Source organism: Glycine soja, chromosome 2 (genome assembly GCF_004193775.1).
Source record: "Glycine soja cultivar W05 chromosome 2, ASM419377v2, whole genome shotgun sequence".
NCBI lineage: Eukaryota > Viridiplantae > Streptophyta > Magnoliopsida > Fabales > Fabaceae > Glycine > Glycine soja.
In genome coordinates, this window is record NC_041003.1 from 2,526,108 (window position 1) to 2,670,286 (window position 144,179).

A 144,179-nucleotide genomic window follows, 5' to 3' on the forward strand; every position below is an offset into this window, starting at 1 on the left:
TTTGATATAAATATTTAATTTTATATTAACGCAAGGTAAGCATATTTTTGTTTTAATAACATACTATTTATATTTTATTTAAAATATTTAATCAGCATGTTTACGGACAACCCGCATATATAAGCCACTTAATCTGAAATCACTTTACTCTTACACAAAAATAATGAATCAAAGAGAAATAGAGAACTAAGGCTAAACCTAATCAGAAAAATCTGATAGTTGCCAAACACAAACCCTTCCTTTTACACTTCTTCATCTGTGTGTGTTGACTGCTACTTGCTGCTAATTTAGGATCTTGGCAGTTGTATACGATATGCATGCATGAGGTCTTGCTGCCTTGTGTTTCTTGTACGACTATTTCAGCGATACCAACATGCATGGTGCATGGTTGTTGCTAGTTTGTACGTACAAAATTTATACATTAATTATGTTATAAAATTAAATTTTAGATTTTTAGTTATACGATAAGTATTTACGATTGCCAATTGTGAGGCAATCATTACACACATTAAAATAGAGCCTTGTGCTTGTGGATGGAGGCTTATGAGGTAAAAATATGCCCACGTGGGATATCCTAAATGTTTTACGGCAAAATCAAGATCTAGATGGTGTTTGATGATCACATAAAGGTGCAACTTCACAACATATCATGCTTTACTGGCTTCATTCAATTTGGCAATCAATTTTGTGCCCATCTACTCGTTTCATCACGAAAGAAGACCCCTATACCTTATTTTATTTATTTGGGTTACCAAAAGGAATATTTCTTTGAAAAGACATGCAACAACATCACAACAGAGAAGGTTACATAAAATAAGATGAAATTAAATAAAATTTTATAATTTTATTTATAAAATAGATTCATTTTGTAAAATAAATTTGTCCATAGTTTAAAAATTTGAATTATTTTATACATTTCCTTTAAAGTATCTATTTCATTTTGTAATTCATGTCATTAAAGTATTTGTATCAAATTGATTTGGTAACATTTTCTTTAATTAGTTACTCAGTTAAGATATTTATATTATTATTCAAATTTATTCAATAAATATTATATATAATAATATATGTATAAATCACAATTAAAATAACTTTCTATCACATGAATTAATTTAAAAAGTTCTCATGCTTTAAATTTCAAATTCTATTTTTATATTTTAATTATATTTATATAAAAAATAAAATAATGAGTAAAATACGTAACATCCCCTTAAATTTTGTAAGAGTATACATCTTTTTGTATTTTTTAACATTTTCACTTTTTTTTAGCAACCTCCTTGATCTATAGGTTAACATAGTGTAATATCCAAACAATTAAAGAGATTTAGTTTATGAATATGGAGTGTTGGTAATATTTTTTAAATAATTAGCACAATTAGTATAGGAGTTAAAAAAACAAAAAGGAAGAGTGAGCGTAATTTTACGAAACTTCCAGATGATAAGTGTAATGTACTCGGAAAATTAATCTTCTACCAGTTGAATAAAACTATTTTTTTATCATGTATCTTTTTAAATTCTATATGTGTACATAAAATAAGGCTATACTGATTCAATGTAAAATATTTTTATGGGTACAAGATTTGACACACACACACACACACACACACACACATATATATATATATATATATATATATATATATATATATATATATATATATATATATATATATATATATATATTAATCACTATATTAATATTGTTAATGATATATATGCGACTGTTAATACAACCTTACACTTTTTAATTATTTTAAAATATGATTTACTATACAAGACTGACTTGATTTTAAACCATCTGTCAGACTTGGAATAAGAGTTCGGACTCATGTCGTGTAAATCATCTTATTGTCTTCTACGTTTGTTTAGAGATCATCTGCCTTTTACCTTATTCGGAATAATGCCGTTCATAATTGAGCATATTTATTTGAAATTCGAAAGGCTGTATTATTATACTTTATTCTAGTATTTTAACAAGTATAGAAAAAATTATTAATTGAGCATATCGATCCGTTGAAACTTGAATATGATTACATGAGCCCTATACAATATTGTAAAGTGATTTACCTTATTGTATTAACTACTAATTGTGCTACGCGTTGCCATTGCCGGCCACTTTTTTTTACCAGCCAAAGAATTTTAATTTGGGAATGATTACAAAGTGCCCAATCCTTTTACTAAGTGCAGTCTAACACCCCAATAAAAAGGATATTCTACGACACATATTTTATGATATGATGCATAACATTTTTGTAATTAAGACAATGAAAATTACTTTTAATGATAATATTTTAAGATGATTATCATGAATCGTCTTGGAATGTAACTGTGTGCTAATATTATAATTAGAGGATATGAAGATGACGACAGTTACTAACACAAAACGGTCTTGGTTTTTTATTCCCAAATCTAAAATCCCTAACTTCAATTCCCCCCTCGAACTATCACAATGTCTCCCTCCCTCAAACTCTCCCTCTCTAGCTCACCCACTCTCTAGCTCAACTTAGATGACCACATTTTCTGGGTTGTCGTTTGAACTCAATGGAGATGGAGTTTTGTACACCATCTCTAATAATTATGACTCACATTTGTCTTCTATGTTTTCAGAGATGCTTATCCAGCCATATCCAACCCAACATGAAAAAGGTTTTCAGAGATGCCTTCAAGAGGTGGGTGCAGGCCACCACAGGGGTTTTGAGGCTCACGGAGACAACCTACGACAATGCCGACATCAAGGTAGGGTTCAGAATATTCAACAATATTTAGGACCAGGTGTTTAGCCTAAGCTTTATCATACTGCAACCTGGTTCTAATGTCACGACAGGGGACATACGCCTCAAAGGTGCCATATGGTCGCTGCCGAGTGAAAACGAGAGCCTGTCGTGGGAGGACGGAGTTTTGGACTTGGAGAGTGCGGCGATGCATCAGATAGGGCATCTTCTAGGGCTTGACCACTCTAACAAAGAGGACTCTGTTATGTACCCTAACGTATTGCCATGGCAGCAACGAAAGGTGGAGCTCTCGGTTTCTGATATGGAAAACATTCAGCGTCACTACACTAACGGCATCTCTGGCCACAGTGGGCGTTGGGGAGTGCTTTTAATGAATATCTTGTCTCTTGGATTTGCTTACGAGCTTCTTTAATTTTGTATTGGTATTTGGGTTTATGAGCTTTTGGGAACAATTTCATGACTGTTGACTTGAGTATAATGCATGGGTTCCCCAAACCAGGCATGACAATCAAACCCATATCCGTGATATTGTTCAAAGAAAATACACGTACCTTAAAAGAAAATACTCTGGGAGCCAGAACAAATTAAATCTTACTATATATTAACTACCTTTTTTATATTTTTAATTTTGGATAAAAATATTTTTACTCCATCTGAAATATGGGAAATTTAAAATTAGTCTCTTTAAATTTTTTTGTCTCAATGTCTCTAAAATTTTAACATGTTATTTCATTTAGCATGTTAATTAGTTTGTTACTAAACAATGTATCTAACACCTTATGATCACCAATTTTTCATTTTCTGTCAGTTCACCCTGTGACATTTTTTCACTTTCTTTGGCCATTCTTAGGGATTCTTGGAGCATCATTCACCTCTTGATCATGGCGCACTTGATGCCTTGGATTTTTTGGAGGTTTAAAATGCATGGGCTGGGATTTTTGAAGATCAAGGTTATTGTCACCTAAACACGTGGTTTTCTTTTCTATTTCTACCATCTTAAAATACTTTTATGCTTGTATTTATTGATCTTAGTTTGGGGTTTGAATTTCTTTTTATCATGACCATCTAAGCTTATATTATGAGGGATGTTGTGACTTGAATATTATGAATTTTTCTAATGTGTTATGTATATTTGTCTTATTATACTTAATTTTGAGTTTGGGAATTGACTTTAAAGTGTTAATTAATAGACTAATTAGTAACCATCCATAGAGACGTTCCCTAATGTTCCATTCAATTAATTATACTTTTAGTAGTTTTTAACCAGTGAAGTTCAAATAATTAAGACGAAAAAAATAGCAAAAGAAATATATTAAATGGCCACAAACATAGGGGACGTACGGTGCTTTAACTTTGATATTATTAGCATAATCTTCTAACAAATTGAGTTAATGAGTCAATTACGTTATAAAATAAATAATGTTACTATACGTAATATTAAAATTTTTAATGTATATTTAATGCAAATGTAAATTTAAATAATAAATTTTGTGACAATTAATTTTGATATAAGTCATACAAATTATTTAATTCGTATAATTTATATCAAAATTAATTGTAATAAAATTTATTATTTAAATTTATATGCGTATTAAATATACATTAGAAATTTTAGTGTTATGTATAGTAACATTATTTATTTTATAATATAATTGATTCATTAACTCAGTTGATTAAAGCGTTATGTTAATAACCTGAAAGTCTACAGAAGAATTTCTTTTGTAAGAGTTATGAGTGAAGGACAAGGCAAAATTAGAAAAATTAAAAAATACTGGGTACATCAGAAATACTATTGATACACCTAGCAACACCCTTTTAGAAGGTAGCTTAATATAGAACTTAGCTAAGAAGTAAATAAATTTTTGTTTAAAATTATTTTTCTTTCACGATCGAACTCAAATAATTTAATTTTATTTTCAACACATTAATCATTTTATTTTATGTTGAATCATTTGATTTCAAGTCATATGTTCTTATCAATCCTTATCAATGAAGTTTTCTCATATGTTAAAAAAAAGCCCCGAAAATAAAGAAGGCCAAAAAAAGAAAGGGCCTCAATAAATGGAGATAGAAAAAAATAGTGAGTTCATACAAGCAAGCCTTCGGTGAATGCCACTTTATCAATCCAGAAAAGTACGATTGCTCGAAAGGATAAATATATTTAGATGCCGAAAATACTATTATACACCTATTAAAAAAGAGTGAATTTTATAAGTATATTAAATATATGATGTGATGTGAGAAGAAGAAAAAAAAGAAATGTTAAAAAACTATTTAAAATAATGGAGTATTCAAAAATAACATATTTAGTACTTGGGCAAATTTCCCCATTTGGGGTACTTTTAAAAAGTATTTTCCCAGATGGGATTGTTTTAAAAGATTTTTCGGCAGGGGACTGTTTTGCACGTAAAATGCATGCATGTTCCAAGCAAACTGCCAGTGAGACTGGCGAGTTTGCTCTCCATGAACAAATCACAGGTAATAATGGCGATACTGCCATGCATAGGAAACCGCCAGTTTGACTGGCGAGTTCCACTAGGTAGGGCTTCAGCTTTGCAACAGGGAGCTCAGGCTTTTGCAGGATGCAGGCGTGACAGGGAAATTGCCACTCCTATAGGCGAGTTAGTCTAAAGTGGAGTTGCCAATGGTATTGGCGAGTTAGGTGGGAGGTGCCACCTGCATTGGCGATTTAGCGTGTATATATAGGTCCTTTTACGTTGCAGTTTCAGTGTGTGTTGCACTTTTTTAAAAGCTCTCAACTCAAAATTTCCTTCTTCTCACGTAGTTTCAGTGTGTGTTACACTTTTTTAAAAGCTCTCAGCTCAAAATTTCCTTCTTCTCACGTTTACATTTGTTTTGTCATAAGCTTTCCAAATTTGGTGGTTCAGGTTTAATTTGTAGCATCAATATTTTCAGTCAAGTAATTTTTTTTAATGTGAAGTTTTGAATAATTTTTTTAATTAAATTAGCTTTATATTTCTTATGGTTGTTGGTGTGTGTTTAAAATAAAAGAAATTTGTACCATCATCTTTATTTGAAGAAAATATTGAGTCCGAAAATTGTATTTTGAATTTCAAGTTTTTATTATATTGTTAATTAGATTAGGTCAATTTTGATGTTTTGTTATTGTGTTAAAAATTGATCAAGTGTATACTTTTAAAAGATTTTAAAACTGAAAAATTTTGTACCATCATATTTATTTGAAGTATTTTGAGTGTGGAATTTTTTTTAATATGAGGTTGTAGTAATATTTTTTTTTTAATTACTTTAGGTTGATGTTAATGATTTGTTGGTATGTGGCAAAAATTTATGAGCGTTGAACTTGAATGGTATTTTAAATTTTAATATGAAGTGTGTAGTATATAATTAATATGTGTACTTTTAAAGTGTTGTTTAGTTCAGCGTTTTTAAATTTATACTTTTAAGTTTATGGCATCATTTTTATTTTAATGTATTTGTAGTAATTTTGTAATTACGTTTATTTATTTAGAATTTATTATTGTTAACATTAATTATTTATAATACTAACTTTGGTTATGGTTTATTTTGCCTTTAAAATTAGTTCGTTGGAATCGTTTATATTTTTTAAGTGTGTACCATTATATTTATTTAAAGTTAATATTTTTTGTATAGAATAAAATTATAATGTGAAGTTCCAGCAATGGGATTTTTTGTGATTTCATTTTATTATTTTGAATTTATTATGATTAATTATTTAAAATATTGTTTTTGTAGGTACATCATGAATTCAGTTATAATAGTATTATATTTCAATGGAAGGGTATATGAAGATAATGATGGTGTAAGATTTGAAGACAGTAAAAAAGCGATTCAGATTAAACGTGGAATTAGTTTCAATGCTTTGAATAAAAAAATTGGAGATAATGTAAAGTTAGAAAATAATGAAATTATTTGTGCTATCAGTTGTAGATTTTTAGTGTCGGGAAAATATGTTGCGTTACAAATTTGTGATGACGAAGATGTTGAAATCATGCTCGAAAGTTTTAAACAACAAGATCAAATGTCAGTTTTGGAATTGACAACAAAAATCTTACATTAAAAAAATTAACTACACTTACAAAAAATCAATTGAATACACATACCACATAATTAAAATCTGAATAAATAACAAAATACATCAATTTGAACAAATAACAAAATTAAAAATAACAATACGTACACAAATTTCAATAAATGCTCTAAAATACTCTACAAATAACAAACTTACAAATTAAATACCTACATAAATTTAAATAAATGATCAAACTAAAATACATAACACAAAATTAAAAATTTAAACACGTACATAAATTTAACACAACAAAACTTAAAATACTACCTAAAATACTCTACAAATAACAAAATTAAAAATTACATGCCTACACAAATTTAAATAAATGACCAAATTAAAATACATAACAAAATTAAAAATTTAAAAACATACATAAATTTAATACAAAATAACTTAAAATACTACCTAAAATACTCTACAAATAACAAAATTAAAAATTAAATAACTACATAAATTTAAATAAATGATCAAATTAAAATACATAACACAAAATTAAAAATTTAAACACGTACATAAATTTAACACAAAAAAACTTAAAATACTACCTAAAATACTCTACAAATAACAAAATTAAAAATTAAATACCTACACAAATTTAAATAAATGACCAAATTAAAATACATAACAAATTTAAAAATTTAAACACATACATAAATTTAACACAAAAAAACTTAAAATACTACCTAAAATACTCTACAAATAACAAAATTAAAAATTAACATACCAACATCAATTTAAATAAATGACCAAATTAAAATACGTACATAACAAAATTATAAAATAAAACACGTACATAAATTTAACACAACAAAACTTAATTTACTAACTAAAATACTCTCCAAATAACAAAATTAAATATTAAAATACCTACATAAATTTAAATAAATGATCATATTTTTTTTCCAATTATTAAAATTTAAATTAAATAACATATATTATACACAAAAAATGGTAATAAATCAAAAAATTACTATGGAATAAAAAATTAAACAATCTATATAGATAAAATTAATAAAGTATCATATATTTCAATAAAAACTATAAATAAGTAAACTAAATAATATTCACATTCTAACTAAACCTAAAATACCATATATATAATACAAATAATATCATACAAACCTAATAAATCTAAACCAAATAATAATAACATAACAACTAAAATTAACGTACAAATAATTTTATCACAAATAATAACATAAACTTAAAAAATCTTAACAAAATCATATTAATAAATCAACTACAACTAACGTACAAATAATAATATACCAACTCAAATTTGTAACATATACATATAACACAAATAATATTAATATTTCAACATTACTTAAGATTTAAAAGTTCCACCTAACATCAACAAACGTAGCATATATATATACAAAATTTTTAAAAAATATTATTATCAAATTAACTAAAACTAACCTAACACCCACACACACATATATATATATAACACAACTAATAACATACAATTTAAAAAACCTAACTTAACTAATATTAACATATCAACTAAAATTATCAAGTTAAAAAACACTTACCAACAGAGAAATCACGTAAAAGGAAGAGGAGAGAAACCACGTAATAGGAAGAACAAAGCACTGTCCTACAAACATAAACAAACCTAACGTAAATAACTTTCATATATCAACTACAATTAACTTAACATATATATATATATATATATATATATATATATATATATATATATATATATATATAACACAACAAATATTTACCATTAAAAAATACTTACCAAAAAGAAAAAGCAGAACAAAATAAGAACACCACAATGTACTGCAGGAACTTATGAAGAAGAGGAAGAAATCAATGCAAGGAAGCAGCTGTGGAATCCGTCATGGAGCTTCTTCTTTTATAATGCAACATTTTTCAATTAACACAACTCGCCAACCACGCTAACGATTCCCGTCAAATGCAAATTGTCATCCCTATTGGCGGTTCCCTCCTGCATTGCTGACCACTGAACCCTGCACACCTGCATGGCCTGACGGACTCCTGCAAAGCTACATGGCCTGACTCCTGCAAAGCTGGACCTCCTGAGCCTACCTAGTGGAACTCGCCAGTCAAATTGGCGGTTCCCTATGCATGACAGTATCACCATTGCTACTTGCGATTTGTTCACGGAGAGCAAACTCGCCAGTTCCACTGGCGATTTGCGTGGTGCATGCATGCAAAACATGTAAATAACAGCCCCCTCCCGGAAAAACTTTAAAAAGGACCCCACCTGGGAAAATACTTTTTAAAAGTACCCAAAATGGGAAATTTGCCTAGTACTTGATCCTTTTTCTCTTTGAAGAGGATGAGCTCGAGATTCACTTATGATCCTTGTGTTTATTATAAAATTTAATCCATTAATCAAGTTTGAATCAATAAGTTATATATTACTTCGAATAAAATTAGACTCGGTATTCTATATTTATTTTTTCATGTGTATTTTTTTTATTTATTAAAAAGTTATAGCATAGTTCCAAATATATTAATTTTATGACTTACTCAAAATTGTTTTAAATTTAAAAAATAACTATTTGTTTTTAATAAAAATGTATAAAAAATTAGGGGTGGCATAAGAGAAAGGTCTAAGCATAGTAAAAAAAATAATTAAAAAATGCTTTTCTCACGATGCATAAGAAAATGTCCCTTATGCATTTTCTTATGATCGATTGATTAGTTGGAGCAAACAAAAATGAGAAAAAATGCTCCACAAAATAATTCAATCATGTATTTTTTTAAAATTTCTTAAAAATTTCTAGCATATTTCCACATATATTAATTTTAATTATGACTAAAATAGTTTAAATATAAAAAACTATTTATCTTTTAGAAATATCTTAAAAATATTTAAACAAATAATAATTTAAGTGAATAAAACAAAAAAAAGTTATTAAAAATAATTTTAAAAGATTTTTGTGGATAAATGAGAGGGGGTATTTTGAAATAATTAAAAAATATTTATTTTTTAAAATACTGTAATGGATTAATTGGATATCCATCCATAAAAATGTTAATTAATGCATTTATTAAATTGATCATGAACACATTAAGTTTGTTTTATGAATTTTGAATGGATATTCATAAATGAAATTGTGGTATTTTTGCTAATGATAATATTTTTTCTCATCATTATATGTAGTTCATCTCTCTTCTAAGAAGGTAAAAAGTTATGCTTTGTTTGACATGTTGTGGTATGGTCTACTTTGATTATGCATAACAAAATTGTGTTTCAAGGCGTTTTCTTTTGACTTTAATGGTGTTTTGTACTTGATAAAAAAGGTTGTTTTGTAGACATGGTATGAGACTATGAGCAATACTCTCCGTTCTTTTTTAATTAGTGTATTGATCATGTAATTTATCTTTATTTGTTCCTTTGGTTTTGCATTAATTGTAATACATATGTATTAGGATTGGAATACCCGTTGTACTCTTTTTCTTAAAATAAATAAATAAATAAAACTTTGTTTTTAAAATAAATGTACGTTAGTCGCACTCTCTTTTTAATATTTTCTCTTATACCATTAGCTGAAAAAATTAACAATTTTGGTGGGATTTTGTTTCTTTTAATGAGGTATCTCTATCTATCTATATCGATTTCGAAATGAAATCCATCCAAATTGATGACATTTTATAAATTTCAAGCATTGGTAATAGAGTATTAGAAAAAGAGTGTCAAATTTTTTTGCTAATATTCCTTAAAAAAATAAGATCGTATGAGTTTTTTAGGTAGAAGCACTTTGGACATTTATTACCAATCCAACTTTAATTGTTTTTTTATTTATTATTCACTACGGTGTGTTTGGATCAACTGAAAAAAATAGGTTATTTTAATATTTGATTATATTAATAACAATTATTGGTATAATACATTATAATCCGAATAAGTTTTTGTTTGAGTTTGTTTCTTGTAAACTTATATATTTTAAGATAATTATTTTTGTATGGATGAAAAAAAATAATTATTTTTTAAGTAAAAAAAATACCTTTAATTTTACAAATTTGAGTTGTTGTTCAAATTATATAAGATTAACACACTATAAAAAACTAAAGTTTTCAATATACCGAATCGTCATTCAGATAGTCTCTTCTCTCCATGTGAAGAGTTATAAAAATTCTATTAAGAAATAAAAAAACTTCCGGTTGAAGAAGAATAATGAAGTCACCTATATCCATGTAAATCTTGTTTCCTATCTCTACAAATATGAAGGAATTTTTTAATTATTATTCAAAAAAAGTTTCTTCTATTATTTTCTCTTGTATTATTCACTAAAAAGACTATAATAATAACGGAATTACGGTTAGAGAGTAAAAAAAAAAAGAATTCAAGGTTAACACCATTGAGGAAAAAAATAATCCTTTCTATTAGAACATCTAAAAAGTTTTTTATATGATTTTTAGTAAAATAAAAAAATATTAAGCATAAACAACACATCGGGAAACATCCTCGAAAGTTTTGAGTAAATGAATGTAACTAACAAGTAGAAATAATAAGATTTCTCTTTTATCCCATTTCATTAATTCATTAAGTATGTATAAAAAAGCGATCAATATAGAATCTCTTGCATACTTATACTCTTTCTTATTTCTATTTCAAAATTTTTCTTAATGTTAACATTCTGGAACAGGTGTTAAGAAAAGTGCTTAATTAGATTAGACATCATTTACGGATTCAGATATATTATGTTATTTAGACAATTATTATAGATTAAAATATTTCTAAAAATTTTCATGATAATTTGATATAATGTATTCATAATGATTATATTAGTATTTTATAAGAGTTTTTCTAAAATTACCAACCATTTATGTTCACAATTGAAACACAATTAAAGACCAATAAAATTTACTAGAACAAATAACGTATTTGTTAGATTTTAAACTAGATATTGGGTTCATATATTTCTAAGCACAAACAAACTAGAACAAATCCAAGTTGAATTGCATCAAATTTTCTAAAAGTCTATTAGACAATGAATATAATCATTATTGGTCTTGGTGCTTATAATTATACAATAAATATGAACTTAGCAGACAAAATGAAAATTATTTTTAACTTTATTAAAAGATGAGGAAACCAAAAATTCACCTGGCAGAAGAAACTACTAATGTACAGAAGCAGAGCAAATCTAAATCTACAAAAATGAAACGAAAGCTTGAGTATATTGCTGCATATACCATCAAGAATGAACAGTTAACATGGCCTAGTGTCATGAATAAACACTTAATCACCCAAAGAACCTAGAAGGATAACATATGAGATGGAAATTAAGTCATTTACCTTTCAACAACCAAGGTCATGCCATAAGTTGCTATCTCAGGAAATTTCCCGAAGCTATCATTAGTTCATTACCAAACTATTTAATTTCATTGACATATGTCTTGCTACCAGATTTTATGTAACAAAGATTTTAAAAGCCTTATAAAAAGCCAAGATTGCATGTGAATCAAATCGTAAAAAGGGTACAATTCAATAGTTTTGCAAAAATATAATTGTAATAGCTACAACATCACAATACTTCAATTTCAAACATGAAATTAAACATATGACTTAAAACAACACTAAAATTATTTATTATAATATGTGGAGCCTCAAAAAAAGAATTAAAAAGAAATTACTTCTATATATTGCTAGGAAACAGAATCATGATTCCTCTAAATCCAAGCTTTCAAACCATTTTATATCCTATTTAAGTCAAATCGTTAAAACGTATCTTTGTATCCATTTTATGAAAGTGAAAATCATCTTTAAAATATTAATGCATTAGGCTAAGACAAATCATCCCCATTTTCATTGCATGAGTTGGAAATCATTGTAGCACCCGGCCATATCAAATAAATTAGTATGTAAAGCACTATTTCTTCCTACTTAGTCTAACCAAAATTAATTAAAATTAATAGGAGATTTGTTTTAATTAGAGTTAGAGTCCTACATTACAAATTGAGATTATTTGATTCATTAGTAAATTTTAAGAGCCAAACATTTCACAAAATTAATCTTCTGTGTTTAATCCATGATAATTATAATAAAAATATATTAAAAATATCTTTAAAAATATTTATTTAATAATTATTTTTAGCTTAAATATTATGAATAGATATTTTTTTCTATTTATAACTTACATGTATGAAAAAGAGGAATTAAAAAAGAAAAAAAGATTAAAAAATATAAATAAGAAAAATGTTGACATTAAATCCAAGTCTAAGGAAAACAATCACGTTAACATTCTTAAGATTGAGAACTCTCTCAACCTATTTTTTTTTGTTATTTTAAATTTAATTTCTTATCTCTTGTCTGTCAATTAAATTTATATTAATTTAAGTATAAACAAAATTAATACTTAAATTTTTTAATATTTTACTATTTAAGATAATTTGATGCATTTATGAATGAGTTACCAACCCACTCATACACTACAATTATTCCCTTGAAATTCAGCTATTAACAATGAAGAATTGGCCATATATAGTAGCAGAAGTGGATATATACCGATAGGGGAGGATAGCAAAAGCCATTCAAAAACAAAGAAAAACATAATATGTAGCTTTATCCATGTATTAGGATCATATTCGTGTAGCATTAAAAGAACAAAGTTTTTCAGTGACAAACTCCTAAAAGCATCATGTCAAAGCCGTAGAATCAACGAGCATCCCATAAATAAAAATAAATAAAATCACCATATTCATGCACAATTACACGTAGAAATTAATAAAATCTTGTCCCCCGACATCCGTACAACAAGATAACAAAGAAAAACCCGGTTGAAGTCTACCATAAACCCAAGGCCTTCAATCCAAAACATATTGCATTAAATCAGGAGTTTCAACTTTCAAGCTATTAATCCAATTAAGATTTTATATCCTTTTTTTTTAATATTCAACTTGAGCTATCTATCTCCATTATTAAATCTATAAAGTTCTGAAAATGAAAATTCATCATCCCTATAGAACACAAAATAATACAGATAGACAAGTGCAAATTATTACACAAAACTGATATTCAAACTATACAATAAAAAGAGGATCGAATGACAATAATGAGAGTGATTAAAAAAATATACAAATTCAAGGTCATGATGACAACTCTGATTCTGTGAATAGGGAAGTCCATATGAATGAAGAATAAAAGACAGTCATTACCTAGTGCTTAGTTAACTTTCTACTAGAAATATTCTTCCTTCGGGTCACATCAAGTGCCAACTAATTCTACTTTTGCTCTGAGAAACTACCATAAAAATTTGTTTGGGAATCCACAACCCTACCACCTTTTTCTACAAACCCCTAATTGAAAAGAGAGTATAATAAACACAAAAAGCTTGTGGGGAAAATTAAAATAGAGGGAGAGGGAGAGAGCGCGAGAGAAAAAATAAAATTAAAATAATATTTTTAAGATAGTTTTAAATATTGTATCATGTACCATAGAAATGATTATAAATGGATCTAGATTCATGTCCTTGTCCCTATAAAAGACTAATATTTTTAACAAAATAAAAAAAAAGTTAAAATGAAACTATAAAAATTTAAAATAAAACTTTTAAAATTTAATATACTAAATCAGAAAAGAAAAATACTAAAATATAAACGATGAAAATAATTTTTTTAAAACTTAATATTCCTAAAAATAAAATAAAAAATACAAAGAACCAAAAGTAATATATATCTGGAGGCCTAAATGCCAAAAACAATCACACAACTAAAACGAAAAGGCATCGTATGGATGGGGCAACGCATTCAACAACTAATGATGCTCCAAATTAAATGAGTAAATTTATAAATGTACAATCCATTTTTGTGTGGATTGGACAAGGCAATTAAGAGAGATGTGATATCATAGCAAATATAGATATTAAAAAATATAAGATGAAAGAGTATGAGTTCTAAGTAGGATGTATGTTTATAATGATAACTCATAATACTATTCTTCCTAAGCTCATAAATCCATAACATCCGAGTTTGTGTGAAACATAAGACTTAGACTTGGTGTATATTTGAATTAAAGTTGACGATTTTAATATTATAGTAGTTTTATTGTATAAGTTCAAGAAGGACTTTGGTCTTGCTTTTTTGTAAATTTGATTTCGAATATAAATGTGTAAACATACTCTTAAAAATAACTAAATATATCATATGAAATAAAAATGAGTTTATGCTCCAAACCAAGTTTAAAACACCAAAATAAAATCCAAACATGTTGATATCGATGTTATTAATAGTCTAATGCAAAAGAAGCAAATCGTAGACAGAAAATGATAACTAAAAGCATTCACCAAAGCCCACCATGGCAAAAGTTGTGATTAGTATATAATGTTGGAGCATGTTGTGCTTATTAGAAATCGAAAGCTCCACCTTTGGTTTCTTTGATGACAATATATAAGAGTGCCGTTGAGGTAGGTGACGTTGTAGTAGAAATTCATGTCGGGGACAACACATCGTGGTAGGACCTACTGATGGGGTGACAACACATCTTTAGCAGGACAATTAAAGAATAGTCGATGAAGAAAAATTGAATAAAAAGCAAAAAAGAATCACCAATTCGAAACAAATAGTATAGCACTGCACTACTAACTCACCCCATCAACCGCAAGTGGCAAATGACTCCAAACCCAAACGCAGCGAGCAAAACAAAACCGCCAGTCCCCTGCTAGCTATATATGCAGTTTACAAAAAGAGACACCACAAATCATCAACAAATGGATGAATAGTATAATAGTATATTTATGAATCACGATTAAAATACATTTCTATTAATTAATTAATTTTAAAACTCTCACAAATAAAGAAAGATATGTTATTTTAATTATATTTATATCAAGATTATTAAACTCAAGTGATAAAATTTCATAAGAGTATATTTTATACATAATTGGGAGAAATTAAATCATAAATTTCATAACACATGCTATTTTAAAACTCTCACAAATAAAGAAAGATATGTTATTTTAATTATATTTATATCAAGATTATTAAACTCAAGTGATAAAATTTCATAAGAGTATATTTTATACATAATTGGGAGAAATTAAATTCTAAATTTCATAATTAGGGTTCATACATAATTGGGAGAAATTAAATCATTCTTGGAGAATCATAAATTTCATAACACATGCTCTGATACCACATGTGAAAATTCTTAAGGGGTTTCCTAGACTATCAATGATAGGAAACAACAGGATCTTGAAACCTATGGTTCTCACAGACAATCAATAAACAAGAATAGATGATGATGTGTACCTTTCTCCATAGGAACTTCTCTCCGGTGCACTTTGATTTCCTTGAAAGAGGAGAGAAATAAGATTTTACTTCCTTTGGCCTTTCTTTTCTGCCTCTCTCCGTTAGTGATGACTATGAGTGAGAGAAAACACTTTTCTGGTCAGGAAGGGGACCTTATTTCACGTTAGTGGGTATTAACCCCCTTTTATAACCATTACTCCCATCAAGTAGCAGTTAGCTCTAGAAACTTCTCCTATTAAGCCCAATTACAATTTAGCCCTTAATCGTTAATTATTTACTTATTAGTCCCTACATGAGTCACATGCCTCTCACATGAGACATTAATTCTTACAAAAACTTCATCAAACTCATGAACTTACTCAGTCCCTTCCAGCGTGGAATTCGCAACAACGACCCTCAGTCATCTTCCTCTATATATTACTACTCAGCTCTTATACATAGACCCACACAGTTATACAACTCTAGAGAATCAAGAAAATTATTTTATATAAAAATAATATATATATATATATATAACATATAAATTAAATATTTTAACAATATAATAAAGTAAAATAGTAAATTATAAACTATAAAATACTTCAACAATTAAGTTTAATAATACATTATTAGTCAATAATAACCTATTGATCTTATAATAATGATAAATTATGCTCATCTCAAATTTGTTGTTATCAGAAAATAAAACATATTTACTCAAATTTGTTATTATTAGAAAACAAAACATATGTTAAATAGTAAATATACATAAAATAATCCAAATAACTTACTGATGTTGTTATGAATCATTATGAATGAAAAATGTGAACTCTTTTATCTTCTTAGCTTTAATGATAGTTTTATGTAGTTTTATAGTAACCTAACTTTTAACATTCTTGCAATTGAGAAATAATAATGTATAGAGGAAATGAGGCTTAACTTGCGAACAATATATATTTAAATACAATAAAGTATAATCAGCATTTGTGGTATAAATCTAGTTGGAATCGCTTCTGTTTTCGTCATGCAGTGGCATACCTTTGGGCCTTCTAATAAAATGGTAAATATTATTTTATCCGTATATAATACATTCGTTGTTGGAGGAAGACATATTTTTACCATAATTTCTTAAAAACAATAAATCACTCAATAAAGTGTTTCCTCCCAAGTCGCAAGAATCAAGCTCTAGATGCGCTAGGAAATGTTTTGTAAAATGATATATATAAATAGGAAGAACTTGTAAAAAAATAGAGATAAACAATGAAGAAAATAACCATTAAAATTCATGAAATGAGAATATCTAAGTATAAGATTACAGCGAATCTGGATGAATCTGCTAAACAACCTAATCTTCTATCATTTTCATTTGATATTTAAATTAATTAATTGCTAAAACAAAACTCAAAAGATAAAATCTGCAACAATAATTGAATTCTATCTAAAACTTATTCTAAATTCAAAAGTCAAGTAAGGCAAGTCTCATATCTTTAGCGAAAGATAGGGTGAGAATAAGACAGGTCAGACCAGGTTTTAAAAGGCCTGAGCCTAGTCTACGATCAATTTTTGAGGCCTGAGCTTGGTCTATAGCCGATCAAAGGCTTTTATTTTAACTCGGTCTGACCTTTTTAAAAGTATAGTCTGACCTGATAGCCTATTTAAAAGCTTATTTAAAAATCTTCTTCACATTAAATCTTTAATATTCCTAGTTGTTTTTACCCAAAAAAAAATAACGCACCTTCTATAATAGGCTAAACAAGGCCTTAATATATAATTTGCCTCAATTTTTAATCTAACGTTAATTTAGTTGGTAGTCCTAAAAATATATTAATAATATAAACAAAAATCACCAAATGATATAAAATAATCTAAAACAAAAGAAAACCTCATACTTGAGGTAGTATCATCCAAGTTTATCAAACCAACATATTAATTATTACAACCAAAAAATAAAGCCTACATCTCCATTCTATTTGAACAGAATCGGTGCATAAAATATCTACCAATAAAATTAATAATAACGTCATTTCATCATTAGCTCCTCCATATTCACCATAAAATAGGATATAATTTTTGTATAGTAACATAATAGGATATGATTTTTGTATAAGAACGTAGGATATGATAAGATATGATTTTTATTTGTTCTAGAATACACTAACGTAATAAATGAAAAAAAGAAACCTAATAGGAATAAAAAAAGGAACCTAACCTTTTAATTAAATAAGTTAGACCAGATTTTATATAAACCAGATCGTAGATCCATATAGACCGACATAGCCTATTCTCACCCTGATAAGAAAAAAGAAAATACTATCACGCCACTACTGACCCCGACCCTATCAGATGCATGAACTTTTATGGAAAGTTGTCCCCACTCCCCAAGAACAAGAGCAAGTGCCAAATGACTCCAAACCCAAAACCGCAGCCAGCAACACAAAACCAGTCCCCCATGCAATAGCTGTATATATGCAGATTACAAAATTAAAAGAGACACCACAGAACAAATGAATGAAAAGTATAATAGTATATTTATGAACGAAGATGAAAATAAATTTCTAACAATTAATTAATTTTAAAAGCTTTCATAGTTTTAATTTACAAATGCTATTAGTTTTATTAATAGTATATAGATACTTGTATTATATTGCAAATATAATAATGAAAAAATTAAGGTTAATATACCTCCTAGAATATATTTTGTAAACCTAAAACAAATTTAAGATTTTCTTTTTTAAACCTAAAGCCTGTACTTACTTGCTGGAAACTTGAGCCCGCACTTATTATCCCTAGTGGGCAACCTTGAAACTTGAGCCCGTACTTATTATTCCTAGTGGGCAACTTGTTAATGATGAATTGAAGACCCTTCAAACCGTGTGTGCTACATTAGGTAGGCGTGGAATATCAATGGTTTCCAAATTAGGAATAAAACTTCATCAAACTCATCAACTTACTCAGCAACAACGACCCTCAGTCATCATCCTCTATATATTACTCCTCAGCTCTTACATTTAGACGCACACAGTTATACAGCTCTAGAGAATTATCATACCCTTCAAGATGAAACCGTACCTACGTCCAATATTCCTATTATTCCTTATCCTTCTCGACCAATCCATTTCGGCGAGTGCTATTAATGTTAGTGCTCAGATAAAAAAAATTACAGAAGTTCTAAACAAGTCCCCGAGAATCAAAATTTCGGCAGAAACGATGAAGCTGAAGAAAAGACTGGAGAAAGTGAAGGAGCTGGTTGGCGAATGTAAGGACAGGCCGCCTCAAGAAATTTGCCCGAAAATTAAGAACGCGTATCAACAAAATTGCCCGAATGCCGCGTATGAAGCAGTTTGCCCGATAGTGAAGCAAGTGTATCAAATATGTTGCCGGAAACACGCATAACTCTGCAAGCCACGGTGGGCGTTTGGATGTGCTTTTAGTTACCACTTTCTCTCTTGGATTTGCTTACGTATTGCTCCTTTTGTATTAGTGGCTCCTGTCCCACCTTGCTTTTGGACTTGTGAGCTTTTTATATTTCTGATTGTTCAATGTCTATTGTGTGTGCTCTCCAACCTGTGGTGACTTTCCGGTTTATTCCTGTGGCTGTTTCTTGTAGGCCTTTCGACCTCCAGTATTAAATAAAAGATCATCTTGTAGCTTTTTAATTTTAATTATTTTTTATTTATATCTCTTCTAATATTAATAATAAATAATAAAATATATAAATAAATAAATGATTATATACAATTAATCTTTTAGGATGATTATTATTTTAAGATAGAAAAAATAATATATATTTATATATTGTTATGAGAGGTCTTTAGTTATATGCATAATGCACCCTTGGCAACTTGGGAGTTGGGATTTCAGTAATTATTATTGTGGTGGGTAAAGCTATAAACTCGGTTTTGTGTAAGTTCCTTTACTTTCTTGAGGAGTCTAAGGCGGGAAAGAGAAACACCTCTTCCAATGTAAGAAAGTTTTTTAAAACTGGTATATTAGTTTAGTTTCAATCTAATGGCTCAATTTTTTTTTTCTTTTCTCCTTGTATTTTTTATTCCTTTTCTTCTTATCTTTCCTTGTTTGCCCCTTCAATTCTCTTCTTTCTCTCCCATCTTCTTTCTCTCTCCTTCTATCCGCCACCATAGTGCACCGTCACTTGTAGTTGCTTTGGTGGTACTCTACCACAGAAGAAGCAAGTGGAGCCTTGTTTCCATTACTTTACGGAAATTCACTTAATCACATTCAATTGGTTCATTGAGGAATGATTGCGGCGTTGTGTTTTTTCTTTCGTGTTTCTGTGTGAGTCATTTGAGCGGTGCTGCGAAAGAAGAAAAAACTCCGGCGGGTGCCCACTGGTTGTCTGCGGTGGAGAGAAGGAGTGTTTTGTGCGGAAGAAAAGAAGTGGGGCAAACAAGGAAAGACAGGAAGAAAGGAATAAAAGAAAAAGAGAAAAGAAAAAATAATTGAACCATCAGATCGACGAAAACTAAACCAAGTGTCAAGGGAAACGAAAAGCATAATAGCATGAGTCAAGTTCAAAAATTATACAAAGTTTCACAAAGAAGATCCATATATGTTTCAAATGCTAGATTCCTTCGAATAGATGGCTATGGGTGATAAATTATATATGAATTGCAAAATACAAAAAATTCGTTGCAACTTGCAAGGGATGCATCAGTAACAATTGTCTATTTGATATAAATATTTAATTTTATATTAACGCAAGGTAAGCATATTTTTGTTTTAATAACATACTATTTATATTTTATTTAAAATATTTAATCAGCATGTTTACGGACAACCCGCATATATAAGCCACTTAATCTGAAATCACTTTACTCTTACACAAAAATAATGAATCAAAGAGAAATAGAGAACTAAGGCTAAACCTAATCAGAAAAATCTGATAGTTGCCAAACACAAACCCTTCCTTTTACACTTCTTCATCTGTGTGTGTTGACTGCTACTTGCTGCTAATTTAGGATCTTGGCAGTTGTATACGATATGCATGCATGAGGTCTTGCTGCCTTGTGTTTCTTGTACGACTATTTCAGCGATACCAACATGCATGGTGCATGGTTGTTGCTAGTTTGTACGTACAAAATTTATACATTAATTATGTTATAAAATTAAATTTTAGATTTTTAGTTATACGATAAGTATTTACGATTGCCAATTGTGAGGCAATCATTACACACATTAAAATAGAGCCTTGTGCTTGTGGATGGAGGCTTATGAGGTAAAAATATGCCCACGTGGGATATCCTAAATGTTTTACGGCAAAATCAAGATCTAGATGGTGTTTGATGATCACATAAAGGTGCAACTTCACAACATATCATGCTTTACTGGCTTCATTCAATTTGGCAATCAATTTTGTGCCCATCTACTCGTTTCATCACGAAAGAAGACCCCTATACCTTATTTTATTTATTTGGGTTACCAAAAGGAATATTTCTTTGAAAAGACATGCAACAACATCACAACAGAGAAGGTTACATAAAATAAGATGAAATTAAATAAAATTTTATAATTTTATTTATAAAATAGATTCATTTTGTAAAATAAATTTGTCCATAGTTTAAAAATTTGAATTATTTTATACATTTCCTTTAAAGTATCTATTTCATTTTGTAATTCATGTCATTAAAGTATTTGTATCAAATTGATTTGGTAACATTTTCTTTAATTAGTTACTCAGTTAAGATATTTATATTATTATTCAAATTTATTCAATAAATATTATATATAATAATATATGTATAAATCACAATTAAAATAACTTTCTATCACATGAATTAATTTAAAAAGTTCTCATGCTTTAAATTTCAAATTCTATTTTTATATTTTAATTATATTTATATAAAAAATAAAATAATGAGTAAAATACGTAACATCCCCTTAAATTTTGTAAGAGTATACATCTTTTTGTATTTTTTAACATTTTCACTTTTTTTTAGCAACCTCCTTGATCTATAGGTTAACATAGTGTAATATCCAAACAATTAAAGAGATTTAGTTTATGAATATGGAGTGTTGGTAATATTTTTTAAATAATTAGCACAATTAGTATAGGAGTTAAAAAAACAAAAAGGAAGAGTGAGCGTAATTTTACGAAACTTCCAGATGATAAGTGTAATGTACTCGGAAAATTAATCTTCTACCAGTTGAATAAAACTATTTTTTTATCATGTATCTTTTTAAATTCTATATGTGTACATAAAATAAGGTTACACAAATTTAAATAAATGACCAAAAGAGACACCACAAATCATCAACAAATGGATGAATAGTATAATAGTATATTTATGAATCACGATTAAAATATATTTCTATTAATTAATTAATTTTAAAACTCTCACAAATAAAGAAAGATATGTTATTTTAATTATATTTATATCAAAATTATTAAACTCAAGAGTACTACTGATAAAATTTCATAAGAGTATATTTTATATAAAAATAATATATATATATATATATATATATAATATTCTAATTAAATATTTCAATAATATAATAAAATAAAATAGTAAATTATAAATTTAAAAATACTAAAATAAGTAAGTCTAATAATATATTACTATGGATGATAACTTACTGATGTTATAGTAATGATCTAAATAATAAATATAAAATAATCTAAATGATTAATTGTTGTTATTATGAATCATTTTCAATGAAAAATATGAATGATATCTTTTATCTTCTTAGCTTTAATGGTAGTTTTATGTAGTTTTAGAATAACCTAACTTTTAACCCTCTTACAATTGAAAAATAGTAATATATAGAGGAAATGAGGCTTAACTTGCGAACAATATATATTTAAATACAATAAAGTATAATCAGCATTTGTGGTATAAATCTAGTCGGAATCATGTCTGTTTTCGTCATGCAGGGGCATAACATTAGGCCTTCTAATAAAATGGTAAATATTATTTTATCCGTATATAATACATTCGTTGTTGGAGGAAGACATATTTTTACCATAATTTCTTAAAAAAATAAATCACTCAATAAAGTGTTTCCTCCCAAGTCGTAAGAATATAATCAAGCTATAGATGCGCTACGAAATGTTTTGTAAAATGAAATATATAAATAGGAAGAACTTGTTAAAAAAAAATAGAGATAAACAATGAAGAAAATAACCATTAGTTAAAATTCGTGAAATGGGAATATCTGAGTATAAAATTACAACTAATATGAAGGAATCTGCTAAACAACCTAATCTTCTATCATTTTCATTTGATATTTAAATTATTGACTGCTGAAACAAAACTCATAAAAGATAAAATCTGCAACAATAATAATAGAACTCTATCTAAAACTTATTCAAAATTCAAATAAGGCAGGTCTCATATCTTTAGCTAGACAAGAAGATATACTATAGGGCACTACTGACCCCGACCCTATCACGTGCATGCATATGAACTATTATCTACAAGTTGTCCCCACTGCCCAAGAACGAGAGCAAGTGCCAAATGGCTCCAGCCCCAAACCACAGCGAGCAACACAAAACCAGTCCCCCATGCCACTAGCTGTATATATGCAGATTACAAAAAGAGACGTGCACCACATACAGAACAAATTGATGAAAAGTATAATATAGTATATTTATGAATCACGATTAAAATAAATTTCTAACAATTACTTGATTTTAAAAGCTTTTATAGTTTTAATTTCCAAAGGTTATTAGTTTTATTAATAGTTTTTTATACTTGTATTATATTACAAATATAATAATGACTAAATTAAGGTTAATATATATACCTCCTGAATATATTTTGTAAAAATACACAAACTTTCTCTATTTTTTTATTATAAAAAAATAAGGTTGCCAAGCCATTGTTCAAATCAAAGGGCGATCCAATAGTAGGTGAGAACTAAAATATTTTTTTTTATTTTAAATGAAGAATAATATGTCGTATTTTTTAAATAAATATGGTCTTTTTATTTTATAATAGCTAATAAAAAATTTATAGAACTAAAATTTAAATTTTACTTGTTTTATTGTTGTTTTCACTCTCATTCAAAGGAGTAAAAGAATGAACTTGTCCCCGATCCGATAACCACACCCCACGCAGCTTAGTAAATTTTCTTCATCAAAATTATCTATGTAAAACTCCAGCAGCAACTGGAAAAAGATTTCGATTTCTTTAGTTCCAGTACACCAAAGCACTCTCCATGCGTGAAGTGAAACTAGATGGTATATTCTGAAAGTGATCCCGTGGAGAATTTGGAAGAACAGATAGGGTATTCAGACAAATTATAGAAGCCACCGATGAATCAATGAGTAGAATATGCTTCTTCTTTGAAGATTAACTATCCCCACCACGCCTGAAGGACTTAAAAGCTTCTAAAATAAATTTAAGAATGAAATTTTTTATTTATTTATAAAACTTAGTGTTCTTATTTATCATTTAAAAATGACACATTTTATTTTATAATAATTTTCTTAAAGTATATTAGTACTAAAAAATATTTTAATTTTTTTTTTTAAACCTAAAGCCTTTCCTTGAGCTCCTTAGACCTTAAGCCGGTCCTTATTATCCCTGGGTGGGCAACTTGTTAATGATGAATTGAAGACCCTTCAAACCTGTGTGCTACCTTAAGTAGGAGTGGAATATCAATTGTTTCCACACTAGGGACAAAACTTCATCAAACTCATGAACTTACTCAGTCCCTTCCAGCGTGGAATTCGCAACAACGACCCTCAGTCATCTTCCTCTATATATTACTACTCAGCTCTTATACATAGACCCACACAGTTATACAACTCTAGAGAATCAAGAAAATTCTTTTATATAAAAATAATATATATATATATATATAACATATAAATTAAATATTTTAACAATATAATAAAGTAAAATAGTAAATTATAAAGTATAAAATACTTCAACAATTAAGTTTAATAATACATTATTAGTGAATAATAACCTATTGATCTTATAATAATGATAAATTATGCTCATCTCAAATTTGTTGTTATCAGAAAATAAAACATATTTACTCAAATTTGTTGTTATTAGAAAACAAAACATATGTTAAATAGTAAATATACATAAAATAATCCAAATAACTTACTGATGTTGTTACGAATCATTATGAATGAAAAATGTGAATGTTATCTTTTATCTTCTTAGCTTTAATGATAGTTTTATGTAGTTTTATAGTAACCTAACTTTTAACATTCTTGCAATTGAGAAATAATAATGTATAGAGGAAATGAGGCTTAACTTGCGAACAATATATATTTAAATACAATAAAGTATAATCAGCATTTGTGGTATAAATCTAGTTGGAATCGCTTCTGTTTTCGTCATGCAGTGGCATACCTTTGGGCCTTCTAATAAAATGGTAAATATTATTTTATCCGTATATAATACATTCGTTGTTGGAGGAAGACATATTTTTACCATAATTTCTTAAAAACAATAAATCACTCAATAAAGTGTTTCCTCCCAAGTCGCAAGAATCAAGCTCTAGATGCGCTAGGAAATATTTTGTAAAATGAAATATATAAATAGGAAGAACTTGTAAAAAAATAGAGATAAACAATGAAGAAAATAGCCATGAAAATTCATAAAATGAGAATATCTAAGTATAAGATTACAACGAATCTGGATGAATCTGCTAACAACCTAATCTTCTATCATTTTCATTTGATATTTAAAATAATTAACTGCTAAAACAAAACTCATAAAAGATAAAATCTGCAACAATAATTGAACTCTATCTAAAACTTATTCTAAATTCAAAATTCAAGTAAGGCAAGTCTCATATCTTTAGAGGGAGAAAAGAAAATACTATCACGCCAATACTGACCCCGACCCTATCACGTGCATGAACTTTTATCGACAAGTTGTCCCCACTCCCAAAGAACAATTGCAAGTGCCAAATGACTCCAAACCCAAAACCGCAGCCAGCAACACAAAACCAGTCCCCGGCCCATGCCACTAGCTGTATATGCAGATTACAAAAAGAGACACCACTAGTTTATTTATACTTGTATTATATTACAAATATAATAATGAATAAATTACGGTTAATATACCTCCTGAATATATTTTGTAAAAATAGACAAACTTTTTCTATTTTTTTTTTATAAAAAAATCAAGGTTGCCAAGCCATTCTTCAAAGCAAGGGTGATCCAATAGTAGGTGAGAACTAAAATAAATTTTATTTTTTTTATTTTAAATGAAAAATAATATGTCGTATTTTTTAAATAAATATGGTCTTTTTATTTTATAATAGCTAATAAAAAATTTATAGAACTAAAATTTAAATTTTACTTGTTTTATTGTTGTTTTCACTCTCATTCAAAGGAGTAAAAGAATGAACTTGTCCCCAATAACCCCCCACACAGCGTAGTAAATTTTCTACATCAAAATCATCTATGTAAAATTCCAGCAACAGCTGGAAAAGACTCCGATTTCTTTAGTTCCAGTACACCAAAGCACTCTCCATGCGTGAAGTGAAACTAGATGGTGTTTGCTGAAAGTGATCCTGTGGAGATTTTGGCAGATCGGAGAGGGTATTCAGACAAACTATAGAAGCCACCGATGAATCAGTGAGTAGAATATGCTTCTTGTTTGAAGATAATAAACTATCCTATGACACTCAAGGACTTGAGAGTCTAAATTTTAAGAATGAAATTTTTTATTTACTCATAAAATTTAATGTTATTTATCATTTAAAAATATTTATTATTTAAGAAGGAGACATTTTATTTATTCATATAATTTTATAATAAGTTTTTTAAGATATATTAGTACTAAAGAAAATTAAGATTATTTTTTTGAAACCTTAAAGTCCTAACTTGGGGCTGCTTGGACTTAAGCCCGGCCTTATTATCCCTAGTGGCAACTTGTTAATGTCCTTATTATCCCTAAGGGGTAACTTGTTAATGATGAATTGAAGACCCTTCAAACCGTGTGTCCTACCTTAAGTAGGCGTGGAATATCAATTGTTTCCACACTAGGGACAAAACTTCATCAAACTCATGAACTTACTCAGTCCCTTCCAGTTTGGAATTCGCAACAACGACCCTCAGTCATCTTCCTCTATATATTACTCCTCAGCTCTTATATTTAGACGCACACAATTATACAGCTCTAGAGAATCAAGAAAATTATTATACCCATTAAGATGAAACCGTACCTACGTGCAATATTCCTATTATTCCTTATCCTTCCTTCGGCGAGATGGGGCGAGGCTAAAATTTTTGACAAGATAAAAACGTTTTTGAGCAAGTTTAGTGATGAGAAGATAAAAAATTTCCCGAGTCGTGATGAGCAGAAGAAACTGCGGGAGTATTCCGAGAAATTCACGGAAATTATAGATTTTGTACAACAAAAGCCGACCCCTCCCCCACCGCCAATGTACCGTTTACAACCAAAGTCCCCTCCCCCACCGCCAAACGCACCACCGAAGCAAATCATTAAAGGCCTGTCCGTCGTCAAAGATTACTTATCTGACTACGGCTACATTGAATCCTCTGGGCCATTTAACGATTCTTTCGATCAGGAAATAATATCAGCCATTAAGACCTACCAGAATTTTTCCAATCTTAATGTTACCGGCGACCTGAACAAACAGCTTATTCAGCAAATCTTGTCCATACGATGCGGTGTCCCCGACGTTAACTTCGACTACAACTTCACCGACGACAACATTTCCTATCCCAAAGCCGGACACCGCTGGTTCCCAAACAGAAACCTCACATACGGTTTTCTTCCCGAAAACCAAATCCCAGACAACATGACTAAGGTGTTCAGAGATTCCTTTGCGAGGTGGGCCCAAGCCTCGGGGACTTTGAGTCTCACGGAGACAACCTACGACAACGCCGACATCCAGGTAGGGTTCTACAACTTCACTGCCTTGAGAATTGAAGTGGAGGTGTATGGTGGCAGCCTTATATTTTTGCAACCGGATTCTAGTAAGAAAGGGGTGGTACTTATGGACGGTAACATGGGCTGGTTACTTCCAAGTGAAAACGCCACACTGTCTAAAGATGATGGAGTTTTGGACTTGGAGACTGTGGCGATGCACCAGATAGGGCATCTACTTGGACTTGATCACTCTCACAAAGAGGACTCTGTTATGTATCCTTACATATTGTCATCACAGCAACGAAAGGTGAAGCTTTCCAATTCTGACAAGGCCAACATTCACCTTCAGTTTGCGTCCCATGACTCGGATCTGACTTCTCCAAACTCGCATGACTCGGATCTGACTTCTCCAAACTCGCATGACTCTGCAAGCCACGGTGGGCGTTTGGATGTGCTTTTAGTTACCACTTTCTCTCTTGGATTTGCTTACGTATTGCTCCTTTTGTATTAGTGGCTCCTGTCCCACCTTGCTTTTGGACTTATGAGCTTTTTATATTTCTGATTGTTCAATGTCTTTTCGGTTTATTCATGTGGCTGTTTCTTACAGGCCTTTCCACCTCCAGTATTAAATAAAAGATCATTTTGAGCTTTTTAATTTTAATTATTTTTTATTTATATCTCTTCGAATATTAATAATAAATAATAAAATATATAAATAAATAAATGATTATATACAATTAATCTTTTAGGATGATTATTATTTTAAGATAGAAAAAATAATATATATTTATATATTGTTATGAGAGGTCTTTAGTTATATGCATAATGCACCCTTGGCAACTTGGGAGTTGGGATTTCAGTAATTATTATTGTGGTGGGTAAAGCTATAAACTCGGTTTTGTGTAAGTTCCTTTACTTTCTTGAGGAGTCTAAGGTGGGAAAGAGAAACACCTCTTCCAATGTAAGAAAGTTTTTTAAAACTGGTATATTAGTTTAGTTTCAATCTAATGGCTCAATTTTATTTTTCTTTTCTCCTTGTATTTTTTATTCCTTTTCTTCTTATCTTTCCTTGTTTGCCCCTTCAATTCTCTTCTTTCTCTCCCATCTTCTTTCTCTCTCCTTCTATCCGCCACCATAGTGCACCGTCACTTGTAGTTGCTTTGGTGGTACTCTACCACAGAAGAAGCAAGTGGAGCCTTGTTTCCATTACTTTACGGAAATTCACTTAATCACATTCAATTGGTTCATTGAGGGATGTTTTTTCTTTTGTGTTTCTGTGTGAGTCATTTGAGCGGTGCTGCGAAAGAAGAAAAAACTCCGGTCGGTGCCCACTGGTTGTCTGCGGTGGAGAGAAGGAGTGTTGTGCGGAAGAAAAGAAGAGGGGCAAACAAGGAAAGACTGGAAGAAAGGAATAAAAGAAAAAATAATTGAACCATCAGATCGACGAAAACTAAACCAACTGCCAAGGGAAACGAAAAGCATAATAGCAGGAGTCAAGTTCAAAAATTATACAAAGTTTCACAAAGAAGATCCATATATGTTTCAAATGCTAGATTCCTTCGAATAGATGGCTATGGGTGATAAATTATATATGAATTGGAAAATACAAAAAATATGTTGCAACTTGCAAGGGATGCATCAGTAACAATTGTTTATAAGTAGTACTGCCATCAGTATCAACTTTATCAGCAAAAAATAAGTTGCAACTTGCAAGGGATGCACCACCCACTTACAGCTTAATTAATTGTCACCGATAAAAAAAATGTTTGATACACATCCAAAATCCTATTTAACATTTAGATTGAGAAAAAAATGAAAAATATATAAAATGATAAAATTTATGATATAATAAAAAAATAAAAAAGTGTGGATGCAATATTTAAAATAAAAAATAATTTATAAATTATTACTCATGGAAAACGAGAACTCAAGAAAACCTCGCATCATGTACTTGTGAATCCCACCAATCCCGATACATAGCCATTAATATAAGCCTAAAAGGAAACATCCAATTACAAGTTGAATGTTAATATATGCACAGCCACTTACTGCATACAAGAAGATGCAATAGTAACAAGGACGATTCCAACTTCTCTACTCGCGTAATAGCTTTGTAGCTTCCCATGCATGTGACCCACTAGTTCTAATCCTAACTGATACAATTACACGTAGGAATATTCACGAGTTGGTATGAATCAAATCAAATTTTAGGTAAAATTAAATTTACATTAGTTATATTTGATTAGATTGATTTGATTTAAATTTTGATTTTTTTATCATTCAAATTAATTAAAAAGGGATTAGTTTAGTTGAGTCAATCAACTATAATAAAAAATTAAATTGTAATATTTTTAAATATTTTTTATGTTTATTGTCTATTTGATATAAATAGGAAGAACTTGAAAAAAAAAAGATAAACAACGAAGAAAATAGCCATTAAAATTCATGAAATGAGAATATCTAAGTATAAGATTACAACGAATCTGGATGAATCTGCTAACAACCTAATCTTCTATCATTTTCATTTGATATTTAAAATAATTAACTGCTGAAACAAAACTCATAAAAGATAAAATCTGCAACAATAATTAAACTCTATCTAAAACTTATTCTAAATTCAAAATTCAAGTAAGGCAAGTCTCATATCTTTAGAGGGAGAAAAGAAAATACTATCACGCCAATACTGACCCCGACCCTATCACGTGCATGAACTTTTATCGACAAGTTGTCCCCACTCCCAAAGAACAATTGCAAGTGCCAAATGACTCCAAACCCAAAACCGCAGCCAGCAACACAAAACCAGTCCCCGGCCCATGCCACTAGCTGTATATGCAGATTACAAAAAGAGACACCACAGAACAAATGGATGAAAAGTATAATAGTATATTTATGAATCACGATTAAAACAAATTTCTAACAATTAATTGATTTTAAAAGCTTTCATAGTTTTAATTTCCAAATGCTATTAGTTTTATTAATAGTTTATTTATACTTGTATTATATTACAAATATAATAATGAATAAATTACGGTTAATATACCTCCTGAATATATTTTGTAAAAATAGACAAACTTTCTCTATTTTTTTTTTATAAAAAAATCAAGGTTGCCAAGCCATTCTTCAAAGCAAGGGTGATCCAATAGTAGGTGAGAACTAAAATAAATTTTATTTTTTTTTATTTTAAATGAAAAATAATATGTCGTATTTTTTAAATAAATATGGTCTTTTTATTTTATAATAGCTAATAAATTTTTTATAGGACTAAAATTTAAATTTTAGTTGTTTTATTGTTGTTTTCACTCTCATTCAAAGGAGTAAAAGAATTAATTTGTCCAGAATTATCAAATTCTCGAGTTAATTTGTTAATTCTTACGAGTTTATGAGTCTACATGTCCTCTGCGACTCTTGAGTAAACTCTTTTTTTAGTAGACTCTGAATAAACTCTCAGTAAACTCTCGAGTTTACCATCGAGTCAACTAGTTAAAAAAATTAGACTAAAATGTAAGTCATTTTTTATTGTTTTCCGTGTGTTTAACATTCAACATATCTTCATTTAGCGTGTTATTCTCAAATATTAAATTCACACCTTTAACAATATCAAACTCTTGTTCTCTAATAACATTAAACTACTCTGAATGAGAATGATCAATCACTACTATAACCTCTACAAGTTATTGTCTACTAGTGTTGTATTATTGCTAGACTTGGTTATTTAAATATTCTGAATTTTATGATTAATTGCTTTGCTTTATTATATTATTGAAATGTTTAATTAGTATGTTATTTATAGATATTTTGTTATTATTTTTATATGAAGTAGATTTTTACTAGTCTATAAGTTGAGTCTACAAATTAAGTCTATCAAACTCTCACGAATCATCATAAACTCTATTTTTATAACCTTGAAAAAATTCCGATTTCTTTAGTTCCAAAATGCGTGAAGTGAAACTAGATGGTATTTGCTGAAAGTGATCCCGTGGAGAATTTGGCAGAACAGGGTATTCAGACAAATTATAGAAGCCACCGATAAATCAGTGAGTAGAATATGCTCCTTATTTGAAGATTAACTATTCCTAGAGCATCTCAAAGACTTAAAAGTGTTAAAATGAATTTAAGAATAAATTTTATTCATAAAATTTAGTGTTGTTATTTATCATTTAAGAATGAGATTTTATTTACTAATATAATTTTATAATAAGTTTTAAGATATATTAGTATTAAAACAAATTTAAGATTTTCTTTTTTAAACCTAAAGCCTGTAAGTACTTGTACTGCTTGAAACTTGAGCCCGCACTTGTTATCCCTAGTGGGCAACCTTGAAACTTGAGCCCGTACTTATTATTCCAAGTGGGCAACTTGTTAATGATGAATTGAAGACCCTTCAAACCGTGTGTGCTACCTTAGGTAGGCGTGGAATATCAATGGTTTCCAAATTAGGAATAAAACTTCATCAAACTCATGAACTTACTCAGTCCCTTCCAGAGTGGAATTCGCAACAACGACCGTCAGTCATCATCCTCTATATATTACTCCTCAGCTCTTACATTTAGACGCACACAGTTATACAGCTCTAGAGAATTATCATACCCTTCAAGATGAAACCGTACCTACGTCCAATATTCCTATTATTCCTTATCCTTCTCGACCAATCCATTTCGGCGAGTGCTATTAATGTTAGTGCTCAGATAAAAAAAATTACAGAAGTTCTAAACAAGTCCCCGAGAATCAAAATTTCGGCAGAAACGATGAAGCTGAAGAAAAGACTGGAGAAAGTGAAGGAGCTGGTTGGCGAATGTAAGGACAGGCCGCCTCAAGAAATTTGCCCGAAAATTAAGAACGCGTATCAACAAAATTGCCCGAATGCCGCGTATGAAGCAGTTTGCCCGATAGTGAAGCAAGTGTATCAAATATGTTGCCGGAAACACGCATAACTCTGCAAGCCACGGTGGGCGTTTGGATGTGCTTTTAGTTACCACTTTCTCTCTTGGATTTGCTTACGTATTGCTCCTTTTGTATTAGTGGCTCCTGTCCCACCTTGCTTTTGGACTTGTGAGCTTTTTATATTTCTGATTGTTCAATGTCTATTGTGTGTGCTCTCCAACCTGTGGTGACTTTCCGGTTTATTCCTGTGGCTGTTTCTTGTAGGCCTTTCGACCTCCAGTATTAAATAAAAGATCATCTTGTAGCTTTTTAATTTTAATTATTTTTTATTTATATCTCTTCTAATATTAATAATAAATAATAAAATATATAAATAAATAAATGATTATATACAATTAATCTTTTAGGATGATTATTATTTTAAGATAGAAAAAATAATATATATTTATATATTGTTATGAGAGGTCTTTAGTTATATGCATAATGCACCCTTGGCAACTTGGGAGTTGGGATTTCAGTAATTATTATTGTGGTGGGTAAAGCTATAAACTCGGTTTTGTGTAAGTTCCTTTACTTTCTTGAGGAGTCTAAGGCGGGAAAGAGAAACACCTCTTCCAATGTAAGAAAGTTTTTTAAAACTGGTATATTAGTTTAGTTTCAATCTAATGGCTCAATTTTTTTTTTCTTTTCTCCTTGTATTTTTTATTCCTTTTCTTCTTATCTTTCCTTGTTTGCCCCTTCAATTCTCTTCTTTCTCTCCCATCTTCTTTCTCTCTCCTTCTATCCGCCACCATAGTGCACCGTCACTTGTAGTTGCTTTGGTGGTACTCTACCACAGAAGAAGCAAGTGGAGCCTTGTTTCCATTACTTTACGGAAATTCACTTAATCACATTCAATTGGTTCATTGAGGAATGATTGCGGCGTTGTGTTTTTTCTTTCGTGTTTCTGTGTGAGTCATTTGAGCGGTGCTGCGAAAGAAGAAAAAACTCCGGCGGGTGCCCACTGGTTGTCTGCGGTGGAGAGAAGGAGTGTTTTGTGCGGAAGAAAAGAAGTGGGGCAAACAAGGAAAGACAGGAAGAAAGGAATAAAAGAAAAAGAGAAAAGAAAAAATAATTGAACCATCAGATCGACGAAAACTAAACCAAGTGTCAAGGGAAACGAAAAGCATAATAGCATGAGTCAAGTTCAAAAATTATACAAAGTTTCACAAAGAAGATCCATATATGTTTCAAATGCTAGATTCCTTCGAATAGATGGCTATGGGTGATAAATTATATATGAATTGCAAAATACAAAAAATTCGTTGCAACTTGCAAGGGATGCATCAGTAACAATTGTCTATTTGATATAAATATTTAATTTTATATTAACGCAAGGTAAGCATATTTTTGTTTTAATAACATACTATTTATATTTTATTTAAAATATTTAATCAGCATGTTTACGGACAACCCGCATATATAAGCCACTTAATCTGAAATCACTTTACTCTTACACAAAAATAATGAATCAAAGAGAAATAGAGAACTAAGGCTAAACCTAATCAGAAAAATCTGATAGTTGCCAAACACAAACCCTTCCTTTTACACTTCTTCATCTGTGTGTGTTGACTGCTACTTGCTGCTAATTTAGGATCTTGGCAGTTGTATACGATATGCATGCATGAGGTCTTGCTGCCTTGTGTTTCTTGTACGACTATTTCAGCGATACCAACATGCATGGTGCATGGTTGTTGCTAGTTTGTACGTACAAAATTTATACATTAATTATGTTATAAAATTAAATTTTAGATTTTTAGTTATACGATAAGTATTTACGATTGCCAATTGTGAGGCAATCATTACACACATTAAAATAGAGCCTTGTGCTTGTGGATGGAGGCTTATGAGGTAAAAATATGCCCACGTGGGATATCCTAAATGTTTTACGGCAAAATCAAGATCTAAGTTTTAAGATATATTAGTATTCAAACAAATTTAAGATTTTCTTTTTTAAACCTAAAGCCTGTAAGTACTTGTACTGCTTGAAACTTGAGCCCGCACTTGTTATCCCTAGTGGGCAACCTTGAAACTTGAGCCCGTACTTATTATTCCTAGTGGGCAACTTGTTAATGATGAATTGAAGACCCTTCAAACCGTGTGTGCTACCTTAGGTAGGCGTGGAATATCAATGGTTTCCAAATTAGGAATAAAACTTCATCAAACTCATGAACTTACTCAGTCCCTTCCAGAGTGGAATTCGCAACAACGACCCTCAGTCATCATCCTCTATATATTACTCCTCAGCTCTTATATTTAGACGCACACAGTTATACAGCTCTAGAGAATTATCATACCCATTAAGATGAAACCGTACCTACGTCCAGTATTCCTATTATTCCTTATCCTTCTCGACCAATCCATTTCGGCGAGTGCTGGTAATTTTTTTGATTCATTGAAAAAATTATTTGGTCCAGCATTAGCAAAGATACCGAGCAAGAAAGAAGATTTGAAGAAGGCTGAGAAAGCGAAGGAGTGGATCGAGAAAGTGAAGGACGGCGTAGAACTTGGAATAGAAAATGCCCCTCCCTCACCGCCAAACGAACCACCGAAGCAAATCAATATTAAAGGCCTGTCTGTCGTCAAGGATTACTTATCTGAGTACGGCTACATTGAATCCTCTAGGCCATTTAACAATTCTTTCGACCAGGAAACAATGTCAGCCATTAAGACCTACCAGAAATTTTCCAATCTTCCAGTTACCGGCGTTCCGAACAAACAGCTTATTCAGCAAATGTTGTCCCTACGATGCGGTGTCCCCGACGTTAACTTTGACTACAACTTCACCGACGACAACACTTCCTATCCCAAAGCCGGACACCGCTGGTTCCCAAACAGAAACCTCACATACGGTTTTCTTCCCGAAAACCAAATCCCAGACAACATGACTAAGGTGTTCAGAGATTCCTTTGCGAGGTGGGCCCAAGCCTCGGGGACTTTGAGTCTCACGGAGACAACCTACGACAACGCCGACATCCAGGTAGGGTTCTACAACTTCACCGACTTGAGCATTAAAATGGAGGTGTATGGTGGCAGCCTTATATTTTTGCAACCGGATTCTAGTAAGAAAGGGGTGGTACTTATGGACGGTAACATGGGCTGGTTACTTCCAAGTGAAAACGCCTCACTGTCTAAAGATGATGGAGTTTTGGACTTGGAGACTGCAGCGATGCACCAGATAGGGCATCTACTTGGACTTGATCACTCTCACAAAGAGGACTCTGTTATGTATCCTTACATATTGTCATCACAGTCACAGCAACGAAAGGTGCAGCTTTCCAATTCTGACAAGGCCAACATTCACCTTCAGTTTGCTAAGCATGACTCGGATCTGACTTCTCCAAACTCGCATGACTCGGATCTGACTTCTCCAAACTCGCATGACTCTGCAAGCCACGGTGGGCGTTTGGATGTGCTTTTGGTTACCACTTCCTCTCTTGGATTTGCTTACTTACTGCTCCTTTTGTATTAGTCGCTGCTCCTGTCCCACCTTGCTTTTGGACTTTTATGAGCTTTTTATATTTCTGATTGTTCAATGTTTATTGTATGTGTTCCCCAACCCGTGGTGACTTTTCGGTTTATTCATGTGCCTGTTTCTTATAGGCCTTTCGATTTTAATGTAATGGCTCAATTTTTTTTCTTTTCTCCTTGTATTTTTTTATTCCTTTTCTTCTTTTCTTTCCTTGTTTGCCCCTTCTGTCTCCTTCTATCCGCCACCATCGTGCACCACCACCGTCACTTGTAGTTGCTTTCGGTGCGACTCTACCTCAGAAGAAGCAAGTGAGCGTTGTTTCCATTACTTTACGGAAATTCACTTAATCACATTCAATTGGATCATTGAGGAATGATTGCGGCGTTGTGTTTTTTCTTTCGTGTTTCTGTGTGAGTCATTTGAGCGGTGCTGGGAAAGAAGAAAAAACTCCGGCAGGTGCCCACTGGTTTTCTGCGGTGGAGAGAAGGAGTGTTGTGCGGAAGAAAAGAAGAGGGGCAAACAAGGAAAGACAGGAAGAAAGGAATAAGAAAAAGAGAAAAGGAAAAAAATTGAACCATCAGATCGATGAAAACTAAACCAAGTGTCAAGGGAAACGAAAAGCATAATAGCAGGAGTCAAGTTCAAAAATTATACAAAGTTTCACAAAGAAGATCCATATATGTTTCAAATGCTATATTCCTTCGAATAGGCTATGGGTGATAAATTATGAATTGCAAAATACAAAAAATATGTTGCAACTTGCAGGGGATGCATGACCCACTAGTCCTTTGGTCAGCAAAAGAGTGTATATAAGTAGTAGTGTCATTAGTATCAATGTAACATTTCATTTTTTAAAATTAATTTTAAAAAATTATTATTTATAAATATATAGAGTTTAATAAAAAATGATGAAGTTTTTGTAATTAAATAAATAAAAATAAATAATTTGAGAAAAAATAAAAAAATATTTATTTGACAAAAAATAAAATAGAATTTTTTTTATAAAATAAATAAATAAATAGAGTGAGAGTACTCTAATTATAAATAAAAACATCTTAAATCAATTTATATTTCTGTGTTTTTTCTTTCTTTCTCAAATTTATTTTTTCTTTCTCCCACTTCCAAATTTTTTTTTTCCGCATACACTTGAATCTGTCTAGGTAAAATGAAGATCCCGGACTCACTCATCATTGGATCGTCGTGAAATTTAAGTACTAGGTTTGCAACTCATTTTTAGCATTCTCACATTTTGGAGTTGTGAAAAAATGTCAGAGCTAACAAATGAAGAGCACAGACAGTGCTACGAAATGGCTAAGATCATGCCAAGGACTAGGTCATCTTTATTTTGATTTAATTAACATATCATTATTCTGTTATTTTGTGTAACTAACTTACCTTATTTTGTTATATCAAATGTAGATTTACAGTGAAATTAGTAGGTCTTTTACTGTGAAGTGGAAAAACGTATTTGACCGTTTATGGCATTTCATTGACAAGGATGAAAATTTCCATACCATTATCTACAACCAAGATTTGGACAAACCAACTATTGTAGCATGGTGGACAACACTAAGAGATTTTTATCACCTAACCGAAGATCATCTAGTGTGGTTAACTCATTATGATAAAAGTGTATTCTTTTTCACAATATTCAAGAGCAGTAGCCTTTCAAAATCATTTCCAAGATAACATTCATTATTCCATCAAGTGTCAAGTTTCGTCACTTTCAAGGTGTATCTCACTTCACACAAAGTTATTTGCAGCAGCCAGGTAAGTAACTTTCCAATTTAGTTGCCAACAATTCTTTATCTTCCAAGTTTTATATTTCATAAATTGCTGACATAACATTATTCTTAATATTAGGACGTTCCAAATACCATGTATTATTTTCTTAAAGGTAAATGCTGGACTCATTTGTATTTGGAGAACATTACAAAATGTCGGTTTGTGTTCAATTACTGGAGAAAGACAGTTAAAATTTGAGCTGGGTGAAAATATTTTTGTGAAACCCTGTCCTTCAAAACTGACATGGAAATTGTCTTTGAATTCTCTGATCCAACCTTTAACCATATTTTATTTTGGTCATGTTTATGAATTAAATTCAACATTAGGACTTGGAACATTATTATGACTTTGAACATTATTAGGACTTGAAACATTATTCCTTTTAATTATTAGGAATTTCCTAACTATGCTTTTGCTACAAACAATTTGTCTAATATTATTCCTTTGTTAGTTACCAATTTCTTATATAATAGTTATTTTACTATGTGTTGATCATAATTTTTTTGCAATGTTGAAATAACATTGTGCAACAAAAAATATCTTTTAGTAATTAATTTGATCATGTTTATGAATTAAATTATTTTTAATTAATTACTAAATTAAATTTTAAGCAATCTAATGTTAAATTTTAGTAATTTTTCAAAAGTTTATATATATTATAATTTTTTTAAAAAAATATAATTACTGAATACATTTGATTTATACCACTATAAAATAATATTAGAAAATCAATATTTTTTTGTACCACAATAATATCACAAAATCAATATTTTTCTAATTGCTAATTTTTTTTAAAAAAAAATTCACACAATTACTAAAATTATTACAAAAAAATTTATAACAAAAAATTTATTTTTAAAATTGATAAAATTATACTTCATATAATTTTATTCAAAATTTTAAATTTTTTTTTATGAACCTACGGATCATCAATCCGTATGATTCATATGGATTACTAGTAATCCGTATGAAGCATACGGATCAACAATCCGTATGAACATATGGATTGCTAATCTATAGGTTTGCAATTTCTTTTTGCATAACTCTTTTTTTTCGGTGACGAAAATCGACCAAATTTCATCGTATACTCCTGAATAATGCATGTACATCATCGGAGACCAAATAAACTTCAAAATCGAGCTTAATGGAAGCAACTAGCCCTAAGTGGCTGAGATTTTACGAAAAAAATGACGCTGTAGAAATGAAAAACTACTCCTACTGTTTATAACCAAAAATGCACATAAGGGTATTTCCAACATTTATGAAAATTAGTGGATGCCCCAAGTAATTTCCTTCTATTTTTTTACATTATGATTTGAGCCCGTGAACCAATCCGTTATCCACAGACTTTTGGCAAACCTATGTGGACCTAAAAGTAAAATCCATTTAATTTACGAATTGGGCTTTACGGATCAGACTGATCTTTAACCCACCCCTATAAATATGTCACCATTTGTTGGTTGAGACTTGTACTAGCAGCACGGGGTAAAATTGAGTTTGTTTGCAACACTTCTTCATCTTGTTTGCAGGAAGATATTGGCGGAGAGCTCCAACTGTGTGTGTTGACTGCTACTTGCTGCTAATTTAGGATTTTGGCAGTTGTATACGATATGCATGCATGAGGTGTTGCTGCCTTGTGTTTCTTGTACGACTATTTCAGCGATACCAACATGCATGGTTGTTGCTAGTTTGTACGTACAAAATTTATGCATTAATTATGTTGTTTTAAAATTTTAAATTTTTAGTTATACGATAAGTACGCATTTACGATTGCCAATTGTGAGGCAATCATTACATACATTAAAATAGAGCCTTGTGCTTGTAGATGGAGGCTTATGAGGTAAAAATATGCCCACGTGGGATATCCTAAATGTTTTACGGCAAAATCAAGATCTAGATGTTGTTTGATGATCACATAAAGGTGCAACAGTTTCACAACATATCATGCTTCACTGGCTTCATTCAATTTGGCAATCAATTTTGTGCCCATCTACTCGTTTCATCACGAAAGAAGACCCCTATACCTTATTTTATTTATTTAGGTTACCTAAAAGAATATTTCTTTGAAAAGACATGCAACAACATCACAACAGAGGAGAAGGTTACACAAAATAAGATGAAATCAAATAAAATGTATTGCATCTCCTTTTTATTAAAAAAAGATCTTTGACTTTTTCTTTTCTTTAATATTGCATTGGATGTAATAGATCAGACTTTTCTAATAAAATGATAAAACTTATAATTTTATTTATAAAACAGATTCATTTTATAAAATAAATTCTTCCATATTTTTAAAAATTGAATTATTTTTATACATTTCTTTTAAAGTATCTATTTCATTTTGTAATTCATGTCATTAAAGTATTTGTATCAAATTGATTTGGTAACATTTTCTTTAATTAGTTACTCAGTTAAGATATTTATATTATTATTCAAATTTATTCAATAAATATCATATATAATAATATATGTATAAATCACAATTAAAATAACGTTCTATCACATGAATTAATTTAAAATTTTTTCACAATTTAAATTTCAAATTCTATTTTAATTATATTAACATAGTGTAATATTTTCCAAACAATTAAAGAGATTTAGTTAATGAATCTGGAGTGTTGGTAATATTTTTTAAATAATTAACACAATTAGTATAGGAGTTAAAAAAAAAAGGAAGAGTGAGCGTAATTTTACGAACTTCCGGATGATAAGTGTAATGTACTCGGAAAAATTAATCTTCTACCAGTTGAATAAACCTATATATATATTAATCACTATATTAATATTTTTAACGATGTATATGCAACTGTTAATACAACCTTACACTTTTTAATTATTCTATAATATGATCTACTATACAAGACTGACTTGATTTTAAACCATCTGTCAAACTTAGAATAAGAGTTCGGCCGACTCATCTCGTGTAAATCACTTATTATTTTTTACATTTGTTTAGAGATCATCTGTCTTTTACCTTATTCGGAATAATGTGATTTATAATTGAGTATATTTATTTGAAATTCGAAAGGCTGTATTGTACTTTATTCTAGTATTTTAACAAGTATAGAAAAAATAATTAATTGAGCATATCGATCCGTTGAAACTTGAAACCTCTTTACCCGCAAGAATATGATTACATGAGCCCTATACAATATTGTAAAGTGATTTACCTTATTGTATTAACTACTAATTGTGCTACGCGTTGCCATTGCCGGCTACTTTTTTTACCAGCCAAAGAATTTTAATTTGAGAATGATTACAAAGTACCCAATCCTTTTATCAAAGTGCAGTCTAACACCCGAATATTTTTGTAGACTACTACTACTATTAAAAAGATAGTCTACGACACATATTTTATGACCGTTATAAGTAAACCGTTTTAAATATGATACGATAACATTTTTATAAATTAAGACAATGAAAATTATTTTTAATGACACACATTTTAAAATAATTATTATGAATCATCTTAAAATATAACTGTGTGACAATGTTGTAATTAGAGAATATGAAAAGGACGACAGTTACTAACACAAAACCGTCTTGGTTTTTTATTTCCAAATCTGAAATCCCTAGCTTCAATTCCCCCTCGAACTATCACAATGTCGTCCCTCCCTCGAACTCTCCCTCTCTAGCTCACCCACTCTCTAGCTCAACTTAGATGACCACATTTTTTGAGTTGTCGTTTGAACTCAATGGAGATGGAGTTTTGTTCACCATCTCTAATAATTATGACTCACATTTGTCTTCTATGTTTTCAGAGATGCCTTATCCAATCATATCCAACGCAACATGAAAAAGGTTTTCAGAGATTCCTTCAAGAGGTGGGCGCAGGCCACCACAGGGGTTTTGAGGCTCACGGAGACAACCTACGACAATGCCGACATCAAGGTAGGGTTCAGAATATTCAACAATATTTGGGACCAGGTGTTTAGCCTAAGCTTTATCATACTGCAACCTGGTTCTAATGTCACGACAGGGGACATACGCCTCAAAGGTGCCATTTTAGGTCGCTGCCGAGTGAAAAAGAGAGCCTGTCGTGGGAGAACGGAGTTTTGGACTTGGAGAGTGCGGCGATGCATCTTCTAGGGCTTGATCACTCTAACAAAGAGGACTCTGTTATGTACCCTAACGTATTGCCATGGCAGCAACGAAAGGTGGAGCTCTCGGTTTCTGATATGGAAAACATTCAGCGTCACTACACTAACGGCATCTCTGGCCACAGTGGGCGTTGGGGAGTGCTTTTAATCACTATCTTGTCTCTTGGATTTGCTTACGAGCTTCTTTAATTTTGTATTCGTATTTGGGTTTATGAGCTTGTTGGGAACAATTTTATGACTGTTGACTTGAATATAATGCATGTGTTGTTCCCCAAACCGTGATTTATTAACTTATTGCATTAGCAAATTAAAGATTATCCACTGTTGTATAAATTTAATTATAGACCATTAAGCTGGTATAACTTTTATGTCTTGTTAATATAAGAAATTAAAAGGGTGCGTGAATATTTACTACAGATTCTGGACTGTATGTAATGTGATTAACCACTAGTTATATACGTACCATAAAAGAAAATACTTTGGGAGCCAGAACAAATTAAATCTTACTACATATTAACTTCCTTTTTTATATTTTTAATTTTGGATAAAAATATTTTTACTCCATCTGAAATATGGGAAATTTAAAATTAGTCTCTCTAAATTTTTTTGTCTCAATGTCTCTAAAATTTTAACATGCTACTTCATTTAGCATGTTAATTTGTTACTAAACAATGTATCTAGCACCATATGATTACCAATTTTTCATTTTCTGTCAGTTCACCCTGTGACATTTTTTCACATTCTTTGGCCATTCTTAGGGATTCTTGGAGCATCTTTCACCTCTTGATCATGGCGCACTTGATGCCTTGGATTTTTTGGAGGTTTAAAATGCATGGGCTGGGATTTTTTAAGATCAAGGTTATTGTCACCTAAACACGTGGTTTTCTTTTCTATTTCTACCATCTTAAAATACTTTTATGCTTGTATTTATTGATCTTAGTTTGGGGTTTGAATTTCTTTTTATCATGACCATCTAAGCTTATATCATGAGGGATGTTGTGACTTGAATATTATGAATTTTTCTAATAATGTGTTGTTGTCTTATTGTACTTAATTTTGAATTTGGGAATTGACTTTAAATTTATACTATAGTGTTAATTAATAGATTAATTAGTAACCATCCATAGAGACGTTCCCTAATGTTCCACTCAATTAATTATACTTTTAGTAGTTTTTAACCAGTGAAGTTCAAATAATTAAGACGAAAAAAATAGCAAAAGAAATATATTAAATGGCCACAAACATAGGGGACCGTGCTTTGGACACAATGGGCTTGCTTATGGGTTTTAGAAGGTAGCTTATATGGTACTGTATAACATTTTGAGCAAATGCCTCTTGTGCCTTAAGTCATTTTTTTTCTTCATCCTGTTTATTAGAAAAAATAATTTTAACTGATATAGAATTTAGCTAAGAAGTAAATAATTTTTTTAAATTTTTTTAAGGATCAAATTCAAATAATTTAATCTTATTTTCAACACATTAATCATTTTATTTTATGTTGAATCACTTGATTTCAAGTCATATGTTCTTATCAATGAAGTTTCCTCATATATAAAAAAAAGCCCCAAAAATAAAGAAGGCCAAAAAAGGAAAGGGCCTCAATAAATGAAGATAGAAAAAAATAGTGAGTTCATACAAGCAAGCCTTCAGACAATGCCACTTTATCAATCCAGAAAAAGTATGATTGCTCGAAAGGATAAATATATTTAGATGCCCAAAATACTATTATACACCTATAAAAAAGAGTGAATTTTATAGGTATATTAAATATATGATGTGATATGAGAAGAAGAAAAAAAAAGAAATGTTAAAAAACTATTTAAAATTATGGAAAATTCAAAAATAACATATTTAGTACTTGATCCTTTTTCTCTTTGAAGAGGATGAAGTTTACTTTATGATCCTTGTGTTTATTATAAAATTTAATTCGTTAATCACGTTTGAATCAACAAGTTATATATTAGTTCGAATAAAATTAGACTCGGTGTTCTATATTTATTTTTTCATGTGTACTTTTTTATTTATTAAAAAGTTCTAGCATAGTTCCAAATATATTAATTTTATGACTTACTCAAAATAGTTTTAAATTTAAAAAATAACTATTTCTTTTCAATAAAAACGTATAAAAAATTAGGGATGGCATAAGAGAAAGTTCTAGCATAGTAAAAAAATAATTAAAAAATGGTATTCTCACGATGCATAAGAAAAAGTCCCTTATGCATTTTCTTATGATCGATTAGTTGGTGCAAACAAAAATGAAAAAAAATTGCTCCACAAAATAATTCAATCGTGTATTTTTTAAAATTTCTTAAAAAGTTCTAGCTTAGTTCCATATATATTAATTTTAATTATGACTAAAATAGTTTAAATATAAAAACAACTATTTATTTTTTAAAAATATCTTAAAAATAATTAAACAAATAATAATTTTAAAATAATTTTAATTATGACTAAAGTGAATAAGACAAAAAAATTTATAAAAAATAATTATAAAATATTTTTATGGATAAATGAGAGGGGGCATTTTGAAATAATTAAAAAAGATTTAATTTTTAAAATACTTTAATGGATTAATTGGATATTCATCTATAAAAATGTTAATTAATGCATTTTATTAAATTGATCATGAACACATTAAATTTGTGTTTATGAATTTTGAATGGATATTCATAAATGAAATTGTGGTATTTTTGCTAATGATATTTTTGCTCATTATATGTAGTTCATCTCTCTTCTAAGAAGGTAAAAAATTATGCTTTGTTTGACATATTTTTTTGGCATGCTGTGGTATGGTCTACTTTGATTATGCATAACAAAATTGTGTTTCAAGGAGTTTTCTTTTGTTTTGGACTTGATAAAAAAGGTTGTTTTGTAGACATGGTATGAGACTAATTAAGATGAGCAATACTCTCTGTTCTTTTTTAATTGGTGTATTGATCATGTAATTTATCTTTATTTGTTCCTTTGGTTTTGCATTGTAATACATATGTATTAGGATTGGAATACCCATTGTACTTTTTAAAAAAAAAAAATAAATAAAACTTTGTTTAAAAAAAAATGTTAGTCACACTCTCTTTTTAATATTTTCTCTTATACCATTAGCTGAAAAAATTAATAATTTTGGTAGGATTCCGGCCTTTTCTTTTAATGAGGTGTCTCTATTTATCTATATTGATTTAGAAATGAAATCCATCCAAATTGATGACATTTTATAAATTTCAAACAATGCTAATAAAGTATTAGAAAAAGAGTGTCAGAAAAATTTGCTAACATTCCTAAAAAAAGATAAGATCGTATGAGTTTCTTATGTAGAAGCACTTTGGACACTTATTACCAATCCGACTTTAATTGTTTTTTATTTATTCTTCACTACGGTATGTTTGGATCAACTGAAAAAATTAGGTTATTTTAATATTTGATTATATGAATAACAATTATTGGTATAATCCATTATAATCCGAATAAGTTTTTGTTTGAGTTTGTTTCTTGTAAATTTATATATTTTGAGATAATTATTTTTGTATGGATGAAAAAAATAATTAACTTTTACGTAAGAATTTTTTTTTTTTTACAAATTTGAGCTGTTGTCCAAATTATATAACAACTTTTTTTATCCCACAAAAAGCGTATCTCTAAAAATCATCTTTCCCAAAAGAAGTATTGACTTTACTTTTTGTACTCTTAGTCTAGCCAACCGTGATGACTTCCTATTCCCTCTGTCACCAGTCCACACCTTCCAGTGATTGATTTAGGAACATTTAGGATGATATTCTAGGATTGAACCACTTGTCTATGGAAGAAGCAGTTAAGTACCCTTTCATATTGCCCTCACAGCCAAGGAATATACAGGTGCAGCTCCCAAATGATGATATAAAGAGGACACAAGTCACTCACAACAACTCTAGGACACTGAGTGTCACCATCCTAGTTAGGCTTTGGTTGGGGCCTCCTAAACGTTGCCTAACTTGAGTTGTTTTTCATGGTTCTGGTGTACTATATGTCTAGATAATCGTGTTCCACATGCTTTTTTCCTGCTCTGGAAAGATGCTGAGTCATCTATTGTAGATTCTACTATTTCTCCGCGTGTTTTTTTTTTTTTTTTAATTGAGAAAGGTTAACAATTAATATATTATGTTAATGGAGAAATTCGAACGGATGATTTTTTTATCACTCCAACTCTTGTGCATTATTAAACCACCTTATAACTCCCACGATTTCTCAGCGATATGCATATCACATTTATACGTATGATCAAATTTACCAATTAAGTGAAACTCATAAAGTGAAGTTGCATCCCAAATAAAATATCTGTATGTTTGATTCTCCTGGAAGTGCGACAACCAAGTAGTTTTACGGCTGGTTTAGATACATAACTTAAAATATTTATTTGATTAGCGTATTTCGTGATATTAACTTCACTTACTGAAACAGATTATGCTTTTCTGTGCAACCTTTGAAAATAAGATAAGAGTATATGTAAGACATACGCCATTTTCATAACTAAATCCAAATAAATCTTTAGAAATCTCCTTAATCATAATAATATCCCCATAAGTGGCTAGGAACTTTTTCAGACTAGCTATAAAATAGACAAGCATAACAACATTAGCATTGACTAAACTAAAACAACTGCTGAATATCAGGATTGACGAATCTATAGATGCCTCTTTTCTGAAAGTTCATTGCCTTTGTCTTTCATCATGTTTGCAGGCTTCTGTTGTGAATTTGGATGAAGCCCCGGGGAGAGGGGGGGGGGGGGGGGGGGGGGGGGCGGGGGGGGAGAATAGAATAAACTAAATTAATTGTTTTTCGCAACAGTGGTGAAAATTTTAACCTAAACTTTTGGAGCAAAAGATTTATGTTGTGTTTCAATACTTAGGAAGTTCAAAAATATTATAATGTGTTTAGATAAGTAACTTGAAATCCCACAAATGATATAGGCCACTTTTTTTACCACTTAGGGATCCTCTCACTCACTCTATAGGTTTACGGTTGGCTTGGATCTTGTTCAGTGCTTCCCTCAAAATCAATATTACATTTCTCTTTACTTACTGCATAAATGACATTTTTCAGGTAAAAAATCAAAATAAATGGGTCTAATTATATGGCATGCTGTGATATGGTTTGATTGGTGAAACTGAGGTTATCTATAGGAGTGACGGCTAAGACATAATTGGCGTTTTAAGATTTATAAAAATCAGGTTTGGTCTTGATTTTCTTCTAAAGTTAATAGTTCTTCTATTTTCAAAATGGTGCACTAGACCATTTCACCGTGTTATGCAGTGCTGACAGTGTCCTACTTTGGGTCAAACTAGTCTTGATAATTTTTTAATTTATTTTATAACGTCGCACTTCCAAAATAGTTAACTTAAAATCAACTTTCTGAGATGAATCATATAAGATTACTACAAATATAGACAATTTATATGATTTTTTTAACCAAGTACTGATAGAAAATGAAAATAAAATGAGTTAAAGAGGTAAATCTAATTAAATATTTTTTGTTAAAATGAATTTATATACCTCAAATTTTTTGGAATATTTTTTTATCTAACTTCTCGTTAATTAAAATATATAAATTCATTTTAACTTATGCAATGAAATTAAGCATAAAAAACTTATGCAATTAATTGATTCAATTTACATCTTTGATTAATTGATTTTATTTTCTTATCATACAAATACTTTGTCTAATTTATCCAAACTAATTTATACAAGACCAATGAATTCACTAAATGAATTTGAGCTTCAAACACTTCATTTCTCTTTCCCCTTTCTGGGGAAATGAAATTAATGACAGTATTGCTACATAGATAGTTTACAGAAATAATCCTCTTTCTCCGCAGATAAAATTCCAAAACTTGTACAAGGTTAAAATAAGAAAGAAAATAGAAGGCTATCTAAACAAAAAAACAAACAATTGTAACCAATAATATTCTTTTGAAATAAGTATACTCAAATTAAAAGAAGTTCTAAAACCAAATTATCTTTACTTACAAATATATATATATATATATATATTGAAAGAAATTTCAAGATTCTGGGGAGCAGACGAATCCATTGAAAAGAGTCGTCAGTGATCGTAAGAATTAATAATCTCAAAACTCATTCTGGAGAAAATTTAGATTAATTCATATTCCATTTCATCCTTATAATGTCTCTCTGGAAAGGAGACTAGTGTTACAGATCTATCATTTTCAATACGCATGGTAGTAAGAATATGCCACTTTGATAGTACCAGCTCGAGGATTGATAAGATGTTTGAGATCTAACATAATATTTCGGGTTTACTAGCTAGAGAATTGCCTGGGATAATCAAGAGAACTCCTCATGCTGTCTATCGTCATTCAATATATGCCATATTTTAATATTTAAAACCAGAATTTGATTAGTTCTAATGGCCTGCTGTTCTCTCAAACACTCAGGAGCACATCTCTCATCTGTCTCAACCCTATTAGGATTGACTTCAGGTGTTTTAATTTAACCGCAAATTAAACTTCCATAAAACAGTAAAATTGGAAAAAGAAGTCAGAAAATTGAAAACTTCTACCCATCATGTGGTTGTCTAAAATCAAAGCTAACACACTAAATTTAAGGACGATTGAATTGATACAAAGATGCACACTTTATTTTATTTTCAAGATGCCCTAGTACCAAATACCATGGAGAGAAATTTAAAATTAAAATCATTACAAATCCCCTCTTTAATAATTAACTTTACAACTTTACTAAAATAGCCAAACCCTAAGTTCAGATTAAAATACCATGTAGAGAAACTTAAATTAAAATCATTACAAATCCCCTCTCCTACCCAATTAATTTGCACCTTTACTAAAACAGCCATACCCTAAATTCAAATTAAAAGACAATGGAAAGAAACTTAAATTAAAATCATTACAAATCTCCCTCCTATCTAATTAATTTGCATCTTTACTAATACAGCTAAATTTATATCTCACATCCCAACAGATTACTTAGAAGAATTACCTAGTCTCAGTTCTAGGTCGATATTATCATCATCCCCTACTACTGGTGCTTGTACAATAGGGATAAGCATACCTGGTGGCTCCGCCACAGGTAGCTGTGATGACTCAGGTGCTGTCCATAACCGAGTTGCACCACCGAAAACAGAGGTTGGTGCTGCTCCATGCTCAACCACAAGAGGTGTAACCGATTGGAACATTTGGTTGCTTTGATTCAGACACATATATTCAAATTGGGCAAACCTAGCCATTTGTCTTTCTCTCCTATGCGCATTTTGGTGTCCCCCTAGAGCTTGCAAACTCTGAAACTCGCGATGGCAGAAAGGACACTCGATTTTCTTAACCCAGCCATCTCTGAGAGCCTCGTCACTTCTCATAGCCGTCAAAGGGGAACCAAATACCTTCAACACTGAAGGAGAAGAAGAAGAAGAAGAAGAAGAAGGTTTCTTCTCTGAGGATGAGCTCATATTTGGTACTATATTTTTCTATTTCTAACATGAGGAATATGTGTTCAATTCTCTTGTACTGCATATATGATGGCATATAAATTAAGAGAGGAAAAAGTGATGATTGGTACTCGTAAAGCATTTGTCTTCAACCACACAAAACTTGAAAAATCTCCGACTGTGGATTGTGGAAGTTGCAAGTTGCAACAATATCTCGACGTATGGTGACACGAAGTGATTTCATGCTTGTCCATTGTTCAAATGTTGGACAGATCAACCTAAATTCCAGGTCACGCAAGACTATAACTAGAAGTCTAAAAGCTGTCTTTTTTTTTTGTTGGTCTGACTAGTAATCTCAAGTAGAAATGGAGTTAATAAATAATCTTATCGTGACCCAATAAAATTAAAATAATTATATTATGAATTGGACTCATTTTTTATGATTTTTTAATATAGAAATCTTTGACTTATTATATACTCTTCTTATTTTTTTACTATTTACATCTTTTTCCAATTGATGGGTTGAATATCTGCTGAATGTTAAAAAACTGCTGATTCTGCATTAGTAAATTTCTCTTGCAGGTTTTCCATCTCAAAATTCACCTCATTCTTGCTTTAAGAAATGGTCATATGTCATCATTACATCCTGATTCTTATTTTAAAAAATAAGGCATTCTTGTATAGTTTTCGTGAGTTATTTTGTGTTGAAAACAACACTGGGGATTATGAGCTATTGCTTCCTAAATCGTGTTTTGATTCTATTTTAAAGAACTTATTTGAGGTATTGAATGCAAGTTCCTCAGGAAACAATAGGAATTCCTTAAGGGGTGTTTGGTTTAATTGTTTTTTGTTTTTATTTTCACTGAAAACAGAAAACGGTGATAAAAATGTGTTTGGTTGGATTTCTGAAAACATTTTCTATGAAAATAAAAATAGAAAACAACTGGAAAATGAAAACAATAAATTCTCATTTTCAGTTGAGAACAGAAACTTCATTTCGGTTAAAATGAAATTACGGTGATAATGAATATAATTTTAAACAAATCTAAAAATACAAAAAGACAATAAGTCAAATATATGATAAATTTTCAGTATTTTTATTTCATGAAAATAGAAAACAAGAAGTCAAACCAAACATGTTTTCAGAATTTTAATCTTTTGAAAATAAAAACAATTTTCAGAAAGTAAAAACAAGAAATAAAAATAAAAAATGAAAATGCAAATCAAACACATCTTTAGTTATCCCAAACACATGAGAAGACTCAAATCTATCCCAAGTAATATGGGACTTTGTCTATTGTAATTCTCATCAAACAACAACATTTTGTATTAGCTCTATTATGAATTTAGTTTCTAGCTAGATCCAACTTGTACGATTAGATGTTAGTTACAACTTAACATTTTAATTTATTTAGAAATGGATGTTCTAGACAAGATCTTATATACACAAGGAATAATAATTGAATTCAACAAACCAATAATGGAATATGGTAACAGTGGTAATGAATCGCCAGAAATGAATGTTGAAAGGGGGGAACTTCTTGCTGCCATTGGTTTGGCAACAGGAAAAAGGAATTGAAATTAAAATTAAGGGTTTAGGGCATTAAGTGAAACAGTGTGTTTTGATATATGAATAAATCTCAATCAATAATTTCAATCCTATAGTGCAGATGGGTTGAATCGGACACTCTCCAATCCTTCTCAATTTCATAAACAAAAATTCCCAAATTTAAAAAGTAGACATAATTTAAAATTAGTAAAAAGTAATGAAAGGAATATAATTACTTATTTTGTTTATTAAAAAAATCTAAACAAGTGAATCCAACTTTTAATACACTTGTTGCAATTTTATTGGACAATATAAGATGAAATTGTTTAATCTTATTTTTAGTTGAGATTATTTAAACAGCCTTTTTTATCATTATAGTATATACATTTCTAGTTGAGAATATACAAGATTTATATATATATATTCGTTTCAATGCTGAAAAGGGAAGGGGAGGACTGATATATCAATTTCATTATTTAAAGAGTTTGATACATGACATCTATATGACATTCAAAGATAAATACATGTAAATATAATAAATGGTATGATGTAATAAAAACAGAAAGATAAAAAAAATAGTGTTGATCAATGGAGTGTTTGATCAATATACGAGTATTCATATACCATCATTCATGACATTTCTCCTCATATACCATCTTGATCTTAAATCCGGCATTTGCTTACCTAACAATGAGAATGTCAATGTGCAGCACTGGTCGATCATTTACCAAATGATTGTAAGGTATTGGGCCAATTCAAAATCAACCTAATACTGACCAAGGGATACATAACCCCTCTCAATTTCATTTTTTTGTTTTTGTTGAAATAAACAATCCATTTATTCATAGAATATAGAATTGATAGAACTAAAACTAATCGAATGGCTATAAGTAACCATTCTTTTAATGTAGAATTAGACATTAATTTAGAAATATAAAATTCCTAATTATTATTATTAGTTACTTTACTAAAATTTACAATAATAATATTTTTGAAATAATCAAATAGATATCTATTTGATAAAAGATATTAATGCGGTGTCCATTCATGTCTATATCTTACGGTATACATTTATACTATTTTTTATTCTTATTATCAGAAATAAGTGATAGTATAAAATACAATTTCACTAATTTCTTATAATAAAAACCTGAGGTGTACCTAACATCTTTGAGAGCTTTTCTATGATAAATCATAACATGCACAATATTTCCTTAGCCAAAGTGGTTTGTTCACAAATTTTTTACTCATCCCAAGTTACTTCAATGTCGTGTTTACTTCTTAACTAATTTTCTACTTTAGCAAATTTAATTTTATAATCATTACAAGCTTTAAAAAATATATATTGTAATTAGATTTTCAAAAAAGCTTAACAGTTGACATAAGGATGAGTTAGATATAGATAAGAATTGCAACAACGAATATTCTTAAATGTAAAAGTAGTGCTGTACCTCCCTTCAAATTCGGGATTCTTCCTATATGTGGGTGCAAACCTGGCAAATTTATCAACTTGGGATCCGGTGTTGGAAAAGGCTCCTCAAATGTAAAGCAAACACTTGTCTTCGGAGCTTGGATCCTACTCACTAAATCAGTCTAATCAATGTAAACAAAAGAATTGATATTAAAAAAAAAAACCAGTCTTATCATTTTGTTCAGTCATATCTTCCCCTCCTCTATCTTATGCGCCTTCATTGGGTCTCACCACTACTCTCACGATAATTGTTCAGAAAAAAAATGTAGTTTAGGGTTAAAATATATTAAAAGCACTAAACTCCATGTTGGAAAAGTGGATTTGGAAATTAAAGTAGAGAATATTTATAGGGTTAATATAAATCACTAGAACTGGGAAAATGATCATGGCGGAGATATTAATTTATGTTTCGTTGACAAGGAGAAATATATCTATGTTTAATTGTATAGGTGGTAGGGATGGTGGGTTTATCTCCTTTTGGTAATTGGGTGCTATGTTGTCATGTAATTGTAAGGTTTGTCATTATTGCCTAATTTCTTGAATAAGTAAAGCAGCATGCAAGACATGAGTACTCTAATATTATAGGTAAGTCGTTATCAGTCCTTCGAATAAATTTTGGGGGAAAAAAATTGGTGCAGAAATAATTTTAAATTATTTTCACTAATTGGAGTACAAGGGGTTTGTGCATCTTTTATCTTTGATGATATATAGACACCTTTATATATCAAACATTTTGATATCTATTATTTTTTTAATCTTTTTTTATTATTACATCGTATTACCTACGACATGTATACTTCTCTTTCTTTTCTGTTTAGGTGTTGAATGAGTTTGGTTTCCACCAAACAATTCTCAAATACAAATTGACATAATATGATTTTTTTTATAGTAAAAATAACTCAGAAAAAAAGTGTTTAAAATATGGATTATCATCTCGCTAACCTCTTCCCTTTAGGACATCATTTTAATAGCTAGGTATCCGGTTAACAAGTCTTTTATTGACAAAGCTATTTTTGTTTTCATTAAAAAGAAATAAAATCTTATCGTAGCTTTTTCGGCAAAAACTTGATAGTCAACAAAGAAAAGAGACCCTCATAGATGATTTGCAATTTTGCATGATTCGCCTATATAGTAGATTAGAGAAAGTGAGTAATACTTTTTTTAACAAACATTGTGATTAAGTAGAATGGGAAAGTCTTCAAATATTGTTGGATAAGACGCCTGTAAGATGTTAAAATTGCCAGCAAACCCCATTTCTACAGACACTTAAACCCAGAGAAAGTGAGTAATATGACAACAATAATGTTGGGTATATATATCAGATCAAATATCTGAGGAGATATCGTCGTACAATTGAGTGAGACAGAATTATTGATGATTATTCTGCTTTTTTAAACATTTCAATCTTTCCTCTTCTGTACATTCAACACAATGTGTACCAAAAATAAAACTAATCGTTTATTATAATTTTATTATTTATACTATTTTATATAACATTATTTTTCTTTTTATCTCTTCATCGCTTCCACTATTTTATCACACACTTCTCTCAATTTTTCCTTATTGTAAAAAAATTGATTTTTTAAGATTTATTATTTTACCCTAGAAAAGATTTATTAATATTAGTTTAGCCTGTAAATTAGACGACATAAGGCACGTTAAATTCTACCAAACAGAAATTGAAGAAACATAAAGCAAGTTTATATAGAGAGTGGAGGTATATATTAAGTAGTCATGAGATACTTAACTAACTTTTAATTTAAACCATATTAACTTTAGATTAAATCATTGGAGTGAAAGTTCTTCACACGCAAAAGTATGAATGTATGAATACTAACCAGAAATTTGTTTAATACATTATTGATATACATTGAAATCATTATAATACTACTTTCGAATTTTGAAATATATAAAAATAAAAATTTGATAAATATAATTTAGGCTTAAATTATTTTAAGTTCCTATAAATATGGTCCGATTCAATTTTAGTGTTTGAAAAAAAAAATGTTAGTTCATCCCTAACATTTTCTTATGGTTGATGCGTAAATATATATTCATTAGGAACATACGTATCATACACGAGGGTTATATTAGATTAAAATTATTTACTCATTACAATTATTAAATTTTAAGAAGATAAATATTAATGATGGAAAGTAATTTTTTTAGAATTTCATTAAAATATAATAAAGAAAGAAGTTCAAATTAAATAGTCTAAAACTATTAAAAAGGGAGCAATTAAAAAAGATAAATGGACCTAACCCATTGAATTATACCTATATTTACTATATTAATATTCAAATTAGATAAAAATGAAATTCGAATAGTGATTCTTTTATATTTCTTTTTAATACCTTTTTGATTTAGACTCTCTAAGGATCCATTGATATTTTCAAATAACTCTTCTTGTTTCTGGGAAGGTCTTATAACAAAATTTATGTTCTTTCTTTACTCAAAAAAGACTTTATTCTTTATTTTTATTCTTATAGTGTAAATTGATATCTCCTTATATGTATTAACAAATTTAAAATAAATAAGCCAATGATTCTTTTTACTTTATGTTAATTATTAAATATTATATATATATATATATATATATATATATATATATATATATATATATATATATATAACTTTTACTTTTGAAATATAACCTATAATCTTTATAAATACATTAAAATTGGATGAAATGGAGAATAAAAGTATTACATTAGCATAAGCATTAAAAACAAATGTATCTAAACTAAAAGGTATAAAGAAACATAATAAGGTGCAATACAAATTTGAGGGTACAAGTGCGAAGATAATTGACAGAAAAATATAACAACTAAAACTTCAAAATTGATTTTGAGCTAAGAAAAAACAACCCCCCATTGCTTTAACCCCACTCTTGATTGAAAGTTATTTCATTTTAATAACAAACACTTATCCTAAGTTTGATTCATACTAAGTTTGATTTAATTCTTCATGATTTCACACCACCAAACTAAACATGCACCTTTCGAGGAGGATTGACAATCCTTTGTCATGCAAAATACAAAACTTTTCGAACTTGGACACCGGTCCACACCTTCCTGATCAAGGGACATTGGAGCAATGCACAGAGGTCATCTTCAAGGATTGGACCACTTGTCTGTGGAAGAAACGGTTAAGTACCATTTCATATTGCCCTCACAGCCAAAAGGAATAAGTGCAGATCCTAAATGATGATATAAAAAGGACTTAAGTCACACAACAACTCTAACACTGGTGTCACCATCTTAGTTGGCTTTGGTTGGGTCCTCCTAAACGTTGCGTACCTTGGGTTTGTTTCCATGGTTCTGTGTTGTACTATAAATATAGGAAATCGTGTTACACTAGCTTTGTTCTGAGAATGATGCTGAGTCATCTAGTAGATGGATTCTATATATTATTTCTCAACGGTGTGCGAATCCACAACTTGTTTCTCCAAGCATAATTGTATGTGATCAAGTTTATCAATTAAGTGAATGAGTGAAAGTGTGAAACTCATAAAGTGAAGACACATCCCAAATAAAATATTTGTATGATAGATTCTCCTGGAAATGCTAACAATGCAACCAAGTAATTTTAAGGCTGATTTAGATAAATAATTTAATTAAATACTTATTTATTTAGCATATTCCGTGATAATTAACTTAGTTACTGAAACAGATTAAAAATAAATTATTCTATTATGCTTTCTCTTTGTACGTAGCCCATTCAAATAAGATATAAAAAAAATTGGAAAACTATGCATGGACAAGAAGAGACTGATAAATATGTGTTTCTATAAAGATAAAAGAAAAAGAAGAATAGATATAATGATATAATGCAGCAAGAAGAGACTGATAAATAAAAATAAAGAATGTCAATCAAGTGTATATCCTGTACAAGTGTCAATATATATCATTACTCTAATTCTTTAGAAATCTCCTTAGAACTTAATCATAATATCTGCTCTATATATAAGTGACTAGAAACTTTCTCAAACTAGTATAATATAAAATAGACAAGCATAACAACATTAGCATATTGACTAAAACTTAAACAACTGCAGAATATCAGGACTGAATCTGAAGATGTCTCTTTTCTGACAGTTCATTACTCTTCATGTTTGCAGGCTTCTGTTGTGATGAAGGCTCCAGGGAGCCGTGAAAATTTGAACCAAAGTTTTTGGAGGAAAAGATTTATGTTGTATTTCAATACTTAAGAAGTTCAAAATATTATAATTTGGATAGATAGGTAACTTGAAATTCCACAAATGATATATATATATATATATATATATATATATATATATGTCACTTTTTTATTATATATGCAGGGATCAGCTCACAGCTCACTCACTCTATCTGGCCAAGGCTTATGGTTGGCTTGAAATTGGATCTTATTCAGTGCCTCTCTCAAATATTACATCTCTTTGCCTACTGCATGCACTGGACGTACTTTTCTCCAGCAAGAAATTAAACAAAAACAAATGAATTTATTTTGTGAGAATAATTCAAATTTATAATTTCAAATATCTAGGATGTTGGCCAGTAGAGGAGGCACTGCACCCTAAGTGAGATGAGGATCATAATTAGAGAAGATTTTCTTAAGTTTGTCTAAAAAAAATTGTAAAAGATTTATCAAGTTTGTTCAGAAAACTTAGGCTTTGCCTAGAAAACTTGTTATAAAAGGTTTCTCAAGTTTGTTTTAGAGATTTGTTTTCTCAATGGTAACACTTTTATACTTGTATTGTGATTAAGAACACCCCTCTAAGCTTTCACATTATCAAGAAAATTTTCGACAAATATTACAATGATTTCATAATGATTCACCTTCAGTTTCATCAAGTTTTAATAATTGTTTGACTAATCACCAAGTTACACAATCATCAATTCTGATATTATCCTAAAATTTGAATTTCAAACCTAACTTAATCTCATATTTAAAAATAACAAAAGACACAATTTAACACCTCTTACCTACTTATGTACATGTAAACATCTCAATGCTTATTCAAGATGATTGAATATAAATTTGAAAAGTTCTACTTGTGTTCTTGTATAACATCACGGTTAACACACAAAAAAACAAGGATGATTGAGCTGATACAAAGATACGTGCACTTTACTTTTATTTTCAAGATGCCCTACAACCATAGACCATGGAGAGAAATATAAATTAAAATCATTACAAGTTCCCTCCCCTATCCAATATTATTAATTTGAACCTTTACTAAAACAGCCAAACCCTAAATTAAAATTAAAATACCATGGAGAGAAATTAAAATTAAAATCATTACACATCCCCTTTCCTACTCAATTAATTTGCACCTTTACTAAAACAGTCAGGCCCTAAATTTACATCTCACATCCCAGATTCCTTATTAGAATAAATACCTAGTCTCAGTTCTAGATCGATATTATCATCAACCCCTACTACTGGTACTTGTACAACTGGGGGAACGTTACGGTGGTGGCGCGTACCAGCTGGTGGCTCCACCAAAGGTAGCCTTAGTGATGACTCAGGTGGTGGCTGTGCTGTCCAGATCCGAGTTGCAACGCCAAAAACAGAGCTTGCTGATGCTCCATGAGCAACCACAAAAGGTGTAGCCGATTGGAATATTTGGTTTCTTTGATGTAGACGCATATACTCAAATTGAGCCAACCTTGCCATTTGTCTTTCTCTCCTGTGTGCATTTTGGTGTCCCCCCAACGCTTGCATATTCTGAAATTTGCGATCACAAAATGGACACTCGATTTTCTTACCATGATCCTCGTCACTGCTCGTAGCCGTCATAGGGAAACCGAATAGCTTCAACACCAAATTCGGAGAATAAGAAGAAGAAGAAGAGGAAGGTTTGTTCTCTGAGGGTGAGTTCATACTCGGTACTATGTGTATATGACATCGGGAATATGTGTTCAATTCTCTTGTAGTGCATATAAAGAGAGAAAAAAGTGATGACTGGTAAAAGCATTTGTCTTCAACCACACAAAAAGTTGGATAATCTCCGACTGTGGAAGTTGCAAGTTGCAACAATATCTCAGGGTATGGTGACACACGAAGTGGTTTCATGCTTGTCCATTGTTCAAATGTCGGACAGGTCGACGTCGACCTAAATCCCATGTCACAAAAGACTTTAATTACTGAAAAAACCTAGAAGTCTAAAAGCTGTCTTTGTTGTTATCATTATGGCATATATTGCTAGTAGAAAATATACAATCTGAGATATATACGTATATTCGTAAAAAATACAAAAGGTTTTTCAAGTTTCATCAAAAAGGACAAGGATTAATGAGGAGGGAGAGTTTAATATATAGTATATTGATTTCATTATCTATAGAGAAATGTTTAAAGAGTAATTAATGTATGATATCTGTGCTTGTTATGTTCGGTCTAAACTCTCTTTTCTAATGGAAAAACATGTGAACTGTTTGTCATGATCATCACTTATTTGATACACTGTGGTGTGATCTACTTTTGATTATATTAATATTGTGTTTCAAGCTAGCTTTTGATTTCAATGATTTTTTGACTTGATAAAGGGTAGATATCGTGAACTTGATTTAAGGGCCTAGATGGATATATAATAATCATCAATGTTCTTTTTTCTATGGGTATGTTGATCCTTTCTTTTGGTGAATAGGGTATACTGATCCTGTTATGTAATGCTTTTTATCCCTTTAAGATGGGTTTTGTAAGACTTTTGCAAGTAGGTTATAGTACCATTGTAATATCTTTCTTAAGAAAATTTCGTTTGTAAAAAAAGTAATATTCTTTTCTGGTACGTACCCAAACAATATATATCACTTATTATATTTATCTTTTTTTTTCTATTTCTTTCTCTCTTCGAATTGAGGTGTTTATGGAATATTTTTCTTATTTAAACATCAAAAAGTTCATATATTATATTATATTATATTATATATAATTATTTTCATCTCCCACTTATTTATCTTTTTCAATTCATATACAAATATCATAGAAATATTTCTAAAAATAAAAGAGAAATATTTTATTATCTCATTTTGTTGACAAATTTCATGTCAAAGGTTACAAGGTAGACTCTCCTGAAGGGAGCCTAAATCTGGTCTTTGTATTTATAGTGAGTTTTGTTCTGTTTTAAGTTGCCACTTTTGTTGCATGGTTTGGAGAGGCTCGTATACGTTTTTATTTGCTGATCTTGGACGAGATCTATATCAGATTTCTGGCTGGCTGTTAGCATTCCTTATTCCAAGGTACAGCTTGAGTTTTTTTATGAAATTCACTTTTCTTTTTTTTTTTTTCTAAAAAAAAGTTGGGTAACGTCATAAAGATAAAGGAGGTGATGGTCTCCCACATTTAGTAAGCCCATGGCGCCTCAATTATGGGTGAAGCTTGTTTAATTAATATTTAGGTCCAATTTAGATTAAAAATCATAATTATTTATAAGAGAAAAAATTAAGAAGGTAAATTAATGTCTCCAAATTAAAATTAACTTGTGCATTTTCAAGTTTTAGAAAAGTTAATTTTTTTATAAAAGTAATTTTAACTTAGTAAAAAGCTCAATCATCTTATATTTTTATTTTTTTTTCCTCCTATAAATATTTATATATTTTTTTATCCAAACAAGACTTTAAACCATTAAATATATGATGAAATTATATGAATATTTATGTTATGTCTTAAAACTAGCTAGCATAACATCAGTCGTCCTTGTTCAAGAACCATTTTTAACTCTTGCTCATACTAAAAGATAAAAACTTAGCTTCATCATTAAGAAAAGCTTCCCTTCCAAATTCACCCTTTCCAAAAGGGTTAAATATATCTTATGATCATATTTTAATTTTGATATATGTATAAAAGTTTTTCTTTGGTTTTTCATATCTTTCTAAAATTTAAAATTGATATTTTTCGTTCTTATTATTATAGGACATAGGATGTCGGTTAATTACTCATGTGTTCGATAGAAAGTCATGTAACCATTCTAATGCATTTGTGGTGGCATGTTAACATGTAGTTCCTAAAATTCTTTTTGAGGCCCAAGATATCATTTTATCAAACGAAAAATAAATGCTAGAATTAAAAAAAAATATTTTAATTTTTGAAAGAAAAGAAATCAAACAACTTCACTTATAATTTATATGTTCCACGGTTCATGAGAAGAATAAGAAAGAAAGAAGGTCATGCAACGTGAATTTTAAGTCCAGTTCATTTGACATCTACAGTTAGGCTGCTAATTACCAATCCAAAGGTGAAATCTCTTAAAAAAAAAGGGGGGGGCCAAATTTGAAGTGACAACAATACAACATTGTCATCCCTTGAGACATGCATATGTAGTTGGACGACGAAGTTGGATTCTTAAAGATTCATTGTACACTGGAATTGAAAAAAAAAAAATTACAGTCAAATTAATATAGCGATTCTCAAAGAACTACCGCCGTCTTTTTTGTGTGAGAGAAAAGATAGCAATTTATTTATTTATTTGTAGAAATCGACCACAAATATATTGACAAACAGAGAATACAAATGTGAAATATCACTCCTCCATCCTCATTATAGCATGTTGAGCCCCACTAAATTATTCCCTAGAGCCAAAGTAAAATCGAATATTGTTGTCTATAATTCAAGATGTATGTACAAACCAAAATTGTATTGTTCACTGTGTGAATAAGTCATTCCAACAAAAAGACAAGCCTACCAGTATATTGGCCATTGTTTATCAAGTCTATCAATAAACCATTCATCCTTGTGTGGAGCAAGGAGAGAGCAGCGAACACTATGGCCACCATCAACAAGCCTAAGGATGTCTAAGTCTAGCTTGACTTGCTTTATATAATCATTGCCAAGTCTAGTATGTAATTAATTAGTTTGTTATGGGCTTTTTTTAGGTCTAATTTGACCTTTATATATACTCCATATAATTAAGTTTAATTTGACTTGTTGGTTTATTTAAAGACCTCTATTACTTTAAATATCTTGATAAACTTATCCTTAAATAAACCAAATAAACTTGCAGATTAACGTGTTCATTAAAAAGATCAATAGATTTAAAAACTAACTGCATACCACTGAACTTGTCAATAAACTTATTATGAACCTAGCTATAACATTAAAAACAGTATTTTTTTTAAGAGAACATTAAAAACAGTTAAAAATATAAAAACATATTATATTTTATGGCCGCTAAAATTAGTTCAAACTAGTCAATGTTATTAAATAATTTATTTATTTTTGAAGCAAAAAAAATGTTATAAATTAGTAGTATTTCAAAAATAAAGAATGATAAATAAAAATACATGAATAATATATATTACTCCGTGGGTAAGATATATAGTCCCGGACTCCGACACTGGCTCTTACGATATGCTCTTATGAGGACAATATGGGGCTCCATGACTCCATCAATGTTTGCGCCATATATCATGATGAATTTTCTTCTTTGTATTTCTTGGATCTATCGAAAATTCAACGAACTCTCAGGACCAGTTCTTTTAAAGCATTTTGGTTGAATTATAGAGCTATGGCACTAGGGTCTCATCCATGGTAGTACAAAACACAGTATTAACACTAAGAAGGAGGAAATGTGACCACTCAACAAAAAACTAGAAAATGTGGACGGGCTTCATTCCTTTCCTAGAAGAGGTCGACAGAGTATAAGTTTTGGCAGTTTATGTGCCTTTCAACGACCAAGTCGAATGTCAATTTTGTAAAGTGGCATGTTATCATGTTTGTATGCTCGGTCGACCCTGAACGTAGTCTAAACCTGCGATGACCTGAACCCATGGCTAATAAAGGCGATGAAAAAATAATTATAATTGTATAATAATTTTTTGGCCAAATAACTTATTTAATCTTTTATCTTATTTGTTTGATTCAGTTTAATCATTTATTTTTTAAAAAATTAATTTTAATCATTTAACTTTTAAAATTAATTCAAAATAATTATTTATTTTCTTGATGTTATTAATAAAATAAAGATATTGAAAATTAAAAACCGTCACAAAATATAAGTTTTTTCATTTCATCTTTCCCGTTCTCTTCTTCTCTCTTCTCCTTCCTCCTCTCTCTTCAAACCTCAAGCTGTATAATCTCTTCCTCGTCGACGGCATCGGTGACCTCCAACATTTCGAGAACTTGTGGATCCTCTTCTCCACATGCCACAAGTTCCTCTAATCCCACAAAGCAATTCCCATCCACACAAGTTCCTCTGTTTCACAATGGACGGAGGAACCAACTACATGGCAATGCATCAAAACTAGTGGTGCACGACCACCGTGCCTCCACCCCAACCTCGATCCAAAAACCAATGCTCAAATTTGTCGAAAATGCAACACCAAGTTTCGGAAAAACAAATTCTAGACAAAATTCAAATGTGCATGATGCCCCATATATGCGAATGTTGATTTGAAAAACAAAACAAAAATAAAACCCCTAAATCTCATAATAGAAGACCTTGAGATCTGTCAACATTGTGGATCTGAAACGCAACATTAATCTGAAACGGAGCACCAGGTTTCAACTCTCAAAATCTCATAGAAGACATGTTGTGGAGGAAAGCCTTATTGCACCGATCGCCTTGGAAGAAGCTTAGAGAGGAAGAAAAATTGAGCCTCCATCACGACATCATCCACTTTATGATTTTCAATTTGAAAAATTTTGTTCATTTATGGCAACTAAAAGCCGTTAGTATTTGCAAACTACTTAACAATGTTAACTTTAAATTGATAGAGCATTATGAATCATTTTAAAAAAATAAATAATTAAATAGACATTTTAAAAGATAAAGGTTCAAAGTGAACCAAAAAAATTAAAATAAAAGATCAAAAAGATTATTTTGCCTAATTTTTTCTATATTGTTTTATGTTATTTTCAATAGTGGGCTGAAATTGTTTTTCCTTTTATGTCTCTTTTTATTCTTAAAGTGTTTTCAATTTAGAAAAACCTTATATCTTCGTGTAATTTTTTTTATTTTTATAAAATCATTTTATTATTACAATAAAAGTTATTATCTTTCTTATTTTCCTTTTTGTAATATTATTTTTCTATATTTTAAATTTTAAATTGGTATATTCATATAGTAGTTATATTTTTTTTATTAAGATTGTAATGCAATAAAAAAAATGTACTATTCTTTTTTTTTAATATTTTATTGGTATTGTTTATATCCATTATATTAGTGTTATTTTTATTCACTTTACATTTATTTGAATATTACAACAATAATATATATAAGATTTTTTATAATATTACAAATATTAACTAACATTATTATTATTTTAAATATCTTTATGATATGTTGATGTTTATCATAATATTTTTTTTACTATTATTAACAGATAATTGTTTAAATATATAATAATATATAATTATTTTATATGCAGTATAATTATTTTGTTAAATTCATATGTATTTTATATATACATACGTAGGGTGTAGTCATATTAATAATACAGTAGGTTACAATATAAATATATAGAATTTAATATATTATATAAATATTAACTAACAGGTTCATAAAATTTGATATATCAATTATAATATTATAATTTATTATAATATTATTAAGACGGAATTTTTTATAGTATTATTAAAAAGATAATTATTTTTACTATTTATTATATTATTAGTTTAGTAATAATAATAATAATATAAAGGGTTGCTGTTTGAAATGTAGATTGATTTAACAAAAGCTACGGTGCAACTTGCATTTGAGTTTAGATAAGGATGACCAATTGACCATTATGGGTGTTTTTAACACTTTTCTGAGTTATTTTTATACCACACAAAAATCATATAATGGAAATTTATATTTTTACAGAAACATCAAATGTCTTTCATCAACTCGAATAAAAAAAACTACATAAAAAACTCAAGTGTGAACCATAAAAATAATTTAAAATTCAAAAATCAACACCAATATATTTCAAATTTAAATTCGATGGATTGATCGTGATTAAATTACCTATATATACTATTACAGTTCTTATATCCTGCTTATTGCTTTCGTTATTCAAGAAAATAGGCAATAATGACAAACCTTGCATGACAACAGACCACTCAATTAATATAAGACAGTTCTATATAACAAGCAGTTTTCAACCAAGGAGAGAGTGTGGCACGAATTATGTTTCTGAGCATTCTACCGAGTGAGGGGTATTTGATTTAATTTAGAGGATTGAAATAGAAAATATAAAAATAAAAGATAAATTTTTAAATTAAAATAGAATATAAAAAATATGAGTTTAAAAAAAAATACAATTTTTTTAATATTATTTATCTCGTTCATTCCAAACACATCCTGATTATGATTAGTGACGACTATTTTGCAAAATCAAATCCCTTCTATAGATTTTTTTATATATAGAAATTATTGTAAATCCACTAATATTCAATTTTTACGGATAAAAAAAATTAATTTGTAATTAATGTTCCTCCAAATTAGACAATTTCTTCCGTGTCTTACCTTGACGAGTCCATATTTGGTTATAAATTAAATTGCACATAGCGATCAAATAAGTTTAGGTAGTTAAAATGACATAAAATTAATTGCCACATAACGATTAAATATATGTTTTGCCTTAGCCTCTGCATAAAAGCTATTAATGCTAGTTATGTTTTATATGAACATAATTAATATAGTCCATATTTTTCCTATAAATTAAATTAAATTGCACATAGCAATCAATTGTGTTTAGGTCGTTAAAATGACATAAAATTAATTACCAAATAGAAATTAAATATGTGTTTTGCCTTAGCCTCTGCATAAAACCTATTAATGCTAGTTATGTTTTATGAACATATTTCAATCTTATCAAATATTATCTAACATAGTTGAATTGACAGTAAAGTAAATTTCCACTAATTTAAAATAGATCATCAATGAAAATGGAATCTGAGAAAAAGGCTTATTTTTTAAGTTAAACCTAGTAATGCGTGCAGGTAAGAGAGGAAATGCAAAAAGTGCAATTTGGCATTATACGTACTTCTCTAATTTTAAGCTAAAAACTATACTGTAAATAACCCAACCTATATCATTTTAATTTGTTAAGCTAGAAACAATACCATTTTGACAATAGTAGCAATCCTAATGGTAAAAGTTAACTAGACATAAAGAAATCCATATCCACAGCATCAGCCCACTTCACCTTGGAGGTTGAGTTTTGACACGTGAGTGAGTTCAAGAGGGCCTAGAGCCCAAAGTTAAAGGATATACATACTTTGCAGGGCGCTGCTATTGTCATTATAAACTTTGCTAATAGCACTATAAGTCATAGCAAAATGATCATCCTACCCTTCTGAACACACTCAATGCTTCTCTCTTCCTCTTTCATTCCTCCATCACAACATTCCCATTATTTTCCTCTCTCTCACTATTTTCTTTTCCCCTCTGTTTCGTTGGACATATGTGAGACTTGGTAAGTTTATTTTTACCCATGATTCCGTTGACAAAAAAAAAATACATTGTGTATGAGGGAGTCCAAAAAAAAAATACAACAAAAGTGTGATTTTGTTGTGTATTTTGTTAATGAAATGTTTTTGTTGTGTATTTTTTTTCACTCTTACACATTGTTTCATTAAAATTTTCGAAAAAAGTATAATTAATTTAGACATACATTATCATTTTTAATTGTAATAAAAATAATTATGATACAAATTAATATTATAAATTGATTTGATTATTATCAATAAAGATAATTCATATAATTAATTCAGTTACATTCATAAATGGTAATTTTTATCCAATGAATTCAATTTTAATTAAAAACAAAAAGATAATGATTACTATTAAAGATGATAAATTATATCATAATTAATGTGATTACTTTAAAAAAGGCATATTGTATTTATAATTAATTTTAAAAAATCATAAAATATACAATAGAATCACGTGTTCATTATGTAATTTTTTTATACCACTTTTACACTAGGAAAATATGATTTTGTTGTGTATTTTGCCAACAAAATCATATATCCGTGAAAAGGGTATTTTTGGAAGAAGCAGAAATATTTAAAATCCATGTGGGTAGTGCCAATAGTAACTGCCTACTTAGCATGGAATTGAACCTGATGTATAGTTGTGTCATTTGAATTGGGTTCCCCTTTACTCTTATACTTTTACTATTTACACCTCCCATATTTGCATGGAATTGGAACCTGATGTATAGTTTGAAGGGTTGCATGTATTTCTGGAAGAGAGTTACGTGAGAGGGAGAAAGAGATGAGTGGAGTGGATTTAAGGGAAGAAAATGAAAAGGGGTGTATTAGGTAAACAGAGGATGTAATTAAATAGCATAAACCTTTTTTTTATCTATAGCTTTCATTCTCCTATTGCAGATGTCGTAAAGTGCGTGTTGATACTTTTTCTATAAATAAATAACTCCTTAAATAAAAATCTTGTTTCAAAGTTTTTTTAAAATATTTTTCAATGTTTTTTTTTCTAAAAGAATAAATTTCTTGACTAGTCCTTATTTTTTGCTATTATTTTTAAGTTTTCCAGTTTTATTATTTTTTTTTAATTTAATTAATCATCTATACCGATCTATTAGCTTCGTCTATCCAAATATAGTTTGATAATTGATGCGTTTGTTATAGTTGTTACTTGTTTAAGTCTTAAAATACAAGAAATAATTATTTGATCTTGAACTATCACCTTTCCATGATTTTAACTACTAATATCTATGGCAGGTGTTAATATTTTTTAATTTGTGAAATATAATTAATAACATTTGATTATGTGTCACATAAAAATTGGTCTCATCATAAACTAAGTAGTGTCCTATTGCAAGTAACAACCTACTAATTTGTGTTGAATCACCGCCTTTAATTAAATAATAGACAAGTTACTTGCATGTTTGTCAAAAAAAAGAAGGAAATTTTTAATTTGTTGCTAATGAAAACGATACATTTATGGACAACAAGAAATTCCACTAGTGCTTTCCATAACTATCCTAAGGAAATCATAGATATTAGATCAGTAGTACTGAATATATAATGTTCGGTTGGCTTGAAGTATGCACATATGATATATCAAAGTCTAGGATTCATGTACGTACACGATATAACAAATATCCACATTGTCTACTGTAAAGTTTGTGCAAGTGGTGGAGCCTCAATCATACGCGACTACGCGTCATGGAAAGGGTTAAGAAATATATGATGAAATAGCCCTCTGGCTATGGGTCCCCAACCAGATATAGATTTAGAGAGAACCAATATAAAAACATTGGAAATGATCATGCACCATATAGTAGCCTTTATATATCCATACATGATTGGTTTTTAGCAGCTACCATATTCCGTGTCGCCAAGACCATAAATTACTACCTAAAAAGAAAGAAAGGGGGGATAGAAAAGTGGGGAAATTTCCCAACTTGCATCGAAACCTCTTTCGTGGAATCATCTCGATTGATCTTTGATCTCATGAAAATCAGCTATAGTGACACCGCAAAGCCACACAGTACCCGGATCACCAATCTTGTGTGCTGGAATGATTTCCCCAACGGCTGTTAATTACTTCCTGCACCTCCAAGTTGCTTCTTGCACCCTTTCTAGAATGTTTTCTTTTTTACATTCCAGAACCTAAAAAAGAGATGCATTTTGTATTGTAATTTTACATTCTGAATTGACCATTCCAAAGCCATAAAAGAGGTGTTGGAAGCAACTTGGGAGATGCAGGAAACAATAACCTTCCCCAACTTGCTTGCTACCTGGGGCAAGCAATGTCGAACAAATGGTCCATGAATTCCCCTTAAATTTTGGATAAAATTCACATGGGGAAATGGAATAGGGATATCCCTAGCTGTTCATATGGTTCACACAGTCCACTTTGCCATAGTATTAACTAACTTGTTGACTCAATTAATATATACTACTTTTTTTTTCCACGTACAATTTGGTTTGACTTTCTTTTCTTCTTGATTACTCGGTCGAGGAATCTTAACAGCCGCTTGCACACATGTTTCATGCTAAAATTGGTTGGAAGAAGACTAAAATCCAATTACTCCTACTCCAGCGCAAGAGAAATAGTAATAATTTATCAAAGTCTTAATGAAGGACATCGATCCCTTGAATTTAATGAAGTATGTCTCTTTTTTAATTTTGGATAAACTAATGAAGTTATGTCTCTTTTTCACAACCTCTATCCTTCGAATTAAATGGCCCATTGGCCATTAAATACTTTTTAATCCAAATTTTCAACTAAGTATATAATAAAGAAGTGTGTCATGTCTCAACAACTTTCTATTCCTTACTTGATAATGGGATAAATAGTCTTTGATACTTTGTATTAAATTGTGTGTATGTACTATTAATATATAGTATGACATAATTGATAGATAAAATTGTCTCTTAAATATGTGATTATGAGTTTGATTTTTAATTTGTGTATAAAAAAATATCTATTAGAAAAAATAAATTATTTAAATAATGAATCTCAGTATCTCGGAAATTAATCTTTTTCTTCCAACTAAGAAATATCCTGATTAACACCAAAAAATAATTGTGTCTATACTTATATAATTAAAAAACACTTATTTTCAATAAAGAATACATGTGATCTAAAAATAATAATAAAACATATAATTAAAATGTAAGGAATCAAAAGATAGAAATATGTGTGAAAAAAGCAATCCGCCAAACTCAATGGTAACAAAAAAAAAAGTTTGACAAATTTAAATATAAACAAATTAAATTTTAACCATTTTCACTCTACTTAATTATATTATTTCAAAATAATAAATTAATATAAATTCTAATTTCAAATACTTTTTTTTGGTGAGGTTCTCCTTTTGTAAATATATTTTTTCATCCATCAGATTCAAATTCGAGATCTTACTTAAGGAAATCAAACCTATTAATATTATGACTAATAATTTGTTAATATGTTAACTAAATTAACTTAACTTAATTTCTTATAAATTAATATGAAATTAGTTATTTTTATTTATATTTGACTCCCAAAATAATATTTCATTAGAGTGTGGAAATGTGACCAGTTAAATTTTTTTTACAAAAATTAATTATCAATAAAATTAATAAACACTTTATATGATCATGTCTCAAAAGGAGACCTAATCAAGAACAAGTATAAAGTGTAATCTATTTTCTTAGGTCAAGCATAAGGATTTATGTAGCAATCCCTCGATCGTAATTGTCCTATCTAATCTTCTCGTAATTAACCTAAGTGTATTGATTGACATACGATTGGTTCAAGTGTGTGAACCAAGAGGCCCCCAACCAAAAAGACCAAAATAATACAGAGTCTCATAATCTCAAGTAAGTAACTACAAAAGACTAAGTGTGAGCCAAATTGTCCAACATCTGAGTGAGGGGGACGAAGAAGGAATAGAAAAATAAAATAAAATAAATGTTTAGTGTGAAGAGGACAATATAAAGTCTCAATTGGGGCACCTTGGTCATGCCTAATTGCAAATCTCTAACATGTTCCATGATCCGTTCCCAGCTTTCAATTGCCAACGTGTCTCTATAAAACCCATCACTCCTTATACAATATCTCATTTTATTGAGTTTATGATAATTATTTTTAAAATTATATAAATAAAATGTTTATTGATTGAGAGTTTAATTTTTTTTAGAGTTTAGGAATTATTTTTTTAAAAAAGAACTAATTATATCAAAACAATTATTTTCTATAAAGAAAACTAAGTTGTAGCCAAGCTTGGACTAAACAAGTCATTAATTATTTTAAAAAAATAGTCAAAATAATTGTGAAGGGAACAAGGGGGCGACACATTGGTCCTCAGCCATGCCTAATGCAAACTACTAACATGCACCGTCTCCCACCTTTAAAATTGATAACACGAACATGTCTCTATAAAACCCACCTCACCTCAGAACACCCACACAAACAAGAGCCAAAAGCCAACACATCCAAAAACGTAAAACGAAAAAAATGGGACTTCTTCAACGTCCCTTGTGTTGCCACTCACAACAAGACCAACAACAACAACCACCACAATCCCATGATCACCTTCATTTCGAATCATCAACCTCATCCTCCCTCTCTTCACAAGCAAGCCTCCCTTCCATTCCCTCCCTCACCCCACAAAAACTGCACCACCCCGAAGAACAACCGCAAACCACCCACCACAAACTTGTAACTACCGTCAAGGGCCACACCTCCACGATCTTCTCCCTCGCCCTGCACGGCAAGTCTCTCTACAGCGCCTCCTCGAACGGAGAAATAAGAGCATGCAGCAGAGACCCTACATCGACCGAATTAAAATATATAAGTGGAGAACAACCTCTACCTAATACCACTATTGTTGTGAACAGCAACGCGCCAATCAAGTCCCTCATCGTATCACACGACAAGCTATTCACGGCTCACCAAGACCACAAAATCCGCGTCTGGAAAACAACCGACCAACCCGGTAATAATAATAACAACCCCAACTACTACAAATGCGTCGCCTCGCTTCCCACGCTCCACGACCGGTTCTCCAAACTCTTCTCCTCCGAGAACTACGTCGAGATTCGCCGCCACAAGAAGCGCACGTGGGTGCATCACGTGGACACCGTCTCCGCCCTCGCACTTTCCCAAGACGGGTCTCTTCTCTACTCTGCGTCGTGGGACAGAACATTCAAAATCTGGCGAACCTCGGATTTCAAGTGTCTGGAGTCTGTTAAAAACGCGCACGAGGATGCAATTAATTCCTTAATTTTGTCGAATAACGGTATTGTCTATACAGGTTCTGCGGATACGAAAATAAAGATGTGGAAGAAGTTAGAAGGAGATAAAAAGCATTCTCTAATAGGAACATTGGAGAAGCATAAATCTGCTGTTAACGCTCTTGCTCTTAACTCTGATGGGTCAGTGTTGTATTCAGGTGCGTGTGATAGGTCAATTTTAGTGTGGGAGGGTGATGAAGATAATAACAATAACATGGTGGTGGTGGGTGCTTTAAGGGGGCACACGAAAGCCATACTGTGTTTGGTGGTGGAGTCTGACTTGGTGTGTAGCGGATCTGCTGATAACAGTGTTAGGATATGGAGGAGAAGCGTTGAGAATGAGAAGAAGAGTTACTATTCGTGTTTGGCGGTGCTGGAAAGTCATCGACGACCCGTGAAGTGTTTGGCTATGGCTGTTGACTCCAACAGTGGTGGTGGTGGTGGTCCTCATGAGGATGATGATAGTAGGTCTTATCTGGTTTACAGTGCAGGTTTGGATTGTGACATTAAAGTCTGGCAAATACGCGTTCCCTTGTGATTCTTTTTGGTTACTACTATTTTTTACTTCCTTCATTGGATTTGTAAATAGGATGAGAATTTTTTGTTTTTTGTTTTTTTTTGTTATTTTGATGTGTAAGTTGACTTTTTGTTTTCGGTGTAGTGGTATTTTTACTACTTTGACTAAAAAAATATAGAAGATCTGGAGATGGATTCATACCACTAAGTTTTATTTTTTTTGTACGTCATACATACTTGGATTATTCGCTTTAGATAATTTGGTTTTGTGGGTGAGAGTCACTATAGTTTTTTCTTTATCAGTGAAAGTTAAATATGATATTAAAAAGTTTATCATACTCACTCATTCTATTCCAGGAACTGATCTAAATTCTTTAGGTTAAAATTTAGTTTGAGAAAAAATAGCTATCTCAAAATAACTTTTGAGCATATAGTCTAAAATTCTCGATTGCCTATAAGAAAATTATACAGTATCTCAACTTTTTATATCAAAATAATTTTGTAGTATACAGGAATCGAACCTTGGTCACTACCGTGGGAGATTACTATCTTACCACTACATCAGAGGCGCTTGGCCGCTAGTTCTTAGTAGTGTTATCAAATGAAAAAAAAAAAAAAGGAAGTGGAGATTTTCATCATAATTACAGTTTTGCCACCGCATTGTCATCATTTTCATTCTCCAAAGTTTAACAACGAAACACTGTAAACAACTTTTGGGCGTTTTCAAAATTGGGCTCTAATTTAAAAATGTTTTCAGTGGAAACATTCTCTACATTTTAAACACACATACTTTTAATATTATTGAAAATGAAAACAAAAAATATCAAACCTAGTGTCATCTTAGTTTTGTAAATTTTCCACAAATTTCCTTATTTCTTGAGATATGCAATTCTCCGTTCTTCTTTTGACTGGAAAAGGAGACAAAAACATCACGTTTGGGAGGTTAGCAAAACAGAATGGTTACTTGTTACTTGTCCTTTCTTGTTGTACGGGAAACTTCAAAGTGCAAGTTGCATTACCTAGAAACTTATGAGTAACTTTTTCTTTCAAAATTTTCGAGGAATGAAAATGAATACAGAAGAATTTAATACCAAACATAGCTTCAAAAGTAAGAAAACCTTAACGTGTAGAATATATTTTTAGACCGCAAATAATGGATCTAAAAAATTTTCTGCTTTCATATATACCTAACGTCAGGAAATGGACTTATCCAAGACGTTCCATACTTCCACTGCCTTACCCCCCCTTCTTTGATTTTGATTTTGTGTAGGCTGTAGCGCACTACTACAAGCTCTCAATTCTCATATCTCATTCACAATTATTTATATCTGCATGATTTTGCCCACAAGTACAATTTTTTTTTAAAGAAAAATCTCCTACTTTGTTCAATTTTCATAGTTAATATTCAAATTGCTAATTCTTCTTCGGAACTTGTTGCTTGTTTATTATTATGCATGAATCGGTTCGGTAACGTGGGACCAGGATACAATTTTATTATCTCCAAGAGGAATAAAACTAATGCAGAATATAATCAATTGGGTAATTTAATTAATTTGTTCCGGAGGATACTACCCCCCACCCCATATAACCAGGATCTGGTTGGATAAAGAGGATTCACCTCACCCCCACCATTTGGGTAACATTTTTATGCGTTAGAATTTTATTTGATGTTAGATTTAACTTATAGGTTAAGTGTAATCAAATTGTGATGTAGTAATTAAAATAAATGAAAGATTTTATATAATTATTTAATTAAAAGTTAGATTTTTTTTATTTTTGTTTTGTGATTGTTACGAAATAAATTATAATTAAAATTAAATGATAATAAAATATTAAGTAAAGATAGAAACATTAAACTTGGATGATAATGTTGATTTTTAGACTTAATTTGTTTGATATGTTGTAACTTCACAATTCTCTACTCACTTCTCTTGCTCATTTTCAATTCATTAATATATTTTATCTCAGCTCCCGCATGATCGTAGATTCTAAACTACTTGTTTGATATCTAATCCCTTGGATATATTTACACAAGCAATCAACATTAATGGTCGAGAATTAGCAAGATTTAACTAAGAGTATTCTATTTCTAAAGATAATCTCAATTAAGTACTTGATTTATGTTTGGGTTTCAACAAGCGTAAGTCAATTCATAAATTCATTTATAAGATAATCAATCAAATAAAAGTATCAAGTACAGAAAATAAATAAAGAACTTAAGATGAAATATTGAATTAAAATTAAAGCAAAATTAAACAAGGGTCATCCTTTCCTCTCCTAGGTGCAAGGAATTGCACTTATAAAAATAATACAATAAAACCAAGAGTGTCTAATAGAATAATGGAGGAGTCTAGTAGGTGAAAGTCTAAAATATAATTATAAGAAATGCTCGGGACTTTTACATGTTACAATGAATGTCTAACCTTCTATTTATAGAATTGTAATTGGGTTTAATTAAGGAGATAATTATAAGAATTTACAACCAAATAATATCTCTAATTAATTTAAGTAATTATCTTCTTTTTCAGGTGATTTATCCTTAAAAAAATATTGTTCTTGATTTTCTTAACATTTATCTTCAATTTTCACAATTTCTCTTTCAAGAACTTTCTACTGATTTTAGGCACCTGGACCTCTTGCCAGAATGATCTATTTTTTCTTAAAAAACTATCAAAAATTCATTAAAAATAACTAAAATATAAAATTCTACCTAATATAAAATATAAACTGAATTTAAAACTAAGCAATCTAAGCTTTGTAAAACTCTACCATTTTAGCAATAAAAGTTTTGGCATTCGTATGGCGGCTAGCGTACATCTCCGGCTTAGCCTGCATCTTGCAGCTTAGCGTGCGGTCACTTATGTCAGCTGGACTTTTCATGTGCTCTTAGCTAGCACATGCAGACTTAGCGCACGGTCAATGTCAAAAAACATGATTGTGCTACGTTTTAAAGGAAAAAAAAAAAGGAGAAATCAGAGAGTTCTTTTAGGGGACCAGAATAAGAAGCTAGAGCATGAGAGAAGAGGGAGAACCCATTCACTTGGGGACCCTTTTCTCCATTTTCTTCCACACCTCTTATTTTCTTTTTGTATTAGTAAGTCTCTCATGCCAATGAGAGGCTAAACCATCCATTGTTGGGAACTCAACAATCAAACACTCTTGATGTAATTATTCCAACTATCTATTTAATGTTATTTTGATATTATTCTCTCTTTTATGTGCTTAATATCATGTTTATGGCTTGATCCCCCATGCACATGTAGTATTATAGGGTTTATGCATTGGAAAATGTTTATCTCCTAAGAACTTGAAAAGAGCATCTAGGTAATCCATGTCTAGGGATAGAATGATATTATTTAGTCTTATTTATGCATCTTTATTCTTAAAGCAAATTATTTGATATAGCTCTTAAGGGATTAGGAGTGAAATTAGGTAATTTAGGCTCTTTCGCATGAGGGATCATGATTAGGGTATGCTAATGGATGAAGGTAATAATCGAAATAATGTTAAATAGTGAAAAACCCTTAATGTTGCATCAAAAGTAATTTTGGTAGGTTGAGTCTCAACATGTTCCGTAATTCTACTTCAACCGACAACTCATCCCATGAGTGTTTGTATTCTATCTCTTTAATGTGCTCTACTTAATTATCTTCATTTATGTCAAATTTTATATTCTGTATCATTATTTGACCAATATCAAATTTAGTTCACTGATTGCTTAAAATTGGACATAAACAAACTTTGAGTACAATCAAAGTTCTTGTGGACTCGGCACTCGGTCTTACCATTTTTAATTACTACTTGGACGAATTGGTGCACTTGTACATTGAGTAACAGATGTAAGTGATAGTGATTTGTGTCTCTTAACTAAGTGGTTCAGGGTTCTATTCCTAGTTATTGATCATTAGATATAAAATAAATCGTGTTTAAAGGAAAATATATACCTTATGTGCACTCACAGTCCCCTAACAAGTCACTTTTCTTTGATTGGTTGGTCAAAATAAAATAAAGGATTAAAATGAGGAATGACTCTTTTAAATTACTCTTTGTTGGCATGCACGTACAAATGAATAGAGTTGTTAAAATGGGCCAAGGTTGATTGACCAAATGAAGAAAATGAGGTAATTAAATTCTGCATCTCCCTTATTGTATCTTGCACCTCCCATTTTTTTAAAAATCCTAACCTACTACTTCTATCTTTTTCCCCTGTTTCCCTTCTTCTCCTTCTTTCTCTTATAGCCAATGCAAGTCTAGACCCTCCCATTTCCCATTCTTCTCCAATTAACTCTTCTTCTTGACTCAACTCAATTCTTCTTCCCGCTACCATTGAAGGTCCAAAGCAAATCCAAATCGATGTCGTAGAATTCCTTCTCCTCCAACTCTCCACTCCACAAGTATATTTTATTACATTTGTATTTTGAGTTCTGAATCTTTTTTTGGAATAGGCGTTCCATAAGGGTATAAATACTCTTACAAAATGACCTTTCTGGAAGGAAAAGTCTTATAAAAACACATTATCTGCAAGCAAAAATAGTATGCATTTTAGAAAGGCTATTATCAATTGCAATGTTTTGCTTTCAGAATGGTCCTTCCGTAAGCCAACATAGTGTTTATTAGAACATCCTTTTCAGAAAATACAAAATACACTTCCAGAAAGACTACTCCGGATTACAGTTGTTACTTCTAGAATGAGCTTTCCGTAAGCACAATAATGATTTCTAGAACCCCTTTTCAAAATATACAAAATACGCTTCTGGAAAGGTTGTTTCAGATTTTTTTAAAAAAATTGCTTCTAGAATCGCCTTTTCGTAAGCAAAAATGCCTCCAGAACAACCATTCCGAAAACAATTTTGCTTACAAAAAGACCATTCCAAAAGCTTTTTTAGAGTTAATTAAATTTGATTTTGATTGATTTTGTTATTTTACAATTTTAGTTTGTATGAAGGAGGAAGAATGATCAAGAGCGTGAGAATGAGGGGAGGGGGGGTGAGGAAGGAGGAGCTATCGTGAGAAGGAGCGTGTTGTCGAGGGATGGGTGTGTCATCAATGAAGGGATATCGTCGTGGGAGGGAGGGGGTGTTAAGGTTGAGAGAAGGGAGAACGGAGGTGAAAATTTCATTAAGGGTATTATTGTATTTTCACTGAATAGGGGGGGGGGGGGAGGCTGGATTCAAGTCCCGAAAATAAGCTAGCCTGAATTTCTCATGAGTCATATTTTTCTATACCTAACCTAACCTATTAATCTGTCGTGTCAAGCCAAACCAATTTATTTATTTTTGCTTAAATTTATATTAATTTAAAAGTAAAAAATGAAAAAAAAAAAAAATCAAGCCGCTTAGTAGTGTTCAAGCAAAGCTAAGCTAAATTGATGTTCTTTTTAGGCCATTATTTTTATATTTCGTGAGTTGAATCAATTTTGACAATTTTACACATAATTAAGTGATTGTTAGAAACAATTGGAAAAAAATAAAGGAAAAATTATTAAAATTAAATTAAAATAGTAAAGTGATTGATAACTTGGTTTAAGACTCGTCTAACATTTTGATGTACGGTGGAAATTAAGGGCTTTCTACAAGTTTTAATGACAAAATCCTTTCCCTTGTACGTTATACAAAGTGGTAACATTCAATTTGATTATTGACAAAAAAAGATTCTAATCATTAACAACTTCTAATAACTTCTATCAATTGTAAAAATTAATAAATTTTTTTATCTTCATTGTCTATCGCTGTTTTTATTCTTAAAAACTTCATTTTGATCATATAATCTTATGAAAAAATATTTTGACACCTTAATGGAAATAATTTTGACATCAACAACCACGTTGCAAATATATTCACAAAGTGCTCTTCGATCAAAAGTATACGAATATTAAATCAAGAAATTATTAACAATATTTTGATTTGATGAAGTAAAGATAAAATGCTTTAACTAAAATCTTTGACACCGTTCTGTAAAAAAAAACTAATTAATATCTTTGACAGAGTCTATTTTAACGCAATAAATGAAGGCTGAATAACTAAGAACATTCTTAGAGAGCAAGACTATTTTAGTCCATATGTTAATTTCATGAGAAGGAAAATCAGAGAAAGGGATTTGTGCCTTAAACAACAAATACGACTTAAAGTGATACAACAAAGTCCAATAATTAGCGTGGTTGGTTGAAATATGTAACTATGTAAGTTATCGCATCCCATACATAGCATTCATTACGCATATTCACTTAGCATTGAGCAATTTATCTATAATATCTACTAACATATATAAAATTAACACAAGCATCAAATTTCTGCAGTTCAAATTATTGAACCATGATTTCTGTGATGCCAATATGTGCATTATAGGCACATGAAGAACAATTCAGCAGGAGCGTCAGTCATTACTACTAGACCATTCTTCAATTATTTAGCAGTAACGTGAGCCTATAGAACACTCTTGAAAACTATATATCACTTACTTGAAAGTTGATAGTTATTACTTGTCACTGACTTTCTTGAGTTTCTTCAATAGCATGTTAAGACACAGGCTGCAGATAATAATGGTAAAAGGATGTTAATTATTTCGTTAAGTCTCCTTCACAAAGGTTTGGACACAGAATAGCAATTTTTTTTTCTGGTGTACAATAATGACAACAAGATTTGAACTAAGACCTTACGTAAATTACCCATACTCTTCACTACTACGTCAACTCTACTGGTTTATATAATTCGGGTAAAATAATATCCTGGTTTTAATTGCACAATTTATTGCATTTTGCTATAGCCTATAATTGGGTACATGCGTCTCTTCATTACCGTAATACCTTCCCCTAAGGATAAAAGGGATACAGAGGAACTAATTGCATGACTTTCTTTTTTTTCACTAACTATTCCCTACAGAAAAAAGTGTAAAGGAAAAGGTATATATAGAAATTTGATGTATGAATATTATTATTTTTGTGAATAATCATCTTAGCCAATTCACTGAAATTTGAGAAGGATTAGAAGGTGCAGGAGAAAACTGAAGTGCTACCTGCTAGTCATGCACTTTTCAGCTTCATTAAAGAGAAAACTTAAGTTCTGCCTAGTGACTTAAGTTCTACAATATGCCTACCTATATATGAAGAATCATTATGAAAACTCCATTCTGTTTTGATCCTCCAGCTGAATGAGGTTAAAAACCAATTCTTAAAATATAATTAGTCACATAGACATTATACTGAGGTGTAAGAACTGCTTATTAAGCATTAATGAATGCAATTTTCTGGCATTCTAAGAACGTGTTTGGTGATACCTTCTGAGATGAACTTATCCTGATTTTTTAAAGCAATAAATAGTTGTTTTTGTGGTGATTTCACCTTATGATTTAACATGGATTCTTACCGCCAATCCAAACACACTGTGTAAGTGACTATGCAAACGCGTCTAAAATTAAGCTGCAAGCTTGGAAGTGAAAAATCACACATCAAAGTTTAAATTAATGTAACAGCTGGCATTTCAAATATATTAAGGATTCCGTTAATACAGGTAATTATCAAATTAAGATAATAACAATTCAAAACCAGCATCTTAAAAAAGTAAATATGAACTGTGTGCTCCAAACGTCACACACGCAGGAGGAAAGCAGAAGTTCCACGGTATATGTATTTGAAGTAAAATTTACGCATCCTATATTCCTTTTTGAAACAACCCATTTTTTTTCAGAATGAGAGACATGCAGAAGAACAATTCAGAACAGATTCAAAAGATTTTAACACATACTCATGATCATTCGAAAGGTATGGGGGCTCAGAGTGTGACATTCATGGGGAGCTGATCAAACCAAGAAAAATAAACGCAGGCTAATATGCGCATATAAAGAGATTAGGTTAAAATAAGTTATTAGTCCTTATATAATAACCTGACTTGAATTTCGCTTCTTGTATATAGTTTTCCTTATTTAGAATTTGGTTCTTATTGTTAAAGTATTGGTCGTTATCTTTATCACAAATTTGAGTTTCCATAGACATGTTATTATGGTTTTGCCTTCGATTTTTAATAATATATTTTCTTATAAAAAAATAATAGATTGATCTTGATCATATCCATGTAATTTTGCAAATATTAATTTGTTATTTATATGAGTGAAATCTTGTGGACTTATCTTCTTTTTTTTTAATTCAGTGGACTATGTATCTAAAGAAGAAGAGTTCCAATATATCCAAATAAATTAAAAATGAAATTATAGGAAAATATTTTTTATTTCAATGTCAAAATTGTTTGTCAAAAATTAAAAGATACTCGAAATATTAAATAATATTAATTGATTACACTGTTCAGGGGGGAAACTTTATTTAACCAAAGAGTACCCCAAAGGAATAGAGTTTCCTTTATCAGCCATATAGTCTGATACCGAATTCCCTTCTAATCTTCCTTAAGATGCATGGTTGCATAATGATGTAGGTCAGATATCTGTTCTCTGATGAGGTTAATGCTCATCACAGCATAGTCACCAAATTTTTCACACCTTTATCCCAAACAATCTCGCAGCCTGAATTATAGCACTATATATGGGCTCTGCATAAAGAATACTGCAAACTCCAAGATTTTCTTGCAAACCCTCCAATCCAATCAATGGCCATATTCGTCCCTCAAATCAAAACTCCCCCGCGAGCAGCTTGGTGACCTCCCTGTTTGACATCATTAATGGTTCAAACTTGTTTTCTATACCAAATTCATAATGTCTTGGAATTAGAGTACAAATTTAATTAAAAAGGCATAATTTATGTCTGGCCTAGTTGATTGTTGTTTTTTTTAATTAAAAATTATTTTAAAGTTAAAGCTTAAAATAAGTTTTTTTTTTTAAAAAAGAAATTATTTTATAATTTTTATTTCTTTTAGCTTAATATTAATGTTCCATAGTAAAAAAAATTAAAAAATTAATATTAATTACTTACCAGTTACCACACTCAATGGGCGAATATATTAATCAAAATAAAAAAATATGTTATATAAAATTAACTTTCATTAACATAAGAGTATTAAAATATATAAATTCATAAATAATAATTTAAAATTATAAAAAATTATTTAAATTAATAACAATAAATTTTAAAATAAGTTACAAATATATTATTATATATAATATTAATTAAATAAATTTAAAAATTAATTACAAAACGATAAAATATTTTAAAACTTCTATATTATTATTCAATAATATTTTTATGAAAATTTTTTAAAAAAATAGAATTCAAAAGTGTCAATACTTATTAAAAATAATCCAAAAAATTTTAATAATTATATTTTTTGAAATTAAGAATTAAAAAATTATCAACCAATTAAAATTTTATAAAATCTAAATTAAATTTTAAGAATACAAAATATTTATATTTTAGAAAAACAAAATTTTACTAACTATATTATTTACTCATTTTGCTAAAGTTATTTTATTTCATATAGTGAAGGCATTGAATTTTTTAATTTTAAAAAGTTAAATTTTAATCAATAAAAATTAGTTTTAAAGCAAATTTTAAAATATTTAAAAACATCTATATGACTGTCACATAATATTTCAATAGATAAAAATAACTTATTTAAAAAAAATCATAATGTCAATAATTTGTTCTAAGGTTTTATTGTAATCGTTTTTATAATTTGTTCCTTTGATCGATCAATAACTAAAGTTGGGGATTAATTTTTTTTTCTGGCTATGAGTTGGGAATTACGAACATTACTATAAGTTCACCTCCAATTTGCATTTGACAACCTTATTATATATTGGAGAGAAAAGCGACCAAATATTTGGGTAATTAAGGCTATCCTCCATTGCTTAGGGTGGTGTTAATTAGGCTTTGAAGGTGAATTTACAAGAACATCTTGGTAAGCATCCATATGGTTGTTTGAGCCAGCATGTGTTTTGAATTGCTGGGTTGATGAGATTTCCTTTATCTTCTCTGATTATTATATTTTTATATGTCAAATATTTACAAAATTATCACATAATTTACATTTATTTACGAAAATGTATTCAATTAAAAAAATTGAAAAGTGCATTTTAAATAATCCAAGCTATCATTTTAATTGGTTGCACCGGGTTGGTCCAGGCAGAACCCAATTAGATAAGAATAGATATCCTCCTGCAAAAGTAAAATTCTTTGGTCTCGCGAAATCGACATATCAAGGAAGCATGTGTTGCATAAGTCAACTAAAGTGCATTGACTTTATCATACTTGCGTTACGTTTTCGTCTTACTAACCTTAACCAACATTCTCGTCCCTGCGTAAATTCCTCGTTATGAATATACGGGACCCATGCCCCAATAACGCAACGGGTCCACGTGATTGCAATAATTTTCTTTTTCTTTTCCTACAATTTTTCCCATCTTTGTAAGTATATATTATTGTTTTGTGTTACATGTTACAATTCATTTGTCTAAGTAATATAAATTCGATTTTCTTAAATAAATAATATTTTGAGTTTAAATCTTAGAAATAAAAAAATATTAAGAGATTAAAATTCTTATTAAAAATGATTAATCAAATTTGTCAAAGAAAATTGATTATCGGAAAAATCAATAAATATGCTGAACTTATGTCATCATAATTAAAAAAGCTTGGACATTATTAAAATCGTATTTGCCATCGGTTAATCTAGTCTTGCAAAAGCTTAGCTTAATAAGGATGGAAAATTCTTCTGCAATTTTTTTCTTCCAAGACTCCTTGAACCTTCAAAATAGTGATGACACTTGCAAAAATAATAAAATCCCAAAAATTATATGGTGGTGATGATCTGTCATGAAATAAGAGGAGAAAGAGCACTTTTAATTATCAACTGAGAATTTATATTAAACCCTAATAAGATATCGTATTATTTGAGATTCTCACTCTATTAACCTTTTCCGCCTATAATAATAATAATAATAATAATAATTAGGGTGGTGGCAGTTGGCCCTCTCGTGGTTGCTCTGTTACAGAGATGATGACTTTGTTGTTTGCTCCCAAAAACGTTACCACAATAATTGTGGCCATATGAAATTTGGTTGACATCATCCTTTTTCCCCCCACATTGTAACAAGGCCTAGAAATAAGCATGCTGAGATTGAGAAAAACGATACCATGTTGTCGATCTATTAAAACAAGTACATATATTTTATTTAAAATAGTTACCAGCTCCTATTATAAACAACCTCGTATCTATTCTGCCATAAGATAAAATAAAAAAATCCTCAACTTTACTTATTTGTGAACTTTTATTGTTAATTGAACCAATTGAGATTTTTTTTCGTTTTTAAAATGATGTAATTTAGTATATAAGACATTATTGTTTCTAAATTTTATAGAAAATTAGGGTATTTTTATTTTTCTGGTGAATGGTGATATTATCTTTTATAAAAAACAAATTTTAACATAAAATGCGTAGATCAACTAACAAATTTAACATATAGTCAGAAGAAGAAAAAAAACGGGATAGTCTCTAAATAATACAAAAATCTGGCTTTTCAAATTATTTATTTTTAAATTTAAAATGAACTAAAAGTATTTTTCATTGAAAAGCCATTGAATGGGGGTAAAACGAGCCTAGCTAGTGATGGGATTGAATCACGATTTCTATCAAATCTTCTAGACTTGTCTTAACTTCCATTTCTTTGAAGTAATTAGATAATTACTATTTACAGATTCTCCAATGCGATCCCTTTCAAACTTGGAAGTGGGAAATTAAATAAGTAACTTTTATGGCATCATCTTTTGTAATTCGTTTCTTGGACTGCTCATCAAAACCACTGCATTGCATTAGCACCAAAAGAATCAAAAGGACAAAGGGGCAAAACCTAGCTCCACTCAGCTGAAAAGACGAATTGAAGGAAGGCTGATCCTTGTGCTCCCCCTTTTGGGTAGCTTTTTATTTATCAAATGTCAGAGGCACTCCCTAAGAGGCAAAGATATGCGCCTTTTAATTGGCCACAAGATATAAATTTATGGACCTTTTTCATAGAAAGAGGTTCACCCAAAACGAATTGGAAAAGGATCGATCCTTACAAAGTAGTACCTTCATTATATGTGATCAAAATACAGGGATAGAGTACTAGTAGTGTTTTCTAGTTTAAGTACTTCCTTCTTTTAGTTGTCATGAAAGCGCTTTATCTACAATTATATTTTAGAGTTGGATTATTGCAATTTGTACCACTTTGGGATAATGCATTATCTCTTCTCTCTAAATTTCTATTATCAGGAAAAAAAAAACATCGTAAAATTCTTAACAAAGAGTGAAGGCTAGGTATAAGTCAAATTCAGATAAAAATTGTGAGAAAAACATAAAACATAATTAACCAAACTTTCATTCCAACAATCATTTTGGAGATAAAATTATTCAATTGAATATTATTGAATGATATAATATATATATATATATATATATATATATATATATATATAATGTAAATTATATTGGTATCATTTGATTTCTCTCCTATTATTATTTTCTATGGAGTCGAATACACAGAAAAGTAACAGTAAATAAAATAAAAAGACTAACGGCTATGATGACGTGCTAGCAAAAAATGTGTCTATAGCATCAGTGGTAATCAGGGGTAACAATTTAATTTGCAAGACAAAGATGCACGAAGTAACTCCATAACTTCAGAAGAACCTTTGTTCCCCAATTAACCAGTCATCCCAAAGGATGTGCTGAATAACAACGATCCAATCTTGAGTAATAAGAGACTATATAGATCTAATAGGACTTGATATCTCTCCCCTATTATCAGGGGTAACAATTTTCTATCTTATAAGACATGTTGATAATATGATCTTTTTATATTAATTTAATATTTCATCAAACTATTTTTTCTATTTTTATTTCAATTTATTAGTCAATATATATATATATATATATATATATATATATATATATATATATATATATATATATATATATATATATATATATATATATATATTATTTCCAATAATTCTACTTCAATTCAATTAAATTATGGCTAAATTAATGAACTTTGAATTAATACCTTTACTAATTCAGTAATCAATCCAATTTTAAAAACGGTGCTCTTCTCGCAGTCATTCTAATATACAAATAAAGATAAAACTAATAACAATAAATGTTTAATACGAATTTGATAGTGATAATACTCCTTGTTAGGGGTAAAGAACAACAAGCAGAAAGCAAACCTGCACTTGTTCGCATTAATTAATCATATATAGTTTAAATTCAACTCATTAATCAAAACCGCAAGGGCTTTATAAATTTCATCAACGTAATCATATTTGTAAATGAGTCATTTTCTTAACTATTACAATGAGATTATCTTTACTTCACATCATTCACATGTATGTATCACCATTTTCATAATAAAAAACTTTAATTCACAAGGGCAATAGAGCAGTCCAAGCAATTTTCTTAGTTTACCTCTTTTAATATGTTTAACGACTGTATTTAGATCGTCAATAAATTACTTGGCCAAAAATTTAAATTTCAAGGATAATAATTCATCAACCTTTTGTTTTTCTGAATTAAAAAAAAAAACTATTATGCGTGTCTTTTTTTCCTTTTTGGTGCAATGTATTTTTTGGTGCAAAATTATTTATTTATGTGTGTCTGCTAATATATGAATTTTTAATAAATAATACAGTTCAATCTCGAACAAACTTGAAAGACATACAAAATATTCAAAAATCCAATAGAAGTTACTCCTTTTACTTCTAACCTCTCCAACAGGTGTCTTCTATAAAGAGAAATAATGTTTATACGACAAATTTCTACAATTTTTTTTGCAACAAAGACAGAAATAAAAAGTAAAAAGAGAAAAAATATATAATGAATGTTGGGTGTGGTAAAAAAAAAAAGATAATCAAAGTATAGTAGAATTGGCAACCTACATTTTTTTAAGGTGTTAACATAATTTTGTTTGACAAAAACAGTCTTCCACAGTTATGTGATAATCCTTTTACGACTTACGACTATAGTTTAATCATTAAATTTATTTTGATTTATCACGTTTCAAGTTTTATCCCTGTCCATATTATGATATTAATAGTAACTCTTAAAAGTCACTTCCAAACTCGAAATACTGTTACTAGTAATTTATTTTTTTTCATTTTTACATATCTTTCGATGTGTACTGGAATGTTGTACTATATCACCATATATTATTTAGAAAATAATTTTTTATAATAGTTTCTTTCTTCGTTATTTTTCTATATTACATTATTAACTGTTTACATTTTATATTCCTGTCTCTTTTAATTTCTTTTTTTTTTCTTGTTTGTAAAATTTTGTGTACAAACTTTTTTGTAATAAGAAAATTTGTGCACAAACTCAGCGAACAAAAAATAATTTATCTTGCCATTTCTTCGAAAATAGTAGTAGCCCACACTAAGAACATGATGATTAAATCAGGGAAGAAGGAAAACCAGCACTGATTGAAGAAATAAATAAAAAACACTTAGCGTAATATTAGGGTACCCTTGGTGATTATTAATTTCATGTTAACAGGTTTGGCTTTCATCATTTGATGTCAAGTGTAGACATCTATTATCTCTTTTGTCGCCCTTTTCAATGGGATTCTAGATACAACGTCACAGTCATTTTATTTTACTATACAAGTGTACCACCAGATGGCAACCTTAATATCGTAACTTTTCACAGGCAAAAGGCCTAGCTGACCTCCATTACCTCCTTTTTCTTTCTTATATAGTCAAACCTTACCCTGCCTCCTTATGAAGTATAGAACAAGTGCTTTGATAGCTAGAACCTTAACCTTTCTTTGGTGTGTTAGGAGGGAGAAAAAGACAGTAGCAACATATGGTGTGGCTTCAAAAGAATTTTAACTCCAACATGCCAACATATTTCATATTCAAGTTTATATTTTTTTTAAAAATGTTGTAAACTCTCTTTTTAATTCTCTCTATGAAAAATTAAAATTTATTAAAAATTATCAATTTTAATAAATTTTATTTATAAATAAGAAAAGATAATCATTAATGAGAAATATAATCCACTAAAATTATTAATTTTTAATAAATTTCAGTTAATCATAAGAAATATTAAAAAGACAATTAAAAAAATATTACTAACATAACATTTTTCTTATTTAAATAAATCTTAATAAATTAAGAGATTAATATTTGATTCTCATGACACTGAGATATATGGGCCATAAAAAAGAAACGTTTTAGCTCTATGTGAAAGAAGCAAAAAGAAATAAACAAAATACCACCATCTATATATTTCTCTCTCCCTTGAGAAATTAGGGTATGTATCTAGCAAACCCCAACAAGAGGATTTTTTTTTTCTCTCCCTTCAACGCAAAAACACACACAACCCTTAGTAATCATCATGTCCTCTCCTCTCTTCTTGCCCTCATCATTAGACCCTCGCTTTCATCATCACCACCGCATCTTTTACCTCCCACCAACCGCACCAAAGCCATCATCCTCCTCCGCCTCTAACATCACCACCACAACAACAAGAACAAGAAGAAAGAGAAGCAAGGAGAGAGAGAAGGGTTAGAAGGGTGAAGAAGCATGTCTTCACTCAAGAAGAAGAAACCCTATTACCCGCTTCCGTTAATTCCTATCTAGTACTACTACTTTACTTCTGATTCAAAAGGGTGATCTTCTTCTTCTTCCAAGCTTATCAATTATCATGCATATGCTACTTTTTCTCTCTTTTCGGGGAATTGAAGCGTTGTGGTCCGATTGTTTGCTAGATCAAGCAAATTAACCTATATACTGGTCTATATCATCATCACCTTGCACCTCTCTCTCTCTCTCTCTCTCTCTCTCTCTCTCTCTCTATATATATATATATATATATATATATATGTGTGTGTGGGTTTAATCTCTTACTTTCTTTATCTTTTCACTTTTTTCAGTTTTGGTTTGATTTAATTACTTGATTAAAACTTACATATATGGATTTGAATATATAGTACGTGGTTTTCGAGCTTGGTGTTTCTAGATATTATAATAATATGATGGTGAAAAACAAAACTAGTACTCTCTTTTTCTTTTTTGTCGTTTTGTTGTTGAGCAGTGAGAGCACTGTCACTTTGTGCCTTCTTTTACTTGTAAATTCGAGATGGAGCTTGAGCTTTGTTACTATTGCTTCAATTTAAGTTTCTGGATACAGTTGGAGGTATAGATCTGGATTTCCATATATATGTATGTTAATAAATGTTGTTCTTCATGAGAATAACACAGTTGGATTGTTCAAAACTATGATGTTTTTGTGTACTATAGGTTACAGACTTTAATATTCATGACCCCAGTCATTATCATGTTATCTGTGTGTGATTCCTTTTCTTGAAGTAGGGCTCCATTTATTTAGTTTCTTTTTTCAGGAAGTTCACATGTCATTTATTTTTATAAAATTAATCAATGGTAACACCGAACCTAGTTTTCCTTGATTATTATCGAGAGAAAAAAATGCAAACAGCTAGATACAGCCCGTGATATATATGTATGCACACAAAACAACTATCCCGAATCCGATGAATCAAATTCTTTATTTCTCAATAATTTCAATTGCTAATTAAATTTCTTTTGATGAATATGACTGTTTATCTTAATGTCATCCCACAAATTACTAGAAGAGTTTAAAATCATACAATGAAGCTACCAAGCTAAGTTTTGTTTTTTACGCATTTAAACCCAGAAAACAGATAGAAGATACTATTTTAGAACTTATGTAGTTATGTACTTACATATGCTACGATTAATTAATTAAGGATGCTTTTATCAGATATTGTATCTTGCTGCTTTGATTAATTAACTTAGCCTCTTTTTGTTGTTTTAATAAGAAAGAGAGGTAGATGTCATGCATAGCTTTTTGGTTTATAACAGATTCAAATTAATATCAATCATTAGTCCAAACTAGCAAGTGTGTGACTCTCATGGGTTGCCATAGGCTACAGATCATGCATGCCTCTTTGGCCAGCTTTCAAATTTGTCTTTTGAAATTCAGCAACCTTGGATTGCATGCTCGATTCAGTTGATCATGACTTTTTTCAATTATCTAGTATAGGATTTTAAGTAATTCTGTCATTTTTTTCGAGATTAAAAATATTTATTTATTTTTATAATTAGTATTGACTTTTAACATCGGTATTTTTTTTTATGAGCATCGATGTTTATTATGTGAATTACAGAAATATAAATTCTATAATTTTAATTAAAAAATAAAGAAATATGTACTTATATACAATTGTCCTTATCTATACTATTTCCCTTCTACTACAGATTACATTATAGGTACAGTTTCATAGAAAAACCATGAAGTCATGAACTAGCTGTTGATGATTTTCTTTTTCTTGTGTTGCATATAAATATTAATGAAAATGACGTGAAAAAAAGGAAGTTGTCTCTCCTATCTGTACTTTGAAAATTAAGATTGAACTCTTTTAAGCGTAAAATATATTTTTAAAGATAAATCATTATAGGGTCAAATAATTAAAACATTACATTTAATTAAAATTATGATAATATATATATATATATATATATATATATATATATATATATATATATATTAAATTACAAATTTGTTATAGTTTCAAATCTCAAATATGTTTTTTTTATCTATATATGTATTTTTTATATTTTTTGTTCTGTAAGTTTTTTTTTTTAAAATTTTAATCCATGTTGGTATTTGACTGTTTTTCCAATTTTGGTTTTAGTAATTTTTTTTTATTTTTAGTCTTCATAGTTTGTGTTTTTTTAATTTTAATTTTTTTATTTATAATCTTCATAAATTTGCTCTTATAATAACCAAAATTTAAAAAAAAAATTACGGTGTCTAAAAATTAGCAAAGTATATATTTTATAAGGATCAACATTAAAAATAAAAAATTTACATAAGCTAAAAATAAATGAAAAAATTATAGAAACCAAAATTAAAAAATATAAACTTATAGGAATCAAAAATATATTTTAATCTGATTTTAATCATTAATTTCTCAATAAGTCGACGATCCATGAAAATATTTTCCCCATGATTTTTTTTTAAAGGAATTTTCCCCATGATTATGTACATCTTATTATATATGCTCTTACCAATGACGAGACTCTTATTACAGCGCCTATCTCTCGAATATTTATCATTTTACTTCACTAAACAAAGGTTCAATGGCCTTAAAAACATAACTGGATTTTCTAAGTGAGCACTCCTGCACACAAGCAAATTAGGATAAATTATACAAATTTAACCCTTGTAGTACTTCACTAAACAAAGGTTCATTCTTATACTCATGCATCTTGTTATGGCAGCGATCCATGCAGTGACATGGTAAGGCCGTCTCTGCTAACGTGATTATAAGACTAGACTACTGTGTGTGTGTAATTGGCACCGATCGGTTGTAGATATATATAACAAATTACGAACGATATTTCAAGTTAATAGGAATAAGTACATATAATCAATACTACGTACAGGCAAATAACTAAATACATAGTATTTATAAGTAACCGGAAAATGATTTATTCCTAGCTTGGATGCATGCATATGGCATTATTAAATGTTTATCATGAAATATATGCAAGGCTACCTTTCCTGTGAGAAAACTCATATGGATTGGGTATTATATTACGTTATACATTTAGCAGAATAATTTTTTTTATATCATCGTAATTAGAACCTTAAACTTTCATTTAGCAGAATTTATCTGGGTTTCTCATTCATAATTTTTTTAGAATCAGGGGCTAGAGCCGCAAGAGTGATTCTTATCCGTATACCACTTGTGGATCTACTTTACGTGCAAATTAAGTTCTAATAACCAGGAAGGCAAAGTCAAGCACAGTAGTGTTTATGGCTAATAATTATGAGAGAGGGAACGCAAATTAATGCTTATATAATAACTAGCCGCGATAGCTCTTTATATGCTCCGTTTGTTTGTGTTTGTATGGTGCAAATTCACAAGCAGCTAGTCGATCAGCATCTATACTGTGCTTGCGAATTATTTCACTTTTCTTGTTCAATTTGGAGGCAAACCATGTAAAGTATGATTTGACATAAATTCTGGTACAATACCATCATTGAAACGCGGCCCACATATATTGCGTATAACTCAAGGGCCATGCATATTGCGTATAACTCTCACGGCCCGCTGGATTGGATTTGAATGCAATGGGTCCTGGGATTTTTGCTAAGCGACAAACTTGTATATATGATTAAAAAAAAAGACCATGTAATTTTTTCTTACCTCCCTTCTATTTTATATTTTTTGTTTAAAATATATTTTTCACTTACATAAATATAAAAATATTTAAAATTTATTTTTATAAAATTTTTAGCTTAATTTTTGTCCTCCGCAAAATTTAAATGTATTTCTCTTTGGTTTGGTTTGGATATAGGTTGACACATACATCTAAACCTATGTGTATATTAATGTAAAGTTTTATCTACTTTTTACATCGGTTATGAAACAAATGATGTAGAATAATATTTTCTATATCAGTTGTAATTATTATAACTGATGTAAAAATTCTTCAGTAAAATTCATCATTGGACATTCTCCTTGTCCTAGTCGGAGATATAGCAAGAGCCCAACAACACTCACCTCACTCTCATGCCCATCACCATATGCGTGTCCCACAACCCCTACATCTTAATGCCAAACTTATTCACTCTCCACCACCAAACCTACAAAAAGATCAAACAAAGAACGAAAAAAGCCATAACAATCATCAAATTCACATTATCTTATAGTCATTTCAAACCACAATCCTCATATTCGTGTAGGCCACCATGACACTGCCATATGCAATCGTCGCAGAGTTGCTATCATGTGCAATGCCCTTCGTATAAAAACAAACCCTCCTCCATGACTCCACTCCCCTTCCTCCCCCCCCCCCCCCCCCTTTCTCCAAATCCTATCTAATCTTCAAGAAAAGAAAGTGCTTTAAGTTCCCAAAATAATTCTTTGAGGTTGTCTGGCTGTGGTTACAAGAATGGAAGAAAAGTGAGAAGGGGAAAGAAGAGGAAAGGAAGTGGAATGGTGGAGGGTTAGTGGGTGGGTGACAACAATGGTGGATGCGTCTCGATGGAGTCGTCATAAGTCGTGGAGAGATTGTCAAAGGAGCTACTTGATGATAATATTAGAGAGATTGATGTGGTTGAATCATCCATGGATTCAAGAGAGAGATAGGATTAGGTTTTTAACATGTGTGGACATCCAATTGGTTAATGAACTGACTCTTAGTTATGAGACATAGATATTTGGATATAAGTTTTGTAAGAAAGAACAACATACAAAATTTCAAGGGGAATAAATTTTAAATATTTTATATTTATGAGAACCAAAATATATTTATAAAAAAAAATTTATTTCCAAAACCTAAACAAAATTCTTCTTATTTTATAAATATGCTACATTGAAATCATGTTTCAATCTTTTTTTTTTTATAAAATTGACAAAAATGCCTTTATTTATTTTTAAAAAAAAATTGGAGTCATGTTCAAATACACCACTTCTTTAGAAAATATGTCAACTTTCTTAAAACATAAAAGTTGTGTTTTAAAATATAAATTTTTATTTTTATTTTTTTAATTTAATTTTACTGAAGTTGTGTTTTAATTCAACATAATTTCAGTAAATTTAAATTTTAAAAAATAAAAATATGAAGTTGCATTTTAAAACACAATTTTTTTTTTGTTCAAAGTCATATTTTAAAAACACATCTTATCCATTTACATCAATTTTTTTAATTTTAGTTTATTTATTTATTTTTTAAATTATCCCAATACGTGAAAAGGACCAAAAAGTACCAAACTTGTTTATCCTAATTAAGAGAGTGTAACTTAGTCACTTTAATACAATGCGTGAGTTATTAAAATTTCTTTGGTATTTATCTTTCATTTCTTCTAATAAAAAAACTCATTTGTCTTAACTCAAATTGCAGCAAACAGTAACTTCAAAATTACATCGATTGTAGCCTTCCTCTCACAAAAGCAACGCAATTAAATGGTCCTAATTTTCAGCTTCATTCTTGGTCTCTCTCTGTCCAGTGTCCTGTAACAAGATAACAAGGAAAAGAAAGTAAAAACAATCATTGATTTTTTTTTCCACCTCATTATAGGATTTTACGCAGGAATTAATCAACATTTCTACAATAGCAGTGATAATTTTCTAACCACTAGCCGTCCTTATTCAATATCACAGAACACCACCAAGCAAGTTACCCGCATCAGAGGAATAAAGTTCTCAATGAATCATATATTTTAAACAAACAATTAAGCAGATAAAAGTTACTGCATGAACCCAAACTTCCTCCACACCTTTCAAAATCTGCAAGGAAGAACCCAAACTCTTGCATCCCACGGTCAAAATGCAGCAAAGAGACAATGTGAATGTGAAGAGAAAAGGGACAGGGAATAAATTATTTTATTAGAAAACTGAGAAGAGATGCATGTAACATCTAGATGGGGCCAAAGTTATAGGTTTCAAAGAACAAGAGAGAACTTTAATTTATAGAAAAAAAATTAGTTGAATTGATTGATTTGAAAAGGATAAAAAAATATACAGTGTTTTAATTTTATTTATACTAAGTGCATGTTTAATTTAAATTAAAACTTTGAGAGCCAAAATTATATTTAATTACTCCATTTGTTATTGTGCATTGAAATTCACAAAAATATTTTTAAAACTTAAATCCAATGATAATCTAAGTGATTAGTTAAGTAACAGAAATTTACTCTCCTAACATGTTTATTTGAGGGAAGGAACGGTGCATGTAACTAGGTACAGTGCTGTGTAATTTCTCGTGAGAGTGAAACGTGACAGTTCTTTCGTGAATTTGGATTGATTTTGATTAAATTTATTATAGTCAAATTGAATTGATTTGGTTCGATTCTATTTTTATATATAAAAAATTGAAATTCAACTTAATTCAATTCATTCATAAACGATTTTATTCAGTTTTGATCAAGGTCATTTAATTTTGATTTTCTTATTCTTAAAACTACTATTTTATATCATGATTTATCCAAATATTTAATATAATTAATACAATATTATCAAATGTTTGAAAATAGTAAAATTGATTCATTCAATACCACCAATATAATATTATAAAATAGACTAATATCAATTAAAATAAAATATTTTTCAATAATATTTACTATAATAGTCTAAATCACAATTATTTCCCACAAACAATTTTTTTACAATAAACTTTATTTCAATTGCTGAAACAAAAAAAACAAAAAAATATGATCAATTAATATTATAAATATAACCAAAAAAATAAATATGAAAAAAATCTGAAACACTTAACAATGTATCTGAAATTAATACCTTAAAATAATTTTCAACACTAATGATCTCAACGTTTGTAATTTCAACACTTAGAGTTTCAATATTAATAGTTTTTAAAGTCAAACAATTCTAATTTTTTTTTTATCATTTTTGATCGGTTGGGTTTAATTTTGATCGAATTTATAAATCTAAATCCCAGACCCAACTCGTATGTGAATGATTTTGATCAGTTTGATTCAATTTTGACTCAAATACATAAATGATTTAACTTAAACTGTTCAAATTTGTTTAGATCAAATTAGATTCGTGGGTGACCCATACCTAGGAACACCCCTAAAGGTGAGTTGACAACTGTTAGCTAGTACTTGTTCTTCTAATGTGGGTCACTATGTTCAACTTGTATACAGTTTGGGCTTGGTTAACACACTCTCAAGCTGAGCCATATTTTCAAGGGCTTTTGGATTGTTGCATCCTACACCTCCAAGTTACTTCTTGCACCCTTTCTGGAATGTTTTTTTTTTTTATCTTTAGAAAGTCAAAACTTGTAGTCATTCAAGAATGTAACTTAACCACCACCAGTTTTCCATTTTTGTGCATTTCATTACTAATCACGAGTTTTTTTTATCAAACTAGTTGATTTTGTAAAACTATATATCAAATTAGACGATTTTGAAAATTATTTATTAAAGATGAATGATTTTAACTTTTGATATCGATTGCGGCTATAGTCGATGTAGAAAGTCATTTTTGTATATCAATTATAACTAAAAATGATGTTAAAAAATCTTGAAAAATAACTTTTTATGTCGTTTTGTTATCAATGTGATGGTAAAATGCATAAAAATAAAACTTGAGTGATAAAATTTGTAAAATAATAAAAATTTGAGGCTTAAATATATGTTTGACACTTGTAATTTAATTTTTTTTCAATTTTGCCTCTGTAATTTCTTTTTTATTTTATTTCTTGAAAAATGTATTTATTTATTTATTTTTTATCCTTAATGTGCTTTAGATAATATTTTTTTGCTATTTAAAATATTTTTTTATTATTCAAAGCGCTATCTAAATCACTTTAAGAATGAAAAATAAAATAAACGTATTTTACAAGAATTAGAATGAAAATATTTTAGAAAAATAAAAACAAAAAACACTAAATTAGATGGACCAACGCCATGATTATCAAATTTGCACCCTTTAAAAAATAAAAAACTACACTTGAGGGAAACATAGAAAGGATCATTTATTAATGGCCTATCCCTAGCACCGCCGGTCTGTTGATCAGACGGTCCTGATTCAATCATGAAGCCACGATATTCCCTGCGCACAGCACCACTACCCCACTCGGTGCTCCATTTCCACTTCAACGCCAAATCATCGCCTCTCTTTCTCTCTCTCACTAATTCGAAGCTGAATCCGAATCTCGAAACTCGTTCCGCTATTATCCATCAAACCGTGGTGTTGTCGTGTTTCTCTCTATCGCTGCTTCGACTCGCGGCAATGTTATTAGGGTTAGGGTTAGGGTTACGGTGACTCTTCGCGATTGTAGCGGTAACAGTTCGTCGTCGCAGTTGCAAAAGTTTTCGCTCAATTGATAAGTTAGAGTTTCGGTTATCATCATGTCCGATCCTTCGAGGGGTCGCGTCACCATTACTCTAGGGCGTAGCGGTCATGTAAGTTGCAATTTCGTCTAATTCGAAATTTTAATTCTTCTTTTTACGCTTAGATTGCAGTTATTGCTTTCTATACAAGGAACATCTATGTGTGTTTTTTGCTGCTTTGATTCTGTTCACTGTTTTTTTGGATTTGACTTGTTTCTACTTGCTTCGTCAAATAGCAACCGGGAAGTTATCAGTGAATATGATGCTTTACCTTTTTTTGAAGTTTTATGTTTGTTTTCTGTTAGAATAAACACGATACAAAATGATTTCATTTGTTGTTTACATCTAGTTCTACATTCGGCATCACTTTGTGCTATTAGCCTATTACTTTTTTTGTTGTTGTTAAATTAATCTATTAGGAGTTAAGGAATGCGGTTTAATTTTCGTTTTTCACCACTTCTTACCTTTTGAGAAGTATAGTTTTGCTCTTATATGCCATGAATGGGATATTTGGATTGATGCCCATGATCTTCTGTTTTACACTTGAGTTTAGGTTGTGAAGAGGGATGTATCTGCTGCAGATGTTTCTTCTTTCTCTTCTCTTCACTCAGCTGGCACTAAGCGTTCTGTAAGAGACAGAATTGGAAGTAATGCAGATAATTCTGGGTGGTATGGAAATGGACATAGCGGCAATAAACGGTGTGTCTGTGGTTTCATTGTTACGGTCTAACAAGAGAGAAAGAGAATAGGCTACATGCTTTTCTTTATGATTTAATTGAAATTAGCTTTCATGAATTTTGTTCATATCTTCTGCAGACACCGAGGAGATGTAAGCATGCAAAATGGACTGGATGGCAGTAAGCTCCCTTGGCAGTGAATTTTCCACATCTTTACCTTACTCAATGGTTTTTGTGTTTCTAATCTTTTTTCTCTTAATTCACTTCTGTGGACATATTGGTAAAGATGACCTTCGATTGAAGCTCATGCGGAAAAGTGCATCTAGGCAGACTGACAGCAATGGCAATAAGAGGCATATGGACCTCCGTGAAAAACTTTCAAAGGCAAGTCACCCTCTGACTAACAGTTATAATTCAAAGCAGCATGGGCCAGAATCAAGGGAAACTAGTCTGTTGAGGCAAATTCCCTCAGCTAGAAGTTCTGATGATTTACTGCGTATGAAATCCATGAGAAGCTCATACTCTCCTTGGACATTGGATCATATTAGGAGAAGATCACCAGATGGGTTTCCAAGTACTTCCAGGGGGATTTCCCCCCAAAGGGATGTCCAAGACCTACATAGAAGGCCTGTAAGCAGGACATATGATGGTGTCAGTTCAGTTTCATATGTAGGTAGGGATGTTCTAGAAACTTCGAGGCCTCCAGTAAGTGCACCTCAATCTTTCATGTCACGCTCCACAATGTCCACATTACCTCCAGTAACTGCCAAGCCTGTAGCATCTCATCCTGGCCAACTTCCTCCATCGGGCAGTGTTGCTCAAAGGTCTTCATATGTGGTGAGTATTACTTATCTTCTGGCCTCTAGATATCATTTTTCTCAACCCTTCTTGTTGATGTTACTCAGAGAAACATTTCCCATTACCATCTGATGGATATCCAAGTTGATTCTGTGGTTCCCTTTTGGCTATACCACATGCCTGTGGGTTATGAAAATATAACTTATTCGCATGACTGTTCCTACAGCCAGGAAGACAAATTATAATTATCTTGGGGAGATTCAAATTCAATTAGAAAATCGTGGTATTCTACTATGGGATCTGTTTTTCTAGGCTAGATATTTATAAATTCTGGGTGGTTAATCAGATCTTAGAATTCGATAGGTATGTGTGAACTCTGTAATCTTATTGTGACAGTTTCGAAGCTCTGTTTCTGGTAATCCTAATTTCCTATGAAAGGGAAGTGCTTGATTGACTGACTTTGCTAGATTTGTAGAATTGGGTGTTTTGGGTCATATTTATTAACTTAATACAGTATGCTAATAAAAATTTTCACTGTCAATCATTTGAAAACTGACTGTCACGTAGAGTTTTTCCTGTGTTTACCCAGAGTAGTCAATAGTAGCACATGCTGCTATTGTGCTTTGGTGGAGAATCTGCTACTGGGAACTTTACATTGCATGGATAATAGCCATAATTGTAGCTGAAAAGCAAAGGATATAGTATCTATACCAACAAGAAGTAACAATCCATGTTGCTCTTCTCCTTAAGTCATTTTTTGGTACTTCTATGATTCCACATCCTCTTCTCCTTCAGAAACATTTTGGGGTTAGAAATCCGTAGTTGTCATCTCCCACATTTTTTTCTGTTGCTCTTCCAGCCAGCCACACATTTTTCTGGCATTTCCTGCCAAGGTCAACCCTTTAGTTTGTAGCTCCTGTTTCCGCCTTCCTTTGTTGGCCTTGGTGTGCACTGCACTTTGCGGGCCAGTTTCCTTGCTACTGTCTTTCTGTCCTCCTTTTCCCTGTCCACAGAATTTGTAGCATTATGTGATCGTCCCAATCAGTGTTCTTGTCTCTGGGAACTTTTACGGAAGTATGAAATTTAAAAAAGTTGATGACTCTTATTTTTCACCAACTTAGTTATGCCTTTTACTAACTACGATTGTTTAAGCTATGGTTTTTGATTGTTAATGATAAACATGCCTTTAATTTTGAGTAATTTTTAAATTGAGCATTAACATGCTTAAGTGTAAATCATTTGCATTACATCTATTATCTTACGCATAAAACCAAAAATGCGCTAGCCTGATGGCTGCTACTATCTCTCTTTCTCTCCCTTTTTTCTCTCCTCCCCCCCTTTTTGTGCGTGTGTGTATATATACATGAGGAGGGATCAAGTTGCTCATAGAGTAACTAGTTACTATCTATCCTCATCATTCATTTTCTTGAAATCTAATGGTTCTAACGAGTAACTAATCTTAACTATTAGATTTCAAGAAAATTCTAACAAGTAACAAATCTTAACCATTAGATTTCAAGAAAATAAATGGGAAGTAACTTGATCAAGTTATTCCAAGAATAAACCTTAAAAGAGTTACTCTTCATCTCCACCTTTCATTTTCTTATAATCTAACAGTTTGATGAGTTACTTTTTGGAATCATTATATTATATTACTAGATTGTTAGGTGTGTATATGCTGATTGTTAGGTGTTTTTTATCTGTTGATTTTAGATTTTCTTCTAAAAGTTTCTTTTGTCTAGACACCTATTGCAATTGAAGCTTAAATATCATAATCTGATTCTGGGGCACATGTCCAATGATTGTGTTCACCCCAAAAAATAGATACAGGAGATTGTTATATTTAGCTCCCTTCTAGGAGATATGATGGTCAAATGATCAAATAATTTATTGTGTTGAGGTGAATATTTTCATTGCTGGAGTGTTGGTTTTAGTTATGACTTATGAATGCCTCTGCAAGTGACGAGCTATCTGGCTTGGAGAAGCTAATGGGTTTCTGTTATTTTGTTGAGAATGGTTTTGCCATTGTAATGACCCTGACAGGTTGAGTTTATTATTTCTGTCTGGTTCAAAGCCGAGTTGATTGTGTCAGCATAGGTTAAATGTATTTCCAATTTGATAAGCTACAGGTCCAGTTTTCAGTTAAATAAATCAAACAAACCGGTCCGCTCTGGTCCATGTTTAATAACTGATTGGGACTTGGGTATTATGGGGTACACAAGTCCCACACCAAGTAGTATGAGATACTTGATGGAGTACTTAAGGGATTCGGTTACCCCCCTTGACAACTAGCTTTTAAGGGAACGTTCCTTGAGTGCTTGGGTGCTTACCAATAATAGTCTCAAATGACCCTTATTTGATTCATTGACATGATTTAATATTCTTGATTTATGAAGGCATTTTGGATAAAAAATGAACGAGCCTAATATTGTCTTTTAAAACAGGAAAGATTATACTAGAGAAACACTCATTTAGGAAAAATAATATTCCATCAACAGATATTGTGTTGGATACCTTTTTTACATAATCAAAAGTACTGTTTCGTTAATGCTTATGCTTCTCTGGCTTTTGCTTATGCATAAATTTGCTCTCTGTGTTGTGTGAAGAAATGTTAGCATCCTAACATGGCTTTGATGGTTATCATGTAGGGTGATGAACAAGTACAAGTACAACAGTCTCACCAAACTGTGGATGGCCTGTTACATGCATTGGGACTTCAAAAATATGCCATTCTCTTTAAGGCTGAGGAAGTATGTATCTTAATTTGTTTCTGTAAATGAAATTATATTGTCCTGGTATTTTTTGTTCTCAAATTTAATTGACAATTTGTGTCGTCATTTGTTCAATGAGATGTCAAAATCATTTACTTATTGGCTGCTATTGGAATTCCACCGGGGAAAATTATTGGAATAGACCATATATAAATCTAGGGAACTTTCAATTGATTGTTGCCTGGGATAGTCTTAAGCAGTATTTTGCCTCTTGATTTAACTCTTGCCTTTTGCATCAGGACAGTTTGGTTCATTATTATGTCATTGATGGATGAATTCTACTAAGCTCTCTGTTCTGTTCACAAAATTACTAACCTGCATAATGCTCTTTCATGTTCAATATGACATGGGTGGCTGAAAATTTTAGGTCTTCAAATTTGTCACATGAGTTTCAGATTAAATCCATTGTTTATTGACAAATTGTGTTAATGTTTGTGTGTTGTGTGTTTCATAGTTGTGTAAATTGGGTATGAACGTCAACATTTGAATCATTGCTTAAAGAATCATGCCTTATAATTTGTATATACTTTTAATCTCTATTGCTCTTCTTAGGTTGGCATTCAACCTCACCTGAGGTGGCAATGTTGAAATTATTAAACTTACCCCTTGAATAACAGCATGGGAGCTTAGTTTTTACTTTCCTACAGTGATTGACAAGTTTTTAGCTTCAATTGACATTTAAAGAATTCCACACACTAGCTCTGAAGTCTAAACTAGTAGATGAACTAATTTGTTGTGTTGAGTGCTCAAGTAATCACATATTGTCTTATTAATGAATTTGTTGTGTTGAGTGCTCAAGTAATCATATATTGTCTTATTAATGAATTTATGATATGTTAGTACAGAAGTATGAAATAGTGGAATATCAAGTATGATTTGGTAAATTGTATGCTTCGGCTAAGAATTAGGTTAATTCTAATTTTGTACTGCGAGTTATCTTATACACTGATGTGTTTGTTTAGGTGGATATGACTGCATTGAAGCAGATGGGAGAAAATGACCTCAAAGAGCTTGGGATTCCTATGGTAATTAATTGTCTTTCTTTTCATATGTGGCATATATTCGTGTGTTATTCAATGAGGCTTGCTGTTGTGAATATTACACCAAATATATGGATGTAGGCATTATTGATTATGTATATTTCAGACAATGAAGCAGAGTTCAATTAGTGGAATTGTGTCTGAAGATATCTTGATGTTTACATTGTTTTTGTATCTATTTCCCCAGTACACTAGATGCCTTGTCCAATACCACACATTTCTCTTTCCTTCGATAGGTTTATCATCAATGTTCAAGTATTTGATCGGAAGCCATGTCAAACAAATATAATGCCTCAGATTACCCTTAAAAAATCTAGATTTGGCTTTTATGAAGTGAGAGGAGAGTGCTTAGAGGATAAAGTGGAGTTACAACTATTGATTAGAAAATCATGTATTGAGACTGTTTAATTTTGTATCAATAAATCCTCTTTCACTTGTTTAGTAGCTTTTTTGGGAGATATGAATTTTCCCCATGCTTGCACATTTAGCCAGTGGATATGCTTTCTATTTCTTGCATGGTTTGAGAACATCTACCAAAATGCATGAATGTTTCACTTCCCAGTCAACGCTATATATAAATCTGTCCTGTAAATTTTGCAATCTGAACCTCTGAAAGTTGATAGTCTAGTTATTCTACCTGTCTTCCTTTCTTGTACTTTGTTGCCTTTGCTTGTGATGAGCCTGTAAAATTGCTACAGTGGTACTAGTACCCTGTAACAAAGTTGTAGCAACACAGTCATCAGTAATATTTTTTCTATTAATGGGTAGGTCTCACCAAATAACCTGGGTCCATACTGCTTAGTGAGATCAACACAAAATCCTCAACAATGAGGTGTATAGATTATATTAGAAACAATGTTTGCTAGGATTGCTTGTCCTTTGTGCATGTGTTTGTTCCAGAAGAATGTGTTTTTTCAGGTGCATGTGCTGAGTACACAAGTTGATTATATGATGTTATTTGTCTAATGGATGTTGCTTGGGTTGCAGGGTCCAAGGAAAAAAATTCTTCTCGCTCTCTTGCCCCGTACCAAGCGTCAACAATGATCGATGTCTATCCTGCATGATGCTGAAACTGACATTATTGGAACACCAGTCTTTACATTTAATTTTATTTTTTATAATTTGGATGATGGTAAAGCACAGATCTGAGAATGTTTACGAATATAACACCCCTTGTCCCTTGTAGGGTTCAAGTATCCTTTTTTGAAAAACAAGTTCGGGTTAAAATGCTCGTCTATTGGAGATATTGGTCTGTAATATATGGTGTCCGTATTTTCTCTCTTTTTTTTTAATTGAAAGAAATAGGAAATTGAATCAGAGTATGTTCAACTTTTTGCATTGAGCAAGCTTAATTGTGTCAGCAAAATATTCAATTTCTTGCATACCCTCATTTTACCAACTTGTGTCCCGTAATGATGGTGCGAATGTAGAGCCTAAAGATCGTCAAAAGCCAGAAGTTTGACTTTAGAATGAAAAATGCACTTGATGCTTCCGTTACCATTACCTTTACAGCTACATTTGTTCAAAACTTGTCTTGCTTTCGGTCTCAATTTTCTTTAGGAATTGGGAGGAAAACTGTGTTGCTGCGAGGTTTAACTAATAATTTATTGGTTCTTGAAAGAATGTTTGGCTAAACATCGAATCTCAAAGTTTGCTGCGAATCTGTTTATGCTTTACTTTCTCCCAAAATTGAAGACATCATTTTGTGTCGGTAAGCACCGAATTCCTGGCCCAAGATACTGAAAATGAATTTCGGAGGTAAAGTTAATATCTTTCTTTCAAAATGTAGGTGATACGTTATTATCAAATTAGATTTCATGTGGTTTCTAGAATAAGTACTGTGCATGTGTTTTTCGGTGCGGCACGTGTTACGGCTCTATACAAATTGCCTTTCGTCACTGCCCGTTGAAGTAAATTTTTATAATGGCATATTCTTAATTTGTCTTTGAGAAATACACATTAGTCTGCAAGCAAAAATAAAAATAGGAATAATACGTTAGTCATTAAAAATGAAAAACACATCACCGTTTCAAGAAACTAGTTCACTACCCGGCAGACGCATGGGTAAATTATAAAATTAAAAGTATAATATAATTATATCCATTTAGTTATAACATTGTAGAATTTAGTAAATGAAAACTAAAATTAATATAAGAGGAAAGGTTAAAACTAGAACACATTTTACATGTTGCTAAATTTTTATGAACCAGAGTTAAAAATCAATTGTAATTATATATAGCATAACTTATCATTTAAAGTTGTAAAAACTCTAAAAATAAAACATAAGTTAGGCTTGAAAAGAAAGAAATGAAAATTAAATGTAATAAAATTGGAATATAAAATATATTTTATATAATAAATTGTTTATCCACAAAATGATAAGTTCATATTATTTTTCACAAAATACACCACCAAGAGTTATAAACAAAAATTTACATATATAGTATAATATAAGAAACTTAAATTATAAACAAATCTAAAATAAAATAAAGTTAGATGTTGCATATTGGAACTCAAATATAATTTGCATTCCAACTTTTAACTTTTGTGATTATGCAAAAGTGTTACATCCACAATCATTTTTTACAAACTTTCTTCAATGATTGTAAACAATCTTGCATTCCGTAATTCTTTCCAAATTCATATGAGTGAATCCTGCACCTTTCATAAATGAGTACATGATATTTAATACATCATAAAATTAACATTAAATTCATTTTAGATCTGTATATGATTTTAAAATTTGACAGATAAAGGTGTTTTGTATTTGATTATATACAATGTTGAGTTACTTACCAAATTGTTACAAGTCACTTTATACTCATTCAACAAGACTTTAAAGGTGACTGAGTTAGAAATTTGGTGATACAAGGAATGCCATTTAGGACAAGCTTTTAGTTTAGAGGTGTTTTTGAACATGGTCAGGAAGAAAACATTTTATCCAAAATGAATCATGGTTACTTGATGATTTTCTTTGAGTCCATATAAATCTTTGAATTTTGTCCATCTAGTCACTATAGTTGGGTTCACCATATCTTGATTGTACGTAAAATAGTGCATATTGTCATTATTGTTTAGCAGATGTCAAATATACTCTAGTTGATCTCTTACATCAAAGGTCCTACTCACTTCACCATAAGACTACATTTAAAGTAAACTAATATAAGAGATCATTATTGTTCAGCTTATTTGAGAATAGTCTTAAAATTTTTAACATGATCTTTTAATATGAACTGTGTTAAACATTTTCTATGATTTTCTATTAATCTGCATCATTATCTTAGTCATTTCATTTCAATTCTTTTGATCTTTATTCATTATTTTTAAACTTCATTTACAATATAAAAGTTACTATTATTAAATAGTAAAACATTGCATAATTTGAAAATGAAAAGCGCATTACCATCTTAAAAAATTGCAACTGTTGGCCATATTTATCCTTTTAGGTATTACGTAGTAGATACATAGAGATTAAAAATAAGTAGTACGACAAACATTTAATTTCTTATTGTTCAAGGTGAGGTTTCTGGCGGTTTGCGTAATTTGAAAATATAATCTTTTTATAATTCAATTTATTACCCACGTTGTCTAAATTTCTTCTATTTGCGTTGAGCCCTTGAATTTGTCAATTTATCATAATATCAATATCAAAAGCTTTTTTGTGCTTTAGTTTGCTCCTCTTTTGTGACATTTGCTTTTATAATATTAGTTTCTGAATTTGAATCACTTTGTTTTAATTTTTTTAAAATTATATTCTTATTATTCCCTAATTTTTAAATATTTTACACACATTAATATTATAAATAAGAAAAAATAAAAGTAGAAGTATTACGAAGGAGTTTAAAATTAATATGAACAAGAATATATATATATATATATATATATATATATATATATATATATATATATATTTATTTATTTATTTATTTAATTTATGTGTAATATTATTAAATAAACTAATAAAAGTGGATTTTTTTTTTTACACTGATAAGATTCCTTTAACAGTTCATGCATGGGATGAGTGAGTACTGTGAGCAGCCATTGTACCCAAAAAAATGACCTGGACCTTGAGAAGGCGAGCTGTGTATCAGCTCTAACACAAGCTAACTGTAACAAATAGTTTTTCCACACCTAACAATCTAGTCTCATTTTTGACAGTTTCTGACAAATGTTACACTTTGCTTGGGATACTGCTTTTTAACCTAAACTAGTCTATGGTTAAATCCTATTTGAATTTCGTTGAAAGGAGGAACATATTGATGCCAACAAGCCAAACTTATCTTAAAGTGTCTTGGGGAAACTCTAAGAAGCAATTCTCTTGAGTTGTTAAAATATTATTTAATAGTTTATGATACTTTTCCATGCTAGCTATATATTTCATTATTTTTATTGATTTAATTATGCTACTTAATTAATTTTTTTACTCAATTCACTGATTCAAAAGATTTAAATAAACTTCACAACTTATCTCACGCTTTTAAATTTATGGACAATACAATTCTTTTTGAGCCTCAAAAAATAAAAACTACTTTTATTTATCCTATAGCAACCGTTATTGTTCTTACGTAGCAAAATAGAATGCTCTCCAACGTTATTGTGTGCTGCTCTGTAGACTTTATTATAAAGTTGCTAAATGTAAAAGCAGCTCCAAAATGCCCTTGTATGTTGCTTTTAGGCTTTTAGCCCTTACATGAGTCAAGTTGGATTTCATGAAGTTCTTCACATGTACTACCTTCATTCACAATATTTCTGATGTCACTTTACGCATAATATCACTACAAATTTAAGTCCAAATACTTTAGAACATGAACTACTTGATCTATTGAAGATAGAGGTTTGAGTGGTTTCAGCCTCTTAGAGTTGAGACTCTTTAAGTCAGAAACAGAATCAAGGTTGAATCTTCTTGGTTGTCGCATTAACTTTTAATGTTCATCCTAGTGCGTTTTGAATGATGTACCAGTATTAAAAAGACATCTCAACTAAACATGTTCTTTCTCCGAAGTAACGTATTTTTGTCGTTTGATATCACATGACTACATTATCATATTACACTATTGTATATAGTTTTTCCTTAGTCAGTTTTGGCATTATATAATGTCCCATAAAAAATTATAATTAGTAACCCCACTTTGGATTTGTCCAAAAGCAAGGGCAATACCCAATGGCGGGAGAGCAAGGTTTTTTTTTTTAAAAAAAATGTTTAATAGACCCTCATTACCCTATTCAATACCTAAAAAGAGAAATAAAAATATAAATATGATAGAGTTTGTGATATAAAAAAAAAAAGAAAGATGAAAATAAATAAAAAATATTGATGAAGTGCTTAAAACTATAAAAAATATTTATGCATGTATCATTATTATTTTTAGGATGTAGGGACCACGATTTGATATTCTCAAACCAACGTGTAATGAAATGAAATTAGCTAAAATCAATCCATCACACCCAACAACGTACCCACCCACTTAGCCACCATAACCCAATTCTCCACCCTCATGGCCTCTTTTTATTCCACATGTTAGGATATATAGTGAAATTCTATATGACAGCATGTCTACTTGAAATTCTCCTCCTAAAGCAAGAAAAAAGAGAGTTTAATTAATAAGCATGGAATTAGAGAAAAAGGAGTGGGAAATTGATGAGCATGAGAGTCTTATTGGTGGAAGAAGTCAACCAATGGAAGATCTAGTTAGAGACAATGGAATAAAACACAATCTAATGATTTTTCTAAATTGTCACAAAAACAACAAAGTGTGGGGCCAACTATAACAACTGTCCAACGCAATGCTGCGTTTGTTTGTAGAATAATGTTATAGTCGATGACTTGTTTCACCTGAAAAATATTATGTTTTTATAAAATATAGGCTTTGCCTGCTCTAAGAAGATATGCCCAGATCTTGAGGAAGACTCTTATTAGTATATATGCTTACATCATTGCCCACTTCTTTTATTCCTTTTTTTTAGCTTCTACTCTTTCCTTTCTTTGTATATATTACAAGAGCATTTATAAAACATGGCCAAGAAAAACATTTTATAAGGGTCTTTTTAATGTGATTGTGGGTGTGGTGGAGGGATAATTACCGATTAAAGAAGCTTTGTTTAGTGCTGAATAATTACATTACATTTCTATACAGATGTCGGCATTTTATGAATTAAGAACATCAATTGAATTAACTCTAGAAAATGGGCCTCGGCTATGTATGGCTTAGCATCCATTACAGTAATATTCATTAGGCAATCTTCATAATATATGATTAGTCTAGCCTAGCCTAGGTTGAGGACAATACATGAAGCAATAAAGTCATTGGCTGGTCAGTAAAATAATTAGATATGCATTTTAGTACTGTAGTAGATATGTTATAAAGTTAGTGCCTCCTCTTTCTTTGACTTTTTGCAGCTACAGTTGTTTAATAACTTTAATCATGCCCTAAGCTTGGAATATGTCTCCTTTTTAATAAGGGAGAGAAAGCCAAGTGGAAACTAATAATATTATTAAGTGTTTATAGACTATCTGATTCCACCTTAAATAAATAGTAAACTACAGTGAATCCTCTTTGATTGAGAAGTTTGAGGTGTATCTACTACAATTGCCAAAAAGAGTTTTTCTTTATTAACAAAACATTATTACATGAGAGATGGCTTTCTCTTAATCTGACTTTTCTTTTTAATCTTTTATTGTATTGACCATGGGATACCCCTTGTGCTGTCCATGTACTATAAAACTAGTTATTTTAATAGATACAATGCATACTGGGGACTTAAGAGTTTACTATAAAAGGAATAGAAGCCTAACAACTAATCACTGCATTAATTTCCCACCGCAAAATTTTTATATTTCTTTCCCCACAATTAGAGAGATCATCATGGAAAAGGATATCATTGATCTTTCTCCAACATGGGATTGTGACAATGGCAATTCCACTGAGAAAAGGCTCAGGCTATTTGGCTTTGAGCTAAACCCTTCATCAAAAGAGGGTTGTGCCAAAGAATCTGGTGAAGGAGATGAAAGTGTGAACTCCTCTAACTCAGCTTCTTCTGGAGGAGACAAAACTGTGCAAGAGAAAACATCAGCCAAAGACCCTGATGAGAGAAAATTTGAGTGCCAATATTGTTACAAGGAATTTGCAAACTCCCAAGCCCTAGGGGGGCACCAAAATGCTCACAAGAAAGAGAGAATGAAGAAGAAGAGGTTGCAGCTTCAATCCATAAACCGTTACCTACAACACCCTTTCCAAAGCAACCATGGCTTTGCTTACCCTTCTGATACTCCTTGGTTCTATGACCCCTCTACCTATAATAATAACTCTGAGTTCACCCTTTGTGAAGAACCTCAGATTAGCTTCAATTCAAATAGCGTTTTGGATTCCAATTTTTCTAATGATCAGAAAACTAGTTGGTATTCTCTTGCATCTCACCCTTCTAATATCCAACAAGATACTTGCATGTTTACTTTCTCATCCAATGCAAGTAATAATAATAATAGTCCTTTCATATTCAAGCCTTGCCATTTCCCTGCTTCAAATCAGAACCATAATAAAACCCTAGATCTTCAACTAGGTCTCAACTTGGAGTCAAATACAAGAAGTTCTCTAAGAAGGATGTAATTTAGTATATACAGGATATATAGGTTAAATTAACAGTTTCCATGTTTCTCCTTGAATTATTTTAATGTATCAATTCTTAAACATTGGGAAAAGGGAATGAGAAAAAGAGAAGAAAAAAAATTCACAATTCATTAGTTAGTTGGCCTTGGTCACTGCAGAGCCAAGAAGAGTCTGACAATGATCACCATTCAGAATTTAGACAACATGTACAATTCATATGATGTATTAATTTATTATAGCATGTTGTAGCCATTTGATACTACATAACTTTTTTCAGTACATATAAGGTGCTTAGATAACAACGTTCTCTTTCATTTCAGTTATCTATTTCTGTGTAAGACACCAATTCATGAGTTTAATTTGAAGTGTCATGGTAAAGTTTTACTTTGTTAAAAAAAAAAAATCATCATATGATTTTAGGATAATTATTATAAAAATTAAATGATATATAATAATTTATAGTTGAATCACACTACAAAAATCCTTCACAATGTCAGTTTACACACTATTTATTCAATTTATTATATTCATATAATAGAATCATGTACAAACACAGATGGATTGAGAGAAGAGATTATATAAATTTGGGAGGGTAAATTTACCTATCTAAAGGCCTAGTTGTAATGTTGCATGTCAAGGAAATGAAGTAAACTCCAGAGGGAACCTGAATGGGGCATGCAGAATGAAATTATTATAAGGCTGTCAAATTCGAAAACTATGTAAATTTCAAGCTGGAATATGGTCGTAAAAACTTTGGTTTCTCCATTACTGTAGTTCGATGAGGTATAGGAAGATGATAAAGACTAATATAATTGTAATAACAATATTGGTTTTTTATCTGAAAATGTTTTTCTATTTGGTGACAAGGTAATTGTATCATTACCTATGTCCTAATCTCGTCTTATTTAACTTATAATTTCCCCATGTGTAATTTCTTGTACAACTAAAGTTCACCAATGAATGAAATTAATTAAATTCCTCAATCCAGTGTTTTGACTTTTGGAACAAGTGTGAATCTCAATCTCTTACAACAAACCGTAAATATGTACACAACAAGAGTTGGCTTACAAGTGGGGACAAACATATGTGTTAATATTTGAACATCAAATTGTAACTTGGGAAAAATATCCAACCTTTTTATTAGTGTCTTAAACGTTGTAATTCTCTAAAGGGTTTTTTTTTTCTTTTTTTCTGACTGATTCTCTAAAGGGGTTTTGCTAGCCAACGTCCAAGCAAACTAGTTAATAAATCAATAAATAAAAAGATTATATTACGTTAAGGTACATTATAAATTACGGTAGTTATAAGTGACTTATTAATAGCATGTTTTACCAAAAAAAACTGTTGATTTTTCTTTTCTGGTAAATAATTTGAAGGTACTAAATAGCATTATCCTTTATTAAAGAAACTAACATTAAATTCCTATTTTAGAAGATTAAAAAATGATGTTATTTTTTACGAAGATTTAAAATGTTGTTACAACAACCCCTTTGAAATTCTTACCCTATTTATACAAGTCGATCAAGTCATCAGGAGGTATAACTCCGTAACTTTCTTCATTTTTTTTTATTTTTTAATCAACTTTCATCATCATCTATCACAATTCGTAGTAAATTAGTGCTTTACTTGTAATCAAAGACTTAGAACCCTCACTTTAAAAAAAGAAGACTTAGAATCCTACTAGGTTAATTGCACTCCATTGTGATCAAAGATGATCAGCTTCACTATCATGTCGCCCAGAGGAGATTAAATTCACTCCATTATAACTACTTCCATTAACTTTGATCAATATTTTGAAAAATATATGATAAATTAGATACTTAAAATCGCTTAGAATTGTCCAAATTTATAGTGAGTTTTATAAGAATACATGCTAATCAAGTTATTTATATAGTAATAACTGGGACATAACAATCATTTTTTTTAGCATATACTCAATTATATTCTTACTTTTATTTTGAATGAAATGCAATAAATTTGTTTTACGAAAAAAATGTTTTAGTAGTTTTACTGTTAATTTGACTTTCCTGTTTTTGATAGACTTAAGTATCATTTTCTTTTTGTCATGGTTCTTATCACCATCTAACCTATATTGGCTTCTCCTTTTTCCTTACCATATCTCTTCCGTTTTTAATCTCTTAATATTTTAATGGTTCCTCCATCTCCCCGTTCATCATCAATTAACTATCACCAACAAAAGTGCAATCGGGGCTATATATATATATATATATATATATATATATATATCAGTCAGGGTATATAGGTGGAGCAATTTAACGAGATGCCTTGTTTTGAGGTTCCATGTGCCACTAGAACATGAAACCAAGTCTAAGGTTTCACTGTAGAATTTGATTTGATTAATATGGCAGCATTTATATATGTTTGTTACAGAACAAACCTAACCTAGTGACCTATTAAATCGTTGATTAAGTCAGTCAGCATTTTAATTAAATACTAAGACGCTCTCCTAACTCTTATCTATATAAATTGATTTTTAATTATAAATTAACACATCACAATCACATATGATAAAAATATCTGTTTATATCACGCACATTTTTATTGTCAAACACTAGAAGACGAAATAAAGCTTCTTTTTAATTATCATTCTTTAATTAATCCTTTGTGTAACCAGCCGCCGGACACATGCTTGAATGGCATTATTTCTTAATATTCATTAGTTTATGATTAATTAAAGAATTTTAAATTGAAGATCTTGGAGATTCGGGGAGAAAAAAAAAGTCAATAATGTCCATTCTTTTTCTAATAATACTGCAATACTGGATACTCGAATTTAATTTATATCAGAAAATTTTGCACCTGGGTTAATTAAAAAACAATTGCTTGACTGCACAGGATTTTTTTTTTCTTTGGGGGTAGGGGGTGGTAGACTGCACAGTTGTTTATTAATAATATTTCAAAGCACAACAAGTCTTCAACAATACTATTATATAAATGCAAAAATGTCTTAACTCCCTTCTTTGTAATAATATTTTATTTTATTACTTATAGATTAAAATGAATATGCACAACGTCTGAAAAGTCCTCGTATTACAATTTCTTACTATATATATACTTTTGAAAAGAATTTTGAAAATAATGTAGATATTCTTCTTTTTTCATTTTCTTTAGTTTTACTAAAATATCATTCGCGTGATATAGTATAATATTTCTACAAGATGAAAAAGCCTAAACTGAAAATCAAAATGGGTTGCAGTTACCGTACAAGCAACTGTTTAGATTTATAGTTCAATTAAACTTGAGTAGTCTTTAATTAGTCCAATTATATGTATTAACATACAACATTACAAAAGTTAGTCTTCGGCATGTGGTTGTAATGATAATATTTTGAAAAAAAATTAATTAAAATATTGACAGAATTAAAGTTTTTTATTATCATCCTATTATAAATTGTTATATGTTATAAATCTTTTGGCTCTAATAATAATAATTTTAAAATTTATATTTAGAATAATTTGTGATAAATTAATAGTATTTTTTATTTACATACATGAAAACTGAACTCTTTTTTTATTAATTCGTTATATATGATTAAATGAGTTATATATATATATATATATATATATATATATATATATTATTTCTCCATCAATATTAGTTGTTAATTAGTTTTTATTAGAATGTTAGTGTTTATTTTTTATAATATATATAACTTATTTATAAGCTAATTAATATTTTTAGTGTATATATATTAGCGTGAGTTCATGATTAAAAACTGTGTTGATGACACATTTAGTTTTCTCAGTTCAGAGGAGGAACTAGTCTACTATCAGAAATGTATGAAAAGTCCTATCATCTAGAAAAATAAATGGGTGCATGCATATATATTAACCTTTCACTCATTTTTCTTCTTCTTATAGTAAGAATATTCTCGTGTTATGTTTTGTATTAAGTAATATTAAATTGCTCTCGATAATGTACACTTCTAAATTTAGACCCCTATATATGCACAGCGCAATTAATTTTACCTAAATACATACTCATGACCGCTTTCAAGTTTTGATGCATGGTCGTAAAAAATGCTTCCAAAGACTTAGACATGGCCATGCGGATCGGGTGTCCCCATTACGTTTTACATATATAAACATGTGTCTACAAAAATTATTAAAAAAAGAATATTAAATTATATAAAAATTCTAAAATAAAATTAATTAATAATAAAAATTCTAGATATTTTAATTAAATTATACAAAAATTTTAAAAATATTAAGTGGTGGAACGGATCCAGGTTCGCGGGTGATGTAATAATCTCATACTCATACCCGACTTTTGATTATTAGAAAAAACTTGAACCAATCAACTCAGATATTATCCGTTAAAATTAAAACGGATTCGATCAGATACTCACGGATACAAGATACTCACGGATACAGGTTTTCGTTTATTCAAAGTATTGTTTCTTTGGGAACTCTGTTTTCTCTCTTTTTTAACCTTTTTTTTAATTCTAAACGTTTAGAGTTTGGACAAATGAAACGGGTCAAAGTTGTCTTTGTAAATTAAATATTTATGCTGGGTCGCGACGGAATTAATTCGTGGATTCTCTTTTCATAATATAAACCACTTATCTAGATGGACGAGGTCCCAAGTGTCACTAAATTATAGACATATCCAAGCATATTTTTTATTTATCTATTGGCTATATATATATATATATATATATATATATATATATATATATATATAATTAAACAAGTTATATCTTAAGTGTTTTTCAAATAATCTTAATAATAACTTATTAACATATTCTATCTAAAGCATAAGTTGAATATACGTTAACAAATCATTATATATAAACAATTTTTATTATTGGAGTATTTTCTGGTAAATAACTCTATTTTATACTTTCTTTGAATTATTCTCTTCCTAACTACAGTTAGGGTGGCTTTTAAAAAAATAAATCCATTAAGTTGCTTTCCAATTATAGTCACATTTTTTTACGAATTGTTTCCCACCTCATCATTCTAGACCCTTTTTAAGATTTTAAAAAAATACATAATATAATAAAAATCAACTTGATTAGGAGTATTAATAATCCACTAAACTATTGTGTAAAATATATATAGCGTTAGTCGGTCCAATGAAGCCCTCGTCATTTGATTGGTCGTAATTGGAATGGTGCCCAAATTAATATTGATTCCTTGATGGCTTTACTAATCATTCATATTTGAATCCTAACTTCTAACTAAAATATATGTTATTAATTTATCTTATGGGAAGCACTCCCCTTCCATGCCAGTTCTAAGCAATTATTTTATTGATTCTTATATGTTTATCTTTGTCTGCATTTGTTGTAAATACTAATCCAAGAACACATGGCATATGTATCCTTAAAAAATGGAAAAGAAAATGAGGTTTGGAAATAAAATTCTTTCGTGAATAGAGTACAATGTACGTATTATAGGATAATTATGAGAATCTTTATCTACAAAGAAAAACCATTCAAGGGAGAAGTAAGACAAAAACAAAGTGGCGTACCTGGTTAAGTATATTTTGATAATTCACTTGAATAATTATAATATAATATTCATAGTTCTCAATATTATTGCAGAATAAAGCTATTGTATATAATTGTAGACCAATTATATTTCCTAAGCTATCCTACTACGATGGTCATCGTCGATTATTTTTTATATGAATATATACGAGTGTCTTTGAGGGATTAATGTAATTATATCTTAAATCTTTTATCTAATTTCTTATTGAGATATTATTTAATAAATATGATTGTGTTAAGAAATAAAAAATTATTAAATATGATAGTATATCACTAATCATGTATTTTTTGTATATAATGCATTAAAATTATATCTATTTTAATTTTAATACTCAATCAGTTCGAGACTCTTTTGAATGAAAATGAGGTTTTGTATTATTATTAGTATTCGTATGTTGTAACAAAAAATATTAGTATTAGCATGCACAAATTGAATTGACAAATTCAGGCTCAGTTTTGATTTACAAAAAGAATATAATATGACTCAATGCAAGCTAGAATGGTTTTTTCCTTCTTTTTTTCTCAATAAATAACGCCTTCTGTTTCAATGTTTTATCACAATTTTTAATCAATTTGTATATAATAACAGGATAGGCTGGATAGCTGATAAAAAAAATAATAACATGATAGAATAAAATATGATGAAGTGCATGTACTTTTAGTTTATTAACATACTTGAAATATTGAAATAACTAATGACTTTGTAGTTTAATTACTAATACATGTGTGTGCTTTTAAGATTTGGAGAGATATGCACGACTCGAGTTTAAAAATTAATGCATGTACATTAAAGCGTATTACATCTTTTCCTTACTTTTTTATTCCTACATAATTTTTGGGTGAATATATGGGGGAAATCCCAAGAACACGGATATTTATTTCCTGCATTCTTACTATTGAATTCAGCATTTCTCATTGTATTTCAGAGATTTTATTCTGTAATGTAATTTTATATTTCGTAATGGACATTTTCAAATGCAATGGAATGTATAAGATATAAATAAGAAAATGCAAGATTCAAATGCCAGCAATAAATTATACTTTTTTTTTCTTACTACTTTCCTGATTTTTAATATCCAACTGAAAGGGCTACAGACCCATTAACATTCGCATTTGGACTTGTAACTGCTAGCCCAGATTCGATTTGGACTTTATTGGAGCCCGAATATTCTTATTAAACTATGAAAATGAGTTAAAAAAAATAGTAGAGAAATATTTATGAGCAACCAAAAATGGGTGTTTTAACTCTCAATTAAGATATATTTAAGACTAAAGAAAGGCACATAATAAAATAAAGCGAGACTTTGTCTAAGTGTACGCTTAAGGATATTAGCCTTTCCAAATGAACTTAGGGTATGTTTAAGTAAGTTTATTCGGATCAAAATACTTTTAGGATAAAATAAATAAAATAAATTTTTCGTAAATTAAAACTAACTTTTGCATAAGTTAATTTTTTGAAATTCTCTCATAATTTATTTAAAAAATAAGTAAGTTTCTACAAATTAGTATTTGCATAAATTAATTTCAATTTATAGAAAAACTTATTCCATGCATTTTTTTCTTTTAATTTTTTTTAATAAAAGTACTTTTTAGATAGACATACCTAAAAAAACTCTTAATCCAAATAATTTGATACTGCAACAGTCATTGATTCATTCTAGTTAAACTTTTATCGACTTTAGCATTAAAATGTGTTTTGTAGGTATTGATCCATTTCACAGAGCCTGGTCCATATTGGAGAGCTTCTTACCATCTAAAGACTTCTAAGCTTATCTTACTCAACTACATTCCAATTTGTATCTGTCTTTGGTTGCTCCCTATTAAGAAATCATCTCGGACACGTGACTCAGCCCATCATTTGTCAAAATTGTATTCTTCCACCTTATAAGCAAAGGATAATTCTGAAGAGTACAATATCAAATGCTCGAGTGATGACTCTTTCAATCTATATCTTTTATAAAATGGATATTAATCAAGGTGTTGCTTCCTTGTCTCTTGGATGTGATAGCTTATGGAAGAGAGGATTTTAATGCTTCTCTAGGTAGCTAGTAGCATTCTGAATAAAATCTCCAATATTTTGAAGTTAAAAAAACATTTTTTGATGTCAAAAGCACACATGTCTCGTACGTTAATTCCAAAACATCTTAGTTGAATTGAAAGATATTCAAATCCTCCTTTATAATTTAGGGAACTGTTCGATGTGTTGAAACTTGAAAGTCAAAAGTGAACGGCATCGTTCCCTCCATAAGCTAGTTTATAGATTGAAATCTCCCTTTCATTTAATTTATTTCCAAAACATCAACACATATCATTCATTTTTTTTTTTATTTTCATTTTCTGACATATAGTTTTATTTATTCATTTTACTTGTTTAATGCATAATAGTTGGGATGAAATTGCGCAAGTTATCCAGATAAAGCTTTAAATTTAATTAGAAAAACAACAAAAAAAGAAGATATTATACTTAATCAAAAGAGCAAAGTTTTAAAAACGTAGGCCTTGTGTGTTCAATGTTTTCAAAATTAATTTTTCATTTTCTAAAATTTGTCTGTTCTTTGAGCATATTTTAAAGTATCTATTCTCTGAGCACATTTCTGTTTTGTAAACATTTGTTTCCTGAGAACTTGAACAAAGCACTTAAAGAGTACTACGAAGAAGATAAAAACAATATCCCTTAGTTGTTTTTGCTTTTTTGTTTAAAAATCATTTTTTAAAAATAATTTGCAAAAAAAAAAGTGTAGATTGTGAATGAGAAATTTATTGCTGAGTATTACGGAATTATTTTAAAAAATATATTTTCAAAACAAAAAATGAGAAGGGAATTAAACATCCACTTATTTTTCTCATTTTTAACACATTAATAAATTTTAAATAAAAAAGTATTTATAAGTATTTTTAATAATGGAGATTTATTAATGTGTCAAAAATATACATTATATATAAAAGTAAAATTAATTGATGAAAACATTTTTATAATTAATATACCTAATTAATGAAAACTTTAAATGAACAATGATTTTTTATTGATGAAAGTTAAGATTCATAAAAGATATACTTACATTTGTGTGTATGTATGGCGTTTAGAGAGGAGCACAAATAATGAAACTGGTGAGGTTTCTTGCGAAGAAGATCATTAGAGCAAAGAAACAAGAAATTTAAAGTTACTAATAAATGGTCGTGATGATTCGGACATGGAGAAGAGAGGCTATTTTAGGGGTTGACGGAAAACCCTTAAACAACTTTTTCTACATTGAGGTTCTTACTTCTTACTGGTTTATCCTTGGTCATGAGTTTCTTCAAACTTGAAACTATTATGAGGGATCGAGAAGTTTAGCGAAAACGATGGTGGGGATTGCAAATTAATGCGTGTGTTGAGAATTCTGGTTCAGATTACAGAAGAAGAGGAAGACTTGCCCATATATTAAGGCTTAAGTCACTGCGCTAATTACTAATTGTAGATCAAGACTTCTTTCTTGGCTTCTTGCCTAACGCGCACGTAAGATATGGCAAAATCATGGTTTTTTTTTCTTTTTATGAAAATAAAATATCTCTATAGTTAAAAATTATGAAACTAACTCAAAACATAGAGATCATTAAAGTGGATTTTAGTCTCTCAGCAAAGCTTTTTCTGTACACATGACCTCCCAATCTTGTTAGCATATTTAAGGAACTTAATTATCTATATGTTTAACATTATTGTTAAATCATGTGCATGTTAATTAATTAGTACTTTTAATGCCCATCGGTCAACACACAAGCCTGAGTTTTAGAAAATTAAATAACATAAATATTATTATTATTGAAAAGAATTAAGACTCAATTTGAATAAAAAAAATTACATTAATAATAATAAAGAAATCAAAACTATATTTAAACCTAAAAGTTTGTAACCAAAAAACAAAAAACTAAAAGTTAATACGTAATATAAATATAAATACGTACGGTAAGAATAATTTTATGTATCATATATTTCTGTTAAATTTAATTTAAGTGTATTGTAATAAAATTCCATTAAAAAAATTCCATTTTGTGACTTGTATGCCGACACTAGGAAGATTGCCATTGAGTTCACATTCGTAGTTACTAGAAAGTTAAGTACTATAATTGTTGTTTCCTTTGTCGTTTGGGGAAGACAATTGGTACGTGCTACTTTCATGGTGTATGCTACCTCGTTTGTTTGTGGAGGTAAGGGCACATGTCTTATCGTGGTCCATTTATTTGGGGAAATGTGGGGATTTTGACACATGATCTTCTCGATCTAGAATATGTTTGGTTTAATTTTTATTTTATTAATAGATAGATTTTTGTATCCGAGTTAGGCTTCAAAGAAGGATTAATTGCTTATAAAATGACAAATCACAAATCTAATACTACTGTTAAGAGATATATTATTCGCACACATTTAATGTCTAATCAATTTTTGAGATCAAAAAATAATATTTTTTGTTTTTTCCAAGTTCAAATTCCTTACTGATATCACAAAACTTTGTAACACAAAATCAATGTCAGGTAAATATTTGAAAATTAAATTAATAATTTATCAAAAAATAATCTTCAAGTAGCATTTTATAATTATAGATAAAAGAGCATGCATTTCTTTAATCTAAACAGGTCACGAGCTTCTTATATCCATCTGATGACAATTTGAAGCTTCTAATATTTTCTAGTCTGTTTCTGCTTCATGCTTTGGGAATTGGATGGTTTTGCTCATTTCTTTGCTAGAAATTTAGCATGTCCTAAGAAATGTTGGTTAGCATGTTGCTTTAATCCGAAGAAAAAGTTATCTGGAACTAGTTAATTATAATGTATTTTTTGTTTGTCAATTCACTGATAGAACTTAATCTCGTGTCTAGAGAGGGTAATTGATATATATATATATATATATATATATATATATATATATATATATATAACATGAAAAGGGGTGGGATGGATGTGTACTCAGAAGTACAAGCTGCTATTTGGGTAAAGTTCTTTTGATTTGCACAAGAGTTTTCTTAAGTTGCTTTTAGAATTCAGCAACTTGGCCCACAAGGTGGAAAACATAGTCAACGGAACCATGTTTAAGGAAGGAACATCGATCATTGTCTCTCTTACTTCAGTAGATAACACAACGGGTTATAAAGACAAAGGAAATAAGGAACGCAAGTTATTATTTCTAAACACGTGGGAAAATATGGTGGAAGTTATGGAGATTAATAGAACCCTCTACGATTCTGAAGAAGTGAAAAACCAAAGTCCTTAATTTGCCTTCAACTAGACTGTTTACAGGACAATATTTTTGCACACTCTACTTGTGCATATGTTCTTTCTTAAAGTAATTAAGATCTAAGGATATGTAACCAAGGCAAACAAGTTTTTTTATAACATCTGTTTACAAGGAAAAAGGTGAGCTTGTCATGCTTTATTTTTCTTTTTTCTTTTTTTAAGAAAACCACAACACATTCTTTATTAGAGACAATCTTATATGAATTGTGTGAGATCACTTTTGAACAACAAAATTCTTCTTTCAAATAGTTGTCATACCTGTGTCTCAGACTCGAATTCAAAATCATTAGTTGAACTAGAATAATCTGGTGGGCTCGTACTGGCCAATTGATCTACCTATCTTGCCTTATTAATGTCTCATAGAGATAAAGAAAGCGAATGTTCTTTGTGGTGTGTTATTCACAAGAATCATATTTTAGATAATGAAATCAATATCAGCGGGCACAAAGGCAAGCTTATGGCCATTGAGTTCTTGTTGAAGAACTTAATAAAGATTGACACCATGCCTTTTTTTAAAAACAGTAAATCAGAATGTGCTAAAAAAGATAGGAAGCAACATAATTAGGAAAATGTCGGTAACAGATCTAACACCTGAAGATCCCTGTTCTTCGTCCATGTCCATGATCTTATATAATTTCATGGCTTGACTATCCATTTGTTATTAGGATCAATCGAATGTAACAAACTAACAAATTCATTTATTGAGATTCATTTTTGTTGATTATTGAATTTGAAACGTTAACCAACATATATACAAAATGATAAGTGCGATAGAGAAAGTGGATCTCACCATTATTACATAATGCTCCACTTTGTTGAGTTCGTTCACTTTCTGATGCAGTACAACTTTTGTTAAGTATTTTATTGTTTTATTTTTAGTTACGAATGTGCTTTAAGAAATTAAGGTTGTGATGTCCATTTAGGTGACTAATAAGAGAACCGTACATGAGCGTCAAACAAAGAAGATTCCATACTTCCACTAGACTCAAATGGAGCCTACCTCTAAATTATGGGACAATTTTTGTTCTTGCAGTTTTAGCATCTCAAAGTATACTTAATTTTAAGCATAAATATTCATTCAAATCCAAAAAAATAAAAATAAAGTTTAATTTATTCCACCTAATCTCTTCAGTGATTAAGGCTTTCTTTTTACATATTTGTTAATTGAAATATCATTTTCATCATAGTGCATTGTCATTTTAGATAACTTTAATTAAAACATCCATTAGTTAGGTTACTGATTAACTAGTCATGTGGTTGAAAATTTATTAAAATAATAGTTAACGAATTAATGACAGAGATAAGGAGACATCATAATAAAGCCAAATTCACCATAATTAATTATTATTTGTAAACACTCAGGTTGCTTGAATGGACAACTAAATACTTCTTTAAATATTGAATTACGTATTCAAATTTGATTTCAAGTGAATTTATTTCAAAATTTAAGTAGGTTAAACTATTCAAATTAAGCTGTCTTTATTTTATGTTTTCTCTAGATCGATACGAGAAAATGGCAGGCTTTTATATATATATAAAAAAAAAACAGAAAAAATAACAAGTTTTAATCCTTACACAGTTTGCTGTAACAGTTTACCACCGCCAAAATGATTTTTTAGCAATTTTATACTGTTAGAAAGTTATCTCTAACATTGATGACCTAATTTTTATGGACGTGCAAGTACTAAAAGGAGTGGAATGATGTCAAACTGTTAGAAAGTTTTCTCTAATTTGATGGCAGATCAAAATTTATATAATTCATACAATACATAAAATATTTCTTAATTTGAAGTCTATACTGTTTTTTTTAATCACTATAATTAATTTTTTTACTCTTTATGACATCTTAATTTTATAAAAAAAATTATCCAAAATTTACTTACACCTAAATTTTTTTATTTTTTTCAAAAATATATTTTACTGAGATTATACTCAATTAATTCCCCTTGAGTATTTTTCTTTCTTTGTCCTTGAGTTAAGCGTATAAAATGATATCAATTTTTCTTGTCTTTTCATCATAAAATATTTACATAATCAAATAATAATTTTATTAACATGATGTAGGTTTCCTACAATTAAATAAAACATAGGACATGTTTCGATTAAGTTATTTAAAAGAAATGATTATTTATTTTCTAATTTTATTTTATTAAAATGAAAATAAATAATTATATGTTGAATTTAATTTAAATAAAATATGTTGATAGATAAGTTAACTTGATAGAGTGAAACAAGATAGAGTGTTATATTTGACAAATTGTAAGTTTAAGTTTTCATTGATATCTTTGAGGCAAGATAAATGGGACCTCTATAAATCCTCATTGAATATGAAGTCTTTCGTGAATTGAGATAATATTTTCTCCTCCTAAAATGTTCTATAAAAGAAAATAACAAATTCTACCTTGCTTGCATATTTTAAAGGGCATCAATACCCTTAGACCAATAAATTATAAATATATGCACTTGTAATATTCAAATTATAGGTAACATGAAACTAATAATATGACTCATTGTTTTGGATCTTGTTATTTTTTTTAATTGCTAAATGATCCATAAGGTTACTTTTATTAGTCATTCTATTTACAGTTATATTTTTCACCTTTAATGATAATTCTTTAAAAAAAAAATGAAACAAACTTTTTTTTTAGAATTATAACATTTAAAACATCATTGAAAATAAATTCTCACTTATTTATAATGTTATTTTAAGTTATATTTGATAAAACTAGCTTATAAATTAGAAGTAAGCTTATATGCTAGGAATTGGAAAGTTAGAAGTAAGCTTATATGCTAACCAATCAATTGAAAGTATTTATAAGATAATAAGTTAAGTTAACTTATAAATATTAAATGACATATTTAATATTACTTCTGATCTTATATATAAATAACAAATAATATTTTTTAATGTTAATTATAAACAATAATGACTATAAAATATGATACAAATCATATCTTTTAATTATGATTGATAAAATTTAATATCTTTTTGTTGGAATTTTGCTGCTATACAATGAAATAATATAATTTTATTTTTTTATTATCAACTTTGGTTTAGTAACCAAATACTTCAACTATAAATCAAAATAAACAATACAATAAATCATTAAAATAAATAGTTTGACATTAAAAAATATTAATGATAAAAGGAATTTCAAATAAAAAAAATTGAGAAAAAATTTAATAACATATAAATTAACTTATTTTTCATAAATTATTTCATCTAAATAGCTTATCAAAATAAATTATTTAAAGAAACTTATCAAAAATAAACTTTTATACCAAACAAAATTATTTTAATGAAAAGAACTTATAAACTTCTAAAAACAAAATCTTACCAAACGAGTAAATCTTGCATATACACAAACCTAACATTGCACACAACCGCTAAAAAAGATGACAACTCATTAATTTTTTTATATAAAAAAAGCATAATTATGAAATCTGAAACAAATGCACGTGACTGTTGAATCTGTCTGAGCATCCTCTCTCTCCTATATATTCCTCACTAAACTTTCCTCTTCACTTGCTTTGCTTCATCTTCAGCAGCACACAACTCCACGTAAACTCTTGGCCTTGAGCTTATTTTTTCCTAAGATCTTGGCTTGATTCGCGGCCAATCCAAAGAAAGTGGTAATCAAACACCTTTAAATGACCAATTACTGAAGTTGAACAGAGTTGGGTGCATGGGACAAATGTTGAGATGAAGAAGAAGCCATGGTCTGTTAGAGTAAGAAAATGCAAAATGACCCACTTGGAATGTTGTAGTGAAGAACAGTAAAGAATAAAACATCATCAAAGCAATGTCCCGTGGTCATTTTCGTTTTTCATATTTATGAAAGGTACCCGTGGTCGTTTTCTCCCTTGTGCGAATGTCGTCGTTCAGGCGTTCACAACCGTATCCGCACTGTAGTTGCAAACTGGACAGGATGATGTTTGCCACCGGTAGGAGAGAGCACCGGAGAAGTAAAAGGGATGAAATGACGGAAAAGGAAATAGCGGCTATGGTTGTAAATTTAATCTTTCTATTTCTCATTTTGAATTTGTTACTCTTACCATTTAATTCACTAATTAATTAAGTATCTCATTTTTTTAAATTCTATTATTTCAGTCTTTAAATCTAAAATTAGACGTTGATAATTACTTACAAATAATCTCATATCCTATTTTGATTGGATAATATTTTAGTACATACTTTTAATCATATGTGATAAAGTTGGCTTAGACCACATTCTAATAGAGGTCTCACCAAATGGCTGCACCCCAGGATAAATATTGCGAATGCTCCTTAATAAACACTAAAACACAAAAAGAAACATAAGAATTATCCCTTAAAAACTAAAAAATGCAAAAGCACCCACTTTTGCGAAAAATACAAAAAAAAATGCAAAATGCAAAAAGAGTCACAAGAATTATCCCTTAAAATAACATGTTAATAGATGTATAAAACTATTTTAACAGTTTATGTAACATCACACTCATTAGCTGTAATATATTTTTTTAAAAAAGATTAGCTGTAATAATTTGGACAATAGTAAATCACAAAATGCGTAGGTTTACTTGACAACACCAACAGAAGCATAAACTTTCAAATATAGCTTTGATGTCATTTCTTAAACCCACAAAAGAAAACTTTTAAGAGTCACCTTTTCAGATTTGCAACCAGTTTGTGCGGTTGTGCCCATAGCAAAACTATATAGCTTCAGTAGCTTGCCTTCTTTAGCATCATCCCAATCATATTTACTCAGTTTACCTTACCAAAGTGGGGACTCCAATAATTTATTACTTATGGTGTCCATCATTGATATATAAGATATCAGATAAATGCTCTCAAAATTGAAGGTCTTTCAAGTCTGTCAAATGCTTAAAAAGTTCCTCCTTCAATTACACCTTGAAAAGGCAAATAAAGAAATAAATTCTCAAAATTGAAGGTCTTTCAAGTCTGTCAAATGCTCAAAAAGTTCCTCCTTCGATTACACCTAGCTTGAAAAGGCAAATAAAGAAATAAATTAATTAAGAATCATAGTAATTAAAAATGGTGAATATCGTTGAGGCCATTCCGAGTCCCACTATACTTATTGTTATCTCAATTGCTTAGCTTTGTAACATTAATTATAGCTATTGCTATTCATTTTTCAGCCATTTCATTACTGGCTTAAGCCTGAAAGTTATATGGTGGAGCAAAATGATTTTGAGTTTTTAACTGCACCGGGTGCGCGCTACGCACCTTCTTTTATGGAACAAGAAACCAATAATTAGGAAAGGTGCTTTTGTTGTAAGAATCGTCATTTAAAAAAAATGAGTTTAGATATCCAATATTATTCTCATATAGTCATATTTAATATAATTCTACAAACAAATGATGAAATATAAATATGTAGCTTCTCATAATATGAGAACGAATGTTAGTATCTTGTAACTTAATTATACTATTTTTATCTTTTAGTTTTGAAACATATATTATAAAAAACTTAAGTACTAGTTACATATGTTTTTGAATTTAGTTAAAAATAGTACTTTTAGTCCAATATTTCTAAAATAGCATTCCTAATTTATATACCTTAAAATAAACACCAGAATTTGATTAAGCGTGATCCAGCTAACTCACCAAGCAAAACCAATCAAATGGGAAATTGAAAGAAATAGTTCACTTGACACCTTAATGTACAAAGTGACTATGCTTGGCAAGAACACCAACCCACGCGTGTATTTCCTTTCTTGAAAATGCTGACACTTTTTTAAGAATCATCGAAAACGAAGAGTTTTGATCGATTGAATTTGATTAGATATTATGTAAAAGTTAATGGATTCAATTTATTTATTTTTATATATGATTGACTATTTTTAAATTAAATACCATCTACTTCAATCAAACACGAATCAATATAGATTATATTATTTTTTTAAAAATTTAACAAAAAAACTTATAAAAATATAAGCTGTTTTAGTTCTTAAATTTTTACAGATGATTTTTTTTTAGTTTTTGACATAATAAATTAATATTTTATGATAATTTTTTATATTTTATGACAGTTTTAATATTTTATGATAGTCTTAAAATACAAATTCAAACTAAACAAATGTTATAATTTAATTTGAGAAATTAATCTATTTTTTTTCAAATTGATTTCAAAAACTTTTAAAATATAAATAAAAATTAATCTTTAATATCAATGCTAGTTCAAACAAGGCTTAATTATTATTTTAGTATCTAAAGTTAAAGTGTGTGTGTTTTTAGTTCCTAACACTGTTTTTTTTTTTTCTGAATTTTGAAAAATTATTCTTTTTAACTTCATAGTAAATTGATACTTTGTAATAAATTTAACTGTCATAAATTAAATTTTATTTTTAGTAACTTGAATTTATATTTTAAAACTGACATAAAATATCAATTTATTATATAAAAAATATTTTTAAATTTTAGGGACTAAAAACACACACATAAATTCAAAAATTAAAACAATAATTAAGCCACAAATGCATGTAAAGTTAAATTTATCATAGTTAAAAGAATATAAAGTTATACTAATTTATATCAATATACAAAAAATACACACTTGAATTAAAAATGTAATGAACTTAAATTCTAAATACACGACTAAATTAATTACCAACCCATGAGAAAAAGATGAATTTGGTCTTAATAAAGTATTTCGTAAATGGTATGAGTATTTTTTTAATCTAATTAAATTTTATGATATAAATAAAATGGTCAGATACAGAGAAAAAAATTGACTGAAAAATATGATGCACAATTGCATTAAATAAATAAATAAATTAAATAGATAAATATCTCAGTTTTATAAAAAATAATATTTTTAAGAATAAATAAATAAATAATTTAAGAATATAAAAAATTACGATTTAAGAGGATAAAATAATGTAAACAATAAAAATTTTAGTTTCTTTAATTTAATTGCTCACAAAAAAAATTCGTTTTCATAATTGTTTAAATTAAATCTCTTATCTCGATATCTCTCCAATAATTTAATAGAAATGTTTTTATATGATCGATTTGTGTATGTATTTGCAAAAAGCAGTATATAAAATATTTAACTTAAAATAAAAAAAAACGTCTTAACAGAAATGGTAGGTGAATTAATTACGTATTGACAAGTAATTGAAAGGCCTTTATGAGAGAAATAGTTGTTTTCTCATAAACAGCTATTTTCTTCAGATCTGTTATTGATGACCACATCCTCCTCCCATCTCTTATCTTCAAAAACAAAAATAAGTAATAATGTTATTATTTATTAAATAATTGCTATTCTATATTAATTCCAATATATTATATGCTTTTAATTGGATGTCCAAAAGTGGAAAGGGACGGTCCAATAAGATCAATGGCAAATTTTCATATAACTTTTATAGAATTTAATTAAAATATCATATACAATGAGTTTATTTTTTTATTGATAATTGCTTTAAAATATATAAATAATTCTTATATTAATTAATAGTATAAAAATATTCATAGTGATATCATTAAAATGTTTTCTTTTTTTATTTTAATGAAATTTTTTTGTCATAAATCTTCAACATACCTAACCGTTGTTAGTTATTGAAAACAATGCTATTCCTCTTCTCTCTAATAGTAAAAATAACTGCACTCCAAATAACTTTCTGATGATGGAAAACTTTATCACTTTAGTATATGAAAATAAGATAATTTAAAATAAATTTTCATATTGTGACTTTATTCTCCAAATTTATCTATTCATTATTATTTTATTATTTAAAAATATATTAATATTATCTCCTAAATCAAATAACTTTTTAAATTTTAGATTAAAGTGGATGATAATTACACTTTCAAGATTTTTTTTTTAATTTGATTATTTTCATATTGATGACCAGATTAACAATTTGCTAAAACAAATGAAGATTTGCAAATTATGACCGCATCAATTTTGTTTTAAACTTGTCACCACCTTATTAAAAGCCGTTTAACAAAATTTAATTAATCAGTTCCAGATATCTCTCGGCATTCGGCAACCCAATCCAAATCCGCAGCAGAAGCTCCGTGTGTCAGTTGAAATCGAGTTGTCAAACGTCGACCTCCCCGTGCGCACTACGCACCGCGGGTACTTTACCGGCAACGCCTCTACTTTTCAAAATCACATCCAAATAATAAATTTAAAATCAATAATAAATAAAAGTAGCAGCACTAGTATTTGAATTTAAGAATTCAGCGAAAAAATATTTAAATATAAAAGAATAAATATTTGAATTTTTTCTAAAAAATATAATACAATATTACAATTTAATTTTAAAAGATAAAAAATATAAATTTAAATCCCAACATAAAAATAGTGATAAATTAAAACCAATTTAATATTAAATTATAAAATTTAAAAGTCAATTTGTTATTAGATTATTGGACTAAATTGACATATTTCTTACACGCTCAAAAATTAAAATTGTTTTTTTCTTTATAACAATTCATCAGCGTTTCATAGTTAGAATTATAAATTAGGTTATTTATCCAATTTGAATTTAAAAATAAAATAAAATAGAAAACCAAAATCAATATTCTTAATTTCCCCTCCAATTTCTGTTTTTGGTGCTCTTTGTTGTCTCTTCTCGTTTTCTCTCTCCTCCCTCGAAGCTCAGCTCAGCTCCAGCTTGGAGGGTCCATGGTCCACTTTCTGGATCTCACCGTCACCCCCACAACACCTTCTTCTTCCTAATGCTCCTTCTTCATTCTTTCTCCTTCCCCGTGACTCACCCGCACGGGAAGATATCACTCGCTCCCCATCCCTTCCATTTCGATCTCCATTCTCCCTGACACTCCTCTCTCTGTATCCGAGTTCTAGGGTTTTGGGGATAGAAAGCATAAAACACGTACACGACGTCGTTTGATTTGAGGGCGGCGCAAGATGCCGGGGCACCGCTCGAAGTCGGAGAAGCACGACGTCGACGGCGGCGGCGGTGAGAAGCAGCTCCGGCGGGACCCCTACGAGGTCCTCGGCGTCTCGCGCAACTCCACGGATCAGGAAATCAAAACCGCGTACCGCAAAATGGCGCTCAAGTGCGTTTCGATTCCCTTCTCGCTGTGTTGCTTTGTGTTTTTTTTTTTTTTTTGAATTTGCGGTGTTGATGCTTTTGACTGTGTTGAAGAATGAAGGTAGTACTGGAATCTCTGCTGTCATATATTGGATTGAGTTTTTTTTAATATTGAGATTAATGTGTTTGAATAATGTTTTTCTTCTTTCAATCATTCATGTAGCTGATGCTAAATGTGACTTACGAAAAGAAAATGTTTTTGACACACAGCTGCAACAGAAAAATCCCTTACCAAACCTCTGTCTTGCTTTTTCTTTTTTCTTTTCAAAATTATATATAAATTTATATACTATAATCTATTGTAGTCAAGGTTTTAGAAAATGGTCTGCGATTGTGATTTCGGCATCTGCAATGTTAAGGATTGAGATGAAACCGCGACAGCAATTTAAAACCTTGATTGTAGTGTAGATGATTGGCGAAAGTAGTCTTCTGTAGTGGCTGAGAGTTGATAGAAGTAGTGAATGCTAGGAAATATTTATGCTCAATTGTACTATGTGTTAAATGATGTCTGCTTGGTGATCTTTGAATATATAATTCTATTATACGTGGAAGAAAAAAGGTTGTTTTATGCTTTTATTTATTGTGGAAATGATTTTGTTGTTGGAATCAATTTTAGATGATATAGGTGTTATGTCAACCAGAGAATGGAAAGAGAAGAGGCTGTTAAAATTCATAGAGTAGAGCTTTGGAAAAGACTCAGTCTTTGGCTTCATTTGATTTTAGGCAGAGAACCTGAATGTTTTTCGTTTTTCATACTTGCTCATTGTTCTTCTAGTTAAGCCCAAATAACCCTCCTAAAATAATGTAGGAAGGAAGCCTCTGAATCACTTATCATGTCATCATGCATCTGATACAGGCGCATAACAGCTTACAGTAAAACTTAATGTATTAAAGGTGTTTTACTTTAATGAATTAGTAGTTTAGTGCTCTTTCAGGTGCTCCTGGCTACTCTAATTGGCTGTTCTTCCTGTCTTATTTTCACCCGAAGTTCTGAACAGGGTTGGTTAATTTATTAATTAGCTAAATCTATTTCATTTCAGATATCATCCGGACAAGAATGCTAATGATCCTAAAGCAGCTGATATGTTTAAAGAGGTTACCTTCTCTTATAATATCCTGTCAGATCCTGATAAACGGCGTCAATACGACTCAGCTGGCTTTGAGGTAATATAAGATTTGTTATTATTACGAATCATTAAGACTTTACAAGGGTCATCAATCCTTCTGATTTGCCTTTTTCATTGCTTTTTGAATAGTCCACCAATTTTGTACTCAAACTTTCTTCCTGAAAAATGTAGTCTTGACTCTTGAACCTCTTCACATGGATCATCAGTAATGAACTATGTCATGTTTGTGTGTAGGCTGTTGAATCAGACAACCAAGAGTTGGAGTTAGATCTTTCAAGTCTGGGTGCTGTCAATACAATGTTTGCAGCACTTTTTAGGTAGCAAGATTGAATGTGCTTCTCTTCCTCTCACTTTCAAGTCCTTTTCTTTTGTTGAATGCTTAATACATTGCTGGTTATTTCCTTGTGTTTTTAAATTCTTTCATTGTTTCCCCTCCTTTTCATCATTTACTTTCTCCATGACAGTAAACTTGGTGTGCCAATTAAGACAACTGTATCTGCCACAGTTTTGGAAGAGGCACTCAATGGTTTGGTGACCATTCGTCCACTGCCATTGGGACATAATATATCTAAAAGGGTGAGCTTTTTTTATTTTTTTATTAATTCATTGATCCCTTTTTAGTCATAATTTTCTTTCATTTATTTTTGTTTTGGTGCCTTCATCTTACAGGTTGAGAAGCAATGTGCACACTTCTATTCAGTTACAATAACAGAAGAGGAAGCACGAGCTGGATTTGTTTGTCGAGTACATTCGTCAGACAAAAGCAAGTTCAAGGTTGGAATTTTAATCTGTCATTCAATAAAGATAGCATAATGCATACTGGTTATGTTCAACCGGATGATTTTAAGATTTATGTTTTTGCCTTATAATACTGATTTCTTCATAGAATTCTCTTAAAATATTTGATTTCTTGTAAGATTAGTTTTTTGGGAGTGGATGTTCTTGAAACATCAACAGTTCATTTAAGAAAATTAAAGAAAAATTGGAACTTGAATCATAATGCTATCCAAGAATTTCAATCTTTTCTCAGTGCAACTACAAGACTAATTAGTTTTTGAAGATGTTTCTAATTTAGTGCATTTTATAAAGCTGAGGTTTACTTGAGATTCTAAGATGCACTCAATTAGCAAGGTCTGATTGATTCTATTTCACTATACTGATTTGTTCTTAAGTAACTTTGAACTTGAACTTGAACTCGAACTCTTAGCAAAATAATTCTGTTTCTTGCAAAATAGTGATCTATCCCTTGGTTGTGTAATTTATTTTTGTTCTCTGTTTTTACAGTTTCAGAAATGTTCTCTTTTCCTTGTATATTGTAAAACATTGATGTGTGCGTTTATACTATTATTCTAGTGATTTTCATTTAACTTTTATATTTAAAAACATTAATCTGTTAGGTTTATAAAATGATGTTTTTGTATGGTGTTTAATACTTTGATTATCTTTCCACAGTTATTGTATTTCGATCAGGAAGACAACAGTGGTTTAAGTCTTGCACTCCAGGTATTATACATTTTCTCCTGTATATGTGTGAACACAATGATTTTCTTTTTCCCAGAGGAATTAATTATTTATGTAGTGTTTATTCATTGGATGTTAATGGCTCTCTGGTAATTATTTCATATTCATACTTTTTTTTTGCATATTTTGACTTATGAACATTCTATGATGTTAATACATTACTAATTGTTGTTGTAGGAAGACAGTGCAAAAACAGGGAAGGTTACCTCTGCTGGGATGTATTTTCTTGGGTTTCCTGTTTATCGATTAGATCAAACAATGAACTCTGTGAGTATCTACTGTAATAGAATAGTACTCAATTTAAATTTTTGTCTATCTATTTTCATTTTAAAATTTGGTTGCTGTATTATTTCTCGCAGATAGCTGCTGCTAAGGATCCAGATACATCATTTTTCAGAAAGCTAGACGGGTTTCAGCCCTGTGAATTAACAGAATTGAAGGCTGGTACCCATGTATTTGCTGTTTATGGTAAATGCTTACTTTTATATCCAATTGGCTAGTGCTTCTTGTTTTTTGTAATTATGCTTTGTAGGGATTGACTGTCAAATTTCTTCTAGGTGACAACTTTTTCAAAAGTGCCAATTATACAATAGAAGCCCTGTGTGCTGCACCCTTTAGTGAAGAAAAAGAAAATTTAAGAAACATAGAAGCTCAAATTTTGTCTAAAAGGGCAGAAATATCAAAGTTTGAGGCAGAATATCGAGAGGTGTGCACTTTGATACAAGCAACTGTATGGTTATAACTACATTACTTTTCATCAGTTCTCATGCTGGGTCTTTGTAGGTTCTGGCACAATTCTCAGAGATGACAAATAGATATGCACATGAAATGCAAGCAGTGAGTTTTATATTTCAATGGTTTCTACCCCCCTTCCGGGTCTATAAAATTCGTTAAATGGAAGCCACTGAATTTGTGCTATTTACTCTTGTGTAGATTGATGAGCTACTGAAGAATAGAAATGAAATACAGGCATCATACACCAGTGCTCCTTTAAAACGAACTACAAGTAGGAGCAGAAGTAAAAATTCTTCCAAGGAGGCAAAAGAAGATGGCCAAGCAAAGGAAAAGAGGAGTACAAGAGAACGGCCAAAGAAGAAGAAATGGTATAACCTTCACTTAAGAGTTGATAAGAGAAAGGCTTGCTAAGGTGAGAATTGGACAATTAAGTTCTTCTGTCACTCATGTATTGATATAAGTAATGAATTGTTTTATTATTTGGTTGTCAACTCTGAATTCCACGGTAAAATTATTACCAGTTTATCTGCACCCTTTTGATTGTTTAGCACTTGTGCAAGTTAATAGGAAGGCTTTGCTAAAGCAACAACAACCAAATGAAGTGGAAGGTTTCGTTTATGTCTGTCACTCAAGCATGTCAAAAATGACAAGTCCTCATTGTTTATGTATAATCCCCCTTCTCCCCTTTTTTATTTGTCTCTCGGTAGCTCATTTTCAGAATTCGTACTTGTAAATTGTTTGATTTATTGAGGAAGCACGATTAACTCTCTGCGCGGGCTGTAATTTTTTGTTTACAAGTAATGGCAAAGTATTGGAGGATAGTAGGGTCAGGTAATTTCCTGCTTAATGGTACTTTAAATTTTCTAAATTTTACTAGCTGGAATTGGGCTAAATCTAATTATTGCAGCATACCATTTAACCTATAACCTTGTATAGTTGTATCTCTCGCGTTAGCCGTTTATTTTAATTTACTTTTTGCCCCTGCCATCTCCAATTGGCATAATGATTCATCTCTTATACTTAAGAATCATTCGATTCTTTCTTAGAACCTTGGCTTTTGCTAGAAATTATACTTGCTAGTACAATGATTGGCAGCAGATGCCTATGTATTTTTGTTATTTTATTTATTCATTGTCGTTAATTTTGGTGGTTTTGATACCCAAAAGATAGATTGAATTAAATATCGGCCCCTCTTATCTCAGCATTGCAAACATCTAATGATGTCTCTAGATGACAAAATATACAGCTAACATTGCGAATATCAATGCTTCCGTTTAGCCATTGTAAAATTGCGACAAAGTAGAGAGATGTTAGTCTAACTAAACGTTCAAGTTTAAGCTTGGCTTTACGGTACTGATAATGATACATTATCATAATGATTATTTAAAAAATTATTGCAACCAAGTGGTTGTTAATAATAGCCAAATGTGGTGTAGAATCAACCTAATTGGATGCAACAATAAAAAAAATGTGTTTTGTTATTTGGACACCGTATTTAATACTTGAATAAGGATGCAGCCAAACTGGATGCGACACCTAAAAAGAGACTTAATACTACTGTCCCCGCTACAAAGAGCCAGATTATTAGCTGGCTAGGTTTTTCTTAATTGTTCCCATTTGTTGTTTCAATTTCAAATTTAAAGAGGGGCCGTTAAACGTAATGTAACTTGTATTTTTTTTTAATAAACTATGTTAGAAGAACTAAGAAATGCTCTATACTAGTAATAATTTTCCTTTGGATAAAATAGTTATCAAAATTTCTTATTATATGTTTTTTAATGTCTACTCCACTATAAATATTTTTTTTTTTTACTGAATACTCCACTATAAATACATATCAGTTCTTTATTTTAACTCAAGATAAATGCGTAAATTAACTAAAAATATCGGTAAAAAATAAGGTTATAATTAACAAAGAAGTTATCTTAAACTTTAAAATTGTCCTACTAAAAGTAACCAATGATGATTTTTTGATGAAAATTAGTTATAGGTAAAACTAGTGAAAATTTGATAATTAATTACATGGCAGCAAAAAGAAAATTATAGTGATTTTTAATTGGTTGGCAATAAAAATGTGTCAAAATTAAACTCATGGAAGATTCTTTGCTTTTTTGCATCGGCTCAAACTATATATGTAATCGGAATTTTTGCGGGCTACAAACACGAAAAAATGTTCTTTTGGTCTTTGAGCCAGACACTAAATTCTCTGGCATTGTTGGCTTGTTGCCACCAGGAAGTCCTTTAAATAATTGTCATGTACAGAAATTGAGCTTCAGGCTCGTGTGACTTCCTTATCACACTGACCTAATTAACCCATGTTGGTAAGGAGGAAGTTTATTTGAATGTACTACAAATTAAGGTGATATTATAAATATTCTTTTATCATGCAAAAGGCCATACCCCAATGCTATGAAATTGGAGGGATGGATTTCAATATTAATCCAGAGGTGAAATTCTTCTTTGTATTTTTTAAACCTTTTGACAATTGGCAAAGTGAGGAATGATAATTACATTCACATGCAATCTCCCTCCACCATGTAAACCAAAAATGAAAATTACAATTAACCAAATCCAAGTTATTTGTATAGATATAGCGCAGTGGCTATCAAGATAAAGATTTGTATTATTACATGAGTATAGCTTCAAGTACTCAACACAAACTTAATACATTAATACAACCCAACATAGACACAACACATGCCCACTTAAACGAGAACATAAAAAATAGGAAGCCAACACAACAATCTTTATTATAAAAAAGGTAGTTAATTAAATTCTCTCTTTGGCTGCAAGAAAGGCAAGCATAAAGGGAAAGAGAATAGTTATGATTGCAGGATAAGTAAGAGAAGCATTGGAATGTGGTGCTGGACCCATAGGCATGTCCTTAGGCATGTCAGAGCCATAGTTACCACCATCTCCATATTGAGCAGTAACCACCACAAACAAAACCAAAACACAAGCTGAGAACACAGTGAACTTGAGTGGTGAAGCCATATCGAACTAATTAAGGTACCCTTTTTGCTGATTGTTCTTGCTGATTGCACTTGAAGATTTGTTATGTTTTTTTGGATATAAATAGTGAACAATTGAGGGTGGTGCACTGCTTCGGCCAGTTGGTTATGAACAAAGGTGGTCTTGGACTTGGCTCCTGTTGTTTCTTGTTTATGTTGAAAAGTATATAATCGATGAATTATAAAATGAATTCAACAAAGGGGTGCTTTGTTTTAATCGTTATGCATTTCTCATCGTGATGATGATTGATTGGTGTGTACATTATAATGTTGCAAGGTAATTGCATCTTCCCTAGCATGTATGGACACATAGTGGCAAATTTATGAAAGGGGATTAGTTTTAAAAACTAATTATCAAAGAGGGTCTCTTTTTAAACAATTTATAATGAGGGTCTGTTTTTATGGGTGTCGTCTGGTGCCGCCATTGAAGATGGCGAGAAAGCTTGGTACGTGGAGGGTGCCGCTCGTGCTACTGGCGGGACCCATCCACGCCGGATGTGCCGCCGGTAACTCCAGCGGAACACACCTTGCTATAATTTTCTTTTCTTTTCTTGAAAATATACTAATATCTTACGTTGTATCAAATGTTAACATATTTCATTAGATATTAATGAAAAATAATAAATAAAATTGTTTTTATTGAAATTATGATAAAATGTGTTAATAACATTTAATATTATATTTCTAAAATATTTTTTATTTCTAATTTCTTAATATCTTTACGCACAGTAATTAACAATCTAAAATGCTCCAATAAATAAATCACACACGCTCCTACTACGAAAAGAAACCACATGCAACCTAAGGCATAACTTTAAAGTTGCGAATATTGATCCTAGCACTTCTATTTAATGCTAACACTAATCAAATATATGAAACTTTAAATGTGCAGATCATATAGTAATAAGAAAAGGAAGCTTTTAATGTGAAATAATAATGAATATTTACGGGGTCAAAAGGGAACCCAGCTCTGCTCGCAGTACACAAGAAAACTAATATATTAATCATTTCAACACAAATATAGAGAACAGAAACATCAAAGAAGCTGATTAAGTACCCATTCCGCTGGAGTTACTGGCGGCACATCCAACGTGGATGTGTCCCGCCAGTAGTACAAGCGACACCCTCCACGTATCAAGCTTTCTCGCCATAGCACGGGTGGCATCCTCCACTTTAAAATTAACTACCCATCCCGCTGGAGCTGGCGGCACATCCGACGTGGATGTGTCCCGCCAGTAGTACAAGCGGCACCCTCCACGTATCAAGCTTTCTCGTCATTTTCAATGGCGGCACTAGACGGAACCCATAAAAAAACAGACCCTCATTGTAAATTGTTTAAAAAGAAACCCTCTTTAGTAATTAGTTTTTAAAACTAACCCTCTTTCGTAAATTTGCCACACATAGTATAGATGATGACCCGAATAAAATAATTAAGCAGGCACCAGTGCACCGTTTTCATGAGATTGATACTATGGAGGCCCAATCATAATATACCAGCCATTGTGAAGCCCAAACATGTATGTGTGACCTCTAGCCAGAAGAGAGACCTAGATACCCTAAGCAAATGGAGGCAATTGCTTCCCACACTTCCTATTTTGTTCCTGCACCTTCAAAAAGACCCAAACAGACCAAAATGCCCCTCCACCCAACTCCCAACACCACGGCTACACACAAACACCACCATCCAACATCACTGTTGATGACTCTGGTGCAAGGTGTAAATTTTCCCTTATGCTACAAGGAAAAACATATAAGGCTCAAGTTTGCAAGATACAAATAAGAGGAACGCGCTAAGGTGAAATCATTAAATAGTTCCATCTCTAATTTCATGTTTAATAAGAGTTTAACATTGCGTGTTGTCTTCCAATTATTAAGTACATGAAAATTCAAAATCACTATGTATTCTCATATGAGAATTATAAGGTTAATTTGGTGGTAAAGGAAAAAGAAAAAAGAAAGAGAGATCATTGGTTTAAATTTTTCTGTTAACTTAAAGCTGATATTTGCCGATAAAATAAAAATTATATTCTCATACGAACAGTGAAAAATACTGTGTGTATTATATCATCCAGAAGGCTGCTTATTAATACAAAGATCAAACCAACATACAAGAGTAATAAGGCCAAAATGTAAATGGCATGTATCAAGAATAAAATTAACAAGCACAAAGAAAACAAGATGCTGTTAAGACAAACTGAAAGTTTTCAAAGCCTCTCTCTCTCCCAATGAGAAGTGTAAGCAGAAGGGGAAAGAGTCCACCAATCATTGCATGATTTTTTAGGCTGCTTGCATGATTAGAAGGTGGTTCTGCTGGAACCATGTGATCATGCCACTCGTGAGCAGCTACAACTGCAACCGAAACAATGAAAAGAGCTATGAAGAATGTGAATTTGACTCGTGAAGCCATGCTTAATTGCAATGCCCTCTATCAGATGATTGAAGGTATAAAATTCCTTAGTTGCTTCTGGCTTGAACATAATTGGTTTAAATGGGCTATATATGTTATATAGTAATGGCCAGTTGACTTTTACAATTCAAGAGATGTCACTACTAGATGTTTATATTTTGTGTAATAATACTTGATCTTTATATATTTCTCCTTGTATGATCTTAAATATTTTCAACGAAAGTACCCCATGCTATTAATAGCTCTTTAATATTTTATCTGTTTACTATACTTTTACAGTTGTACTAAAGTATATTGTTGCTTAAACCGAAGAAGAAACATTGCTTTGTTTTTTCTTTTTGAACAAGGAGAAAAATTGCTTTCTAAATGATAAATTTCTGCAAAACGTATGTTTTCTAACCAAAGAAAATGTTTGGTCAATGTCCGTGGCTTGATTTGTTGTAATTATATATTGAACAAAAGTTAGAAACCATTAATTTGACCAATAAAAATTGCAAGGTTAACTATATTATTGCTGTACCAAGATTTTTTTTTACTAAAATAATATATAGATTGGTGAAGCACGCGAAATAAGAGATATGGTCATTGACATGCAGTACTATATATTACGAACTAATTTGTGCGAAGTACAATATAGAGGAAACAACACTGCCAATCCAATTCACTTAATATGTCATGATGTCAGGAAACAATTATGAAGTAGTATGGTCAATTTATTTTTCTAGATCACTTGGTTAAAAAATATAAATTGTTATTACTTGTGTTAAAATGTTGGTACAAAATAAATATTTATTTTATATAACAACATGTGCATTCTTCCGCTGTTTTTTATAATATATATTATTGTTGTTTCATGTTCACGCGTTACCATTCAGTTCATTTTGCTACCCCTGTCTTGTTTTATGTTTCATTTTTGCTACTAATTTTTATTACCATTCAATACTTAAGGGACTATCCAACATGGTTTCCAATAATTGAGGGGTTACTTGTATGATTTTTTATAGTTTAAGAACCACTTAGAAGAGAGAGTAATACTTCAGGATGAAATTGTGGGTTCGTTTTTTTATTTTTTATTTATTGATATCACTCTTTAAAAGTATCATTTCCTACAGAAAGTTTATTCTATTCCAAAATAATAATGTTATTTTACAAAGATGTCATCGAAGAAAGAAAATAGTAATTACTTCTAAATTTTGATTTTTATCTCTTATTATATCTATCGAATAATCAAAATATACTAGTATTTGTTTAATTATCACCACACCATTTTAAGTATTTTAATCAAATGTAGCAAGGGAAACTTGATAATAACTCCGAGGCTATTGTTTTCTGCACTCTCTGTTTGTCTTTCGAAATTACCAATCCAAAATGTAAAATTAAATTCTAAAACGCATTTTCTTTTTCGGCTTCCAAAATGACCAATACTAAAGGTAAAAAAAAATTCTAGTAAGAGTACATAAAGCAACTAGGGAAGTTCAGGAAGCAACAACCCAACTCTGGTAAGAAGTCACAACACTGGTCAAAAGTAGGATTGGGCGGCCCGTTTATCTTGGGCCCTAATAGCCCATTGATTTCCTCAGTAGTAGTAGATTTGATACTTGATGGAATAGAACCACCGAGACATCATGCTTCATGGCTCATAGCTAGCTCCTCCATTCTTCTCTACATTCAATTTTCTCACTCTCCGCCAAAATCCGCATACTAAGCCATTTCCTTATTTATATCTCTGATTCCTTCTTTCATCTATCTATTGTTCTATGCTCCTTCATTGATAATAAGCCATGGCCTTCACTTCCACACTCTCTATCTACTCTCACCCGCAGGTAACTGACTCCGTCGCTTACCGCCAACTAACAACCGCTCCTCTTTCTTCGAAATCCTAACGCTTTCTCGCTTTCGGTGCAGGTTCGCCTCCTCAACCAGCGGCTGCAATCGCTGCCCTTCACCGCCGCCGGCGTCGCTCAATTTGCGCCGCTTCCGCCTCTCAACCGCCGGAGAACGTGTTCTCCGAGAAGCTTCGTGTTTAGGGTTTCTTCCAGCGTGGAAGGAAGTCGCGCACGCTCCGGTGGTTCTCGCAGAGTCTATCGCCAGTCTCAGGCCAGCGCGCCGCTGTCCAGTGCGCCGGTGAAACAGATTGCCAACGTTGTTGCTCCCGTCGCCGCGTTCTTCGCCCTCACTTTTGGTATCCAATGCTTAATTTTCCGTGTTTTTTTTTTAATTCTCTCTATTTTTTTATTAGATTTCTCTTTAGTTGTTTGTTCATTTCGTTGCCTGCATTTTAGTCTACTCTATGATGCATGGATACCGGTACGTGCCAGTTATGGTGAACCTTTGGGGGATGTTTTTTTTTTTTTTTACTTTCTACACGACTTTCAGTATCAATGATAGAGAATTTTGAACTTTATGTTATTTGTTTTTGGACTTTAGAAAGATTAAAGGAAGTTTTAAACACCTGTAATATAAGCTTCGGAACTTTATCTAAAATTTTCATTTCATCTTCTTACGGCTGAATTTTGATAGTTGAGTTTCAAAAGCAGCTGTGGATAACACCTCTAATCATAACAATGAAAAACAATAAAAAGATATTCCTGGCGAACTCCTTGGCATTAATATGCACAACAGATATTCATCTGTTAAGGGAACACAGTGTAATTTTTAAAATGAGAGGGAAGGATAGTATAGTTTAAGCATATAAATTAGAGGGAAGGATAGTATAGTTTAAGCATATTGACAGGGAATCAGGGAAATGTAATTTAATATGTCATTCATGGTTGTCAGACTTGAGAGTTAATGTAAGCTTGTGAAGGCTCCGTAAACTTCTAATAGTTTACCTAACAAAAATAAAAATAATATTGAAAAACATAATGATAGTATCCCAACAAAAAATTATACCATAAAATACTAAATATCCTACATTCGTACTTCATAGTGATCAATTGTCACAATCCACAAGTGATATCCATTTACAATGGTCTCAAATTCTGAAGTTCTCAACTAATATTGCAAGTTCAGACGAAGAATAGAATGGCATCAGATGGGAATGTCACCATGTTCATGCAGAGGGCTGTTTGAGAGAAGAGGCTACCTTGTTCACTCATTGCAGTTTCAGACTACACAGGCAGTTGCAACCTGGCACACGAGCAGCCTTTGCAGGTTCATCCTTAGATCGTTGTCATCATAGGTTCACCTCAGCCTGGAGGCTCGCTGAAAGAGTTGTTGTGTTTGCCAGAGGTGGTGGGTCACAAGAAGCAAATGCAAAAGATTAAAGGGGATGGCCAGTTGTGAATGATCAAATGAGAAATGTGTCATGAAGGTGATTGGGGAAACACAGAATGGAAGAAAAAAAATCAAGGAACCCTAAAAACAGCGCTGTTTTGGGCATTTTGGGGGCATATCTCTGCCCTTCACATAGACTAGCTAACTTGGCAGCAGACTCATGATTTTGACTGAGCCTGTGTGTGTTTGCCCAATTCTTTCTGAGTTTGATCCAGTCTGAGTTTCCAAGCGAGTTGACTCATTTCCATGGAATCATTGAACTTGTTTGAATTTTGAGTCAACTCATGAGCTCAGCTAGAATTATAGAAGGCCAGTATTATCAAGTTCTTATATTAAAATTTCACTTGTATTGACAATTTAGCACAAAATTAAAAAAGTAAAAATTATATGATGCAAGGTAAGTAAACATTGGTGTTTGAGAAGTATTCGATAAGATCTACAGGTGTGGCGCTTCTTGTCTCCCTGGAGAGGCCTTGTTCCCTTTAAAGTTTTGAAACTCTATTAGTCTTACATACACTTTATTTATCTGTAGTAGTTTTCCCATACCCCCCTCTCACGACTTAAACACAGAAAATTCTCATGTCTTACTCTGCTATTGGGTATCCGATACAACTTACAAGTATCTATCTGACTCTAGTTTGATAGAAATTTTGGAATATCCATGCTTCTTAATTAAGCAGTGTTTCACCACTATTAGTATGATTTTGTTCTTTTTCTTTGTTTTTGTTTTGATTGCAAGCATATGTTATTTGTTAGATTTCGTAATAGTGGTTGTACTAATTTGTTTTCAGCTTACAGTTATCTGGAAATTAGTGGAGAAGCTTCTTGTTCCAACTCCAAAGCAATTGAAATCTTTGACTGTGGAAAGTCAATCCCCTTCACAAGGACTGAAATGGTCTTTTGCTGCTGGTACAAATTTGTTATCCCAGCTTGGGGAGAAGATTGAGAGGCAATCTAAACAGAAGCTCAATGAGTTTGCACGGGAACTGAGGTCATTTTCTAGTATTGATATGTCAGGTATGCTGGCTTGATTGATAATTTGATAAATGAAAAAGATATTTACAGTTATTTAATACGCTTTAAATTTCATAGTGAAGATTCTTCATTGATAATTTTTCAAAATAACTTCATTATTTTACCATTTATGGACTGAACCTGATCCATTTTTTCTTCTTTTTTTTTTTATCAGCAAAAGTATAGATATATTATATAGAATATTAAAATCAGTACAAGTGGTACTGTTGTATATACATCCTAGAAGGAACAAGTGCAGAACTATGGTGTCCTAATACACGATAACCAACATGAATTAGGGAACCAAAGATTTGGCTGACAGCTAGGTGGCCAACCACAAAAAATTCTATTCTATAATCTATTCCCCCCCTGAAAGCAGAAAACTATCCCTAATATTACAAGCCCAGGAATGAAACTGGGATGTCAAATCCTTTCTCCAAATTTCTAAGCCAGGTCCAGTAGAAAAATAAAGCATCCTCCATCATTTTATGACCGTTGAAACTTCATTCAGGAAGACAATCCTATTCCTATGATGCCAAATACACCATGTCAGAGCGATCCACCAAGTCTGCCACTGCTGAACCCTAAGTCCGTCAAGATTGCAGTAGGAGTGTTGAAGGAAATGTTGTTTCGGATTTTCTGAGAATACACCCACTACGTTTACCTAAGACCGTGATTCCCACCATAATGGCAAAATTTTAGCACAGCTGAAGAATAAATGAGCCTCGTCCTCATCATGAGTTCTGCAAAATGGGCATCTGACATCATTGATTTCCACATTCCTCCTTCTTAGGTTATTCTTTGTAGGCAATCTATCCTTGATCAATCTCTAGGCGAAGGATGATGCTTTACTTGGGATTTTTATCTTCCATAGTGCTTTAAACACTTCGTCTTGATTCTCCATTGGCGAATTACTGTTGAGTAACACGTAAGCGCTCCCCACTGTATACCTCCCACGTGAATCTCCCTCCCATCTCCACATGGCTTGTTGCTGCTCAAGTACTGTCAGACCCCTGTAAATCCTCCATAAATTTTGCAGCAGTGTCTATTTCACCCTCCATGAAGAACCTCCTCCACTGGAACTGCCATTCCCAACCTGTATGTAATGTTGTCCCCATTTGCTGGATATATTGATGTTGTTGTTGAGAAATCTGGTACAATCTTTGATACTTCTCCTTCGGCAACACCCCATCCTCCAACAATCCATCTTCCCAGAACAACACCTTTGAATACCAACATTTTTACAGGCTAATCTTATTTGATATTGTACTTCCCTTGATCTATGATATCCTTCCAACTTAATCTAATATGCTTTCAGTTCAAGGTCTCTTCATTATGTTTTCTTTCTTTTCAACTTAATTTCCCTTTCAAATCTGTAGGAATTGATTTGATTTGTATATGAAATTCTTTGTTTGGAAATTTATGAAATACAAAATGATCTGATATTCAAATCCTTTTGATTTGTGTCGATCTAGAAATCCACTCTTTTTTTGATTGGATTTGATTTCATTTTAGTTTTAATTATTTGATTGACAATCTACATTTTATTAGTTTACCCACTTTACCACAATTTTAATGCGGATAATAAAGTAAATTACTTAACTAAATGAATTTCTTTCACTGCTAATGTATTCCAAACAGGTGTTTGATTTGTAAATCAATTTAACTCATATTTTTATATCAGGGTTTAGGATCACAACGTATGATTTGATTTGTAAATCCAATTAATTCAATTCCAAACAAAGCAAATCAATTCCATATTTTAATCTCTCCTAATATAACTGATATTTCTTGCTACATTGCAGTTGACTATTGACATGACTATTTTAAAGTGTGGGTACTATTGAAGTGATTGGATAAATAAAAGCAATTAATTAATTTGTTTACATTAATTTGGCAGGGCGCAACTTTGGAGATGAAGGATTATTCTTCCTTGCTGAGAGCTTGGCGTTCAACCAGGTAACAAATATCCTTCATTTTTCATTGCTTTGATATTTTGTTGTATACTTATTGATTATAGATGAGCTGCCAGTTTTGATACTGTTATTGAAAGATATGTTGTGATGTTACCTTCTGTACAGGCATATGCTGGATTTATGTTTAGTATCCATTCCTTCATGTCTTAATCAATGTAATTAACATTGGAGTATTTCAACATTTACTTTAAAATAAATCCATCTATGACCTTGAGCTAGTTGGTCTGCAGCTAATTTGAAGTAAAAGGATGTGGTTAGATATTGCATGAGAGTGTATCTGTAAAGGTCAGTAGTACTAATAAGTCCACAAAATATATGTTGAAAGTTGAGATACCAGTTAGTGAAACCATTTAAAACTATGGAACTTACAATGGGTGGGCATGGCATCTGTTTTTTGTGAGAATTAATTATTCTACCTAAATTGCTTAACCATTTTTTATTACTGATCTAACCTTGTAAGCTGTAACCTTTCAAGGCCAAGGGTTTTTATGATTGAAAGCATTGGGTTAGATGGTCAGTTAATAGTATCTGCAGCACCCACTTAATGAGATTGGACTTAGGTTCCATTTTTGGTCTATGAAATATGCTCCAAAAGAGAGTTTGAGATAAGAGAAATAATTATTTTCTGAATTTGCTCGAGTGTATTATCCACCCAGAAGAATGGACTTATTTTTATTCAAGAGTATTACAATGATGCAATGATGCATTGAACCTAGCTATATCAAGTATCTAGGCAACTTGGAAAAATAAACATTAAAGAAGCTCCTATCTCCTAAGGTATTCCTATTTCCAACAAAGAGA

General features: G+C 30.4%; 10 protein-coding genes across 14 annotated transcripts in view; 8 read left to right on the forward strand and 2 right to left on the reverse strand.

Moving 5' to 3' along the window:
* The first annotated feature begins 2,383 nt into the window (after positions 1-2,383).
* LOC114379764 (matrix metalloproteinase-21-like) lies at positions 2,384-3,850 on the forward strand. The gene is made up of 2 exons (XM_028338467.1): positions 2,384-2,736; positions 2,825-3,850. Exons 1-2 carry the CDS (start codon positions 2,508-2,510, stop codon positions 3,142-3,144), a joined length of 549 nt encoding a protein of 182 aa, XP_028194268.1. The 5' UTR covers positions 2,384-2,507; the 3' UTR covers positions 3,145-3,850.
* A 23,123-nt stretch (positions 3,851-26,973) lies between these two features.
* LOC114379727 (metalloendoproteinase 1-like) lies at positions 26,974-36,413 on the forward strand. 4 transcript variants are annotated; one of them, XM_028338428.1, is made up of 3 exons: positions 26,976-28,131; positions 36,007-36,086; positions 36,117-36,413. In XM_028338428.1, the coding sequence occupies exons 1-3, from the start codon at positions 27,166-27,168 to the stop codon at positions 36,238-36,240; spliced, it is 1,170 nt and encodes a 389-aa protein (XP_028194229.1). In that variant the 5' UTR covers positions 26,976-27,165; the 3' UTR covers positions 36,241-36,413. The 4 variants fall into 4 exon arrangements, 3 of the variants coding, with proteins under 3 accessions (XP_028194219.1, XP_028194229.1, XP_028194236.1); XM_028338418.1 differs by having other exon boundaries at positions 26,974-28,131; positions 36,007-36,413; XR_003659582.1 differs by lacking the exons at positions 36,007-36,086; positions 36,117-36,413 and adding an exon at positions 32,928-33,048 and having other exon boundaries at positions 26,989-28,419.
* A 5,404-nt stretch (positions 36,414-41,817) lies between these two features.
* Positions 41,818-42,314, forward strand: LOC114369474 (metalloendoproteinase 2-MMP-like). The gene is made up of 2 exons (XM_028326710.1): positions 41,818-41,921; positions 42,005-42,314. Exons 1-2 carry the CDS (start codon positions 41,818-41,820, stop codon positions 42,312-42,314), a joined length of 414 nt encoding a protein of 137 aa, XP_028182511.1.
* A 6,781-nt stretch (positions 42,315-49,095) lies between these two features.
* Positions 49,096-49,575, reverse strand: LOC114369483 (zinc finger protein JAGGED-like). Its single transcript, XM_028326718.1, has one exon. The coding sequence runs from the start codon at positions 49,573-49,575 to the stop codon at positions 49,096-49,098; it is 480 nt and encodes a 159-aa protein (XP_028182519.1).
* Positions 49,576-57,926: 8,351 nt separating this feature from the next.
* Positions 57,927-58,442, reverse strand: LOC114369494 (zinc finger protein 7-like). The gene has a single exon (XM_028326730.1). It carries the CDS (start codon positions 58,440-58,442, stop codon positions 57,927-57,929), a length of 516 nt encoding a protein of 171 aa, XP_028182531.1.
* An 11,927-nt stretch (positions 58,443-70,369) lies between these two features.
* LOC114379772 (protein JINGUBANG-like) lies at positions 70,370-71,955 on the forward strand. The gene has a single exon (XM_028338479.1). The coding sequence runs from the start codon at positions 70,453-70,455 to the stop codon at positions 71,767-71,769; it is 1,317 nt and encodes a 438-aa protein (XP_028194280.1). The 5' UTR covers positions 70,370-70,452; the 3' UTR covers positions 71,770-71,955.
* Positions 71,956-95,284: 23,329 nt separating this feature from the next.
* LOC114379776 lies at positions 95,285-102,202 on the forward strand. The gene is made up of 7 exons (XM_028338495.1): positions 95,285-95,644; positions 96,126-96,271; positions 96,389-96,429; positions 96,536-97,086; positions 99,696-99,797; positions 100,781-100,843; positions 101,846-102,202. The coding sequence occupies exons 1-7, from the start codon at positions 95,591-95,593 to the stop codon at positions 101,900-101,902; spliced, it is 1,014 nt and encodes a 337-aa protein (XP_028194296.1). The 5' UTR covers positions 95,285-95,590; the 3' UTR covers positions 101,903-102,202.
* A 5,441-nt stretch (positions 102,203-107,643) lies between these two features.
* Positions 107,644-108,761, forward strand: LOC114379783 (zinc finger protein 5-like). Its single transcript, XM_028338504.1, has one exon. The coding sequence runs from the start codon at positions 107,722-107,724 to the stop codon at positions 108,460-108,462; it is 741 nt and encodes a 246-aa protein (XP_028194305.1). The 5' UTR covers positions 107,644-107,721; the 3' UTR covers positions 108,463-108,761.
* Positions 108,762-127,776: 19,015 nt separating this feature from the next.
* Positions 127,777-132,541, forward strand: LOC114379791 (chaperone protein dnaJ 16-like). Of its 2 annotated transcripts, none has more exons than XM_028338523.1 (12): positions 127,777-128,276; positions 129,352-129,475; positions 129,673-129,755; positions 129,903-130,014; positions 130,108-130,212; positions 130,891-130,941; positions 131,137-131,226; positions 131,319-131,427; positions 131,517-131,665; positions 131,743-131,796; positions 131,893-132,106; positions 132,255-132,541. In XM_028338523.1, the coding sequence occupies exons 1-11, from the start codon at positions 128,125-128,127 to the stop codon at positions 132,103-132,105; spliced, it is 1,242 nt and encodes a 413-aa protein (XP_028194324.1). In that variant the 5' UTR covers positions 127,777-128,124; the 3' UTR covers position 132,106; positions 132,255-132,541. The 2 variants fall into 2 exon arrangements, with proteins under 2 accessions (XP_028194324.1, XP_028194314.1); XM_028338513.1 differs by having other exon boundaries at positions 132,262-132,541.
* Positions 132,542-138,722: 6,181 nt separating this feature from the next.
* The window catches only part of LOC114379801 (protein NLRC3-like), a 10,923-nt gene continuing 5,466 nt past the window's right edge, over positions 138,723-144,179 (forward strand). Inside the window, exons 1-4 of the mRNA XM_028338535.1 lie at positions 138,723-138,935; positions 139,018-139,294; positions 141,187-141,405; positions 143,303-143,361. Coding sequence (XP_028194336.1) covers positions 138,894-138,935; positions 139,018-139,294; positions 141,187-141,405; positions 143,303-143,361 — 597 coding nt within the window. The 5' untranslated portion in view covers positions 138,723-138,893. The remainder of the gene's footprint in view (positions 138,936-139,017; positions 139,295-141,186; positions 141,406-143,302; positions 143,362-144,179) is intronic.

Bases quoted from the DNA above. Each gene is read 5' to 3' on its own strand.
- LOC114379783 (XM_028338504.1), top strand. From the start codon at position 107,722: ATGGAAAAGGATATCATTGATCTTTCTCCAACATGGGATTGTGACAAT.
- LOC114379776 (XM_028338495.1), top strand. From the start codon at position 95,591: ATGTCCGATCCTTCGAGGGGTCGCGTCACCATTACTCTAGGGCGTAGC. The intron at 95,645-96,125 runs GTAAGTTGCAAT...ACTTGAGTTTAG, and splicing joins CTCTAGGGCGTAGCGGTCAT to GTTGTGAAGAGGGATGTATC. The intron at 96,272-96,388 runs GTGTGTCTGTGG...TATCTTCTGCAG, and splicing joins GGACATAGCGGCAATAAACG to ACACCGAGGAGATGTAAGCA.
- LOC114369494 (XM_028326730.1), bottom strand. From the start codon at position 58,442: ATGAACTCACCCTCAGAGAACAAACCTTCCTCTTCTTCTTCTTCTTAT.
- LOC114379772 (XM_028338479.1), top strand. From the start codon at position 70,453: ATGGGACTTCTTCAACGTCCCTTGTGTTGCCACTCACAACAAGACCAA.
- LOC114379727 (XM_028338418.1), top strand. From the start codon at position 27,166: ATGAAACCGTACCTACGTGCAATATTCCTATTATTCCTTATCCTTCCT. The intron at 28,132-36,006 runs ATATTGTCATCA...ATGTATCCTTAC, and splicing joins ACTCTGTTATGTATCCTTAC to ATATTGTCATCACAGTCACA.
- LOC114379791 (XM_028338523.1), top strand. From the start codon at position 128,125: ATGCCGGGGCACCGCTCGAAGTCGGAGAAGCACGACGTCGACGGCGGC. The intron at 129,476-129,672 runs GTAATATAAGAT...GTTTGTGTGTAG, and splicing joins ACGACTCAGCTGGCTTTGAG to GCTGTTGAATCAGACAACCA. The intron at 129,756-129,902 runs GTAGCAAGATTG...TCTCCATGACAG, and splicing joins ATGTTTGCAGCACTTTTTAG to TAAACTTGGTGTGCCAATTA.
- LOC114379764 (XM_028338467.1), top strand. From the start codon at position 2,508: ATGACCACATTTTCTGGGTTGTCGTTTGAACTCAATGGAGATGGAGTT. The intron at 2,737-2,824 runs GTAGGGTTCAGA...ATGTCACGACAG, and splicing joins ACGACAATGCCGACATCAAG to GGGACATACGCCTCAAAGGT.
- LOC114369474 (XM_028326710.1), top strand. From the start codon at position 41,818: ATGAAAAAGGTTTTCAGAGATTCCTTCAAGAGGTGGGCGCAGGCCACC. The intron at 41,922-42,004 runs GTTCAGAATATT...ATGTCACGACAG, and splicing joins AATGCCGACATCAAGGTAGG to GGGACATACGCCTCAAAGGT.
- LOC114369483 (XM_028326718.1), bottom strand. From the start codon at position 49,575: ATGAGCTCATCCTCAGAGAAGAAACCTTCTTCTTCTTCTTCTTCTTCT.